The sequence below is a fragment of the Rhamphochromis longiceps genome, linkage group LG19 (genome assembly GCF_057381845.1).
Source record: "Rhamphochromis longiceps isolate RC_006_pf linkage group LG19, R_longiceps_female_GT1.1, whole genome shotgun sequence".
NCBI lineage: Eukaryota > Metazoa > Chordata > Actinopteri > Cichliformes > Cichlidae > Rhamphochromis > Rhamphochromis longiceps.
In genome coordinates, this window is record NC_140575.1 from 11558398 (window position 1) to 11678085 (window position 119688).

Here is a 119688-nt window from a genome sequence, read left to right on the forward strand (position 1 = left end):
GGGCAGCCGTTTGTATGATCGTCTCTAATGTGATGAAGTTGAACAGAAGTCAGTCGTTTGTGTTCAGTGTGTGCGTTGTTTGGTGTCTCAGTCGGTCTGGCGTGGATGGCCTTCAAGTGTCTTCGACACATTCTGAAGTGTTCACGTCGTTAATTATGAGTTTCAGTCATTTTCATGCAAAAAGAGTCAAAAAATAAAATAAAGTTGAACTTTTTGTAAGAACAGTTTCAGCTGTTTGTGCTGATGTTTCCTGAGAGCAGGACCTGAATTATAAGACTAACAAACTGGCACTGAAATGAGTTTAACATGGATTACAAATATTTTATATGAAACAGTCACTAAAAATGTATGTAGAATATATTTACATGTAATTTAAACTGATTTGAAGATTTTGAAAATGTTCTTTATTCAATTTTATTTATACAGCGCCAAATCACAACAACAGTCGCCTCAAGGTGCTTTATACTGTAAGGTCGACCCTACAATAATACACACAGAGAAACACCCAACAGTCATGTGACCCCCTATGAGCAAGCACTTTGGCGACAGTGGGAAGGAAAAACTCCCTTTTAACAGGAAGAAACCTCCTACAGAACCAGATTCAGGGAGGGGCGGGGCCATCTGCTGTGATTGGTTGGGGTGAGAGAAGGAAAACAGGATACCCGTCTTCCTTCCTGTACCTGTCTGATTCATGATGTCATCACAGTCAGGCTGGCTCTCCATCTTTATTACCTGACACTGAATCTGAACCAACATCTGGTTTGCAGATGTTTAAGATTCAAAGATCCCGTGAAGATTCACTGCTAACCTGTCACTGACCCCGTGGCTGAGTTATCCCTCGTTATGGAATAATTACCAACAAATTACAATCCAGTCAAAACCTAAAAGGGAAACGTATCCCGTCACTGCTTCCTGTTTCCGTCTCCTGCTTTCCTTCTCTTATGGCGTCCCTGTTGGGATTTGTTTCGCATGTTTGTTGGTTTATGGAGGGACGTTCTGGGTGAGACTCGCCGTCTTCTCTCCGGTTCAGCGGATTTCTTGTTTGAGTGAAGCGATCCTCGGTGCCGAGGCTCCGTGAGCAGCAGATTCACGGCAGGATTCAAACATCACAGCGCAGCGATGCAGGGCTGCTGGGTCAGCGCGTCGGTCTGCCTGATTGCTGGAGTAATTGTGCCTGATTGGCATTAGCATAGGTAATATGGAGCACCCCGGGGGCAGCGGCGGTCCCAGCCCCCCTGAGTACTTATGGTGCCCTGCTGCGCTGCTGCAGGCAGAGAGCTTGTTGGTTGAGTAAAATGCTGCTGGATGCTTCTGATGTGTTTACTGTTGGAGCTTCATATATGCTCTGAATATTTATGTGCAAACACGAATGTATTTGGAAACGTTATTGCTCGTGTGCAGCGAGAGGCCCGATTCAGCCGCCCCAGCGGGCCGAGCGAATGAATTAGCACCTCTTGTCCAGTAAGAAACGAAGCTAATTTATACTCTAATTATGACGATGTCTCAGGGATCAAATTAACATTGTGTGTGTTTGCATATCTGTGTAAATATGGAAATCAGTGTGTTGTTATTCCCACACATGAATGTCACCCCGGTTATTGTGCACTCCACACGGCTGCAGCTCGCCCGCTTCCACGCTCATTCATCTTCTTCTCCTCTCTTAATTCTGCTGCTCAGCCAGCCTCGGAGCCTGTGATGGGTGGAGGAGGAGGCGGAAGAGGAGGATTAATTAACGGCAAGCCAGCGATGAGGCAGAGACTTCCTTTAAGTTTGCTTCCTGTTTGTGTCTCCAGTCAGACGAGCACTGAACCACGAGTGGAGCTCATTCCAGCGATTTTAGGGCACAAACGTGTATCTGTGCTCCCCCTCCCCTCCTCCTCCCCCTCCCCCTCCCCCTCCCTTCATGTGTGCCCGTGCAGGGCCCGTGGGAAGCACTCGCTCTGGGAGCAGACCGTCTGCAGCCCTGAATAAATGTATGTGGGGGGGGCAGAGAGAGTGTTGGAGGACATACATGCAGAGAGACGAGCTTTCAGCTTCCTTCAGTGGTCCCTGCATCTCCTCCGAGCTTCCTGACACGCACACACACGCATGCACACGCACACACACACACACACTCCTTCAGGGTACACCAGCCGCTCTGGAAGTCCTCTCTCTCCTTTGTTGTTTTTCTGTTGGTTGGTCTCGGCGACGGCGGAGCAGCGTGCGCCTCTATCGCCGCTTCTGTGTGTGTGTGTGTGTGTGTGTGTGTGTGTGAGTCTGCAAGGCGGCGTGTGAAGGATACCACTAGCAGCGCCCGGGTAAGTCAGCCTCTTCCTTCCATGGTTTTTTTGAGCGTTTCTCTCCATCTCGCCTGGGATCCTCGCCTCTCTCCACCTCCTCTCCCTCTCCCGCCCTCCCTCTCTCTCTCTTATTGCTCTGCTCGCTCTCTCTCTCCCTCAGTGTCTCTCTCGGTCTGGGTTACGCCGTTTCCTCCCGACCGCGCTCTTGCCATACCTGCTTCTCTCTCTCTCTCTCTCTCCTCATTGGTGTGTCCTGATTCCTTTTTTCCATCAGGCTCTGGGCCCCATTGGTCGTCTGGCTTCCAACCATTATCTCCACTCCTCCACCCCTCTGTCATCCTTTCTCGCTCTCCGCGCTCTCTCCACCTCCTTCCCTCATTGCCGGTCACATCTCTCAAGTCGTAAAAATGATTTGCATGCAGGAGGAGAGCGCAACTTTGCAGTGAGAAAAATAAAGGAGAGGCTGAAACCGGGAGAGCAGGAGGAAAAGTTTACTGAGAAGACTGCAGCTGGAAGGTAACTCCTGCCCGTTAACGGCTTCTCGTGTTTCTGCCGTGCCCGTAGACGTGACGGTGTGATGTTGATCGGCTGCCCGGCTCAGTGAGCGTTTCGGCTGAATCGGAGCCTCGCGGTCGCTCCGGTGTCGTATTGTCGGGCTTTGTTTCTGTCATGTTGCTGCAGTCGGGCGGGCTGTTGTTGCGTCAGGTATCGTGAAGAAACTTGCATGGTTCACAAGTTTGTTGTGGAAGTTTGGTGCTGAGTGCTGCTCTGCACATTCGCGCTGTGTTTGCTGGAAACGTGTCTCATCGTTATGCTGCTGAATGCTGGATTATTGCAAGATTTCCTCCATGTTTGTGTTCTCGAGCGCTTTGATTTGCATGCACATGTGCTGTCACTCTGATGTCTTCATGGACGAGGCTGAGCGAGGCAATCTGAAGTTCAGCTCAAACTTCAAGCACATGCTGTCCCTTCGGTCTGCTCTTCCTCCTGATGCAGATGTTGTGCGTGTGTGTCTGCATGCACTCACACAGATGCACTGTAACACGTTTCATTCTGTCATGACAAGCAAAGCTTTGCTGCTTCCACAGTGAGTGTTTGTGAGCGCAGGATGGAGGCGTCGCTCGGACACATCTGGAGAGGAGTCCAGACTGACCCTGCGTCGTCTGACACATCGGTGTTTTCAAAGTGAAAGTGTGTGCAGGCTGGGATGAATTCATTTATCGGCCGGTGTCAGTAGTTCAGCAGGTTTAACCTTTGTGTTCCTCAAATCTGAGATTTAGTTGAGTAAATCTGTGATTCAGAGATAAAGTGATGCAAACCTGAGAGACTCTAAATGAGTTCAGTGAAGATTTCTTTCTTTTTTTTCTGCACAAAATGGAATAAAAACATAACAAATCAATAAAAGCCCAGAGCAGTCTCTCAGTCCTGACTTTAGTGTGAAGTCATCTCAAACCTGTGAAACTGCTCTCACTGACGCTCCTACAGTTACAGTAAGAAGTGCATCTCTGAGCCGAGCCACTCAGCGAGCTGAGGTGAAGCCGTGTTCTCCGGGATGTTCCTGAAACGGCGGCAGGAAGGAGACGGCGTGCTTGTTAGAGAGAGAGCGCGTGGCTGATGTGCTTTGCAGAGCGAGCCGAGGACAGCGAGACAGCTGAATGTGATTAAATTATAGAGGGAAAGCATGCTACCTGGTCTGACTGAGACCAACGCTGTGGGAACCCCCTCCTCCTCCCCCTCTCCCATCTCCTCCTCTGTGTGGTGTGAAAGTGAAAGAACCCGGGGAGGCTCGTCAGAGAGAAAGTCAGGTGTTGATGCTGAACGTGGACTCAGTGTAACGAGTTACGGCATCGACGAAGACACGGGTGGGAGTCTTTACTGCTCGGCAGCCTAATGAACGAGCAGGAAAAAGCCTCCCGGGGATCCCCTTCATGCAGCCGCCAGGGTGGGGGTGTGGGGGCAGCTGCGTGCTAATATTAGCTTCCATGTTGAATGGCTGGATCCCACACGAATCAGGCTTAGCAGAACTGCGGCGTGCGGTAACACAGAGCATGACTGTGCGCTGAGGCTGGACTGCCCGTGTGGTCGCACGCTGACGTGCATTTAATGACACGAGTGAGGACGTGCTCGACTCGCCCTCCTTAGGCGTTTGGAAAATATTAACAATTTTTAAAAACCCGTTGCTTTCAGCATGTTATACCACCACTCACCACTAGGAGGCGGCACCTCTTTCGAGGGGAGTGAGGCGGGAATTAAAGCCACAAAACCTCTAGTACAATCAGAGCTCTGCTCACTTTCTGTTCCACAGGGGGCGCTCTCGAGCTCACTGTTTGGACATTGTTGACAGGAGAGCTCGAGACAGTAGAAAAGATTCTATTTGCAGATGTCTTGCAGGTTTCTATTGTAGTGAAAAACCATTCGTATTCACTCCTGCTCACTGATGTCAGAGCGCCCCCTGTGGACAGTAAACCCTCAATCAGAGCCGCTCGTTAAAGGGAGGGTTAAAACCCGATTATTGGCGGGCGCGATCGATGGATTCAAACGAAACACACTCTGTGGTTGAAGTTTCACGTCAGCTGTTTTTTTAAATTTGTCGGTTCATCTGTGACGCGCATGTTTCTGCAGGCATGTCCTACTGAGATAAATAAAGTTTTTCTCATACAGGAAGCAAGAAAAAATGAAACAGTGACACGTTAACGACGCAGATAATCTCTCTGTTATCATCTCGCACTGTTTCTATGCTCAAACGAAATCGCAGAATAAACAAAGTGAAAGTTTGATGAACGACTCACAATGAGGCAGCGTTTCTGTGTTTGATGCTTTTATTGTTTCAAATTATAAAACGACGTAAAGTGTATTTAAAGGCAGAGATGGATCAGCGGCGAGGGTCAGCTGACGGCTGTGGGAATGTGAAGCGCTCCGTACGAGGCGACTGCAGCACGGGCTGCTGTGAGCGAGAGCGGGAAACGGCGTCCGAAGTTAAAAATGAAAAAATATTTGCTCCCCGAGGCGAAGTTTGGAAAACTAAAGTATCATTTCTGGGAGACGCAGTTTCACGTCGCACGTCTGCAGCACATCTGTTCCTTTAACATGAACCTGATTATGCAACACATGCTAAAGATGACAGAATGATGCCAGGTCTCTCTTGGAAATGAGATTTTTAATCTCAATCAGATTTTTTACCTGGATAAATAAAGGATTAATAAATAAATGATTCCTGTAGAAGAAAATAATCACTGTGACGGCACAGCGGTCAGTGTTCCACTCACTGTGGACCTGTGGACTCCCACACACACTCCTGTTTGTAAAGTTAACAGTTAAAAAATCAGTTTTTTAAATTCAGCTTACCGTGAAAAACGAAACAGCTGATTTATTTCTTATTCAAATGTCGAATTTATGATTTACTTCATCCTGAAGCTGATCGGGAGTGCTCTCATCTTCATCATCATCATCATCATCATCATCAGTATTGTTGTTACAGGTGTTTGCGGTGCTGTAGTAGCTGCGTATCGGCGTCCTCAGCGTCCTTTGTTCTTACCTCACATTCTCCAGAGTTCATGTGATGTGTTTGTTTCTTCATAATTGAAATTTTTATGTGCAAACGATGAAATTATGGAACGTCTGCGTCCACACTCTGGGAAAAATCTGGGAGTGGAAACGATGATGTCGACCGTGCATGTGTATGAGTTTACTGATGAAAGAGCGTGTGGATAAATCAGGTGACCCTGGTCTGCACCGCCGGGGCTCTCGTTCCTCGGGATGAGTCGCAGGTTCGGCAGCGGCCGATCTCGGCTCAAACATTTAATCACGATGTGGATTTTTGGTCTCATTCGGGTCATTCCGAGCTCGCTGTGCGTGTCTTTGTGGGAATCAATGCGGTCTTCCAATCAGTCTCCGTGACGGGCTCGGGCAGAGGGGAGATCGATCGATTCGAGCCGACACGTCGTCGATGCCGACATCTACTCGGTGTAGGATGTGGCCGCTCGCGCGTCCTTCGCACACGCACTCCTGCGGCGGCTGATTAATTATGCCGCTCATCAGTCAGAGCACGAGTTGTAGCAGATACTGTAAAATATCAGCAGCATTTCCAGGCTGCTGTATTCAATGTGATGGTGACGGGACGAGGTGACACGGGCCAACAACAATTCATATCGAAGGTTATTATGATCATAAAGTCGCTGCTCCAACACCTGGGATCCTTTCATTCCCTCCTCTGCCCCATTGTTTACATGCAAATCGAACTGTGTGCATATCCAAAGAATCTACAGTTATACAGGAAAGAATGAATGAAACAAGGAGACATACAGAGAACTAAACAGGAAGAACACCGAGGGAAAGAGGAAGTACACAGGAAGGTTACAGAAGACTGAAAAAGAAGGAAGTAACACAGAAAGTGAGGAAAAAAGGATATATCAGGGAAGCGAAGAAAGGAAGCATGCAGGGAACAATGATATAAAGGGAGGAGAAAGAGGAAGGAAAGAAGGAAGAATGCTGTAGAGCAGGAAGGAGGTACGGCATACAGGAAGAACATGGGAAGGAAAAGCATACAAGATGGAAGAAAGCTTATAAGAAGTAAGGTAGGAAAGTATACAGGAAGTTAGGAAGAAAGGACACATAAACAAAGAAAATGGGAGGTAGGGAAGGATACTGGACAGGAAGTAAGGAGGCGTGCAGAAAACGGGAAGAAGGCATGTTTTGGTAAAGGAGGAAATGAGGAAATGGGAGGTTTTGGATGTGTAATTAGAATATCAGGTAGAAGCACTCGTGTAACTGTTAGCTGTCGTGTCAGGACTGAAGTCCGACAGCAAAAGGTTAAACCGCTTGTTAGTGGATAGAAAATTGTATTACACATGGCGGTTACCACCTGGATGTGGTCGTCCGTCCCCCCGTGTGAAAAAGGTCCACAGAAAACAGAGTACAGGGAGTTTCAGTGTGGGTATCCCTCCAGAGAGACACACACACCTTCGTGCCTTTCCTCGGGGAAAACGCGATCTATCTCCTGGCGGGCAGGCCAATTAAAAACCAATCAGGCTGCTTGGAGTGCGCTGGTAATGGGAAAGCCGAGGCAGTGAAGGAAGTGCGGCTGATTAATGGACATTTTCACCTTGTGGCATAACAGCCTGCCACAGGCATCCATCACCTCGGGGGACGACGCTGGCCCCACACCTATCCCGACCGGCTGACGCGCTGTAAGAGATGTGCGAGCGTGCGACGGCGTGCCTGATGAGGCTGCGGGAGCTCCGCGTTAACCTGCCTGATCAGCAGGCCGCGGCGGCGGCGTCACGGCTACAGCTGCTTGTTTCCGTGTTCACACATCAGAGGACGCGCTGCTTGTGTTAAACGTGCATTTCTCACGTATTAGTTATAATAACGTGAGCCTTCCAGTGCTCGATGCGAGCACGATGAGCAGCTGGAATCACTTCCAGTGTTTTCGTTGCTCCGGTGGGTCAGAACCGGACTTTCCCACAGGCTGCAGACACGCTAACGGGGGGTCGGGACGCTCTTACCCAGCGCAAACACCGTGTTTGTGCCGTTGCACGGCAGCGAGCATTCAAAAGGAAAGTATTAAACGGCGTGAGCCGAGCTGGTTCCATTTCAGGAGCCGCTGTGACCTACTTCACACAGCCCGGCAGCGAGCTGTAAATAAGGATTTTCATAACCTGCTTTGGCCTTTTCCCATTAGAGCCACGACGGTGCCTTGAAGAATATTACAAAGAGGTGAGGAGCAGCTGTTTAGAGCGCTGCTATGATATCATCAAAGCGCTGACCTCCAGACTGCTGGAGTCTTTGTCATGCAATTACAATTAGCTTTAGCACCACGTTTAGCGTCAGCGATAGGACGGGACGGAGGGCGGGGGGAGTAATTGAATTTCTGTGTGCGCGGCTGCAGTTCAAAGTTGATGCCACTCGGTTTGTGTGTCTATCTGCCTGTTTTACCCGCCTCGCCGTGGAAACGCATTTATTTCAGCTCCGGCTTAGTTTGCAGATCTTTTCCAGTCGAATCAGCGGCCACGCTGGCACCTGTTGACATTTAGTTTCTCTCTAAACAATGAAACGATGAATCATTAAAGGAAATGTTTCAATCACAGCAACACCCGCCTCCTCGCTAATGACGCTGCTGCGTCATTACCGAAAAGTCAAGCAAGACGCCAGAGTCTTCGGGTCAGAGCGGTTACATCACTGCTGCGAGGGAGGCCGCATGTCAGGGGAGGGTGGAAGGAACCAAGGAAGGAAGGAGACCAAAAGCACACAAACCAGAATGGAAGGAAGGAAGTGCACATGAAGGCAGGAAACGAGACATATAGGAAGGAAACAAGGAAATAGGAATTATGAAGGAAGAACATATACAAAGAAGGAGAGATAAGCTTAAGGAAAGGAAAGAAGAAAGCATACATAAATAAAGAACGAAGGGAAGGAAGGATGTATGATACAATAACAAAGGAAGGAAATACATAACTAGGGAAGAAAGAAAATATGGATATTGAAGGACATTAAAGGTTTAAAGTATACAAACAAAAAATGAATGGATACAGGAAGGAATGAATTAAGGATACATAGAGAAAAATCTGGAAAAAAGAAGGAAATGAGGAAGGCAGAAAATAAGGAAGGAAGGATGTACAGAGAAAGGACATACAGAAGTAAAAGGAGGCAGGAATTGAAAAAAGGAAGAAAGGAAGGAGGAGAAGCTAAAAAAGGAAGTGTCAGGGCAGTACATGGGAACGTGGCGAGATATTGGAAAATGATTACCAAACAGGCATCCATTATTCAGCAGGGCAATCAGGGCGGGCACGCGCTCCTTATTTATGCCAGCGCTGTAAATCAGATTTGTCGGTTTTGATCACTCTAAAATCTCCCAGTCACACGCGGGCAATATTGGGTGAATATTACACTGTCTAATGGGTAATTGATGACGGCATGTGACACCGGTCGAGACGAATGGACGGCCTGCAGGAGCGAGGAGGAGGAGGTGTCGGGAGAGGAGCTGATTGCTCTGAGTAGCTTTGCAGGAATAATTCGGGTTCACACGCCGCTGTGCTCCTGCTTCCTCCTTTTTTAAGTGTTAATGTAAATCAGCACGTGTGCAACTACAGACCAATAACCAATCAGCATCCAGCGCAGGTCACAGACAGCCCGTCTTCATCATCCTCACTTTGTTTTCTACATTTGAGGCACGATGTTGTCTTAACTGAGGATAAGTGATCTGTGGAGGCAGGCGGAGGAAAGGAAATACATCTGTGACTGATTAAGGAAGGAAGGAAGTGAAGAGGGAAGCATCAGGGGAAAGAAGGAAGAAAGGATACATTCAGGAATGATGGATGTTTACAGAAAGGAAGGAAGTATAGAGAAACTGGGAAGGAAGCATGCAAAAGAAGATGTAAAGAAGTAAACAGACAGGGAAATGGAAGGATACAGCATAGGAAGGATAGATACAGAGAGGAAAGAAGGAAATATAAAAGGCTTTCAGGTAGGAAGGAATTGTGGAAGGAGGGAAGCAAGACAGGAAGTGTGGAAGAAGAAAGGAAATATACAGGAAGTAAAGGAGATCCTGGAAGAAAGGAAATAATCACTGAGCAAAGAAATAAACAATCAAAGAAAGAAGAGAAGCTTGTAGGAAGGAAGAACAAAAGTCTGCAAGGAAGGAAGGTATTATTAAGGATTCAGGAGAAAGGAAGCATGTATGCATAATGTTAGGAAGAATAGAAGGATGGACAGCAGAAGACATACAAGATGAAGGAAGAACAGAAAGAAGGAGGGAAGGAACTAATGATGTGAAGTATACAGAGAGGAAGAAGGAAAGGAAGGAAGAAGTATGCATTAAGGGAAGGAAGGAATTAAATATGCAGGAAGGAGGAAGGGAGGATGGATGCATGAAAGAGGAAGGAGAGAAGGAAGCATGAAGGAAGCATGATGCTATTTTGTTGCACAGATAAATGTTTAGTGTGTGTGTGTGTGTGTGTGTGTGTGTGTGTGTGTGTGTGTGTGTGTATGCAAATGTATTTGTGATTGATTCGTGCGTGCTGATGCCCTGGTGCTGCAGCGCGGCGGGCGGACATGATGTGCTCTGAGTGGCGCGTCTCTGCGAGGGTGGCCTGACCTCTGCCTTCAGCTCCGCTTCACAGGAGCAGCAGCAAATGAGAGGTGTCATGGCGTGACAGCGCCGCGGCCCTCTTTAGGACTGACGGCCCGTCTGACGCGCACAAGCGCTCGCATGAGGACTGAATGTGCAGACCGGCGGCGGGGGAGGGGCACGCGTGCACACACACACATGCAAATATGCAACAGTTGGAACATAAACAGACACGGGTGCATAAATATTGACGGTGTGGTTGAGTCCGGGCAACACGGCGCAGATCAATAGCTGTGTTTCATGAACATGCAGCTTTTGTTTGGGGAAACAATGATTTGGCTTCAGTTGTGACCACTTAGCACTCACGCCTCGCTCCGAAAATCAAACTCCGACGCAGACGGGATTGTGTCAGGCAAACAAACAGAGCTCCGAACTCGTCGGGCTAATCTGGGTTTGTGTCGCGCGCCTTTGAGCTGAATCAATCGCCTCGTTTGGAGTCCTGAAATTGTGTTTTTGTTGCTGGTTTTTGTGACATGTTGTCACAGAGGCTCGGTTATCAATATATGAATCACACAGAAACGCAGAGCAATCTCAGGACCGAGACATCGGGGTAAGAACAGTTAGTCTGCCTCTACTGCTGTAACTAAACTCACATATGTTATATTTAATTTCACTGTTTCAGGAGAATAAGAGAAAAGATCATAATAAGCCTCAACTGAAACCTGCAGTTCCTCTAATGTCCAGCAGAGCGTCAGTCCCCGTGTTGCAATAAACACGTTAACAGCCTGATACAGAAAATTATCGCTATATATCATTTCCCCTTTCATAACAGCTGTTTACACTGAATTAAGGCTTAAAGTCTACGTTATTAGGGGTGTGGCCTCTTTGACAGGTGCAGACACAGGCGGTTGTAGCTGCTAGCTGTTTGCTAGCTTCACCTGAGCTGGACCTCTGGAGCATTTTTAATGACATCATCTGACCGATACCACGGCTGCTGTGAGGTTACTGTACTAACAAACCACCCAAGAAGGCGGAGCTCCAGTTTGCTGAGTGAGATTTGAGGATTTTAATTGGATGTTATTGAGCACTAATTAGCAGGTACCTGTGTCTGTCTTTCAAACTACAAGCCGGGAGTCGAACTCTGAATGTCCCCATAAAACAAAGTGTTCGTGAGACACACGCTCACTACGATATAATATTTCGTAAAAGTAATTTTATGAATTTTACGAAATACTATACGAGATTTGTAGTGGTGAACGATGTCGTCAGTTGGAGTCTGTGGCATCTGTGGGCACGGCGTTATGACCCCGCTCGCTTCTGGCTCCACAGACACCACACGCCAAAATCAGGTGGTCAAAGGGGTTTGCGGTAGTGTCTGCCATCTTTTATATACAGGCTGTGAGTGAATCAGTGTGTTAGCAGACGAGGTGCTGCTCAAACTAAACTAGGGCATATCCACCTGCCACCTGCAGGCCTCCCCAGACACAACCCCCTGAAACCGCTGACGAGGCACCGCTGGGCCTTCCTCCTGACACACACAGACACACACACACACACAGACACACACAGAGTTCCTCCTCATGTCCTTCCTCTGCTCCTTCTGTCATTCCCTTTATCTCTCCCTCTCCCGTCTCTCCGCTCCTCTGGCTGCACTGCATCTCTGCTCATTGTTATCGGTCTCTGTAACAGGATTTTCTCCGTCCTGCCGGATGATTAGTTCAAATATAACTGTGAAGGGGTGTGAGGGGGGGGGGGGGGGGGGGAGTTTTGCCTTCATTTCTTCATCTCAGTTCAGTGGTTAACGAGGGGGATGGATCACATATTTACTGCTAACAAGGGGAATGCCATCGTTTCTCATTCTCCCTCACCGAGTGCGCCCCACAGTCCCATGCATAATAAATCAGAGCGTGTGTGCAGGCGCCGGCCTCTGCATGCAGACAGGAGTCACGGTGTGTAGTGTGATCTGCTACAAACGCAGGAGGAATGTGAAGCCGCGGCGCGTTCGGGTCGTTGCCGGGTCTCGGCTAAAACGCTCCCGTTCGCTTTGCCTCTGTCAAGCTCCTGCGTCCCCCCGCCCTGGATAAATACCGCTAGGTGCATCACTCCTTTAGTCTTAACCCCTTGCCACCGCCGCACGAGAAGCCGCTGCCCCGCTCGTGTAAGTGACCTAATTTTCCTGCTCGGCCCAGCGTTTTCCGATGTGAGCCATTCCAAAATAGCTTGGCTACAGCAAAGCGTGGCAAACTCATTTCCATCTTGCATAACAGAGACCAAACATCCCCTCACCCTCCCTCCCTCCTTTCCGGGCTCAGTGGCGAGATGGCACACTCTCTCACAGGCTGCATCTCAGCTTCCCACTTCAGTGCATGAGGATGATGGTGATATTATCATTTTCACTTATTCATCCCAGTGTTTGTGCTTTATGTCCTGACTGTAGGCCCGATTCAGCCCATCACATTATTTAGAGACGCGGTGCAGGTTTAGTCCAGGATATGGAGCGCCGTGCTACAAGCGTCGGGAGGACATATTTCATGCACAGCTGATTCTGTGACCCGCGCTATGTCTCATCAAAATAACCATTCAGACGCTATTAAAAGCTCTCTGCGCCGCAAACCCGGCGTAATATCACAGCACGGTGGCATTACGGAGCAGTATAACATGCAGCAGGGCCGTATCTCCTCGCTGTCATTGAATCGGCTTTGGATGGAGATAATGAGGAGTGGGGGGGCTGAGAGAGGAATCATTATTTTACCCATGGCTGCGGCGCTTCTTAACAGGGTCTGTAGGGCGCCTTCACAAAGCTAATGTAGAGAAATGGAAACAGATGGAAAGCATGATTATTTGATCTGCCTAGACCGCTCAGAGGCAACAGAGTGGGCTGTATACGTCTGCGTGTGTGTGTGTGTGTGTGTGTGTGTGTGTGTGTGTGTGTGTGTGTGTGTGTGCAGTGACTGACGTGCATTAATGTGCCCGGGTGTGGGTGGCTATTGTTTGCGTGTGTTTTGCGGTCCATCTGTTGCCGTGTTTTTGAATGCGGCGCGCGTGCTTCTGAGTGCGTTCGCGTACTCATCGAGTAAGAATAAGATTGTTTCACGCTGCAAACATATGGCCTCTAATTAGGAGTGAGCAATGAGCAGTGATACAGGTAGTACTGCACGCAGGTGTCTGTGTTATGTGCTGAAGGCTGTGCGAGGCTGCTTCGTACCTGCGGCAGACTTTCTGCATAATGCACCATCTCACCTCCACATCTTTAACACTCATGTTACCTGTAAAAGTGTAACTGAAGCGAGGCTGTGGAGCATTTTTTTTTTTACTTTGCAAACAGAAGAAAAAGTTAGCATCAACCTTCAGAGCGCAAAAATGAAGCTGCAATTCCTCTGACGTCCAGCAGGGGCTCCAGTTAAAATAAACGTGTTTGAAGCCTGATGCAAAAACTATTTTTTGACCTTCATAACAGCTGTTTGAGTTTGCATTGTTAGGGGCGTGGCCTCTGTGACCGACAGGCGGATGACGACACAGGCGGCTGTGGCTGCTAGCTGGACCTCTGGACGTGTTTGTGCTGTTTCAGAGCATTTTAAGTAATGTAATTACTGACCAATAATATCGCTGCTGACTTGATGTGGATGTTACTGAGCACTAGTTAGCAGGTATGTGCATCTGCGTGACGCTCTCATACAGTCACTTGTGGCTGCACGCGCTGAGGATAGCAGCAGCAGTGAGGCTAAAATGACACCTTTAATGCACAGCCTTTGACAAAAGCCACAGAGTCTGTTTTGGGAGGTGGAGGTGGTGCCAGTAGCATGACTGGGACGTACCTGGGAGAGGGAGGTTGTAGTCTCCTGAGGGATCATTGTTATTGTTATTATTGTTATTATTTTTGGATGTTTCTACTTAATTCTATTTTCAATCAGTTTTTAGTTCCTCGGTGTTCGAGGCTCCAAACTGCTCAGGAAACAGGTCGTGGTTCTGGCTCGAGCTCCAAACCTGCAGCCTTTACCCTAATAATGCTACATTTGTGTAGCCGTGACACATTAAGCTTCAAACGCACTCGGGCTGATCTGTTCCCTCCTGCACGGACGTGCTTCACACCGTTGGTACACACATGTAGCGAGATCATTGTCAGAAAGCCCATCCCCACTGTGAAAAGCACACGGCTCTATATGCGCTGTGCAGCCCACACACGATACAGAGAATTAGCTAGGCTGTGTGTTACTCGATCGATCCGAGCCGTCTCCATGCCGCTCTCAATTCAGCTGCAGTAGCATGGCGGCGCGTTAGCGTTGCACCGATTGGCCTTGGCGTGCTTCAGCCTACTGTATGCACGCAGATAAAGCCACGAACACACACGCGACAGGGCGCACACGCTCCCTTTGTCACAGAATGGGGTACATTATCGCATGAGGTTCCCTGTCAGGCGAGGGGTTGGAGGACGAGGCTGGCTCGTGTGTGCGTGCGTGACTGGCGGGCCACACCTGTCAGCAGCGCTCCATAGGCTGGCTGCTGATGCTATCTGACAGCCCGGCCGCCACGAGGATGTGTGTGTGTGTGTGTGTGTGTGTGTGTGTGTGTGTGTGTGTGTGTGTGTGTGTGTGTGTGTGCCGTGACCGTTTGGATGAGTCACTGTTGTGCCTCTGCTGCTATGTTCCCCAGAGGACCCTCTAGTGTCTGACTGGTGGTTTCTGTGTGTGTGTGTGTGTGTGTGTGTGTGTGTGTGTGTGTGTGTGTGTGTGTGTGTGTTTCTCTGGCTGTGTGTTTAGGGCTTATTAACAGCTGGCCTCTTACTCACACAGTAAACAATCACCATCGAAAATTTTTCGCCATCTAGTCTCTCGTAGTGCCGCGACTCTGCAACGTGCCGAAGCTCTCACACTCTCCATCTGCTCCTCGGCTCTGTGGCGCCGCAATCTGCTTTAATTCATCATTTACGTTAAAGAACAACATGTGTGACGCGCCGCCTCGTTGTGATGCAAACTGTGTTGCGGTAAACTTTCAGCCGAGCTGAGGACCGCTCTCTGGATGTGACGCTCAGACGGCGTTCTTCAATGGCGGCCGCTCGCTGCAGACCCAGCTTTGTGAAGCAGCTGTACCCTCCAGTGCCTCTCAGCAGCACATGCATTTGGCTGAAATATTCAGCCCGCTCCCAGCGATACCTTGCATGTATAATTACCGGATATGCTGCCTGCCGCTGATAACTCTCCCAAACAATGTTTGAAGGGGGAAGGCGGCGATGAATTCCCAATGAAGTGTGAAAAAGACTGATTAAAATTGCCGTGGTCAAAAGCCAGTGCACCAGTGTGTTCTGCTCTCACGGACCAGGGGAGATGAGGAGACAGACTGCAGTGGAGATTGCTAGCTCGCGTTTTTCCCATACCGTGCCTCGGACTGATTTGGCTTCTATTTTTGTCCTCGGCCGAATTGGAATATATTTGGTGCGCTTCTTAAAGATACAACAGCAAAGCACATTTAGAGGCTCACCTGAGCCTGATTACTGATTCACATACAGCTGAACTGCATGTTTTACCTTTGCGATTTGTGTGAGTCAGTATATCACTGTACTACATGTCGCTGCAGTTGACTTTCAAATGTGGCACTCTTCACATGGTCCCACCGTTAGACAGAATCACATAAACGGTAAAAGCGTTCACGGGAAAATCGTCTTCTGTTTGCAGAATACGTACGAACTCTGAGTCTGAATCGTTGTGTTAAAACGGTAGAAGCTCAAACCAATAAGAGCCTCCAGAGCTGAAACATTACGATAACACTGAAACCTGCAGTTCTTCAGCCATCCACTGCATACTGCTTTTGCCACATCGGTCAGGTTTAGGTGGAAACGAGTCTGAGGTGAGGTCTTCACTGCAGTAAACCTCAACATGTCCTCGGCCGCTCGGAGCCAGAGGACGCCTCGTGTGTAAACGAACCACATCAGTGGCTTTGGCTCTAATTGATGCCCCGGGGACGAGGACAGGCTGCTTTAGGTGTAAGCAGGTGTAGTTTTGAGGGACTTGTTGAGCTCTAACTCTTCATGATCTCTATAAAAAGTGTACAAAAGAGTATTTGTATTTATATGTTCCCTCGTTGTCTGCTTTTATGTCTTTATGTGTTTTTGCATAAATCTGTGTGGGCGAGCTCGTCTCCTGTTGGTAGCTTGATGATACATGTATATGCTGCACATGGAAAATATATATAGGTGTGTGTGTGTGTGTGTGTGTGTGTGTGTGTGTGTGTGTGTGTGTGTGTGTGTGTGTGTGTGTGTGTGTGCAGCAGCTTCCAGGCGCCCGGGAGCCTGTTTGCAGAGGCTGAGGGAGGGAGGGGATGGAGAGATGGCGTCTCATTTGAGGCGTGTGGGCGTTGAGCTCTGGGCACCTAATTACAGCCCCAGCCGGCTAACGCAGCCCACCCGCCCGCTTCTCCATCGGCCCCTGTGTTTGGGTGTCAGAGCTGGATGACGCGCTCCCCTCGTCTCCGAAGCTTTGCTCTCAGGAGGACGCCACCTTAGCGCGAAGCACGGCTGTGTCTGATTAGCCGGCTTAAATGAGATCCCTAGCTAGCTGACGACGTTGTCAGTCTCTTTGTTGACAGCTATGAGAAGCGCTGCCAGACTGCCACCCGGCACGTTTAGCTTGTTAGCTTGATCAGGAGGCTCCTATGCATCATGTCTAACAAACATTGGAATTAGAAATCTGCAGGGAGCTCATTTAGGCTACTCCAGGAGAGAGACTAGTTAGCTAGCTAGCTAGCCACATGCCCAGAGGCTAACAAGCCCTGACTAACATAGAGGGCCCTTTTTGTTTTTTCTTTTCTCGTGTACAGCTCAGTAATTGGTGGTTATTAGTAAGCTTGCTGGAAGAGGAGCTCTGCAGCAGGTTAACCCTTTCATCCCCAAAAGCACGGCCGCTGTGTTTCATCTCGTTTCAGAGGATTAAAAGGCAGCGAGAGCAGAGAGAGAGAGACGGATGCCTATAGTGGGGGTTGGTTATTATTATTTTCTGCCAACAGCAGATGCCAGGCGCAGCGGTTTCAACCGGGCACACTTTAAAACACAACACAGCTGCCGTCTCTGCATCTGGGCACCGGATCGAAGGAGGAGGGAGGAGAGGAGCGCGGCAAAAATAATAATAATAAGAGGAGCAGGAGACAGGCTGTGGAGGGAGAAACAGGAGGAGGAGAGGGAGGAAGAAACAAAGGCTGACACAGATAACATCTATCAGTGCTGCAGAAACATGGGCCGGGTTTACCCACTGCACCCTCCCGCCTCATCCCCACGTTCCCCTCCAAAAGCCGGGAACCGCTAACTGGGCCAATCCACAACAGGGATTAGCCATCTCGCTGCAGAGGCATTTAAATGTGCTTCATGTGGGAGTGAGCGTAAACACAAACGGCGAGAGAACAGCAAGACAGGAAACGCTTGTACTCTATTGTTTTTACTTTATTTGTAGCGCACGGGTGGAGACAAAGAGAACGCGGTAAGGCAGAATCAGCCTGAACGCAGTGTAGAAGCGATCTCTCGTGAAATGACACAGAGAGAAGATTACATGCAGGAAAAATTGGAGGTGGATGGGATGTGTGAAGCATCTTGTTGACCCTGCAGTGAATGAACATAATGCACGTGGCTGTGGTTGTGCAGGAGGAGATGCAGTGCTCATTTGAAGCCTCCCGTGGAGCCGTGCGAGATGTAAAGCACGGGCAAACTTGTGTTTCCTTCCCCTGCCCTCCCCACCTGTGGACAGAGGTGCGGGCCAAACGTCGGCGCCACAGACGGGGAATTGCACACCTTTATTATTTTCCACTGATTTCAAAGAGCTCTGCGCCACAGCAGGCTTGTTTCTCTGCTCGCCTCCCTCGCCCCTCTTCTTTTGTTCTACCTCTATTAGACTCGTCCTTGACTGCCGAGCGAGCGCGCGGCGCAGCCTTTGGTCGAGAGGAGCCAGTCAAATGCTCTCTCGCTCTCCCGTTGAGACAAGAATAGAAGAGGACATGGGAGAGCGAGACGCAGAAAGGATAGCGAGAAAAGACAGGACAGCCTTTTCTGTTTTTTTTTAAAACACGGAGCTGTGAATGAGAGCGTGGAGGACTATTAGCAGGAAGTTGGCCTGATGAGCAAGCGTCTGAAGACAGAGGAGCGCTCCGGGCGTCTCGTTTGGAAAGACAGTGAATGAAAAGTCGTCGTCTGCCAAGAAAGAAACCCTCACAAACTGTGGTGCATCAGTCACTGAGATTTACAGTCGACAACAGGAGCAGGAAGGTGCTCGTCTGTGAATATGAGATTAAAGCAGGAAAAGACTGAGCCGAGCACAAAGAGCCCGCTCTCTTAATATTTAATCCCACTGCGCCCCAACCGGCTGAGCTTCATCTAGAGGGCACTCTGATGAACAGCCCAAATGGTTATTTACACTCGTCTCTGAGATAAAGACACCACTTAATTGTCATAATTGTCTTATATAATATAATACAGATTATAAATGTGAGCTGGAATGAAACAGCTAATGATGGATAATCAATCCTGCAAGCCGCTTTGCAACCCAGTCCGAGTTCATCAGTGTCAGCTGGAGCTCTCCAATCATTTAATAGTTTCATCAAACATTTTTATTTAGGTTCTATAATAAAAGTAAAATAAAAACAAACGTTTTGCATTTTTTTATTAAACAGTGGTATTGTTTATTTCTGTGGTAAACTTCCTGCTAAACATAGAGCACAATAAAAGTTGACTTTATCAGCCAGATGAAAAAGAAATCTGAAACACAGACACACTGATCCCAGGAAACAACAGTTCAGTCATTTCAATCCAACAGCAGCAGAAAAACATTCACTGTAACCTGTAGCGGTGACAGGAAGTTAGAGGATCAAACTATCCTTTCATAATAAAATGTCGTCATCCACCACCATCTTCTTCTACTGCTTATCGGGGTCGTGACCTCTGGTTTGCCACAGAGGTGGAGAGGGTGATTTTCACTCTGGTTAAACTGGTTTCCATCATCGTTCGTAGCCGGCAGCACTGGGAGCAGCATAACGCTGAAACAGCACACAGTTCAACCTGCCTGGGTGGGGTGCAGAGCCAAAGTCACGGCGGCCTGTGTGGATGAAAACATGTTTATAACAATGAGAATATTTCATGTGTTCATGTTTTAACCAGCAATAAACAGAATTCACAGCATCCAGCCAGAAAGATGGAGAGCTGAGACTTCCAAAGGGAATTTGATTAAATCTGGTCCTTCAGATTTCCTCCAGAGTGACATCTCTGATGAAGCTCTCACCTGGTGGTGGGTGGATGGTTTCTGGGCCTGGTGGAGTGCTCGAGGATTATCAGAACCACACTGAGCCCGATCATCAGCCCGACAGATGCTCTGCTTCACCTTCAGACTGCAGATGCTTTAGAGTCTGATGTTTTCCTGTCATTTGTTGTATCCTCTGTTTCTCTTTTTTATGCTTTAGATCAGATTTTTGCAGAATTATTTCACAGGCCGCTACAGAGCGGAGGCAGGGTTTCGTTTCCCTCTTTACCTGGACGCAGACAGCCGTGCAGCGAGACAGACAGCAGACAGATGGAGAGGCAGACAGGTAAACAGGCAGATAGACGAGCGGGCAAACAAACAGAGACACAAACAGATGACGAGTAGACGGGCAGATAGTCGGGCAGATTGGCAGAGCGGCTGACAGCCTGGACGCTTTCCGCTGTGGAGGTATTGGCTGGAGAAGGAGGCTGGCAGGCAGACAGGCAGATGGACAGGCAGGCAGACAGGAGGACTGGAGGAATAATAGAAAGACCGGCTGGAAGAGAGACAGACAGAAAGGCGGGCGGAGAGGTTGCCAGACAGACATGCACCGTTGGTAGCAGGACAGGCAGTTGGCGTAGGAAGGAGACACGGGGACAGCGAGTGCCTCTGGCAGAGAGGCAGAGCGAGATAGAAGGAGACAGAAATAGAGGAGAGAGAGGGAGAGGGATGAGGTCAGTGCACGGCTGGCTGGCTGACTGCTGATCTGTGGCACTGGGCTGGCAGAAGAGGCTCCTCGGGGAGCGAGCAGCTCCACACAGCCTCCGTCTACACCAACCCCCCGCCTCCGCCAGCCCTTCATCCCTTCAACCTCCAGCCGGGATGGAAGACGAGCCTGTGAGGGGAGAGACTTTTAGCACACAGTGGCACAAAGAGGTGAAAGAAGGCACGAAACGAGGAGCCGGAGCGACAAACGGCGCCGTGTAAAGGTCGAAAACAGAAAGCCGTGAATGAGGCGCAGGGACACAGGAACGCGGCCTCTCCTTCGGTCGGGTCTTTAATGTTTTAGTCATGTCGCACCGAGCTGCTATTTTCACCCCCTCGACACATTTAGATCACGCCATGTGACTGCGTCGTTAGGACGCTATTTCTGAACACAGATTCAACCCCCAGATCAGAAGGCAGCACAACGATGCTGCAGAGAGGAGCTGCTTTCAGGCCAGCCCAGGTGTGACGCTCACTGGCCTGATTGACAGACCGACAGTGACAGCGAGGAGGTTTCCAGGATTGTCGAAGCATAAATAATGTAAACGCTTCTATGCGACACGTAGAGGTCAAACACCTGGCAGGACGCTGCTCTCAGACGCTGATAGTTTGGCTGCTCCGGGTTAAACCTCCTCGTCACACGAGGTCTTTCATGTTGACTTTTGCATGTTCTCCTGCACAGGCTCCTCCCACTATCCAAAGACATGCGTGTCGGGTTAATTAGGGAGTCGCTGGGTAAAAAGAAGCTCCCTCAGCCGCCTCAGGATGTTACAGTACAACTCTGCAGATATCCTGATATGAGTGAAGAGGAACTCACACTGCAGAAACAACAAAAGGACCTACTGGTCCCTGATCATTGGCTGTAACCCGCACAGCTGCAGGCCCAGCTCTCATCACCACTCATGACCTACCACGTGAAATCAGGATAAGCTGGTGTTTGAGGTGGTGAAGTCGCCAGGTGGTGGTGCAGCCCACCTCCTGCCCTGCCCTCCGTCCCATCCTCTGATAGTTTCAGGATCACCTCTGTGCTGCTGCTTTCCCTGCTTCCGAGATCTCAGAGCATCACTGCAAAAGGAAAACTACCATATTATAAAGTCTAAACTTAGCTCCCTCCGTGTGTCATAGTTACGTTTATATATCATATTCTTCTGTTTCACGAGCTTCGTGATCAGCAACAATAAACAAGTCAAATAGAGCCGAATGAAGCACGTTTCTATTTCTGTGGTGATGGCAGTGCAGCAGGTTTAATTTCGACTGTATAATATTTCCCGATCATCACGTTTGCAGAGTTAAAATTGCTGAAGGAAACCTCTCTGCGGAGGCATCTTCAGGACGCAGACGAAACGTTAGAATCTGGAGGCCGATTCGACTTTCCTGGTGTTTGGACAGCTGAATTATTGGATCAGCGTGTCGATACGTGATTCGAGGTGCTGAGGAGGGTTTTTATGGCTTTCTCTCGGCTACAGTTACACGAGGTTAATGTTACAGCCGTGCGTGGGAGTGTGAATGTGTGTGTGTGTTTGCTGCAGGGCGCAAAGCTGCTCCAAATGTCCATCTGTGGAGTTCACAATCCACCTGAGCCCACTCACACATGTGCAGCCCTCCTCCTCCCCCCACTCACACACATATGCAGAAATCCACCTCAGAACCTCCAACGCTCGCTGCATACCTGCGCAGCTCGCCGAGTCTTTTTCTGGTTGCAGCTCCGTTCAGGCGCCATTTGCATAAAAACATCCCACCTTTTCTCGAGCTGTCACCTTGATGTCGCTGCAGCACGCAGTGTGATATCAACATAACAAGTTTTCTGACAAGGATCCAGAAACGCACATATACATATTTCACAACAGGTGTTAGGAGACATACGAGGGAAAGAAAAGACGAGCCCCAACACAGCGACGTATACGTGCAGCCATTCATGCGCCGCTCGTGTTTGCAGCTCGCTGTAGTCTCAGTTTGTGTTTCAGTGTGTGCTGGCACGCCGAGCGCCAAGATGATAATTACTGAAACGAGCTCCACGTCGCCGGCGCGACTCTGGGACGATCTCCAATCAGATTCATTCGCAAGCGGCGCGTTAATCGCACGTTTCTTTTCTGAGATTCGGTGTGTTTGCCAGCGACACTCGTCGGGGATCGGTCGCAGCTTTACGGCTGCTGCGTTCACACCGAGCCCGCCGGCATCAGCTCCACGCACAGCTGAGCTTTTATAGGTCGGAGACTCGGAGGCCGCTTTCCTCTGGAGTTGGGGATTTTGTCTCGTTGCTGCTCTTTGATGAAGTCGTTTTATTCTTTGATGGGATTGTGTAACGTCCAAAATCACAGATTATTAATGACGTCATTATGTTGGTCTCTCATTATTAATGAGATTAAAAGTAAACAGTACAGCTTGACAGCGTGCTTCAGGGTTTCTCCTCGCCGTTTGCACGTGCACGTGAGCAGTGCACGTCTATCATGTCTGAGTAAATATCCCCACATTAATACGGAGGATCAGAGCTGTCGCAGTCAAAATAAAGGAAGAATAAAAACATCTAAATATTTAAAACAGACATCAGTCCAAACTGACATAAATCAGTATTTGTGATGTAATTGCTTCCTGTGTGATTTGTATTTAAATTATATTAATTTATTGTATTTGTTGTTACATTTATTTTTTTTCTTTTCCGATTAATTTTGGTTTGAATTATTTTCAGCGTTTCTCATAGTGACACAGGGTAAAAACAGGCTGCAGTTACTGTGTTTTTAATAAGAATATCTGTGCACTGCGTGCTGCGGTGGCTTCTGACAGTCGTTGTGTTGAAAGTGTAACGTGACCACAATGAGGCACATCGTGAGACGTTCTGCTGTTAAATGACTGTAAAGTTGCAGCAGCTACATTTGCTTTGTTACTCCTGTTCATACTGCTGTGATCTACAAACACATATAGTCTTTATAGCGCCATGCAAACCAACAGCTGACCGTCTGTGCTGTTTATTAACCAGTCACACCTTCCATTCTTCTTCTTGATGTTCTGGAACGACGGCATGAGATCAGCTTTGTCGCGATCCTTCTGTTTAATGCGTGCAGCTGTTGCAGGAATGCTACTCGATCAAACGTGTATTTAATGCATGTTTTTCTGTAAACTCTGAAGACGATTAATCGCTGCAGAATTCCTGGTCGAGGAGGCTGAACCTGCAGATTTGTCTCAGTCCCGCAAACATTTTAAAGTAACCGTCACAGCTCTGCTGAATGAGCGATTTCTACTTAATTATTCACAATCCTGTGAGGTTTTTCCGTTTCTGTATGTTAGCGTGCAGTTCTTATATGTGTATAAACTACAGTATATGTTACAGCAGCTTTTCTCCACGTCTGCCAGTAATTAGTATCATCGGGCCCCAATGTGACCAAATATCAAAGATAAATTAAAAATGCTGCTGTGGAAGAGTTCAGGTCTTAGGAGGTTAAATCAACAAATAAATGAATGCACTCAGTTTTATATGGAAAAATCCGTGACAGCATTTCTTGTGTCTTACAGTAAACACGCAGTAAAAAGAGCAGGTGCAGTAATTTCATGTAATCTAACAGTGAAATTTGACATAATTGGAGGCAGAGGTTCTGCTAACAGGAAATGCATCCAGCTCGTGTATAAAAACAGGAAACATGTGAGTCACTCGCAGGTGTTAGTGACTAATAATGGCGATGAAGCGGCCTTGCTGTCTTATACGTGCAGTGAATCCGGCAGACTTGGGGTGGAGGGCGCAGCCCGCCGCCGTCCCCCTCAGAGGATGCTCTCTGGCTTTGGGGGAGCCGTTTTTAAATTACCGTGTGATTCATTCAAATCGAAACAAATTCTGCTTCGTGTAGCCCGATGCCTTCGAATCCCACACTGGAAATGCGGAGCTGATTTGAGCAGAGAGCGAGGGGACCGTTTCTATCCCGTCCTATTAGGGGCTGCTATTTTTGGTGCCACAGGATACCCAGTGACTGTGTAGAGCCTTGTCAGTGACGAATGTGTTTGTGTGAGAAACAGGGGTGGGGTGCCTTCCCACAGGAGGGTGTGTGTGTGTGTGTTGGTGGAGATGGATGGAATTGGGGGGATATTCAGTGTTTTTCTGTCTCGCCTGCAGCGCTGTGTGTGTGATGGCGAGAGAGGCAGATAGAGAGACGGCATGTGTGAACGGTGACGGGGTGTCCGCTCGCTCTCTCTCTGCCTCTCTCCCCTGCGGTGATTCGGTGTGTGTGTGCCCATTAGCTTGCCCGAGCGAGTGTATAGCTCTGAATATTTTGTGTGTGCTGCCATGCTTCGGTGCCTGTGCTGAGATACAGCACGCCTTACTGGGAGTACCTTTGTGTGGGAGTGTGTGCGTGCACGCGCTACGCCTGCTGTCATCCTGGGGTAAAGCCTCAGGACATATAGGGTCATGTGACAGACAGCCCTATCTATCTGCAGACTGCATCATTGGTATTCTGGGTAGACGCTGGCAGTCAGGCAGGGGGTGGGAGGGCAGAGGAAGGATGGAGAGAGGGTAGAAGATGGGAAAAAACAGAAGAGAACAATAGAGCTCATCAGTGCATTGAGACCAGGGTGCAATCAAACGCGCACAAACACGTTGATTTAGTCCACGTGTTTGTATACCTGCAACGCTGAGGCGAGCGCGCTCATCCTGCTCTCGCACCGCGTCCTTATCAATCAGTTCCGGAGATCCGATACGACTGAGGAGAAGCAGCGAAGGTTGGAAATGCCACACAAAAGGAGCTGCTTCATTAGCCGTGCCGGAGAGCGTCGGCCCGGCATCGGGTTCGCATAGCTTCAGGTTAAATTCCCCTCTGACCAGATAAATGATCGCTAACCTTCAGAGAAATCATTTCACTGCACAATCGTGCAAACGGGGTCTTCACAGTGGTCTTTGTGACCGTGTGCTGAGGGAAGATCATATAAACTGTCCCAGTAAACAAGCATTCAGCCTCCAATGACAGGTGGACACCGCGGCTCAGATTTCTGAGCACAAAGTGCAGCTAGGAAGATGTTCCTATCGATCAATCTGGACCATTGTTGTAGACAATGTGACATTACTAAATAAAAATGGATCACATTTAATGTTCAAGTGTACAGAAGACACAAACCTCAAAGCTGCCGCGCTCCAAATGTGCAGCACCGCTTCATGAACTGATCGGGACGCTTCGTTACACTTTATACTGCAGGTGTTGCTGAGCGTTCATGGAAAACTTATCGCTACAAGTAAAAGCAGATGTTATGTTTGCAGGAAATCAATGATAATTGGTCATAAAATGTAACCAAATAATGCATTTGTGTCCGATGCCACCAACACGCCAGCGTGACGCCGAGGTCTCCTCTGGCCATGTGACTCTTTGTCATCCAGTATCCACCAAACAAAAAAAACTCCAGTGACCCAAAAGAATTGACCAAAACACAACACACACTGGAGTCCCCGAACAGGGTCCCAAAATATAGTTCAGGAGGCCGGCCCGGAGGCTGACAACTCAGGAGCCTAGAATAGTTCATCTCCGGGGGCCGACCATGCGGAAGGCAGTGGCGGCGACGGGGAAACCGTTCAGGCGGCCGACCGTGTGGACAGCAACGGCGGCGACAGGGAAACAGTTCAGGCGGCCGACCGTGCGGACAGCAACGGCGGCGACGGGGAAACAGTTCAGGCGGCCGACCGTGCGGACAGCAACGGCGGTGACGGGGAAACAGTTCAGGGGGCCGACTGTGCGGACGGCAACGGCGGCGCAAATGCAGGTCCGGGGGCCGACCATGCAGACGGCAACGGCGGCGTGTAGGAGGTCGTCCACGCAGCAGGCGGGGGTGGCAACAGAAGTCCGGAGGGCGGCCACGGTGGTGATGATGCCCAACAAGCGGCCTGGCAGACGACCGACGATGTGAAGGTGGTAGTAGGGGAACCGAAGGCTGCGTGGCCCCTGCAGCCCCAGGCGAAGCGGAGGCTGGACCAGGCGAGGCTGAAGCCAATGCGGAGGCTGGACCAGGCGAGGCTGATGAGGATGCTGAAGCAGTAGCTGGACCAGGTGATGCTGATGAGGATGCTGAAGCAGAAGCTGGACCAGGCGATGCTGATGCTGGACCAGGCGATGCTGATGCTGGACCAGGCGATGCTGATGCTGAAGCGGAGGCCGGACCAGACGAGACTGAGGTTGAAGCGGAGGCCGGACCAGACGAGACTGAGGTTGAAGCGGAGGCCGGACCAGACGAGACTGAGGTGGAGGCTGGACCAGGCGAGGATGAAGACACGGAGGCCGGACCAGGCGTGGATGACGGCAGCGGGACGGCTGCAAAACCTGACGGCAGCGATGCTGCAGGAGGTGATGTGGAGATGTGCTGGCTGGGTCCTCCAGGACCGTCAGCAGGTGTGAGGATGTGCTGGCTGGGTCCTCCAGGACCGTCAGCTAACGAGGCGTGGTGCTGGGTGGGCTCCTCGGGCCCTCCAGCAGACGGCACTTGAGGCTGGCTGGGTTCTCCTAAACCCCCAGCAAACGACACTTGAGGCTGGCTGGGTTCTCCAGAACCCCCAGCAGAAGACACTTGAGGCTGGCTGGGTTCTCCTAAACCCCCAGCAGAAGACACTTGAGGCTGGCTGGGTTCTCCAGAACCCCCAGCAGACGAAACTTGAGGCTGGACGGGCTCCTCGGGCCCTCCAGCTGACGAGGCGGGAGGCTGGACGGGCTCTTCGGGCCCTCTAGCGAGAACAGTCTCAGGACCAGTGGGCACAGGGGCCCCTGGAACACACGGGACAAAACCAGCAGGCGCACGGGCCTCTGGCAGGCACGCAACAGAACCAGCAGGCACACGGGCCTCTGGCAGGAACAGGTCAGAACCAGCAGGCGCACGGGCCTCTGGCAGGAACAGGTCAGAACCAGCAGGCACACGGGCCTCTGGCAGGAACGCAACAGAACCAGCAGGCGCACGGGCCTCTGGCGAACACAAAGCGGACTGCAGCTGCACAGAGCAGTGACTCAGCTCAGGCAGCGACAGCCGGATGCAGTCCTCAGCTGGCTTCTTGACCTCCAGGGGTCCAGAGTCGGCTGGGGGCTGGAACCCAGCCTCTGGGGAGGCCCTGGAGTGCGTCACAGTCTCTGTACTGGCCAGCTGTTGGGGACTGATTACTGCGTTATGTGGCGTGTCTCTCTGCTGGACATGAACAGGTGAAAAACAGTGCTTTTTGGGTTGGATGGACTCTACCAACTGAGCTATTGACTGGGCTATGGACTGTAACATAGTGTCTAATGAATCTGACTGTGACTGTAACTGGGCTATGGGTAGTGAGGCTGAATGTGATGGAGGTGGCGACTGAGCGGCTAACTGAGCTAGTGGCTGCTGGGCAGCTAACTGAGCTACCGGCGGGGCAGCTGACTCAAAAAACACAGCCCCGGAACAAACAGTCACACAGTCCAAAACAGAAAAAGGGTCCTTCTCACTCACCACAGCCGGCAGTTCCGAAGTCCTAATCTCCGGCTGTGGGGTGACGCGCCGACGGCGCGATCGTCGCTTCCTCCCGGGCGAAACCTCCGGCGGGCCGGGCAAAACCGTCACCGCCGGGCTGGGTTGGGAAGCGGTAGCGGCTGGTGGGTGAAGGTGCAGCTCGTGAAGAAGGAAGTCTTGTGCTAGCGGGTGAAGCGAGTCCAGCAGCCAGGAGTGGGCAGAGATTAGCTGCTGTAGCCTGGCTTCTACCGCGCGGTGAAACCCTTCCCCCTCGTGCTCGAGCCACAAGTTGACCAACCTTGAAACAGTGTCAATTAATTCCTCCCGAAACTCCTGGGAAGGTGCGGATGCTGCTGGGTCCATGTTGGTCGGCTCGTACTGTCACGGCTGGCGGAGGGAGCCGTGTGGTGTGGAGGAAAAGGAGGACCCAAGATGCAGCAAACTGATGATACGAGTGATGTTTTATTTACAAAGGTGGTGGTGACAAAAACAGGCAACGAGGTATGAGTACTTTACAAACGGAAACCTAAACTGGGAGAAACTAAGTGACAAACCTGAGACCATACAAAAGGGGTGCGGGGCAGAGAGACGCAGAGACAGGAACACCATAGACCGCAGAGGTAGACGGATGAATGCAGACGAGCCGACAACAGGCAGGAGAACACACAGGGCTTAAATACACACCAGTAATCAGGGGATGAGGGACAGGAGGGCAACACAGCTGGGAGAAATCAGAACTGACGGGACAGGGGAAATGTAAACTGAACACACTCACATCAGACAGAGACCTTCACAATAAAACAGGAAACTCAGACACGGGGAACCAAACAAGACACAGATCTAAACAGACAGCTTCACAAACAGATGGGGTGACACCATAGACAGACAGATCCAGACGCAGACTCAGAGGCAGACCGAATATAACACAGAACTAAAACAATCATCATCATGAAAATGATAACAAACTAAAAGCGCTGGGTCACCGACCCAGGACCATGACACCTGTTTAGGACACTGACTGACGGTTATGACTGTAAATCATCTGATGTAGATCTTTGTGTTCATCTTGTTTTCATTAACTGGAGGTTTAGCACTGAAAGCTGCTCCGTTATTGTCAAGCCCTTTCTTTACCCTGCACATGTAATAAATGAAGATTGCAGTCACTGCCCAAGGACACCTGCTGCATAAATTAATGGGCTGAAACATTAGTGATAACGTGTAGTTCTTAAGTCTGAGACAAACCACTGTAAGTCACTGAGCCTTAAGAAGAGACATCACACCTGGACGTTTGGACCTGCTGGTGTCCCGGGCCGATGGCTGCAAACTGCTTAGAAAGACTGAGAAACTGTACACGGGACCTAACAGTGAACACATCAGATGGGAGCCTGCAGACAGCCAGAGCCTGTTCCTTCTTCTTAAGTGGGAGTGGGCTTTGATTGCATTTCATCCAATTTGATATGGAGCCCAATAACAGCATGCATGTTGGCTGATTAAGAAGAAGGAAGGCAGCATGGAAAAGCCAAAGAAACGCTGAAGGTACTCAGAGTCACGTCTGAGTAAAGCTCGTCCTGACTGTGAAACGTGTCACCGAGGAACCAGATAATGGAGCCATCCTGAAAAACGTTTATGGATCTGGAGTTTATCATGAAGTGTTTTGAGGAATGATGTCAGCTGGGTTTCTGGCTGGATGAGACAGCAGCCTGGGCTTTTAGTCAGGCAGACATCTAAATGTAATCTGCTGATTAAGCTCCAATCACACGGGCCTTGGGACCTATCAGGGACCACCAGCCGCTCTGTGGGGTCAAATGCAGATTTGGATTTGCTGTTTGAAGACCAGTGAATGTTTGTGAGGGGTTAGCAAGCAGTTGCTGCTGATGCACAGCGGCTCACGGACGTGTCAACGTCTCGTCGTTGGGTGGGAGCGCTCCATTGTTCTTCGTGCCGCCTGTGATGTGCGGGCGGTTTCATTTTTCCTTTAAGGCCTTTTTGATTTAGTTTGACCCAGGAAAAGACAACCAGCTGCAGTCATCAACTTGTCCCCAATCTCTCAGCAGTTAGTTGGCGAATGAGGTTTTCATGCAATACGTGATTGCACCAGTTTCACCTAGCGACCTGCACCGAGCGCTCCCCACACGGCCGACTGATCTGTGGTTTGGATCAGAGGGCAGCCGTGTGTCTGCAGACGTTATGGGTCGTTAATGCTTTGTGATTATTTTGCTTTCGCAGGTGTAACAGACGTCGTCGAGCCCTGGGGACGCGGGGAGAGTTTCCGCCTCTCCGCCGGTGTGAACGCTGCTGTTTTCTATAGGCGGAGGCGCCGCTCAGCCTCCTGTTTTCCTGCGGCTGTTTCAAGTCTCCCTCCTCGACCTTGGTGTTCTATAGCTGCCGGGGATGAGAGATGGTGTTAACACTTCTAAAGGCGTAAATCACCTCTCCCTCTCTCCCCTCCATCACTGCTATGTTGTTCTCGCCGCTCGCTGTCTGTGCTGAGAGGTGATTGGAGTCTTCCCAGTCCCATAATAGGCCGCTATACGCGCTCCCTCTCTGCTTTTTTCTAACAGCCACAGAGAAGAAGAGAAAGAGAGGAGACTCATCAAGTAATTAAGGCCCTGGCTCTCCCTTGGAAATTAAAGGAATGGCCCTTTGCTCTCCTCTCTCTCTCCCTCTCTCACTCGTCCTGCTGGGCTGATTGCTGTCTGGCTTCTTTCCTCACCTGAGTATTTCGCTCTCTCTCCCAGGCAGCCAGCCCATATTGCATTGTGCTGGTGATTACCCCACTGTGGGTAATTGCGGCGGCTGTTCGCCCGATGTTATTTCCCCCACTCTGCGAGCTTACAGGGGAGGCGCCTCCCCAAAGAAGGAGGATGGAGGAGTGCACTTTTAGCTGCGTGTGTGCATTTGTGTCTTTTTAGGAGGGGTGCAGCTAATAACGAGCACGGCGTGCGTGTTGCCGCGTTGCTTTATTTTCCTCCCAGACTGCCGGCGTGGACACAGCGCGGCTCGCCGCCTGTGTTTGCGAAGCCTCGGCAGGTCAGGCGCGCGGTCAGTTCCATCTCTGGCGTCCTTGAAGAGAAAAGTGGGTCAGAAAACTGCTTTTACCTTGGTGTGCTCTTCCTCTTTGATAGGTGCAGGGAAGTCATAAAGAGCCGGTCCACTTCACTGCCTGACAGCCCCTCTCACCCTTGAACCTCGGAGTCTCCGACGGCACCGCTGAGTCCAAAGATATTTTGTGGGAGAGATTCAGACCAACAGGCAGATTCATTTTCTAGCTGTTGTAGCAGGAGATCAGCCAACAGCTCCAATCAGAGATGTGCTGATTTGATGCAGGTGTGTCTGTTTTCTCTGCCTGTGCGCCCGGTGTGAGAGGCCCGCAGCCTCAATAAGATTAGAGAGGAGAGGGGCGGCGGGGGGAGGAGCTCGCTCCTGCACTCTGCTTTAACAAGGACATTTCTGTAATAGTCCAACAGCCTCTGGAAGGATCCTGGAGGTGTCGACTATTTCCACAATCATTGTTTTTGCTGCGAGTCAGCTTTAAAAAGGCATTCATATGTAAACGAATATGCTGCGTGATGCTGTTTTAATTTTTTCGGTGTATCCGATGAAGCAGAATTTTACGTTCACGTGAATATAAAATGAACAGTTTCAGCTTCGGGCCCTCACAGTTCGCGAGGCCGTTATTGTCCCGTGCAACGAAAAACTCTCAGGGATGAAAAACATGTTTAAAGATGATCCCGGTACCACTGCTCCGAGCCCACGTGGTGATCCGAACCCCGAGAGTTTACCCAGAATGCACTTCTGCTCCGAGCCCACGTGGTGATCCGAACCCCGAGAGTTTACCCAGAAGGCACTTCTTTAAGTTTTCTCCATTGAATAATCAGAAATGTGAGTTTGGCTTTAGAGCTTTTAAGCTTAAATGTGTTTCCACAGACTTGAGTGGATTTCTGTGGTTCTCAGTGACAACGGCTCAAAATTCCCCCAAAAACCAAAAATGTGATGCAACACATGAAAATGTCATCTTTTTTATTTTCTATGAGTTTGTAACTTGAACTGAATCTTTGTGCTTTAGTGACGATAAAGACTCATAAAGTCATACAATCAATAAGAGGGCAGATTTCGTGATATTGGCTGGGGATTTCAACCAGGTGATGGATGGGATAATTGATAAGAGTAATCCCAGGGGTACGTCTACACCCAGGGACAGAGAGGCTGTTCATTTACTGACAGAGGATCTTTGCTTAACGGACATTTGGAGGTTAGTTAATCCCAGTTCAAGGGAATACACGTTTTACTCCAACTGTCATAAAACATATTCGAGGATAGATTTCGCCTTAATATCAAAGTCTCTGGTCGAGTCAGTCGTAGACTGTGAGATTGGTGCCATTGCTATTAGTGATCATGCCACAGTAGAGTTGCAAATTGACTTGAACACGGATAGAACGAAGAGGGGCCGCTGGAGGCTTAACACGATGTTGTTGCAGAACAAAAGTTTTAGTGAGGAGTTAACAAAGGATCTCAAATTTTTTTTCGAAATCAATATAGGTTCCACAGACAAAGTAGCCACAGTTTGGGAAGCGTCTAAAGCATATATAAGAGGAAAGATGATTGCATACGCATCAAAAGTTAAGAAAAGTGATCTAGAACGGGTAGAAACCTTGGACAAAGAAATACGGGAGTTGGCGAAGGACTTAGCGAGTCAATATTCAAATTATAAATATCAGACTATATGTAAATTAAAATACCAGTTGAATGACATTTATAACAAAAAGGCGGAATATGCCTTATTTAGGCTCAAAACAAAATTTTATGAAGGTGGCGAAAAGAGTGGAAGACTATTGGCAAGACAACTGAAGCAGCAAGATAATTTGAATAATATATCTATGATTAAGAAGGACGGCCAAGTGATAACCTCATCGAAGGAAATAAACTCAGTTTTCCAATTATTTTATCAAGATTTGTATACGTCTGCTGGTGCGCTTGATGAAGGGGAGGTGGAGACATTTTTTTCAGGTCTACAATTACCTACTCTCTCTGGGGAACAGAAAACGAGACTGGATGAGCCTATAACGGAAGAAGAGGTCAGGGCTGCGATCTTATTAATGAAGAATGGGAAATCGCCAGGCTTGGATGGCTTCCCGATTGAGTATTATAAGAAATATATCGATATTTTAGCCCCAGTCCTGCATAAAGTTTACCTTGAGGCATTGGAGATAGGTTCCTTGCCGAGTACGTTTAATGAAGCACTGATCTCCCTTATTCCTAAAAAGGATAGGGATCTGTCGGACCCAGCAAATTACCGGCCTGTAAGCCTTTTGGGCATTGATTGCAAAATTTTGACAAAGGTTTTGGCCTCCCGCCTGGATCAAATATTACCAGATATCATTAATGGCGACCAGGTTGGCTTTATTAAAAATAGGTCCTCAGGTGATAACATTAGAAGACTTCTTCATCTCATGCACAGAAGCGAATCTAACCTAACCCCGGTTGCGGCCTTCTCGCTAGATGCTGAGAAGGCCTTTGATCGGGTGGAATGGGGCTTCCTTATGACGACCCTCGCAAGGTTCGGGTTTGGGCCTGGGTTTTGTAATTGGGTCAAAACTGTATATGCAAGTCCAAGGGCAGCGGTTTTGACAAATGGATTGGTGTCAGGGTTTTTTCATCTTACTCGCGGGACCCGACAGGGGTGCCCTTTGTCCCCGTTGCTTTTTACAATATTTCTAGAACCGCTGGCCTTGGCTATTCGAGCAAACAGGGGTGTCAGAGGTGTTCATGCAGGGGGTATGGAACACAAGTTGTTTCTATATGCTGATGACATCTTAGCAGTATTGACGGATCCCATGCAGTCTCTACCAGCGCTACTCACGTGTGTTGAGTCATTTTCAGGGTTGTCAGGTTATAAGATAAACTGGGACAAGTCAGAGGGCATGCCATTGTCAGCATCATGTCATTCTGGATGCGTTACTCCATTCAATTTTAAGTACTCACCTTCAGGTATGAAGTATTTAGGAATATTATTAAAACCCGACTTGGAGGATATTATGCTTTCAAATGTGGAACCTCTCCTCCTAAAGATAAAAACAAATCTGGATAAATGGGGTAAATTGAATCTTACATTATGGGGTAAAATTAATGTGATTAAAATGATGGTGGTCCCACAGTTCAATTATGTTTCCATGATGTTACCTGTACGAATTCCTTTGCACATATTTGGTCAAATTGAGAAGTTAATCAAAGATTTTTTGTGGAATAACAAGAAGCCGAGAGTGAATATAAAGAAAATGTGGGCCTCTAAAGACATTGGGGGAATGGCCCTCCCAAATGTGAAGTTGTATAATTTAGCTTTTGAATTGTCAAGACTGGCCAAATACTGGACAGGATCGGGCTCTGAGCTGAGCTGGATGAAGATCGAACAGGAACTAGCGAGCCCCTTCACACCTTTGGATGTTCTCTCGCAGGGCGCGGCAACTAATGGACAAGACTCTCATGATAACCCAGTGCTCAGGTATTCCAAAGCTGTCTGGGTGGAGGTGCACAAGTTGTGTGGAGCATCTCATCTAAGACAACCTTATGCCTCGCTATGGAACAATATTGCTGTAAGGATTGGGCGGAAAACTGTGTTCTGGAAGGAATGGCTCGTCAAAGGCATACGCAGGATAAGTGATCTTTACTCAGGGGGAGTGTTTATGTCATTTGCTGAAATAACCCAAAAATACGGTTTGATAAGAGAAAATAATTTTTGGAAATATTTACAAATAAGGGATTGTGTTACCAAAGGAAAATTTGCTCAAAGCTCGAATATGGTGGTGGAGTTTTTAGAATTGTCCAGTACAGCACATAGGGCAGCGGTTTTCTACAAACTGTTTAACAATCCAAAAAAAGAGATATGTGAAAACTTGAGGGTTATATGGCAGAGGGATCTGGGTTGTGCAATTTCTAAAGAAGACTGGCGCAGAATTTTGTCATTCTCTGATAAATATATAAGAGAGGCCAGGGGTAAATTTACTCAGTATAAATTAATACACAGATGGTACTTCACTCCATCCAAACTTTATAGAATGGGAATTAGTCCCAGTAATGTATGCTGGAAATGTAGATCAGATCCAGGGACATTTATGCATGCTATTTGGGAATGTGGGAAAGTTTATCCCTTTTGGCAAAAAGTATTGGACAAAATAGGAAGGTGGATTGGTTTGATGATACCCCTGTCACCAAGACTGTGCTTATTAGGGGATCGGTCAGTATTACCTGGGGTTTCAAAATATGACTTTGTGGTTATAAAGGTGGGGGTTATCGCAGCGGCTCGAGTTATTCTCAGTGTATGGAAGGAACCGTCTCCTCCAGAATATAATAGGTGGAAAGAAACTATGCTGAAAATGGTGTCGTATGAAAAACTCTTGGCTAGGATTAATGATGATAGGGAGGGTTTTGACAAATCGTGGGGACGTGTTTTTGGCTGAGATGGTTGGAACTTATTTGGTCAGGGCAATTATCTTTAGTCATGTTGTACGCTTGCTGCACTTTGTTTGTTTGTGTAGGCACTCAGTAAGGGAATGACTTAAAGATTTGAGTTAACTGATTTGGGTTTTGTTTTTTTTTGTTTGTTTGTTTTTTTTTTGTTTTTTTTATTATATTTTATTTTGGGGTTTTTTCTGTTGTTGTTTGTTGGTTGTTTTGTTTGTTTTAGTGTTGTGAAATGTTAAAAACAAATAAAGACTTCAATTATAAAAAAAAAAAAGAGGGCAGATTTCATTGGCTGTCAGGCCAGGCCACACCCCCATTGCTGGATGAAATAGTGAAGTGGTGCTGCTCAGTAAACGACAGTTTTCAGAGCTCGTTTGGAGAAACATGGGTCTGCTCTGTTTGATTGCTCGCCTGTTTTCATGGACTTTGACCAGCTTTTCCCACCTCTGTGTACTCGGAGGGTCTCTGAAAATATTCACATTTTGAAGGTTAAATATCGCATAGCAACAATCAGCTGATTGGTTGATTTTCTGTGGGGTGACTGGATGAGAAGGTGTGATGAAAAAGTTTGAGACGTGTAACGTGTCGTCCTTGCTCTTCACCTGCAGCAGGATTTGTTGGGGAAACGCTGTAATATTAAAGCAGGCTGGATGCAGGGTCGCAGGATTTGTTGGTTTGTGCTGTATCAATGTTTTGACAGTGTGGTCAGTGTAATGCCTCGCTGGATTTAGAGGGTTTGGGTGGTTTAGTTTGGGGATATAGTGGATCAGGTCTTTTTTTACACCGAGAACCTTTTGAATTACTAACCTCTGTGCTGTCGGGGCATGAGGGGAGGGAGGGGGAGCTCCTGCAGACGCTCCGGAGGTGGATCTGCTCTCTGCACAGCCGCATGAGCAAACGGCGCCGACGTGGCGTTAGAAGGTTCGGGTGCCTTTCAGAGAGGAGATGCGTGCTGCTGGTTTTATCCCCGTGTGTTTGCGGTCCATTGATTTCCAGCGAGCGGCGTGAAGAAGAGAAAAGGCGCCAGCTGGCTTCATTATCAGACCGATCCCATCTCCAATAAACACATATTTGTACGCAGGCATACGTTAATTCCACTTCTCATCACCGAGTTATCTCGCCGTCTGCCTGCACGCCGTCGTCCCCTGTCTCACCTTTCTCTGAAGAAGCTCGTGTCTGCGCTGCTTTTGGGGGGATGTAAATATTTTATTCCTGTGGATCCTCATAAAGTATTGAATTAGATTTTTTTTAAAAAGGCAGGTCATAAAATGTTTTAAAGGCTCTTATTTTCACTTGTGAGACATAAAATTCTACATTGTTTTCATTTGTGTGTTACATGTGCGTTTAACCTGCAGGTTAGAGACACGCTGCGGTTTGCCTTCTGCAGTAATGACTAAGGGGTGATCTGTTTTCTAGCTTCACATTTGTATGGTGACACTCTTTTAGAAAGGCTTTGCATGAGTCACAGTTCATAATAAGCCTTCTTTATTTCATAGCCGCTCCCTTCATTCTGTATGAAACAAGCCCGTGTAGCTCCTCCACCTTTAAGCCAGCTTCTTTTGGATTGGCTGTCCTACAGTGGCTCTGAACAGCAGGTGGGTGGGGTTTGTAAGTCTCAGTGACATCACAGAGCTCCAAGAATAGAAAACACGGTGATAAACTGAGTGTTTAGAGCAGGCTGCTGCCTGAGCTTTGGGCTCACAGCGATTACTGAGTTCATTATTAGAAACTATACAAAGAGATAAATCGTCTCTCTGTGACCGAGCTGGACGCCCGGTCACAGCAGCTACGACAGCTCGGTAAAAGAATAAATGCAGAGACAGAAACAGTTAGACTGATGGAGTCGATTAGCTAAACATACAGCGGTGAGCTTACATCTAAAATGAAGGCAGGTAACTGTCCTCATCCTTCATGGCATAAAGCCTACTCAAATGGACACATATGAGGGAATAAGTTAGAGTAGAGTAGAAATATCCTTTATTTTCCCTCATTGACAAGACAAGAAGAATATAAAATAAAAAACAAGAACAAGAAGGCAAAAGACAAAAATATTGTAAAGTTATTGAAAATATAAACTCAGACTCAAAGACGCGTGCAGCTCAGTAGCATCATTTCTTCAAAGAAACTGCAGAGATGTAAATAACTTATTGTGTTTAATAAAGATTATCTCTGTTTTTGACTCATAATTTTGGAACATTTCTTCATATCATGGTGATAAAAAGCAGCGTCAGATCCTCCATCACCCACCGCGGGACGTGTGACCAACAGGAGACGGTCTTACCTGTGACTCTGAGGAGCAGAGCTTCTGTTATCTAAAGCAGCAAAGATGAAGAATCAGGACACACATGGCTGAGGATGCATCTGCAGCCTGAGTCCTTCTTCATCTCCTCTGTGTGTGTGTGTGTGTGTGTGTCCGAGGCAGTGAGGAGAATAGAGGATACAGAACATAGAGGAAGAAACAGAGAGAGATTTCATCTCCTCTCAGCCTGTATACATATCGAGAATGTAGGTCAGGCAGCCCCAGTCGCTCTCAGAGGCTGTGTGTGTGTGTGTGTGTGTGTGTGTGTGTGTGTGTGTGTGTGTGTGTGTGCGTGCGTGCGCGTGCTTGCTTACACATCACATGAATAAAGCATGTGTCTCTGCTGTAATATGTGCTTATATGTGTGTGTGTTTCTGTGTGACTGGTGTGATTTCTTTGGGTGTGATGTGTGTAGTTTGTGTCACAGCCCATTTCCCATACTGCAGTGTACATCACCATACAACAGGGTATCATTACAGTGAGTGAGTGAGTGTGTGTGTGTGTGTGCGTGTGCAGCCAGTCTTCCAGCCTATTTACAGTGTGTACTGTGGCTTTGATAGATAGAGAAGCCCAGAAAAGGGCAGGCATGGTCTCTTCTTTTTCTCTTAGGAATACACACACACACACACACACACACACACACACACACACACACACACACACACACACACACACACACACACACAGTCTAACAGTCCTTGGTCATATATTCTTCCTTTGTAACAAAGGAGGGGAACAAGAATAGCTGTGTGCACATCCCAGTGTGCGACTGTGTAAGAGTGTGTGTGTGTGTGTGTGTGTGTGTGTTCCCATTCGAGCTGAAGGCCGATTCCTCCTCCGCTTTGCTGCCTGTCGCTGTCCTTGTGCTGAAACGTGCAGATTAGCAAACCGACTGCATGACCGGAACAACATCGACACCACCAGCAGCCACGCTGCATCGCTTTCTGCTGCAGATACACACCTTTTTCGGTCTTCTTTTCTCACACGCACACGCTTCGTGCTGATGAGGAGTCACAGAGCTGTGATTTGTCATCAGCCTCCACATGAAGACCTTGATCAGAGGACAGACCCATCACTTGCACTCTGATTATAAAGACCCAGGAGTGTGTGTGTGTGTGTGTGTGTTTTTGGGTATTTAATGGGGTAAAAGGAGGAGAAATTTACTTGAAATCATTCGCAAAACTTGATGAATTTGTCCTTAGTTAGGAGACGCTACATAAAACTTGTGCTGATTACTCACGTTAAGCTCGATGAAACTACCTGCAGTTCCTCTGACGTCCACTGGAGGCTCCACCAGCCAGTCCGTGCCCACAGACTCCCATGTTAAACTAAACATGTTTACAGCCTGATACAGAAACTGCTTTTGGTGCCTGTTTACATTTTATTAAAATGTAAAGCTTGCATTATTGGGGGCGTGGCCTCTTTGACTGACAGGTGGATGGTGACACAGGCGGCTGTAGCAGCTAGCTGCCTGCTAACTGTTTGTGCTGTTGGAGCATTTGGGACCATTTTTAATGACATCATCTGAAAATAACTTGGCTGCTGTGAGATTAAGATAAGTTCTGGGATTTTATGTGGATGTTACTGAGCAGTGATTAGCAGGTGTCTGTGTCTGAGCTGGATCCTGCAGGATCTGGATCTGGGTTAGTTTGTGATGTTTGCTTGAGGACTCTGAGAATCTTTCCCAGTATCTATTTATGGACGTATGTCACCAAAGCTCATTGGTAAACATTCCAGGAAGTTGAGCCAAGGTCCAACTTCTTGACCAAACTTGCTAGCCAACAGAGCGACTGAACCAGTCTCATGACTTCCTGTGGAGTGAATTACAAGAAAACTACAGTTTTTTCTTCATGGTTTAGACCTTGATAAATGTTTTGCACGGTGCTGGCTGTGTGGATGTTGGTTATTTGCTGCCCTCTCCAGATGTTTGACTCCAGAGGTTTACTCTAGGGGTGGGGGAAAAAATCGATACTGTGTAGTATCGTGATATTTTGTTTGCTAATAATGTATCGATACAGGGACAGCAGAAATTGATATTTTGTTACAAAAAGGTTTTTGTGCTCTGACTTCAGAGCATGTTGATCCTTTTTCTGAGCAAGAATCCTGACATTCCTTCACTGTCCAAATGTGTTTAACTGTTTTTTGGCAGCGATAAACATGACAGTTTACTTATTTTAATTTAAGACATGTTTTATTTTAATTAAGTTAATTAACTTTTTTATTTAATGTAAAATTATATTTTGTTTTAATTTACTTTCAAATTCTTCAGTTGCTGAATGGGCTGCGTAGTTTTCATAAATTGCATAGTTTAGAAAGCTATAATTGTACCAGATGGTTGCATTCAGTTAAGTTGGACTAGACTGTAATACAAACCGTTCAGTTTGTCACCAATAAAACTGACTGAAATGAGAGAAAGACTGAGTGCGATACTTTGATATTAGATAAAATGAATATTGATGAAGTTTACCTTTATGTACAGAATCTGAATATCGCAAAATATTTTAAAAAATTGCAATAATATCGTATCGCGCGTTAAGTATTGTGATAATATCGTATCGTGGGATGTATGGTGATTCCCACCTCTAGTTTACTCTGTCCTGTGACTGCTGCTGAACTCAAATACAGGAGCTAACCTGCTGTAGTTATTGATATTATTGCAAGTAAAGATGAACACAGATGAATTTTTCCAAACCCGTTTAACAGAAAGATGCTAAACAGGTAAAAAATAATAAAACATGAAACTTTTGAATGATGATGTGAAGATAATATCAGAATGTTTAAACAGAAATGGAAACTTTGGGTGAGACCTGATTATTACTGATGTTTCTGTGCAGCTTTTTCAAACCTGACGCTGTAGATTTACTCCAAACTGTGCAGCAGCAGATTAATGACCTCGTGCTGTGGTTGGATCATCTCAGACCTTCTCTGGGCTCAAGTCACCTCCATTTTTGGCGTCTTCAGTCCATCACTGAGAACACCCTTTAATTTACAGTTAAACATTTGAACTTTTTCTACATTTTCACTGGATGCTACTTTTCTTAGATGAAAACATTTTTGCACAGTCGTCCGACAGACAGACGAGCGTTCGCCTAAAAAGGTGCTCAGAAACAGGAAGCAAACGGCACGATTGATTCTTTTACCTCTCGAGCTGCTGTTTTATCTGCAGGTTTTACATTTCTCGCAGCCACCCACGTCCGAATTCGCTCCGACTTTGTTTTATTCCCACGTTTTCTGAATGAAATGCCCCGGAGGCTGTAATCAAATACGAACCGGCAGCCTCTGACGCGTTTTTTTTTTCATGAAACAAAGGCAGCGGGGCCGCGCTCGTGAAGTGAAAATATAGTTTGAGTGTCCCATTGTTTCACATTAGGGTTTCCTGTTAATAGCCACTTTCAAAGTTGTTTGTGCGATCCCCTTACAGCCCCCACCCACGCTGAGTCCGCACGCACCATTCAAAGTACAAAGAAGAAACGCTGCAAAGAAAATGGAAAGCAGAGGTGTGTGTGTGTGTGTGTGTGTGTGTGTGTGTGTGTGTGTGTGTGTGTGTGTGTGTGTGTGTGTGGGGATGGGGGGTAGAAAGAGACCCCCTGCTGGTTCAAAGTAAAGTCCGCTTAAGCACCAGCACTCCTTTTACATAACGCAGACACACTCAGTGTACGGGTGTTAGTCCTCAGGGAGCAGCTATTGTTTGGATTCACTCTGCTTTCAGCGTGTGTGTGTGTGTGTGTGTGTGTGTGTGTGTGTGTGTGTGTGTGTGTGTTACGGCCGTCTGCTGCGCTCCCTATGGGGGCCTTCACTCTATACACCATCGACACCTCATCTGTTCTCGTTCCATACGTTTTCTCAATTAGCTGCAGCGGATGGAGGAGCATTGACAGGCAGAGGGAGGGTTGACATGTTCTCTCACACCTCCGTCTCTTCCGTCTTCTTCCCTTTCTCCATCTCGGGTCATTTTTTTTCCCCCTCTCTGCCTCCTCTTCCTCGCGCTCAGCAGAGGATGGAGAGCCGAGGAGAGAAATCATGGAGGCAGGCACGGATCATTAGCTATATTTGTCCCCACTTCCTGCAGCAGATGATAGATCTAGCTAATTACCCCATGTTGCCAAGCCTATCGCACACGACAAGCGGCCGTCGTTATGGCGGAAATCAGCGTTGGCTTTGGCGTGCGCCGCATAGCTGACGCTATATGACTATTCATGAGCCCGGAGTCAAAGGAGGAGAGGAAATTTCAGATCCTGTCACGGCTCTGTGTGTGAATGTGATTGTTCTGGGAATGATTTTAATGATGCGTGTTCTCCTTCCTCCCTCTGTGCAGAAAATGAGTTTGGAGGAGACGTGGTGAGCCGCTCCTCCCTCGCCGAACGTCAGAAGGTCACGCTGGAAGCAGAGGTCGGGGCCAACGAGCTGTGTCACGCCCACAACGCTTCAGGTACAGCGCGTCTGCAGGATCATTGCCATTCATGTTGGTTTTCCTCCTGAAATCATGGCAACAATGAGCTTTTATGACTCTTTGTACTGATTTCTGATTTATTTATTTGCTCACACAAAAATGTGTTGGCAAAACCAAACTGCAGGTTCTGGAGCTTCAGCTTCGATCGCTGCCTGGATATAAAAAGCAGATTCAGCGATCCGTCCAATAAAAGCTTCAGCCAAACATTTAGGAACCAGATTTTTTTATTTTAATTTATCAGCTTATCGATCCCCTGCTCTGAATCCTGTCCTGCTTCCTGGGAAAGCACCTGAGACCATGAAGTCATCAGGAAAGTGAGCAGGAAGCTTATTTTCCATACAGTCAGCCAGAGGAGTCGCCCCCTGCAGGACAGTAGAAAGAACTGCACAGGTACATTTTAGTGCTAGTGTTAGCTTATAGCTGCACCCTGTTGCATAGATGTGGTCACCTCTGGCTCCACCAAAGCAGCGGAAAGATCGCACAAACATGTCCTGGTGGCGTGTCCATCCTTTATGGCTAAGTCTGAACTGTGGTGTAGGGTCAGGTGACTATAGAAGCCCAGATGTTTACAGCTGCTTTTATGTTTAGTAACGATCAAACGCGAGGCTCAAAGATGGAATGTTTTCCAAGCGTCCCGGATGGCGAGGCTGAATAAAATCAGAGTTTTATGAAGGATAAAACACGAGACCCGCTTAGGCGTTAAAGAAATCAGGTTAGTTTCACATCCATACCGTTACAGCGCGCTGTCATCGGCGGACCAGCTCATAAATTGTTTTATTCTATTGCGATCGCAGCATTTCAGCGCCCTGCACAGCTGCTGTCACCCACCAAAACCATTTTCATTCCTAGTTAGGAATCACTCCCCAGATTTCAGCCTCACACACGCACACACACACACACACACACGCCGAACGCCCACTCAGATGCTATCTCGGCGGCCCTTCACACTAATTCAGATGCACTTAGCGTCGGTTTGGCACACGTGTTTACTGCCACTGGATGATGCACGGCGTAAATACCTATTTGCAGTGAAATTCGATAATGCCAGCACGGTTTTGGTGGCTCCCCCCTGCTGCTACGCTGCACGGAATATCAATGTGTGTATGTGTGTGAGGGTGGGGTTGGGCGCCATATGCCTGAAACGCATTCTCCCAAAACTTCAAGGGTAAAACAAAGGGAAGCAATGACGATGTGAACTGTTGTGACAGATGTCTGAGCCCCACCCCCTCCCCCCCCTCCCCCATCACCACCTAAATCGTAAACACACACATACAAAATGCTTGTTCTGTGTCTCTGTGCATATTCCAATGCTAACCCCGTTTCTCCTCCCTGAAACCTTTTTTACATTTTTTGATGCATTTTATTTTGGCATTGATCTCGACTCTGATCAGTGCTGCTGCTGTTTCCTATATGTGAGCTGAATTAAGAGTCTCGCTCCCGTTCATGACCTGGCTTCGTGTGTTTGTGCAGCCCAGGCTAATATTCATGGATGCAAATCAGAAAACACGTGAAGAACTTCCGAATAAGGACGCGCTAAAAGGATTGTGCTCGGTTTGGATTCTACCAAACAAACCCACGAGGACGTCATGCGTGAAATGAAGAGTGAATTACTCCGTTAGCTTCATTAACATTAAGGTTGTGCATCAAAACGCTCAGCCTCTCTGAACTGGACTCATTCTGCTGCTTCCAGCTCTGTGGTTTCATCAGTGAGCAGCTTTGCATGATTCTCTCCTCGTAATAATCCTTCTTTAACCGCCTCACCTCATCCTCTGTCTGAAACTGCTTTAGCTCCTCCCCCTTTAAAGCATTTTATTCTGATTGGCACTCTGTGACAAATAAACAGAAGGTAGGTGTGGCTTCTGTGCCTGGGATGACCATGTAAGGGCCAGCTCTGTGACGTCATAAAGATCCCGGAGAATAAAAAACAGTGATAGTCTGAGCTGTGCCTCGCAGCACTGCTGAACACGTGTTTGTCATGTTTGCACGAACACGCGGCGCTCATCAGAGGGTTCATCTAGGCGCCACTGAGTCCTACACCAGTCTGAAACGTGATTGGCTGACTGCAACATTAATGTTCAAGCTGAGATTTTGTGTTTCTGTTTTTTTAACTGGCCAACAAACATTTGTGGCTGTTGTCCAACTTCAGACTAAATTCTGCTGAAACTTTTATAATAATTCCTGTAATTTTAGCAGGAAGGATTACTGTTGAGCCTGTGAAAGCTGATGAAGCCGTTTATTGTTGTCAGTGTAGAAAAATAAAAAACTCTGATCTTTGCTGTTAAACTTTAATGGCCTGTAATAACTTTGTTTTTGAAAAATATCATTTTAGTTTTGATGTTTTGATGCAAACGTCACCAAACACAGTGCATACCATGACTGGGTAACTCTGCAGGTTACTCATATTTTAGATTTAACATATTGTTTTATTATTTTGTAATGGATGAAGCGTACAAACTGTGGGGGGCCGGGGGGAGCACTAACCTTCTTCCAAACAGGACATGCGGTTCCCCGGCGATGCCAGGGACTGATTGCAAGTATCTGAGCAACCTTGGCCAAGGTCACCTGCTGGGATGCAACCTGTCTGCAAACAGTCTCAGTCTGACTGATGGAGGTTTTTCACGGCCTCATTAATAATCACAGACAGGTCGTCAGCAACTATATTCTGGTTTTGTTCTTATATAGAAGCAAAGTTGCTGCGCGTTTCAGGCCTGTGAGCTTCTGGAGTCTGATTGGAAACAGTTGATGTGAGTTTCTGTGGATGTAGACGGCAACAGATTTGTTTCCTCTTCATCCAGTCACACACTGATGACTGAGAGTCTTATTCCTGTTTCATGGATGTGTTAAAGCACCAAACTGCTTCAACGACAACAGGATCAAACGTTTGTTGGTTACTGTCTCCAGCTGCCATCCCCTCGTGTCCTGCTTTGAATCACAGTTCTTACTTTGAAAACGATGAACGATGAGTTTATGAAAAAAAAAAAAAGGAAAATTCATTAACTTAAACATTTACCGAAAGTTCAGTGGACAGCTTTCATTTTGACACACAATCAGTTAGTTGGGTTAAATCTGCTTGCTGTGCAGAAATAATCACACATGCAGAGTTTTCTCATTGTTCGAGGTGTTTTCTTAACTAAGCAGTGTGAACTTTTGGAGCAGGGATCAGCGTGACTCAGTGGTCATTCATCTGGGCCTTTAATGCCATTGATCCCAGCTCTAATTGAGACACAGACAGAGAAGGAGTGGGCCTCCAACTAATCCTCAATAAGCAGGCTAACCTTCATTACAGCCGTGACATTTTCCCATGGGGTGCTAAGAGAGAGAAAATGCCAGACGGAATACGCATGACTCGCCAACATATGGTGAGCTGCAGAGGCGTGCGCGCTTCCCAGGTCCAAGTCTCCCGAGGAAGCTCGAGGGAAGTAAACGACGAGGCTTCCCGGATCCGCTCGTGTTCGGCAGCGACTCGGGCCTCGCTTCAAACCCTCAGAGAAAGTCTGACAGCGTCAGATAGGCTCTGTTAGTATGCATGTGTGTGCATTTAAACAAGCCGGGCTCACACTGTAGTCCACAGCTCATATCTCCTCTGCACGCATGGAAAGGCCAGCCGTCGCTTACAAATCAGTTCACAGGATGTTGGAGGCAGCTGAGAGATTTGGAGACATTTTTAAAGGTGCTTTATGTTGCAGGGCCTCCCGACTGAACCGCACGTGCTGATGTATGTCGGACTAACATCCTGCTTCATCTCCGCTGATGAAGTGAAGCGAAAACCGTGAAGAATAATCCAAAGTCCAAAGTTTCAAACTAAATCAAATTCTTGTGGCCACGCAGCAATGTTTGTCCCACCCATGATACCGCTGGGGCTCATGTATGTCAGACCTGCACATCCCTCTGAGGCAGGTTTATCCTCTCAACGAGCCGTCATAAATCCCAACACCTCGGAGCGTCCCTGCTTTATTTCCAGATGTCCCTAAATATTCATGCCTGCCTGGCAGGTTTGGGCTGTGACGGAGGCCCTGTTTGGATGTCTCTTTTTATTAAACGTGATTTATTAACACCACACTTACTTTACTGTAGAGCCCCTCAGCTCTAATGGTGTGTTTCTTTACGAACGCCCATAAATGTTTCGACGGGAGAAAAATAAAATGATGAAAAGCGAGGATACCTCGTAAATCTTATTAGTGCAGTAAGGAGGGACCGGCTGAGCGTGTGTTGTTGGTGTGTGTGAGAGCGGGAGATTAAAATGAGACTAAAATGCCCAGTGCTCTCCTGTTTTATCAAAGCTTCTCTGGAACAACGAGCAGCGGCGATGCTATCGCTCCAACATGTGTAATCCACCTCAGACTGGATGAAAAGTCACCTTGTGGGTTTTTATACCTCATGTCAGCTCTTCCAGGACGGATGCTGCAGTATCTGCGCCTTTCATGGAGACGTAAAAGTCTTTGTTCCTTCGTGTGCTGGCTGTGTGCTGGCATGGCTCATGTTAATAGTTAGATGATTCCCAACAATCACTTCAAATCAGCAGGAGGAGCTTCTAATGGTGCGGACAGGAAGTGCTTTTATTGTGCAGCTCAGTGTTTTGATATTGGTTTCAGTGATCCAAGTAAAATATTCTGTCCTGACAGAAGCGCTAATTCGTCAGCTTTCTGAGCCCCTCCTGGATGGATGAACTCCTCACCCATCTTTGAGGGAGAGGCCGGCCAAAATAAAGAAATAAAACCTACAGTTCCTCTAACGCCCACCAGGGGCTCCAGCAATGATGGGAGTCCTCATGTTAAACTGCCCTGATACACAAAGTGCTTCCTCCTTCAGGACAGCTGTGTGACCAGGAAATACTGTTCTTCAGCCCCACAGCAGGGCTCCATGTGAAAGTAAGGTGGAATATTTATCCCAGTAAATGAAGAGCCATCTGTGTTTGATGAGGTCAATAAATCTGTAACATGACTGATTGAACAGTCACATGTTTATTAGGGGTGCAACGATACACAAAATTCACGGTTCGGTTCGGTTCGACACTTTGGTGTCACGGTTCGATATTTTTTCGATACAAAAAAAAAAAAGTCTGTGTGACCACATCTGTTGTGGTCAGACTTTGGAAATTAATACGGTTCCCAAAGAGTTTCTGAGGAAAAGCGAAGCACAGCATTGGCGTTACACCCGTGGGTTTGGCTGTTTGCTTTCATGAGGTTTTTAGGTCTCTGTTACCAGTGCAGGGCGACAACTCAAATCTTACTGAAGAATTTTAATCATTTACACAAACGCTGCCGTCAGTCGTCTCGTGAAATGTTCTTTCCAATGTCGGGTGTGAATTGAAATGTTTGACAAGCTGCAGAAAAGTCCCGAGCACCTGAGCGAACATGGATCCAAATGAAAGCTAATTTTGCGACGTGTCTGTTGTGTGTTTAACAGCTTGTTTGTGCCTCTCTACAGATGGAGGTGGATGCAGATGATAAGCGCCATCGCACACGCTCCAAAGGTATCTGCACACACACACACATGCACACATACACCATTCAGGGTGACCTTCACTCCCCCAACACAAACACACACAGCGCACACACGCTACTGCACAAATCCCAGACTGTCACACTCGAGTTGGCTTTTCTCGCGGCTCTCTGCTCCTCTATCGCTCGTTTTATATCTGACAGAAACAGAAATCCACATTTTAAGAGCTTTGTTCACAATGAAATATCTACCGCAGCGATATCCACTCCTATGAAACCCTGCGAAGTGAAAACAGGTTATTGAACTTTATTTAAACCAAAGAAACGGCAGCTGTCAGCGACTCTCCTTTGGAACATCTCAGTAAAACTGAACCGAGGCTCAGTCCACTCTGTCTGAAACATCTAAGATGCTACATTCATATTTTATCCCCTCCAACTCTGAGTGCCCGACATCTTTGACCAGGCGAGGATGAAAGTGGTGACCGCTGCTCCTCCATCACGAGGATCAAGCAGCTCGTCAGCCGTGTGATTGAAGTTCAGGCGAAACCAAAGATGTGTCACTGAGATCATCGTTCCCTTCATTTAGACAGAATCATTTAAACAGAGAGCATCTGCAGTATAACATGGGACTGACCTTTGACCTTTGTTTGCTAATCCCAGTGATGTTTAAGCCCGTATCCTTCTACAGCTCTCATCTGTGAAACTAGTCCCAGCTGTGTAACGCCCACTCAGGCTGTACGTAGCAGTTAAAGCTGTTAGACAAGCAGCATTTAAAAAAGTTTAGTTTTGGCAATCAGTGACATACAAATCATCTCAAACGGACATCTAACAGTCCTGCAGGTCATACACACACAGCAACGAGTCTGCTGTTTGGGTCAAGGGTCACGTCTGTGCACCAAAGGACAGGTTCAAGGTTTAAGGTTCAAGGTTTTTTATTTGTCACATGCATAGTTATACAAGTATAACACACAGTGAAATGTGACAGGATCCCAAACGTCAGAATAGAATAGAATAGAATAGAATAGCACTTTATTGCCACTGTTCATGTACAAGGAAATTATGGGATCTTGGTGACTTCGAGTTCAGGTTTTTAGACTTGCATTTTTAGGAATAATCCATTTTATTATTATTATTATTATTATTGTTATTGTTGTTGTTGTTACTTTCAGAGCTTCCATCATCTACATGCTTTTTGTCCCATGAAATTAAAGTGAAATATTCCAACAAACCAAAGACACATTATATCTAAATTATTCTCATTGTGATGGCTCGGATCTCACAACGTTACTTTTTTTCCTTTCAACATATTTATTTGTTAATTTATGATCACTCGTGACACTTGAACACTTTGCACTTTTTTAAATCACAGATGTTAAATATAAATAATCGAACCAATTTTGTTTTCATGAAAGTTTAAAGATTATTTCTTATCGTCACACCAAACGTTTCTGCTCCAGCTGCCTTTGAATACAGCAAAATAAACGTGTATCGTGTGCAAACATGACAGCGTTTTACTTTTTACTAGCACAAAACCCAAATGTGTATATATATCATATCATATAAAAATATTATATCAAAATAAAATACTGCCACAGAGAAATTACAAATGAAATTTCGACTCTTATATTATAAAGTATATTGAATTTTTATAATCATATTTGTCACCATGTTGAGATTTTTCCTGCAATAATTCTTTTAATTTTAAATCATAGATTTGAATGAATTTCTTTTCAGTTTCCAAATGTTGTAATATTTAGATTTAGAGACAGTTTATTAACGTTAAACTGTCGTCTGACAGTAGTTTTTAATGTTTATCTTAAAAGCTTTGTTATTATTAGTTTCAGTTTTTTTAATTTATCAAATATGATATAATATTTATCAGTTTTAGAACAGGTGTTAAATTTCAGTGTGAAGTCCACTGACTCAGATTCATGTAGTCGTCCTGGTCTTCATACATATATGAAAGTGACAACTTTGTGACACTGCATCGTTTCCATATTGTTGATCCAAACATTCAGACGAGAGTAATAAGCTGCAGACAGATCACACACATGTCCTCAGACACAAGTACAGATGATGAATATACGCCTGCATTCAGTGACGTTCTCTCCAGCTTCGAGTGTTTCCCTGATGATGTCGCAGGAAACTGATGCAGAGTCACAGTCGTGGCCGTTCAGGCGGATTTCACATGTTTCATAATCTCTCTGTGTTTCTCTTCCAGTGCCTGTGGATCCAGCATTAACAGAGCTTTTCAGGTCAGTGGGAATGAACACACACACACACACAAACCTGCCTGTTTTCCATGATGATCCCATACTCGAGATTCTTCCTGTGTGAGTTCCACACTCGCGTCCCTCCCTTTGGACATCCTCTGATAACAGCAGAACAAAAACATGCACCACTTTCTTTTTCCAACTCCACACATGAAATATTAAATAAGAGGATTTCTTGTCTGTTTTTGTCTAATGTTCTCAATGTTATTTCGATGATGGTCGATTATCAATGTATTAAGCATTCAGCACATTTCCTTCTCTCTTTCTACGCCTACAGCCCTAAAAGTTCTCGCTGGGTGAGTGGAGTGGGTGGAAGGTAGAACTTTATTCTCTTTGTCACTGGAAAAGTTTCCTCTCAGAACAGTTTTAGGAAGTGCCGTCATTTCTAAAACCATCCACTGTGTCAGGAACTACTTCAAGATACTAATTAGCTTAATTTACCTGCTTTAAGTAAGGTAACGTGACTGGAGCCACATTTAAGCTGTTAAAGCTTCGTGCTGGAAAGTGCTGCTAGAAAAAGAAAATGTTGGATAGAATTGTAAAAAACATCTTGTTTGCTTTATATTTACACGATGTATATTACTCACCTGACAGTCTCCAGACTAACATCAGGCATCTTATGAAAGGCTGTGACCCTCCAGGTTTAAACAGTTATCACCCTGTTAATCTGAAATAAACTCTTAGCTTATATGTTTGGCTGATATTAATATCTTAGGTGAAACTGACGAAAGTCTGACGTTCGACTGGGTCATGGTACCAACAGCTATGTTGGGAACAAATCACAATATTAATGGACCAGAAGAATAATTGTGTTGTTGTATTTGTCGATCCGAGTCTGGTTTGGTTGTGTCGAGCTGCTGTTAGGCAGACTTGGTGATGCTGCTGGAAGCTTCAGATGTCAGGTTTCCTGAAGAGTTTCAGAGGAGTCCACCATGGTTCAGGTTAATTTGCACTATCATTAATAACATATGTAGCACAGAATATGTTTACAGCTAAAGTGCACCTTTATGCAGATGACACCATACTTTACTCAGCTGGCTGTACAGAGTCAAGCTTCTCATTCAGCCTGACGAGACAGCAGCACAAACCTGTTCCTGTGATTTATGCTAATCACAGTCGGCTCCTTGTTGGGGACCCGGAACTTTCTCTGAACTTTTTCTTATTTTGAACCTTTGCATAACCTTTGAACCTTTCTGGTCACCAATAAGCTCTCTAAAGCTGGAGGCTTTTGTCTGTCAGGGAGAGTTGAGAGCTTTTTATAAAGTATTATGTTATTCATGTTTTATATGATTTAAGGTTGTGCCTTCATGGCCAGATCTTCCTTGAAAAACAGGACTTCCTGGTTTAAATGAGGTTTATGTGCTCATTACAGCAAATTATTTGACTTCCATAAGGTTGTAAGTGACGTTAACTTTAACCTCCTAAGACCTGAACTCTTCCACAGCAGCATTTTTAATTTCTCTTTGATATTTGGGCTGATTGGGGTCCGATGAATGTAAAAACAAAGAATTACCAGATTTTTTTTTTTACCTTAATTTTGTTTTTAAGAAAAATCAGAGCCACATATGAGGATATTCGTTTAAAATTCTGATAGAACAGGAGCAGCATAATGTCCTCATAAGTGAATATCAGGTCCTTGTAGAGCAAAATTGAGTATTTTGGTCTAAATAACCCAAAATGTGATGTCCACATATGTGGACACCAGGTCCTAGGAGGTTAAAGGGCAATTTAAAGGTGTGGGCAACCACGTGTATTGCCCCCTTGTGGCCATTAAAAGTAAGGCACATTTAAGGCACTTCTGCATTGCCAAATAAAATCCTTGAATTTCCCTCAAAACGAGCTCAGACTTCCTGGGCGGTCTGTTAGTAACGTTACGATCAAATCGAATAGGGACCTTGTGAGTTGGAATCGAATCAATACCCAGTGCTAAGTAACACCACAGCAGCCACACTGTTGGTGGATAATGTCATTAAAATGCTCCATACATGGTTCAGAGGTCCAGTTCAGGTGAAGCCTAGCTGTTAGTCAGAGAGGCCACAACCCAGTAATGGCCTGACTCAGTTTTCGAGTGGACATTAGAGGAAGTGCAGGTTTTGGTTGTTTATTTTCCTTCCCCTGAGGAGGGCGACTGGTCAGGACAAGCAGTTACCATTAATGAACTCCAGTTAAAGGCTGCGGCTTCACTCCTCGTCCCCCTGAGACTGTCGACCCGCTGTAACATAAGTCAATAAGCTTATGCGCCTCCATTCGGGCCGTGTCACTCTGTGAAATACCTGAACAGCTCCTAACAAAGCTGTGGATACACTATGCAATCCAGGCTATCTCTTAACCAATACGGACTCTTCTGGTTAGACGGTGGAGGCTAAGACAAGGAGGTGCTGACAGTGCGCACAGAGGCTCGAATATACATGTGGCATGCTTGTTTTTCTCTATTAGCCATGTTGTGTCACCTGGTTGAAAGTGTGGATGCTTCAGTGTCCTCTACTCGTCTTTGCGAGTTGTTTCCACCACAGTAATGTGTGAGTTTCACTTTGTCCTTGGCTGTGTGTTCGGGGGGTAAGATAAGGGTTCCTGCCTACCTATATATCAATAAATAATATTCCACCTGGAAGATTACTGCGTAGCCTTTAGCTGATATTCATAGATAGTCCAAGGTGTACTCTCCCTGCTCTCTCCCCCTCTCTTTCAGTCTTTCTCCCCCTTTTCTATCATTCTCACCTCCTCCTCCTCCATCCCTCACTGTGCTGCTGCCTGCAGATAGTAATTAATCAGGGGATCGATGGGAAGCCTATCTCCAGGCTGAGGCGTCTATAATGTCGATAATGCTGCTCGATGGCCTCTCTCCCCGGAGAGCTGATAGTCTTCAGGGCGAACATGCTTGACATGGGCCGTTCGGCTCTGCGTATGTGTGTTTAAAATCCTATTCAGCATGGACACTATATGATCACAGTTACAAATGCAGTGAGAGACAAATATAGTGCTGCGTAAAGAAATTAATATGAAAAACTAATAATTTCTAAGATGAAAACTGTTGATTTATGTGAAAAAATCCCCAAAACCAACACAAACCTTTTTGACCTGATTTTACTGATAATACTTTAAAGGCTGATTTTACATAATTTTCCATTCTTTCTTTTTAAAATATTCATACTTTAATATTTATCTACACATTAGTTTATATCCCGATCTGCTGTCCTTTGTTATTATATCATTGTTAGAGAATTGTTATAAAAAACAGAAACAAACTTGATTTAAAACCATAAAAATCTATGAATTCAATATATTTTAAGAACCGCTCCAGGTTTAATACGGCTGATCCATAAATAAATGTGTTTGGGTAAATGCTTTTATTGGACCAAGATCGAGTGCATTAAGTGTCTAGGTAATGTTATCAATATCAGGCTTGCATATGGTAAATGGACCTGAGTGACATTCACATGGCCCATGTTTCTAATAATCAGCGGATGTGCAGTAATCCCTGAACAGATTGTCACGGTTTTTTCTACTTTTAGATCGAGGTGATGTCATAGACAGGGGATATTCTTAATATGGTCAGCTTGTGCAAAGAAGCCCCACCCACCTTTGTTTAGGAGGGGCAGCCAATCAGAAGAAAGTTGCTAAAACAGCTTGTTTCATACAGAGGACGATCTGAGGAGCTGCACCGGTGTGACGTACAAAAGGATTATTTTGGACTGTGAATCATGCAAAGCTGCTGTAATGGAGTGACAATAAAGATGTTAAGGTTAAAAGAGAAGAAAAGATCCACTTTGGTGAATAACTGGCATGATAAATACAGCAGCAGCTGTGCTGTAGGGCACATTTCATCCACTCAGATTAACTTTATTTAAGTCGCTTTCATAGATTATACAGAATGTAAATCATTTGAGGAAGTGGGATCTCAGGTCTCAGCCGCAGTACACCAGTGGGGTCTCTGACTTTTCAGTGGCTTTTCAGTCACCATCAACTGGCACAGTAATCATAGATGTGCAGGATGGCTAATTGAAGTCAGAGTGCAGCAGAAAGGCACGCATATAGAGCATAATTCAGATTCATGTGGGAAGAAGCTGTTTAGAGAGGGTGCTTTCAGCATGCGGCCATTGCAGCTGCCTTCATCTGTGCGCAGCTAAAGCAGCAAAGACACTGAAGGAAAAGGCATCCTTTCACGTTTAAAGCTCCAATTACATGGATGAATTTCTTTTATGAAAGAAAAAAGCAAAGGTGGCTTTAAGAGAGGACCCCGTCTCCATAAAGCTCACCGTGAGATAGACGGGGAGGCGAGTTTGTGCAGACGGGAAAGCTCACAGCATAAACATTCGCTCCACATCTCCTCTGTCATTTGCATATTTACAGTCTGCCATGCTAATCATGTTTATTGGGGTGTATAAGAACTGCGCATGGGCTCGACGGCGGAGGACAGCTTTCTGCCGGAGACTGTGAGATATAAAAATTACCCCCAGCCCCCCCATTTTTGAAATAAATGGTTCCTCCTGCGGTAATCCAATTTCAAAAAGACAAAAAGAGCCATCTTACATAACTAGGACAGCACAGGCTTCTGCTAATTATGGTGTTAAGAATTCCCCTGATTTCAAACAAAGGCCAAGATTCGTGCAGATATTTTTATGTTGTGTTCAGTTCTTCATCCAAAAATGGAACTGAAGCTGCAAAATCCTGAGAAACTCAGTGCAAAAAATATAAATACATCAAGGAAATCAAATCCAGATTTGCTCGATTTCACTTTGAACACAGAGATTTCTGCTGTCAGTCCCTCTGTGCTTTATCTCTGAAGTGTTGAGAACAGTTAAGTAAGGAGGATAACGGCTAAAGCTCCTCATTTTCCCCCTGTCAGACTCCTGCTCCCTCACAAAAGAGATGAGGTGGTCACCGCCTGGCCGAGGAAGAGGGCTTTAGATCGTCAGCGTTAGAGCTGAAACGAGGCCAAACAGGAAGCGATTGACACGGCACAGATCCACTCTCCTCTCTTTGTCTCACCCACACGTCTCCCTCGTCCTTATAGCTCCACCATAGGCTGCGTTACACTGACCCACCCTTTTTTGCTCGGGGTCGTCGCTCCGAGCCGCCCACGGGCTCGAGCCCCTGCAGCCATTCTGCACATCGCCGCGGGGCTGACGGGCGCCGCTGCATCGATCCAAGAGCAGCAAGAATGGAAGTCTTTTCTTTCACCGCTCGTGGTTTTATAACACACCAAGGCACGCTGTGCACAGAAGATAATTAAAGACAGCTAAAATAAACATGGAGATATCACTTCATCAGCATGCCCGACTCTCCTTCCTCCTCTTCCCCTTCCTAACACTCTATCCTTTCCTGCCTCCTTCCCTGCCTTCCTTCCTCCCTCCCTTGCCCCCTCCCTTTTCTCTCTGGCAGAGCTAATTCCCTCTTCAGATGGTGCGGCTCTCATTTGCATACTTATCAAAGTGTTTGGACTATCCGACAGAAGCTGTAGGAAGGTGGGGTCATTAATATGTTAATTAGCCCCTTCGCTCCATCCTTTTTCTCCCCCCGCCTTTTAGATGCTGGCGCACCATCCGTATCCTCCACCTCTCTCAGCCTTTGAATGTTTGAATACCCTCAGAGGCCCTGCAAATACCATAAGACTCTGCAGACATGCACACACAGGGCTTAGGTTCACAACGACGTATAGAGAGTGCGTTTGCATGCATGCAGACAAATACACATCTGTGCTGTTGGATTAGCAACGTTTGAGTTTTGCATAGGAAATTTTAGCACCGTGTAATGATGTGGTTACAAAATTGAGCAAATATTATCAATCTTTGCCGTCAAGACAAGTTTGTCTATCTCAGTCACGGTGATGTCTGAATTTTAAGTAAGTGGAAGATGATATGTTTTCTTTTCATTATTATCAAACACAAAATTAAAGACAAATGTAAAATATATGTCTAAAGTAAGACTCTATTATTATTATTAGCACTCTGAGCTAACTATTTCCTAAAGAAAACACTGAGTGTTAATGCTAAGCCAAGCTTAGAAGTAACAATCAAGCCACTGAGTTGACTTGGAGGCGGTTCTGGTTGATATTCCCACCTGACCTGCTCAGAATCAGCTCATTTTAATTTTTAGCATTTTTAACAAAATATATGCAAAATCTTACCTTGATACAATGAATAATTTCTGAGGTCCTTGAGTGTTTTTAATTTTTTTAAATCTTTGAAGGTCCCTGTACGGCACTTAATCTGGGATGATTGGGGGCTTGTCCGGGATCTTTGAACCCTGTCTGGTTTGTTGAAATGAAATTGTATTTGTTTTTCTGCGTGCACACTTGAAGTGGCTTTGGTTTTTAGTTTTGTGAATAATATTCTTTGGAGTGTCTTGTAGGTTTTGATCTGTGTTTTAGATTGATTTGCTGTTTGAGAGCTCCTTTGAGTGATTCATAATCAGTATTTCTACTTAGGCATGTTTGAGAACCTGGGCGCACATTGCCTTGGAAGCATTTCACTTGTTGGTTACCTTTTGGTTCTTGTGGAATCGAGTTCCCAGTCCCACCATCTGCTCGGGTTAAGTCTGTAGGTGTATGTTGTGGTGTGTTAATGTTGGTCCTGGTTTATTTCTTATTTCAGACCAGCATAAGCAAACCTGTTCTGGTTGTCATTGCATTTGTGGAAGCCTGTACTCACAGTTATACTGACTGACATGAATAGACACGGTGTATTAAAAATCCCGAAAGTTCTGAAGTACAGTTTAATAATTGTATTCCCATGGCACTGTCACATTTATTTAAAAAATCACTTCATCAGGGAGCTAAACAGATTTCAAACAAACAACGAATCACCTAACTTGTAGACTGTGAAGGAGGCCAAACTGGTTTCCTATGAGCTCAAAATATTTGTCGTATTGAAATAAAAAACCAAGTCCCATCAGTCCATCTATTTGTATTTATCACGTGTTTGTATAGAAATACAGGCTTATTGGGCTTGTTGCTATCAGGCACCATGACTTTCAACCCGGAGACTGTGCTTTGAGTATCATCTCTGATCAATTTCAACTCAACCGCTCCATAAAGCATCATTTATTCTGGGTCGAGAGTGCCCTCTATGGAGCAGAAAGTCCAGACAGTGGGAGTTCCCCTTTGCAGGTATAGCAGTCATACACTGCGTATGAAATATAGATGAAGCCGCCACAATGTTGCTTCGTAAAATCCTGTTTTGAGTGTTCTGGCTGTTGCCATCTTAGCTTTTTGAAGACCTTCCGGTCCTTTTTGACTGTAATGGGATCATAATTTCCTAAATGAACATCATGTCATATTCAATAAGACTAGAAATAAACCATAAATGCATCAGGAGTCTTTAATGTTTACTGAGCTCACAGATCCATGAGCAGCAGGTTCGTTTTATACAATCTGACGAGTCATCCCTGCTGGACATTGGCTTCAGTTTTCAGACTCTGAAGCGTCACATACCCAAACCCTAACCCGGCTTTTAATTACACTCTGTGGCAGAAATAGGTTGTAATGGTAGCCCACCTCTGAGGCTGAAGCTCGTGTAAAGCTTCACTCTGAGTGCAGTGCCAGCCTTCAGCAGGACGCCGTTAATGAAGAATATGTCCTGTACATAAAGGTTGGAGGTCAGAAGTGGAGTCATTCAGCAGCAGCAGCAGGACACCTTGTTAACTCAGACTTATCTGCTCACGAGCAGAGGTTAACGGGTCTGTTCTAACAAGGTTTCTATGGTTAGTCAACACTGATACAGGTGACTGAAGAAGATGCTGGCAGTAATTAAAAATGACAAGGGGAAGTTATCAGCAAATGTTGGCGCAAGGCATCTTGGGAATTGCTGTCCTTGATGCTATTTAAACTCTGTGGTTTGAGCACTAGAATCCACATAATCGTAGCGTTTATTCAGCCGTACGCTGGCAAACAAAGGCATGTGGTTCCTGAACGCGAGGCTTGGAAATAAATCAACATTTTTGTGTGGAAACAGAAAGGTAAGCAGCAGCAGAGACAGACTGTTACAACATCCTGCTCACCGGATTTGATTTCAGCTTTTCAAGGACTTGAACAAACAGGATTCACTGAACGCACTCACTTTAGGGAGACTTTCTTTCATGCTTTCACCTCTGGCTTCTGCCATTGTTTTCACAGAGATACCTGCAGTAAATTGGGCATAAACATCAAGAAGTGTTGTTTTCCAGCCCTCGTTCTTTTAAACGTTCTCGTAGAACAGGCCGTTTTGATATTGATGAGCGAAGAATGAGGACGGTAGGAAGGGAAAGGCAAAGAGATTAGGCGAAACAAAAGGTGAGATGAGAGAGCGCTCACCTTGTTCTAAGCAGCAATAAAAGCCTCGCTAATCCACCTGGCCTTGCCTCTGAGGACATATTTCTCTGTGTGCCAAACGGAGAGGGTGTTCAATTCAACCCACACAGGGCAGACTTAATAATTACTCTCGCTTTGAACGCAATTTCCTGGCTGTGGGGAATGATTGACAGATTGTATCCATGGTGTCAGGGGGGCCAGCCACGCCCACCCTGACTAAGGTAGAAATTAGAGAGCAGCAGGAGCTAAATTACACCTTAGCAGAGACCTCTGGCAGGAGGACAGGAGGGGAAGCATGATGAATGAGAAAAAGATCAGAACGGAAAGGTAGCGGGTGAGTCGCGTGGGAGCACGGAGATGATTGGAGGAATGGCTCGGAAATACATTTGAGGCACACGCACGCACACACACGGATGCTGGTAGACACACAAAGGCTCGCGCTGAGGTAATGGGTCTGCAGTACTATTGGAGTGCAAAGGGAGAGACACTTAAATGCCATCTCTGCAGTTGGGATGCTATTTACTCCCTCTCCCTTGCACACAGCCGTCTCTGCTCTCTCCACTATGTCATGCTCTCAAAGCACTCAGACTGATATGAGAGCAGCGAGCGGCCGGCAGAGTGGCACAATGAGTCTTCGGGTATCTACAGTGGAGGAGCTCAACAACAGCAGGAAGTGCACAGAAAGAGTGACGGATCGCTGCAAAGCAGAGAATAAATCTGCAGCGTCCCTCCGAAGAACCTCATTTACTCGTAACGTAGAGAAAAGACCCAAAGAATGATCTGCTTCCACAAATATCTTCTTCCTTTGTGATTAAAAACACATCGGTTATCACGAGCACTTCAAAAGTGAGACGTTCCTTCGTTGCCTCCAGCAGTTTGTGGGCTGATTTCTAAGTGAAGGACGAATTGAATGAAGCCTGTTTTCCCACCAGGAATTTGATTTCCAGGTGAAAACCACAGCCAAACATTGAACGTCCAATATTTGAAGGGCGGGGTTAATGACTTTCACTGTCCATTTGCAGGCGCTCTAATACAGGCTCGAGGTCAGCTGTTTCATCCAACCTCCCAAACTGTCCGACCTGATTATTTCATTATGAACTACGACCGTGATGAAAATAAGCAAAGCAAAATGAAATGCTAACCTGATGTGTTACACTAAAGCAGAACAGTACTGACTTTGTCCTGCACTAAATCAATGACTTCTCTGTAGTAATAGTCAGTAGCAGTACAGGCCAATCAGACAGCAAGCTGCAGCTGTTCAACCCCGTCACACCAAAACTGTCCCTGAGTAACATCTGGAAACTACTCAGCCTCATCTTGTCTCACTGTTTGACACATTTTGTTATGTAGGCCGTCTGAAAATAGCCTACAAGCTGCTGAATCTACAATGTGAAATTCTCTAACAGGAAATTCTAAGTTACAAATACCCACCTTAACCATAATATTTAGATTCAGCTAATTGGACTTTCTCATGGTTTGTCACGTATCGTGTCACGCTGTCATCTACGTTGGACGCAGTTCAACCAGGAAACTTGAGTTGTGAGTGGTTGATTTCTGCGCTCGCTAGCAGAGTACTGTGGTCGTAGTTTGCTTGGAAGATGCAGACTTGTCTGCAAACACTTGCTGAGTGGCAGCGAAACACCAAAAAGTCACGCAAACTGAAAATGAGACAGTTCGCCTTCAAAATAAAAGCTTTTCAGAGTTTCACTTGAGATCGTTAATTTTTGTGTACAAATTCCATGCAAACTGGTGGTGACCACGGCAACCGTAGCTGCCAAAGGAAAGAGGTTTTTGCCAAATGGGTGGAGAATAGAAACTGGTGACCACTGTTTGGCAGGCAGTTGCAGAGCAGTCTTTGGACAGGTTACATGGTTAGTGACAAGTTCTGGGTTTTGAGCCATAAGTGACCATATTTGGATCAGAGGGTGGAGTCCTACTTTCAGCTCCATTCACAGATACTAATCTAATCAGTCCGCAGTAACATCCAGACAAAAATTCACTCAGCGAAACTGGAGCTCGGACTTGTTGGACCATCTCTCAGTATAATTAGCTGCACAGCAGCCATGTTAGTCAGATATTATATTGGTCAGATGCTTTAAAAATACTCCAAAAGGAACAAACCAGTGTTTGTATGTAGACCTGTTTATTTCTGCTGTAAGGTTGGACATTTTAACATGGGAGTCTACAGGGACTGATTATATTTGAAAGACAGCTTCAAGTGGCCATTAGAGGAACTGCAGCTTCACTTTTCACCCCCAGAGGTTGCTGCTTTGTGCCAAACCACTTATTCCTCCTGATGGTCTGATGGTCCACTAGGAGTCAGATGGTGTACTGTAGGTTTACCTCTATCTGGGTAAAGTGCTTCCATCCTGGCTTTAAGGACCCTCGACTGGAGCAGAGCCTTCAGAACAGGCTCTTCACCTGAAGAAAGAGAGGGGACAGAGGCGAGGGGCAGCTCACTGACACACATTCGCATCCACATCTACATCGGCGCTCTTAATGCGATCACACACGCACACGCACAACCTACTTCACATGTAGAGCAGCATTCCCAGCTGAGTGCCGCTCTCCAACCTGGCAATTTGAGCGGAAAGAGAATCCAGCTAAAGTACACAGGGCGTCATGCTGATTTCACAACAGGGGGGTTGAATGGCAGAATGGCCTCACTACAGCCCTCGTTACTGATCCGGCAAGATCCGACTCATCTGTTTCAATAGCACTCTATCATTTGCACTTATGTGTGCATGCACAAGTGGAGGCAGATTGCACGAGTCCAAATTGTTCACTGGAAATGCTGCTTCTATGTGACGCAGGACCAATTTCACGCAGTCAAACCTGCACGCCACGAGCGAGCGACGAGCACACGGAAACGCGTACCCACAGCAACATCTGACGGGGATGTTTTTGGGTGACATTTAGTTTCTAGGTTGCACAAGATGCTTGTATAAATGAATCATGAGTGAATCTGTGAGGTGTGAATAATAGATGGGAGGAGAGGTAAAAACAAAGGAGTGCTGTTATTATTTGTTAATAAGACACTCTGGAGCATCACTAACTAGATCTCATTACCTCCGTAGTCACATTTTCCCACACACCACATGCCAAACTCATGCACAAGTCTCTCATCCTGCATGACTATTTTTACCTGTGAAGCCTGCCGTTGCCTAGCGCTCTGTAATTACAGCCCACACTCCACCAATGAGTGATTAGAAGCAATGATGGATGGGTTAACGCTGTCACCTTAGGATGCCATGGTGCTGAGCTAATTATACGAGCGTACACGTGTCACATACCTGATAGCCCTCTCAGCCTTCTGCCATAACTCTGGAACAGGTGCGATAAAGGTGGACGATGTGTCTCCTGTTAATCTGCAGATAAGGCATGATGAAGTAACGCCGCAGCTGATTAATAGATCTCCGTGGCTCCTAAATGAGTTCCTTTGGTGTCACTTGGCACTTTAAATTTGCCTCATCAAACATCTGCTCCTGCGGCGTTACCATTTGTAGGCGGCCACGAGTTTTCCACTTAAAGCCAGCGCCCTGATTTCATCATCCTCATCATCATCATCATCATCATCATCATCCTGTGTGAAAACACTGCCAAAATATATTTGGAGATTTTCACAATTTCAGTTTTTCTTTTCACCGCCTGAAAAGCTATGGATTTCCTGTCATATATGGACTTTCTGTCTCTGCATAGACAATGTCTGTGCAGGATGGAGATGGAGCGCGCGCCTACTTATACATGCAAAGTGTGAGGGGTTGCGTTTATGATTGCCACGACTGCAGCTGGGGCTGTGGGCTGAGTAATTGCCTGTCTTGGTAGGGGGAGCGTGGTAGCGAGCTAAAAGTCAAGTGCTCTCTTCCTGCTGTAGACCTCATTTGGATTCCACATAGCTAGCTAGCAAGCTAACGCCAGCCTTGGGCCTGTATTATTCATAGCTTGACAGATAGCGCTCACTAAAAGCATTGGAAGTGGGCCAGGTGGTGATGGAGCGACAGGGGAAGCAGCAACACTGCACCTCGCTCTCTGCCTGGCAGGAAGAGAAACAGATATGGAAATTGAAGATACAATGGAGCAGCAGAGAGATGAGCAGCTTTAACAGAAACAGGGAAATGCTAAGTGGGATCGGTACAGAGATGAAGAGAGTGAAGAGGTGAAGAGGGGACGAAAGGAATCAGACAGAATTATCTGAAGGCCGCGTGAAGCTAAAGGACAGTGCAACTACAAGACATTAAAGCAAAGATAGAAGACGAGCGAGCTCACCGCAAAATGGAGAGAAGACAGAAGCAGAGTGACTGTGAAGAGAGAACGAGGCAGCCATCCACCCCCGCCAAGCTCAGGAACCCCTCTGCCTCCATGTGCAGAACCAGATAAGGTCGCATTAATCAAAATCTGCCACTTCCCCTTCCAAAAAAACACCGTCTCTGCCATCAGCCCCCCTCTGTGATGTATCTGTCACCGAAACAGAAATTTCCATATTTAATGGGAAAGCTTTATATCACCAAAAAGACAGTGTGGGCTGAGGGTGAAAGAACAGAGTCGGTCGGATCTGTCAGCTCTGTCATTAGCTTCTACACTTTAGACTTCATGTGGAGCCTCGGGGTTCATTCGGTTTGGCTCCGACGCAATTGTTATCATTCCCGCAGTATGATGACGGAGCCGGTCAGACATCGGTCGCTGTCACGTGCAACCAGAGGAACTATGGTGTAAACAGCGCATTATAAGGTTACTATTTCCTGTTCCTGTGCCTACTGCACGTCAGAGCAGTGAGTCCTTTTTCACTCAGTGAACTCCTTCATGTGAAAATGTGCCCGTTTTAATTCATTTTAAACTAGATTTGATTCAGCTTTACGCTTACTTCACCAGTTAGTATATATTTAGTTTACCACATGTGAACAGTCACAACCCTTTACTGCTCCATTTAACAGCTATTCACTTTGTTAAATCACCATTTTCAAAGGTTCAGTCAATATGTTTTAGCTAACTATTCCACTATTATTAGCTGTTAGCTATTCTTCTAGCAGGCAGTGTTCCAGTCTCTGGAAGCAGGATGAACTCCGCTTGACATCAAGTCACTGAAACAGGTGAACATAGTTGACTGTACAAAGTGTGACCATTATTGTCTTAATCCCCCGTAGATATGAACAGTTAGCCATGTCACAGAGCTCAAAGCCTTTTAACTCTGCTGTGGCTTTATTGCTATTAATATATTTGAAGGAAAACCTCATTAACAGCTGTTTTTATCTTAGCCACAACAAGCATATGACTTTGTGGAATTTGGTGCATCATTGGAAATTAAATACTTTATACACTTTTTAAAATTCGATCAGCCTTAAACATCTGCAGCGGTAATATTGATCCATGTAACACTGGTGTGGGACATTTGTAGAATAATTACTATTATTATAATCATATTATTACTACTACTATTAATAATTGCTTTTACTTTGAATGCGTTATGTGCAGTTTGCCAATAATGCAGTTTTTTATGCAGGGAGGTGTTTTCATCGTGTTTTATTTGCTCCATATCAGTCTGATATGATTCTTTAATTGTGCAGAAATGTGAGGATGCAGCTGAAAATGATGAGACAGGATTATTAAGTTGTTTTAATTCTGGTCATTTTTATGTTGTTGAAAATTGGAGGAAGATGGGAGGGGCTTAAATCATAATGTTAGCTGGTTGTTTCAGTCATCTAGTGTTGGTCAACAGTTATGACTGATATTAGCAGCACTACTTTTAGCGAGTTCACCATTTCTGTCACTTTTTACATGAGTGCATTTTGGCTGTTTCCACTGTGTATCCTTTACTTTTAGGCAGCTTTCAGCTCTTCATGTTTACTCAGTTGTTAAACTGTAATTTCTCGTTTTGTGAGATAAGTTGAATTTATCAGCCTAGGATACTGCAGACGTACCCCCTGGGGTATTGGTAGGCCTAAATTCCTGTGTGAGAGAATAACTGTGCATTTTTCTGCTGTCTGTTGTTTCCTTGTATGAACCTTTAATGCATTTTAAAAAAGCCTTTGAAAGCATTTCAAAGCCAGGGCTGCTAAATGTACAGTGGCACACACATGCGACTTCCTTTTTGATGACATTTGTTTATTCCCCCTTATTTGCCTCCTGTGCATATTATGACAAGCCTGCAGACTACCTTTCTGACATCACCCGGCGTCAGATAAACAGGTGGTGTTTATGCTTTTTTCATCCTCTTTTTTCTTCTTTTTTAATAACCGCATCCCTGAGGAAAGACATCAAAGGAAATAACAGATCATGTGCGATGAGCGCGGAGCGTGCCAGGGGGACATGATGGGCATGAAGAGGGGAGGCGGGGGGCAGGCAGCTGCTCAGGGCCAGCTTCAGGCCCGGGCACATCCTGACCCCTAACCCCTGAACCCACCACCAGCCCTCCCTTCCCCCCCGCCTGCCTCCTCTGGCCAGCCCTTCCCTTAGAGCAGCTGCCAACTAAATTACATCAATGTCAAAAAGCCCTCCTCCTCCTCCACTGCTGGAGAGACAGGGCTTAGTAAACATGGCACAGAGTGGGAATCACAATGAAACACACAAAGGGCAGACGCTTTATTCTGAACGCCAGTATTCGGTAAAAGATGAGGCTGGTGTTTCTTGTTATTGTCGACAAATCTCACGAAAAGAGCGAAAGCAGCCGTGCGTCGGTGCATCCATACGTTCTCTGTTCTCCAGCTGCTCCGTGGCTCTCAGCAGAAAGTCTGCTGGTTCCTGCTGGAGATGGAAATCTGGAGAAATGGGACATGAAGATGTGCACTTTGATTTAAAAAGACAGCTTCGTGCTGCAGGTTTTAGCAGTATATCCAGTATAAGGAACAAATCTGCTCATCCGAATAAATGGGCTAACCACGAGAAGGAGCTCCTTTCCAAAATGGCAGATAGGCCAGCAGCTAACTCACCGGCTTCCCTGTGCGCTCCTCTGAGTTGAGGGTGATTGATTGAAGTCATTACGCTTGTGGAGAGACTCCTTACCTGGCTAATCCAGGAGTGATTTTAGCTGCAGCATGACAGATAGCCACATTACACCCCCTGATTCTGCTGCCCGATGAGCTCCCTGCCTCCAGCTCTGCTGGAACATTATGCAGAGTAGCTTGTACGATAAACACAGATCAATAATCGACCAAATCTCCGACCTCGGAGTTAATTCAGGGGCCTCGAAACACAAATACTTCATGATATATGATAAATACTGCATTTGTGCTCAGAGTATTTAGTTATTTACTCACAATGAGGTACACAGTAAGTGAAAATCACATGTCATTGTAGTTATTTCAGCTTCAGTCCAAAAGACTTTTTAAGCAATTTAAATGTTCACAGCGAGGAAAACCCGACAGTTGTGCTAAAGTCACGGCGCGCTGCAGTCACCTCCATGCTTTGTTGTAGGCTGGTCACAGAGCTGATGTTAGGTATTAATTTTCATCTGTTCAGATTTATACAAATGGTCAAAATCACCCACACGAACATCATCGACGACCAACAGGAGCTCTTCTGTTTCCCCACAGAGCTTCTGCAGCATCTTCTTTTTCTTTTCGTTTTTCCAGAACGAACCACAGCAGACACAAAAAGCTGCTTCTGCTTCTGAATTTCCACCAGAAGCATGAAGGGAAATCATCTTAAAGGGACTTTAGCTGCAAAAAGTGACCCCGTAAGATCCTATATCTCTGCAAAATCCTCTACTCTCTGATTAAAAACTGACTCTTGGCTGTCTTTAGATGTCTTCCAGTGTGTGGTAGGCATTAGTTTAACGTAACCCAACAGGACAAAGAACAACCATTGCAGCTCTGAAGCTATAAATTTCCTCCTTCGACTCTTTCGGCATTTCATGTGGTACAACGAGAAAAACCCTGGCCCGTCTTGTCCCATCACAGCCCCATAAAAGCTCCATAATAAAGACACGGAGATGCTCCTCGCTCAAGCGTGGTGCTCAGGCTGATAAGATGAAAGGACTCAGTCCACCATCTCCCAGTAGAGAATCATGGCCTTAAACTTGGAGGTGCAAATGTTTGGACCAGCTGCTTCACACTCGACCGCATGCAGATGGACACACCATGATGCAGAAAGCATCTGTCCATGAAGACCACAAACAGGACTGTGGACAAGTAGCAAACACCCACCCAGAGCCAAACAGCCACTGAAAGCATGCTTGACTTTGGGTCAAGGACACAGATTTATGTCACAAACCTGACCAAAGTTGAATCTACATGTAATGCAGTCAGATCAACGCTGCATAGCTATCGACCCAAACTGTATTAGCAGTGTCCAGGAAAAAGAAAAGAAGTCCAGCTGCCTCCGTGACCTGGATGACTGAGCACCGTGCACACACATGTACCAGGAGATGTTAGCGTATGAGACCACGGCAATGACACTGAGCATTTTAGGAATGAGGGCGACTGCAGGGAGATGTTGCTCAGCACTGTTGTGCGTCTCAGCCGAGCTGAGCTCCCGGGCTCTCGCCAGGCTCGGGATAAAGGAGGAGACTCGACAGGCAGCGGGGAGTAAGGACACCAGCCAAGGCTCGGATAAAATCAAGAGCAAGAGTTAACGGCAAGAGTCGAGGCAGAGCAAGTGGAGTATTTGACTAAAAGTTGGGTTTAGTAGCTGCAGGCTGCACGTTAGAGCTGCAGCAGCGAGCAGACATGAGCAGAGAGTCTTTGGGGGCCCGCTGCCTCTCAGCCTCTCCACCGCCGCGCCCGCTGTCTGAAATCATTTAAATTACCGGCTGAAGAAACGGGGACTGTGGCATGTTAATGCTTCCTGGAGAAACGAAACACGAAAAGATTACAGTTAAATGATGCTTTCATTATTAACGCGTGTGCGTAAATCCAAGTGGACATGGAACCGCAACACCTACAAACATCATGTAAGTTTCCCTGACAGTGAGGATTATTCCAAGACCGCTGCTCCGAAGTAATTTTTCATGAGCTTTAGGACAGTCTGACAGTTATTCTGCTGAATCTGTGTGTGTGTGTTGGGGTGTGAATGGGTGATAGCAGCTGATATCCAAGCTGGAGCCAGAAAACGCCCCAAATTGCAGCGTCTGCCATGCGCTGAGCCTCCTGCACCGAGACGCTGCCTTTTGTTCTCGGCTGCTCGCGGGAGAAGCCTGACAGCTCTGAAATGATCCTCTCTCCTCTTTCACACTCTCACACACACACACAACTCTTCTTCTCATTTCAACTCTGCTGCCATAGATTCCCCATATTTCTGCACACACACAGAAGACTGGAGGACATGCATGCAAACATGCACAGAAACATACATTCTCCCTCTGCCTCCCTCCTATAGCCTCCCATTTTGCTCCCCCATTTGCTCTGCCTCCCTCTCATTTTTCCTTTCTCCTCGCTGGCTGGCGGTGAGGATGGTGAATCCCTCATGGATTTCTGGAGGGTATCACCATGGAGACAGGGCTCTGCCACACATGTCTATAGATCCTCCTGCTGGATAGGGAGCACAGTTAGAGGTGGTGCATTCCCTCCATCTCTGCTGTGCTCTGTGGAGGCAGACAGAGAGGCTGCGAAGAATGAGAAAATGGGAAAGGAGGTGGAAATATGGGAGGAAATCCACGGAGCTGAGTGTTTCTTTAACGGTTCTCAAACGATACTGAACATCAAGAACATTCTATGCTGCTCTTTAAAGGGCTCTGCGTGACGTTAAGAGAACATCTACATGTTAGTTCCTTTACATTACATTTAGTGTGTTTCAGGTTCCCACGTGGTTCCTCATTGGCCCTTTGGGAACATTTTGTTCAGGACTTCATAAGAATCTTCTTCTAGCTATTTGAAATGCTCAGTGCAGCACTACACACAAGACATGTGGGACCTACAAAGAACGTTCCCTCATGGTTCCCCACTGGTCCAGGTCGGTCCTATGCAGACGTCCCCTGTAGAGTTTAAAAGGGAATTCTGTTTTTCCTGTTTTAAACTACATGGATGACATTTGGGATGTTTAGAGAATATTCCAAGTGGTTCCATGAGAACAATAACGTACTGAGCATGTGCACATATGAGGCTCAGCTGTTCTTATTTAAACTTTCCAGTTGTTTTGTTTGTTAGTCTCAACGTAACATGGATGGTGAATTTGGGATGTTCAGGCGGTGTTCCCACATGGATCCATCATTCCCATGAGAGCGGTCAGGAAAGGGTGTTCAAAAACTTCCATATTAAATTTCTTTATTGGTGACATTACACAGAGGACATCAGCATATGTTTCCACGTTGGACACGTGAGAACATCTCAAACATTCGCATATGGCTCCAAGTCGGTCTCATGAAATCGTTCTTATGTGACATTTGTTTCGATAATGTTCCTGTATGGTTCCCGATGGGTGACGCTGAGAGGTTTCGAGGACTTAATCAGGATGTTCACATATGGATCTAAGCTGCTCGTTTAATGTGCGTTTAAGAGGATGTCCAGTTCTGTTTATTCATGGGTCACATGACAGCGTAACACAGAGGACACCTTCAGGATGGACGCCTGTTGGTAAAATAAGAAAATCCCTTTGAGAAGTCAAGAACATTTAATATTGTCTCAGTACAACGCTGCAGTGTCAAAGGTCAGCTATGTGCACATGAAAACAAAAAAGTCCCCACTTTTAGATGACGCTGCATGTGTTTGTTTTTTTTGTGCAGGATTACACAGGAGATATTTGGGAGCATTTAAAAGACCTGATGGGGTCTGAGTTTGTGCTTATTTCATGAACAACGAGGGGACAGTCAAGTTGTTCTCGGGATTTTCAGGGAACCAGTCTTAAAGTTCCCTTTCAGGTTCCCCAGGATGTTTGGAGAACCTTTAGTTCTGCTCACGATGCGGAGGCAGACACTCAGTGGACTTTTGGACGTTCTAGAAATATTTAGGAGACGTTCCCTTTCCACAGAGTGTCTGCATCGAGCAACTTCACAATTTAGACTCCCGGGATGTTTTGGGAATGTTTGCTGGCAGAATGGATGTTGCCTAATGTTCCAGAAAATTCCCAATCACAGTGCTGTGTTCTTTAAAGAACAGTGGGATGACAGACATCAAAAGTGTTCGTCCCTGTAGGTCACGACACTGAAGTTCGGTAACCTTTTTAGAACCTTCTGTGACTCTAAATGAGGATGAAGGATGCTGACCTGTAATGTTATTCTAAAATATGAGCCGAGAAAGGAGCCGGGGTGGAAACAGACAGAGAGATTTGAGGTGGGAATGTTTGGTGACAAGAGGAGATGACGAGGGAGAGAGGGAAAAAGCAGCAGCAGCTGCCTCATCCGTGCGTCACGGAGACAAATAGTGTGTGATGCTAATGACTGGCTAAAGCTTTTGCCCCTGCTGCGAACAGCCGCTAATATGACTGCTAATAAAGGCACCGTGGAACGCTGTCGCATTCCAGCAGTCGCTCAACTGTCACCCAAAATTAGCCAAACAGGAGCTCTCCCTCTCCTGCCGCCACCCTCCCCCCCGCCTCACATTAAATTGCAGGGAATGGGGCCCTCTCTGTATCCAAAAGGTTTCTTTTCTGCATTAAAAGGCCACTTGTTCACACTGTAATAGAATTTGTTCCATCTTCTAATGCCAAGGATGCCCACTCCATGAAATATGAAGTGGTCTTTTTGTGATCTGAGGCTCTTTTCTTCTTTGATTACTACCTCTCGTACGGCTCACTCTTCTTGGAGGACTTTGTGATGCTGCCGGGGGGACAAAAGCAAAAGCAAACTCAGGATGGTGCAGTATTTTCTCATCGCCTTCCTTTGTCTGCACAGTGACTGCAGAATTTCTTTTTAATTATTTCTGGAATTTTAATTGCCAAGTGAAGCGAGTGGGATGCAGTGCCTGTGATGACGAACGTCGCAGCCAAGGTCACACAGCGATGGAGCCAGGGAACGTGGGATGGCCGAGCTGCGGAGGCTTCCTGTGGCTTAGTCATCGTAGGGCAAACAAACCTTTCACCGTGTCACAACGAGCTGACGGCTCAGGGACGAGAGGACACCTGAGAGCCGGGCGCTCTGTATGCAGCGCTCCTCAACGGCAGCGTGATTAAAAGTCATTTACATAAGAATCTGTGTGGCTGCTCTCAGCGAGCCGGAGCTCTTTAATGGCATCCAAATGTCTGTTGGACCGTAGGCGGAACTTTCAGCAGCGTCAGGTTTTAAAGCTTGTTCACGCTCTGCTAAAAGGCATCCCTGTTTGTACAAGCCTGACCCGAAATAATGAAGCGCACTCGACTCCTTTTAAAACTACAATGAAAAATACACAAGCCAGCAGTTATTATTTGCTATCCATTAGCTGATGTTGCAGAGCAATTATAGCAATTCAACAGCATTGTTTTGATTCAGGTGTAGTTGTATTAATACCTGTCAGCCACTGAGCCGGCGCTGAATGCTTGACAGCAAACACCAAGTCAAACGTGCTCCGTGCAGCATTTTCAGGTATTAAACGCTTTTTTATTGCCAATTTGTGAACACAGGATAACGCAGTCTAAAATACGAGACATTGCCCAACTTTTGTTTGTCTGAAAATCCAGGAGATAAAAGGCTCACGCTCGTTCCCCGAGAGCCTCGCTGCAGTGCTTCCCAACACTGAGCGACGCTGGCTAACGTAAGCTTAGCAATAGAGCCGACTAATCAGGACGTCACCAAACGACCGCAGCAGACTCCACAAAAACCAACACTGGTAGCTTCAGAGGCTTCAGATGAATACAGAGAGCTAGCTAAAGCCTCGGTCACTCAGGCCTGAGCACTGACTGATAGCCGCCACTTGCTAGGGGAAAATGAACCAACTGGCTGCAACTGGTTCCTGGTGGTACCTGTGAAATAGATGGTGAGACTCCGATAATGCAAGCCTAGAGACCAGTCAGTAATCCCATGGTAACCACCAGTCGCTAGGGAAAAATATATATTCCCTGCCTGGTTGCTGGAGGTGAAATAGGCTGCAAATCCTCTGCTGTCGTCGCCTGTAGTTTTCTAAAAAACGCTGTGAAAACATTGATGCAAACTGGAAACAGTGACCATTTACCTTCAAAGTAAAAGATGCACCTATTGAAAATGTTTAGTGTCAGCGGTGACGCTAGACTTTTACTTTGAAGGAGAACATCTCAGTTTCTGGTTTGCGTTGCACTTTTTCGAGCTTCACTTCAACTCAGAGAGCACGAGTCAAGTGTTTGCAGATCAGTCTGCATCTTCCATGCAAAATGTGCATGTCAGCAGCGGCAGTGTGTGAGCAACCAAAGCAATAACATCGAGGGTTTTGGTGCTGCACACTCTTTGCAACCCAGTTCACTTGGCAACAGCCAGCGACCTCAAGCAACCACTCACCAACCACTCACCAACCACTCACCAACCATTCACCAACCACTCACCAACCATTCACCAATCAGAGGCGTATGTGACTGAGGCCTCAGCCCATCTGCTGTGTTTTGGGGAGGGGCGGAGCTGCTGTCAGGGGCGCTGCTTTGAGTGGATAAGGTGGGCACTTGTAGTTTCAGCATGTCAAAGGCTGCTTTGTTGTGTCTACACTGACACTTGGGCAAACAGTTTTTATGCTCTCTCAGCTGCAGGACAACATACATGACATAGAGAACACGCAGGCCGACGGTATCCTGCACACGGTGCTGCACTGGTCGCCTGCAGGACTGCTTCACTGCTAAAATAAAGGTGGAACTGCAGGACTAGAAGACAGAGGGAGGGAGGAGGGGTGAGGTGTTTATCTGCTTTTCACACCGCTCCCCCACTCCCCCCACTCCTCCCACTCACCTATCCCCCCCTCCTGCCAGCCCGCCTGCCTTGGCAGCCGCTAACCTGCTGGGACCGGCCCTTGATTTATTTGGAGAGGGCGCTGGAACAGAGGGGCTGGGATGAGTGGCATTTTAATGTGCTTTTGAGATGTTTGGTCACAAGCACTATTGATCACTGTGCTGCAGCACGCCACCGCCCCCTCCCTCACTGTCCTGCAGACCTTCTCACTGCCCTGGGGGAGAGGTTGTCAGGCAGGGAATGAGTTTCCATGTGGGCTTAGATTAATGAAATGAGCCCCCTGGTTGCGGGGGGTGCAGGGGGTCAGACCATTAAGGAATTTCAGGGCTGGGCAAGATTGAGCCTGCCAGCTGACTGACTGATGGGCGAAAGAAAGAAAGAGAGAGCACAAGGGAGAGGATATTGGATGAAGCAGAGGAAGAGAGGAAACAAAAAGGGGTACCTGAGACCGTCTGACCACTGCGATGAGTTTTTCCCAGCACAAAAGTAGCTCACAGTGACTAACAGTTGCCATTTTCTCCCCTCGCGTGCCGCCTGTGCCATTCGTTCACATCAGGTCCCACTCTAAGTAGCGCAGAACCCGGGGAAACATCCAGAGGTTGTAAAAATGGGAGCCAGGGATATTTCACAGCCGAGTGAACATGCCCAAAGCGTGTTTAGCTCTCTCGCACTCGGGCCTGGACAGGGGGTTTATTTGATGGCCAAAACACTCAGCAGAACTCATCATAATTCTGACTGTGTGGTGCTTTTGTTCTAACGTGCCAAATGTGCGTGCGCAGCCACGACACACACGAACGGTCGCACACACGGGCGGCTCGGGGGGCCCGGTAGGAGTCGGGACTCTCCGAGGTTTGATGAATCAAATGGATTAAGCCCCTGTGATCAATAGCCGGGGCAAATACACAGATTATCAGATTATCAGATTAGGATCTGTCCCCCTGCTGCCGGGGGGAGCCGGAGAATACATTAAAACCCGAGGTGCCTCGGCAAGATTCAATTAATCAGGCTACAGGTTGTCTGTTTCCCCTTACAGTCAATTCCAGACAGGCAGATGTGTTTTGCTTCACTTGGGAACAAGGACATATCAGTTTGGAACAAAGCGTTTGCAGGGCATGCACAGTGATTTTCTCCTGCCGGAAGAGCAAACTGATGGTACCTGAATATCAATGAATGTGGAAACTAAACCAGATCTTCTGCTTTTTGTTTCCCTGCACAGATAGAGAGTCGACATCTTTGCGTTTTGTTGTTTATCAGTTAATGAGTGCGTGTCTAATTAAGGCCGTTTGGGCAAAGTTTGATCTTCTGAATATTTCTTTGCTCCTGAGCGATGTACTATATAACCACAGCGTCGCAGCACAGGCCCCGGCACAAACCAGAGTGAACGTTTATGGGCAGGTGGTGCTAACGGCTAACGGCTGCCCTCTTATCTCTCCTCTGCAGTGTGTACGGCTGCCCTCTGGCCAAGAAGAGGAAGAGCATAGACAGACAAACCTTGGAAACATCCCCAAAGAGGAGCACCTACCTTGATGACATGGACAACTCCACAATGGAGGAGTGCTACGAGACGGACGGAACCGAGGAGATGGATGACCGGGAGGAAGAGGAGGAGGAAGGAGCTGTAGAGGATGAGGAGGAGGAGGGGGAAGTGGAGGAGGAGGAAGAGGAGGAGGTAGAAGCCTACATGGACTACAATGTAGAACAAATGGAGCACGAGGACGGGGAGGTGGAGACAGGGGATGGAGAGGGGGAAGAGGAAGCAGAGGAGGAGGAGGTAGAGGTGGAGCAGGAAGAAGAAGAGGAGGGTGATGAAGGAAGGGTGGTGGAGGCAGAAGAGGAGGAGGAGGAAGGAGTAGAAGAGGTGGATTATGAAGACGGAGAGGAGGAGGAAGGAGAGCAGAATCAAGGGCAAGGTGAGAGCACCGTCATTTCCACCTGTTATTGTTATTGATGATTAATTATTGATATAACGTGTTAGGCATAATGGGTAAGAGTACCTTCAGTGAAGGGTTTAAAGGCACGTTTTAATGCCACTTTCCACTGAAGCAGCGGCTGTGCAGGTCCAGCCGGCCCCACAGGCAGCAGCTTACTGCTGCACAACAACTCCCATCGTTGTGTTTGAGGTGGGAGGTTGTGCCAGTTCTCATTTTCACACACACTGCCTCAGAGGAGGTGAGTCCTCTGACTCCATGGAGAATGACATTTTGGTCTGGTTCTGTGCATTTCCACCCCTAAAACACTGGTGCCAGTACTGCTGTTAGTGGATATGGGAGGGGTGACTGGAAGAAACTCATCAGTGATTCACAGATGCAGCCCACAGACTCTGTCCTCCATGACATAAAGTATCCAAACAGTTATCAAGCCTGTCAAAATGTAGGCTAGTTCGTCTGGTTATAGAAACGTTGTCACAGTGGAAACACACCCTGCAGCAGCGGCCCCCCAGCCTTTTTTGCCCCACAGATGGTTTAATGTCACGCAATATTTTCACGACCGGCCTTTAAGGTGTTGCGGATAAACACAACAAAATAAAACAATATGACCGAGACAAAAACTGTGGTATTTGGTAAATATAATAGTAAACATGAATTCACTGTGTAATTGTGTAGCTTTATTAGCAGTGTCCTTCTGAAATGCACCAACAACACTGACAGTAACATCCTCCTCTCTGCCCCTCCTCTCTTCCCCTGTCAGGTCGCTATGGTAACGCGTAAATATTTATTTCAAAATAAGACGAACAACTACAACACAGGAAACTGAATTAACGATAAAAACCCTGAAAACCATAAATTTCACACCCATGAGTTGGTACCAAACGACTCAGGGGCCGGTCTGTGGCCCAGGGGGTTGGGGACCACAGAAGCGCACCCAGGTCCAGTGGACACGGTGCCTGATCTAGAACTGGTTCCATGTATTTCTGCCTCAAAAAGACCAGCGCCAGGCCCAAACAGCTGGAACACGTTTGCTCGGCTCAAAGCTGGAACCGAGGTTACGCATGTAACCAAAAGTCAGTGGCGAATGAAAGGGCAGCTAGTAACTTCACCAGTGACTGCCAGATGCAGCTCACGGATGTTAGTCACCATTTCTTCCCATGGAATTTGCAGGAAATTCTGGTGCTAATGCTACAAACCTGTAGCAAAAATAGCCATCAACAGGTGAGACAGGTAACAAAGCATGTGTTTGAATAAATAACGTTTTAGTGTCTCTGCATTAATTGGAAGGTTAAAATTTCACTCAGCACAAAGGCTGATCATGGCAGGAAGATTATAAACGAATGCAGGCACTGTGTTCCCATCATTGCCATGTTGGTTATTTTGAACTATGCCTAATGAGCTATAGGGAGCATAGGCATTAAAGTGACCTGCAGCATACCCACCTTTATTGTTCCTTTTTTCCACTCAGTTAAGACATAAACTACAAAATAAGCATCGTGTTTTACTCAGTAAGACTTTAAACCAGCGACTGAGACCAGAAACGTATCAGAGCAGTGTTTATTGAGCTGAGATGTGAGGCCGGCAGCAGGCTCGCTTTCATGTAGACTTCTATACAGGGAGTGCAGAATTATTAGGCAAATGAGTATTTTGTCCACATCATCCTCTTCATGCATGTTGTCTTACTCCAAGCTGTATAGGCTCGAAAGCCTACTACCAATTAAGCATATTAGGTGATGTGCATCTCTGTAATGAGAAGGGGTGTGGTCTAATGACATCAACACCCTATATCAGGTGTGCATAATTATTAGGCAACGTCCTTTCCTTTGACAAAATGGGTCAAAAGAAGGACTTGACAGGCTCAGAAAAGTCAAAAATAGTGAGATATCTTGCAGAGGGATGCAGCAGTCTCAAAATTGCAAAGCTTCTGAAGCGTGATCATCGAACAATCAAGCGTTTCATTCAAAATAGTCAACAGGGTCGCAAGAAGCGTGTGGAAAAACCAAGGCGCCAAATAACTGCCCATGAACTGATAAAAGTCAAGCGTGCAGCTGCCAAGATGCCACTTGCCACCAGTTTGGCCATATTTCAGAGCTGCAACATCACTGGAGTGCCCAAAAGCACAAGGTGTGCAATACTCAGAGGCATGGCCAAGGTAAGAAAGGCTGAAAGACGACCACCACTGAACAAGACACACAAGCTGAAACGTCAAGACTGGGCCAAGAAATATCTCAAGACTGGTTTTTCTAAGGTTTTATGGACTGATGAAATGAGAGTGAGTCTTGATGGGCCAGATGGATGGGCCCGTGGCTGGATTGGTAAAGGGCAGAGAGCTCCAGTCCGACTCAGACGCCAGCAAGGTGGAGGTGGAGTACTGGTTTGGGCTGGTATCATCAAAGATGAGCTTGTGGGGCCTTTTCAGGTCGAGGATGGAGTCAAGCTCAACTCCCAGTCCTACTGCCAGTTTCTGGAAGACACCTTCTTCAAGCAGTGGTACAGGAAGAAGTCTGCATCCTTCAAGAAAAACGTGATTTTCATGCAGGACAATGCTCCATCACACACGTCCAAGTACTCCACAGCGTGGCTGGCAAGAAAGGGTATAAAAGAAGAAAAACTAATGACATGGCCACCTTGTTCACCTGATCTGAACCCCATTGAGAACCTGTGGTCCATCATCAAATGTGAGATTTACAAGGAGGGAAAACAGTACACCTCTCTGAACAGTGTCTGGGAGGCTGTGGTTGCTGCTGCACGCAATGTTGATGGTGAACAGATCAAAACACTGACAGAATCCATGGATGGCAGGCTTTTGAGTGTCCTTGCAAAGAAAGGTGGCTATATTGGTTGCTGATTTATTTTTGTTTTGTTTTTGAATGTCAGAAATGTATATTTGTGAATGTGGAGATGTTATATTGGTTTCACTGGTAAAAATAAATAATTGAAATGGGTATATATTTGTTTTTTGTTAAGTTGCCTAATAATTATGCACAGTAATAGTCACCTGCACACACAGATATCCCCCTAAAATAGCTAAAACTAAAAACAAACTAAAAACTACTTCCACAAACATTCAGCTTTGATATTAATGAGTTTTTTGGGTTCATTGAGAACATGGTTGTTGTTCAATAATAAAATTATTCCTCAAAAATACAACTTGCCTAATAATTCTGCACTCCCTGTACAGTCGGACAAGCCGCCCTCTGCTGGCCGTCAGAAAGAATGCAGGTGAAGATGCTGTCTTTGCATTTCAACTCAAAAGCTGAAAAAGCTGTTTAAAATCCAACCAGTGCACAACTGTGTTGAGTTTGTGGAGGATAAATTGTTCCTGAATCATGGTGAACATCTCAAGAAGTGCTGTGAAAGCCAGACTAGCAGCGGTTGCTGTGCTCAGCTAACCAAATTCACTGCCAAACACAGAAATAAGAGTATATTAGTTGGGTAACAGTTTATATTTTCTACTCATAAAAATGGCTCCATTTGCTGTTTCTATTGCTTTTAGTGCAGCACTTGTTCTGTTTGCGGTTTTTAGGGGTGGGCGATATAAACGATATACGATAGAAACTATATAAATTTGGCCAACGATAGAGATTTTGACTATACCGCTCTACCGCGATAGGGCATGTTAATGATGCCATCAAGCTGCGCCTGTTTTGGTCAAAAGCATCGCCAAAAACTGCGCTTCCTCCACTTCCGTAACATTGATTCATTAATGTTGAATTCTCTCGCAGCTGCTCTATTCCCATGTTGTTGCAGTATATTAATAACTAACCTCGTATTGTGGATGAATAATCTCAGTTGTTCTCCTGACTGAAGTTTGGCCCGTGTATAGCATCCTGCTATGCGACTGCATTTGTCCCTGACCACCAGAATCCCTCACGTTAACTTTTATCGAGTGGAAAAAAAGTTGGCGTTCATCCTTCAGCTTCACTGTGCTAATGTTATGCTAACATAGCTGTGTCGCTAGCAATCACGTAGCACAACATTATATACCAGGTAGTCCAACTTCAGTAACCCTGCAAACGCCACTGCTGTTTAGTTTTCTGTCTTCATTTATGTTGGTAGTGGTAGCAGAGCTGTACGTTTTATTAGTTTCAAAAATCTCAGTCAGAACATGCTATGAAATGTTTAGGTGTAAACGAGCGAGCTAACTTCCTGCAAACTTCCTGTTAACTTCTAACTCTGTTAAATTTAATAAATCCTGTTTTCATCGATGCCTGGATGTTAAACTTAATTGTTACACCCAGTAAAGCAGCAACGCTGATGATTTTATTAAAGATTAAAGAATTTAGACCGTTTTTAACTCTCAGTGTTTGTTTGACTTTGGGACCTGAAGCAGACGGAGTTTTGCACCCAGATTACTCCGTGAAGCTCCTCACTACGGCAGCCGTAATGCTCTGACAATCCATCAAGCAGTGCGGCTTACCAAAGTTGTACTAAAACATTTTTTAACAGATTTCTGCAGCCAAAATCGGTTCGAGGTCAGTAAGCACAACCAGAATTCATACATAAGGCACACTCTCGATTTTTGAGAAAATTAAAGGATTTTAAGTGTCCCTTATAGTGTGGAAAATACGTTATACAGAAGAAAAGAATATATCGCGATATATATCGTTACCGCACGTGCTTCAAATTATACCGCGATATGGATTTTAGGCCATATCGCCCAGCCCTAGCTGTGATGTCGTAGTGTTGGCCCGGTACAGGTGAAGGTCCAATGCAGACCTCTGCATTGGAATAAGAGATGTGCACCGACAGGCTGATCCACACAGCCTGTTGTTCCTACAGTGATTAGTTATTTCTCTAATATGCTTTGTTAATGTCATTCATTCATTTGCACATTTTCCTTGCATATTATTTTCAGAGCCTTTACTGCAGCTGCTCTGAGACCAAATTATCTGTTGGTTTATTGATTTTTTTTTTCAGAGAGCTCCTTTTTGAAAAAAAATAATAATATTAATTGCTTCTTCTAATTATGGATAAATGATCTAAATTGATGGAGTCGCCTTTTTTCAGTTATTCCCCATTGAAATTGTTTGACCTTCATCGTTAGGACAGAGGCTAAAAGGAACTAAATCATGTTAAATTACTCAAACGGCAGCCAGATTATTTTGGAAAACGATTATTTTCTCGTTTGAAAAGCTTCTGAGCTCCAGGTTCAGCTGAATGTTGCCTTTCATTTGGATAAAATACAAAAACAGCGCCCCTGGTTTGGGACTGGGATTTGAGAAACTCCTGCCCCATATGTTATCTCGTCTCCCCCCCCCGCCTGGCGTGCCCAACACCAGATCTGGCAGGTTTCTCTCCAGCAGATTCAGCTTTGCACCCCCGCATCACGATTGGACCTGACAGTGCCTTCAAGTCCAATTAAGAGTGAAGCTCAGAGAGAGGAGTGTGTTAACCCTGCTTGGCGCGCAGCTCTACCCACCCAACGTGTTGATGTGGCATCTCGGCAGCCATGTGAAAACATCTCTGCAGACTGGTGTTCATTAGAGCCCACAGCCAAGGTCTTATCCTTAACAATGAGACTGCGGACTGTTGCCACCGCCTCGTCAGCCTGTCAGCAGCCTCTCCCTCGCGCTCTGTGGCTACTGCCTGATTACCATGTATTTTTGATAAGTGCTTTGCATGCTGCCGTGTGCTGTTGTTGCCAAACCCTTCTTTATAATCATCATGATTTTTATTGGCGTGGAAGGACTTCCTGCATTTACGTCTGCAGAAGGAAAGCAGAAACCTCTTTCCGTCGCTGGGCAAATACGGGCGCTGTTCTGGAGCGTCACCCAACACCACTACTCTGTTTCCCGTTTAATCTCTTTAACCCTTTTGTGCACCTTGATTGCTCTTCAGACTGTTTCCATGCAATCAAAAATGAAACCTCTGGTGCAGAATAAGAAGCCTTGCACTGTCAAAGGCCGGTCATTCGTGACTGCTCCCTCTTCTTGCTCCGAAGCGGTGATACTGTGCTGCTCTCGTTAGCTCGTAAGTGTGTTTGCGCAGGGAAAGCAGTGTATGTGTAGAAAGTCATGGTTACCTCTCACCTTTACTTGACGTCTAAAATCCAGAATGAACCAGTCACCATTTTGTGGCTGTGATTGCAGTCACCGGGTTTTAGGCTGTTGGTCTGAAACGAGGTGAGCAAAGACGTTTGGACATAAATCCATCAGCTAAAAACATCCAGCATCATCACGCCAAACGCAGGATCTCAGTGATGGAGATATCAACGTCATGCAACCATTGTAGAAGTTGTTTACAGCTGATTTCACGTAGTCTTCATAAAAACTGTTAGTAGGTTCTTCAAGTTGCACAGTTGATGCATAATGTTTTCCTTTTGACCCCCCAATGTATGAAAATGTAGATCTCATCCTTTGTAGCTCCTTGGAAAAAAAAACTAAATTCATATCATTGTTTTGATTACAATTAAGTCTTTGAACCCAGCAGTAATTAATATTTCATCACTAATGAAACAGTCTGCATCACTAATTACATGCTTTTTCCATTATGTTATATTGTTTTCTATAATTATTGTTATTATTATTAATATTATTTTTTTGCCTTGCTCCTTTGCACCAAAAGTGATGAAATCTCTCATTAGATATGTGTCTGTGTGAGCCTGTGGGTTCATTTTCTCTGCAGGAATGTAAGTGGCAAATGTGACGCCAATGTGAGCGATGTGCTCTTGGCGGCTCGGGGCGGAAATGTGAAAGGAGAGATTGGAAGTGCTCCAGGAGTGAGTGCTTGAAATTACTGACAGAAGAGGTTCAGTAACCTTTCGCAGTCTGTCAGAATCAATTAGGCACTGAAAGGAATTCTAAAGATGTTGTTGATTGAATGAAAAAAGGAACTTTACAGGCGCGTGATGAATAGCTGCTGTTTGGGGTTTATGGTGGTGCACAGGGAACATTTTATCTCTTAGATTTTAGACTTTCCTGTGAGAAATGTTCACAGTAATGCAATGATTTTAGTTTCGCTTTCGGTTTTCACACTACAGACTGACAATTTATAGAATTATCAAGCGATATCATCACCCTGTTAATACTCTGAGGTCTAAGTCGTCACTGATGGAAACCCCCAGGCCGCCAACCGTAACCCTGTATGGGAAAAGGTTGGTAGGTTGGTATATGTCATTTTTGAGCCAAATAACAAAGAAAATAATCATTATAACAGATACATATTTAAAAAAAAGTCTTCCCACCTGTGAAGGGCTAACTTTCACCAGGGAATCATTTGGAGTGAGAGTTGGACAGCTGAGTTAATGCTTAGTAAGCACAGTTTGAAAAAGTAGTCAACGCCACCTTTGAAACAAGGTGTCTTCTTCTAATAACGTTTCCATTTGGGCTAACAGATGAAAAAAACAGATAAAGGCATAGATGAAAACCCAACCTTAACCCTAAGCAGCTCACTGGTGATGTGGTGGGTGTTAAAGGATAACCAGAGGACCTGTAAATTAAGAGGTAGGGAAAGGGGTAACCTAGAACTTGTTTGATAGAGTCTCATTTAGCAGAGCATCTTTCTCTGGAATTTTCCCAAACCACTGCATTTAACTTCCTGTGCTGATTCACAATTCAGAACACAAGCTGCTGTTAAGACTCTCAAAGTAAATTATTAGGGGAAGCAAAGAGTTCCTTATCCAATTTAGATGGACCAAGCCCAGAAATCTGATTTAGCAGTAAAATAGAATGACGGAAATGAAATTACAAGACGCTTGTTCTTTCTTTCCAACAGAGGACGATCAGATGAGCAGCGGTGAGGGGGCCGAGGGCAATGGCGGTGGAGGCGGAGGCAGCAGCACTTCCAAATCGGGCCCGACGGCGGAGAAAGACGACAACAACAACGATGAGTACGAAAACTACGACGAACTTGTGGCCAAGTCGCTCCTGAACCTGGGCAAGATCGCAGAAGATGCTGCAAACCGTGCCATGACGGAGTCTGAGATGAACAGCAACTCCTCTAACAGTGCTGAGGATGAAGAGGAGGAGGAAGAGGAGGAAGAGGAGGAGGAGGATGAAGAGGAAGAGGAGGAGGAAGAAGAAGAGGAGGAGGAAGAGGAGGAGGAAGAAGAAGAAGGGGATGAACCTCAGAGGGGCGATCTGAGTTTGGACGTCGACAGCGACGTGGTTCGGGAAACGGTGGACTCCCTCAAACTGCTGGCACAGGGTCACGGCGCCGTGCTGTCCGACAACTTGGACGGACAGGAGTTCGAGGACGGCACGGCCAACAACGGGGATGCGATTGACTGCACGAACAATGGGGTAAATGCGCACAACGGTGGTAATGGACAAATTAAGACCACCAGTAATGGACAAATAGAAAACAGCGATGAGGAGGTGTGTTTGAGCAGTCTGGAGTGTCTACGGAACCAGTGCTTCGACCTCGCTCGGAAACTCAGCGAAACAAAGTCCATTGACCGAAACGCACCGTCCCAGCAAAATCACTTCTCATGTGAGGATCCCAATCAACAGCCCCAGCATCACGGCTATGGGGACTTCCACAACAGCCAGGACGACAGGCGAATGCTCGATAGGAACTATTCCGACATGGACAATCTCATGAAGCTCGAGGAGCAGCTGAGCCCACGCTCCAAGGCCTTCTCCAGTTGTGCACACGATGACCGGTACCACACTCACCACCGGGACTTCGATGAGGACACGGCCTCTGTGACCTCAGACCGATCAGAAGAAGTGTTTGACATGACAAAGGGGAATCTGTCCCTGCTGGAGAAGGCTATTGCACTAGAGTCCGAACGCGCCAAGGCAATGAGGGATAAAATGGCTGCCGAGGCTGCAAGAAGAGACGGGGTGAGGTATGGCCATGAAGATCACGGCCCGCGGCACGGCTACGGCGTTGAGCGTAAAGCCCGTCTTCCCGATGGTATGAAGAAGCCTTTCTACCATAAAGGTGAGCCATTCTCTCAAACACGGATGCACACCATACGACAACAGCAGCATTTAAGCTGGTTCAGTGTGGTTTCTGATTTTGTAAAAGAAATCCGAGCGTTTGAACAGTTTTCAGTATGAACTGTTCGATCGGTAAGTTCCTCCACATTTTCACAGTGTAGCTCATTTTAGAGAATTAGGACAGTTAATCAGCTCGACCAGCTTGGTAAACAAAAAGTATCATGGAAATGGGAGAATCGCACCATGTTCCACCAGGTCATCGGGAACCCAACCAAAGTTTGGATTGGCATTGGGCTTTGTGCAACACCTTAATGGAACATCTTTAGCTTCAGAAATTTTAGCATGTGGCTATAATAAAACCCAACCTGAACCCTAACCCTGGACCGGTCCCCGGCGACGTGGCGGATGTTAAGACCTTAACAAGCTCAGGTAAAATGTTTTCCTGACAACTCTGTATTTTATCTATCCTGTGCTGGAGGCCAGGCAGCCCACATGCATTCTGGGAACCTCGCTGTAACCCCAGGACAAGCTTTTTCAGCCAATTTGGAAATTCGCATCTCGGTAGCAGCGGGAACGGCAGCAGCAGCTTATGTTGTTAAAATAGGCCAGCATGGAAACATCAGAGGGTAGGCTTGTCAGGCATAAGTAATGGCAATCTGCACGGCCTGTTAGGACTGAAAATCTCATCCCTGTGATGCAGCTTGGGGTAAAGCTGCCTATTTTTAAACCTGTGCAAACACTTGGGAGGAGAAACCACAAAATAGAGGCCTTCTGTCTGCAGAAAGGATTCATTCTGCAGGGAACTCTTTAAATTTGTTGAGAGTAGCTATGAGCTACCATTCAGATTGATACCAACAAATATCAAGCTAATCCTGCAGTACAAACACTACAGAACACCCTCGGTTCTAATTGTTATGCTGTGTACTGCGCACAAAGTAAAGTCACAGAAAAATTACATTGGCATTCACGCAGCGGTCTGATTGCAAATTCCTTTGTTTAACTCTTAATTATTCTTCTTATCATATCCTTTACAACAACAATATACAGGCCTAACAAGGTTAAATTGCTCCCTCCCATAAGGAAGATATCAGATGAGAGCAACAAATAAGAGCATGCTAATTCACAGCAGGATGGTATCACACCTTAAATGCCACACATCTCACAGCAGGTTTATATTGCGACTTAAATGCCACACAAATGCTAATTTCAAGGGCCTTCTGTGGCCTCTGTGTCTGGCTAATGTTGGAATAATGAGAGGACGCAAACGGCTGCGTCACGATAGCATCTTCCCTCAGGCGAGATGGTAGCAGACACTCGTTGACCAGGGTTCTTGTGCGTGATTTATAAAGTAGAGCATGGCGAGGAAGAGGGCGGGACGGGGAAGAGAGAAGCATGAGGTTGAGATGAAAATTGAACAGTATCAGAATGACCGATAACGAACGACGGGCCTACTGACTGCACATTAATTATCCAGAGATGGTATGGTAATGGGGGCCATTTGCTATGCAAAGCGCAGACCGTCCCCAGCCACAATCAATATCCACTGCTTTCTAATATGCCTTCCACTTGGCTGCCTCCACTCCCTGCAAGAGGAGTGGAGGCAGGCACGAGCATCATGTCTGTGTGCACGTGCGGTCAGGCGTATGGAAGTAGGGAATTTTTTCCAACATACAAACATTAACAGCCAATGTAATAAGAGGCCATTAAAAAGAAGCCTCGGTGTTATCAACGTGATATTACCCTGGTGCCAGACACGAGAGCCAGACATGACGGAGCAGTATGTGCCGTATTCATGGGCCTCTGTAATGTGACATAGATGGACGACGGCCACCGAGGATAACGAGGAGCTTTGTTCTGATGAATGAGAGACGAGATTTGGTTTGGTGACTCATTAGTAAATGAATGAGTAGGTGTGCCTTCATGTCCCCTCTTCATTTTGCCTTTTATGAACTCTTTCCACTTTACCACATCCACACATCCATCCATCCATCCATCCATCCATCCAACCAGGCACCCATCCTTTTCAGCCATCCCTCCATCCATCCATCCATCCATCCATCCATCCAACCATCCCTTCCTTTCATCCATCCAACCAGGCACCCATCCTTTTCAGCCATCCCTCCATCCATCCATCCATCCATCCATCCATCCATCCATCCATCTATCCATCCATCGAACCATCCCTCCTTTCATCCATTCAACCAGGTACCCATCCTTTTCAGCCATCCCTCCCTCCCTCCCTCCATCCATCCATCCATCCATCCAGCCATCCCTTCCTCTCATCCATCCAACCAGGCACCCATCCTTTTCAGCCATCCCTCCCTCCCTCCCTCCCTCCATCCATCCATCCATCCCTCCCCCCTTCATCCATCCATCCATCCATCCATCCATCCATCCATCCATCCATCCAGATCTAGTTCCTGGGGTCTAGCTCCTATCTCAGGATCTCCTACTGGTTGGAAACCTCACCTCATGAGGCACAATGGGCCTCCAGTTATTACAGGCATAAAATCAATCTTGAGAAGAGCAAAAGTTCAGGGAATTCAGGTTTCTAAAGATGTTTTTAGACTTAAACTTCAACCACTGAGCTTGCTAATGTGTGTTATTACCTACTGTTGCAGCCTGGAAGAGTTAGTCAGCCAGGTAAATGTTCAGACTCAGGAGTATTTACCTTCAGTGGTTCAGCTGATCTCCATCCACTTACAGGAGCCCGTTCACTGCACTCTCTGCACCAGCAGCATTATTTCTGAATCTCGCAGCTGCACCAGACAGTCGTTCCGACTTTGCCACACAGTTTGCTCCGTTAACCCCCAGCAGCTCCGGGTCTAACTCCTCTCGGGAGACAGACAGCTGCTGGTAGCACTGCTATTTTCCCACAATTTTCACAATCAGATGTCTATTCTTTATGGTGAATGGTAATTGGACTGGTATTTATATAGAGTTTTTCTGCTCTCAGTGAGCACTCAAAGTGCTTTTACGCTGCAAGCCACATGGATGCATCGGAAGCAATTTGGGGTTCTGTATCTGGACACTTTGGTGTCAGGATCGAGATGAATCAGTCAACCTTCCGATTACTGGAAGGCCTTTTCTACCTCTTGAGCCACAGCCGCCCCCCAAATTATATAACCGTGTATAAAATATTCTTTTACAGCCATAACTCCGAGTCCTGGTCTCCATTTGAGGCTGAGGCCTGACACTTTTCAGTCAAAGCTCATTTCTATAGATTGTATCCTTTATTTTATTCTTCCGGTCATTACCCACATCTGCTGGTGATGGGTGAGGATAGGAATGTAGACTGGCCAATGAATCGGAAGCTCACCTTCACGCTCTGCTCTCTCCTCACCACAACAGTGTAGCAGTCCTCCCCCACTCATATACAGAACCCCAACCTTCTCTTACTCTGCAACTCAGGGCTTTATTTTGGTTCATCGCTCCGTGTTTTAGTCGGAGCTTCTGAGTTACACGGGCCTTTGAAACTTTAATCAGTGGTCTCTCTTTCTGTGCTGTGAGATAATTAGCCCTCCACTGCCTACTCTTCTAAAACATGCTCCTGATAAAGGTTTCTGTCAATCCAACGACTCCAAATTCATTCTGCAATCTGACACGGCTCCAAAACTCTGCCATGAAAATGCACAAACCTGTTTTCACTTTCGAATATCGCATATTTACTGCACTTCAGCTTGACTTTGCACACGGGGGTCAGAGGATTTTAAAGCTGGATGGTTGAATTTCCAGAAACAATGCCAGTTGGCACAACTTGGCATTGCTGCTTTTTGGTGGTAACCTGAGTTTGAAGGAAAGAAGAGATCCAGGTTTTGGAAAGGGAAACACAATCTTCTCCGCTGTGTGTGTTTGAGGACACGTGCGTGCACCCAGCAAACTGTCACGTGCAGCTGTGAGCTGGTTTTAATGAAGAAAAGCATGATGCAGCTTTAAAGGAGCCTAAGTTCTTTCTGTTGAAGGTCAAACATGTAAAAGTTCTAATATTTCACAATTCCTTCAGTTTTAAACAAACAGTAAACAAACTCAATCAGAATCTCTGCTTCTTCATACAAACACAGCCTGGAAATTCAGAAAGTGTCTGTCAGTTTCACTTTATCATTATAAATGAATATTCATACATATAAAATTGAGCTTCAAATGTACATTCATTCATGTTTACATAATTGTGGTGAATATTCACAGAGAGCTTGTGATAAATAAATGTTAGTGGTCCTGGTCCATGGCCGTCCCTGCATCCCTGCACCAAAGGCCAAATGGTCTCTCCCAAAAGGGGAGAGGGAGAACAACATCACAAATGTTTGATGAACAGAAACTTTTCCTTTCAGAAAAAGTTCGTTTGGATTTGGTGCATGCTGTCATACTTCATCTGACCACAACGTATAATATGTGTGAAGGTATTCAGCTGATATGAGCCTCGTATATGAGAACATGCAAACAAAATCTCTGTTGCTGACCTGTAAAACAGTTTCTATGGTCGGTCAGAGATCACACATCCAAAATTTCAGCCTCCATCCGTCTGCGTTAACCTGAGAGTCCATACTCACAGATACTTACCCTGAAATATTTGAAGGACTGAACTGTCTGTGGTTAGCTTACAAAGAACGTCTGAAACGCGGTGAACGTGATGTCGTGCGACTCCATATAAATAGTCCTTTACTTTGGATTTTAAGATTTAAACTTTAAGCTGTATTGTTTAACTTCATAATCACCTCATTCAACCATCAGGGTCAGACAGCTGGCCGATGGGTAAAGGTGAATAAAGGTGATAAGGTGCCATTTATCCCAAAGTTAGTGAAGAATACACGATGTGAAACCAAAAAACAGATGTGTTAGCATGAAGTTGTTCTGACCTCATTTCATGACATCAGAAAAAACACGTGCAATCGTAAAAGTACCGTTAACGTTACTAAATCGCAACACGAGGCAGAAGCTGCTCTTCATCTCAGAATAGTGTCATTCGTTTCTTTGCTGTTAATTTAATGTCACTGTTTCCATGGAAGCAGTCAACAGGGATGTCCTCAGTAGAGGTTTCATCAATGGCAGGAGACGGGGAAGGCCGACACATGTAGAATCTAAATACCATCGCTGTTATACTCTGTCATATATGACGTGTTCCAGCGGCAGGTGTTCATATTAAATATAACCAAAGTTTCTAATAATAAGCTCAGAACCTGTGCAGTAAACTCAAGCTGCCGACTGATGTAAACAGTCAGTCAATCACAGTTTTTTTCTATTCTTGGCTCAATATGAGGTCACAAAGATGTAATAGAAGCCCCACCCATCTGCCCTTTATAGGGGCAGCCAATCAGAAGAAAGCCGTGTTAAAGAGGGAGGAGCTAAATAGCTTGTTTCAAACAGAGGATGAACCACAGGGGGATTATTTTGAAGCGTGAATCATGCAAAGCAGCCCTGCAGGAGTCCAGAGAGGAGTTGTAACGTACAGTCAGCTGCCGCTTGGGTGCTAATAACCTCTACATCTTTCCCCTCACAGACGCTTCACGTGTGGACAAGAAGGAGAGCCGGTGTCCGACGCCGGGCTGCGACGGCACGGGTCACGTGACGGGCCTGTACCCGCACCACCGGAGCCTTTCGGGCTGCCCGCACAAAGACCGGGTGCCACCTGAAAGTAAGCGCTCAGCAGCAATGTTGTTGCTCAGGCATGCTCGTGCGTGCGGTGCTGTGAGTGTCTGATGCCTCGGGGATTACACGGGTCACGGCAGCACTTCTTTTGTGACCTTTTGCACGGGGCCGTGGGTTTGCTTGCCGATTGCCTGCCTAATGTGCCGTGGTGATGAGGTGGAAATGAGGCTGTGATAATGCACTAATCGCTGCAATGCAGCGACTGGAGTCAGCTGCATTGACTGACAGCGATCGAGATGTGGGTTGCATGCTTCATCAGTGTATATGTGGCTGAAAGAAAAGGTCTTTCCTTTATTTGTGTACCTTTTTAATTATTTTTTGAGTTCTTCAGTTTTCTCTAAAGTCTGAAAAGCTCACAGACCTTGGTGCGCGCTGCAGCCGTCCACGCCACAAACCCTCTTCATTTATTTGTATTCCTTGCTCAATTAAGTTTCACTGGATAGAAAGGCAGTGTCATATCTCCGAGCCACAGATCAAGTGAAGTGGCAATAAACATTAGCCTTGAATGAATAGTGACGTTTCCCTTTAGAGAACTCACCCCGGCTATTTAGTCTCATTCACCTTGTGCAAACTTCTCAATAAAAGCCCCTTTACACGTTTCATTAAACGCAGCATGAAAATCAAGTTATGATCCGCTGTGACCTGGACTGCAATCAAAATAAAAGAGGAGAAATTAGTTACCATTAAGGGCAGGCTTGTAAAGACCAGCACAGTGTCACAGATGTCTCTTGTTCCGTGGAGTGCCGCCCGCACAAGGTCTCCAACCTGAGATGTAATCATCTCCCAGAAATGTGAAGTCGCTCAGGGCAGCTGACCTTGAGTGGGATCAAGAGCCCCAAAATGGAATTTGGAAAGGTCTTGAATTGATTGTCACTGGAGATGTGGGGATATGATATCCGTGTTCCTCCTCCTCCTTCTTTCTCACGTCCGGCTAACTTTTGGAGAAGACGATACCACGGATGATTCAGACGTTCGGGGAGCCGTCCCACTTCCTGTTTTTGTACCGAAACTGGCCGCGCATCAGCCAGGAGTGCAGCAGGTGGCGCTCATGAGTGCTTTCACCTGCTTCGAGACAAAACCATGAGATTGTATTTAATTTGCCATCAATCCTGAAATGAAACAGGATGCAACAAACAGCTCGGGCTCGAGCTAAGTGTCTTTTTGCGCAGCACCTGCTGTCCAGAATGTTGGAGAAGCCTGATTTTGGTGTGCTGGTTACAAATATACCCAGTACGGGTGTGAAACAAGCTTTAGGGCATTAGGGCGTGCTACCTGTGTGCCCGTGCACCTGAGCAAACAGATGTCATTCCATCAGGACCGTTGCTGTGCAGAGACGTTATCAGGAGCTTTCAGTGTTATCGGTCGTGTCATGGCTGACGTGTAAGCGGCCGTGCACAGAGACTCCTGTAAAGACAAATACATGCCACACATGTGACTGCCTGCAGGGCGGATTCAGCGGCGGGCGAGCCTCTCCCCCCTGTTAACACATTTGCTGTACTGAATGGACGATGTATTATTAATGCAGTGGCTTCATTTAATTGGGAAATCACACAGTGTAGCCACACTCTTCCTTTCCTTGTGAAAAATGACGATTAAATTAGATCTCAAATTCATTAATTCCCGTTGCTGCTTGCCCATTGTAGCTCCGTTCTTGTGGAATATTAAAATATTTCATCAGGGAGTCGTGTTTTGGTCTTTAAAGTGATTTACCTTTGGTGCACGCGACGCTAGCGCAGCCACATCCTGCTGCGGTTAATATCTGCGCTCACCGATTCTGCCTTTAATTTCTCGGCATTGTGCGTGCGTCCTCGCAGAGGGCAGGAGAAACCTGGGAAATGCATAATGTATTGGCTTTTGGCGAGCTGAGGCGGCAGGCTTTGTCCAATTACCTGCACCCAACACCAATTAGTATGTAAGGGAAGGAGGATGATGAGGGGTTAAAGTTTAAGGGGGTGATAATGATGAAGCTGGTGCCGATGGGGTTTGGCCCCGCACGTCAGCGGTGTCATGCCGACCCCTTCCTCGCGCCCCCGCCCGCGGTGCTCTGGCGCTCCTCTTGGACATCCATAGATCATTAATCTAAATGGCCGGTTGCCGAGGGGATGCGAGGCAGTTATGGACTGTTTTAATGGTAAACGGTATTGAAGACTGCACTCTTACTCTAACGACGAGCACGTGATAACAGAGCGCACTCCATCACGGCGCTGCGCCCCTCTGTCTGCTTCTTCATTGATTTTAAGGCGGCATGTGTTGTTGTGCATGATTGCTGGCTGTTGGTCGCTCTGCTCTTTGCATGTCCAGAAATTTCCCTCCATTTCTTGCTGGCTTTGTCCTGCTAAACTCAAATGACATCTTTTTATTCATGACTGCCCCGTTCCATGAATACTAATTTGAAAGAGCTGGATAAGTGGAAGCAATATGGTGGGAAACCTCGCCTGCCCTTTCAAACTAGTGTTCATTAAAATGAAGAAGAGGTCATTTGGGTTCACTCAGGCTCATTTCTTAATGATGTTTATAATGCCAAGCTCCTCACACTCTAATAGAGCTCATGGCTGATTGTAAGGGGCTCCTAACCTTCCCTGTCTTTCACTCCTATCTCCTGTCTGTGCGAAGTTGTGGCAATGTATGAGAATGTTCTTAAGTGTCCTACGCCTGGCTGCACGGGACGCGGCCATGTCAATAGCAACAGAAACTCCCACCGAAGGTAAGAGCTCAGCCCGGACCCAGCGCCTGCACCCCTCCTTATTTCGGTTATGTTACTGTTGGACTTGCTTCATGTTTTTTACTATGGGACGTATTTTGTTTTTGTTTTTGTTTTTTTTACTGTGGGACTTATTTCAGTTATTTTACTTTGGAACTTATTTCAGTTATTTTGCTGTGGGACTTATTTCGGTTATTTTGCTGTGGGACTTATTTTGGTTATTTTGCTGTGGGACTTATTTCGGTTATTTTACTGTGGGACTTATTTTGGTTATTTTACTGTTGGACTTATTTCGGCTATTTTACTGTGGGACTTATTTTGGTTATTTTACTTTGGGACTTATTTCGGTTATTTTACTGTGGGACTTATTTCGGTTATTTTACTGTGGGACTTATTTTGGTTATTTTACTGTGGGACTTCTTTCGGGGATTTTACTGTGGGACTTATTTTGGTTATTTTACTGTGGGACTTCTTTCGGGGATTTTACTGTGGGATTTATTTCGGTTATTTTGCTGTGGGACTTATTTCGGTTCATGCATGTTCGATGGATTCTGTTTTCACCCTTCGTGTCCTTTTCACTTGATTGAATTATCCTTAAACTCGTTATTTTTGCTGTCCTCTCACATTATGTTTATGTGAAAAACATATGGAGGACCAACACTGCCATATTTAAAAATAAATTAGTTAATCAAAAGAGCTGATATGTCTTTAAATACGTAAAACTTAGTCTGATGTGGTTTTTTTGCTGGCTACTTGTAGTCGCACTACAGTGAAAATTGCACAGCAACTTAATTGCAATCAGTTAAAATTGGTCGTTGCCTGGTGTTTGTGTTCAATCTTTTTGACCAATGAGACACACAGGCCTTACCATGCAACACCCTCAGCCTCTGCTGGGAGGCAGCCTGCCTCCAAACAACAGCAGCCCGACTCAAAGAGACTGGCGAAGGTTTTACTTACAAACACAGACGGGTTGCAGACATGCTGCACTCACCTGAGTCAGTCTGCAAGCATCAATTCCTGTTTCACATCTGTGAAGTTCTGACTGGACGGTGAATTTAAGCAGTTACATGACAACATGACAACAGTTTCACCACTTTATCACAGTTAATAGGTGCATTATAAGAGCTATGAACCTTTAAATTTTACCCAGAATGCACTTTTTGAAATTTCCTGCAGTGAAACGTTGGTTTCTGCTCGTCTGCGTCACAGACATCCCATCATACCAATGCTGTTAGAGAAAAAACCCTTCAGACTTTAGACTATAAAATGTTGCTGTGGTATCATTAATTATAATAATGCTGATTGTGATGGGGCCACGACAGGGCGCTGACTGAAGGGCCTCAAAAATATTCAAGTTGCACAATGAAAACCTCAGAGGCTCTTTGAGTCGTTACTTAGTTATTTTTGATTATAGCAGTTTGGTCTTCCACAGATAGCCCTGCCTGGATCGCAGGACGTAATTAAAGTAGTCCAGCTGCCATATTTTAGTCGAGCCTGCTCCGAATGCAGCGGCTCGGCAGCATAAATCATTTATCAGCTCGTGGCGGGAAAAAATGGCATTTGTCAGGTGCAGGTTTGGAGGGAGAAACCAAAATAGCAGGGCGCTCGTGCCTGTCAGACGGGGCGAGGTGACAGTGAAAGAGGAGTGTCACCCACAGCAGATGCTCAGGGAGTCGGGCGTAGCAACAGCCATTAGCACCTCTCTGCCACTCAGCCGGGGTGACGGGAGAGGTGCAGACCTGGGAGGACCAGAACGCCTCCCCGCCGCGCTCGGTGACACGGCGGCAGCGCAAAACAGGCGCACGCTGCAGACGTGGAGCAGAAAGAGCTGATAGAAGCCTCCATCGTGTGCTCCTTCACACTTCCCCATCTGATGCACCCTGATGGCAGGTGCTCCACGCTGGCTCCGGGCCATTGTCACAGATCATTTTTCCAGCGCTGCAGCTGACAGCCTGGATGGAGAATAATCGGGGTTAAGGATAACAACATGAACTTTTGTCACATTTGGTCAGTTATTTGTCAGGAGGAAGTTGCGCTGCGTTTCCTGTCAGCAGGTGTTTGAAGGAAACGAGCACATTTGTCCATATGGGAATATCTATTCTGAGAATGATTTTAAGCTGTTCAACCAGAAACACACAAGCTGTTACTGACTGTGTTGTTACTTAAAATGCAAATTCATTAATTTTCCTCACTTTTTAACACTTTGTGAACTACGGTAGACGCCGCAATCGACTGTCTGACAGGCAGATGTGCTCGAGCTTTTTTCAGCCCGGCTGACGCTCTGACAGGCGCTCTAACGAGCCCGACGCTTCGCGGCGTGTGCGTTCGTTGTAACACTTTCACCTATCAAAACGCGTCCTCCACCACCCGCTCTCTCTTTGCAGTCTGTCAGGGTGTCCCATCGCTGCCGCCGAGAAGCTGGCCAAAGCCAAGGAGAAGCACCAGAGCTGCGACGGACCCAAGTCCAACCAGGCGTCCGACCGAGTCCTAAGGTAGTATTCACTCCACACCCCCAGAATTCAGCACAGTGTGTTGTGAATGCAGTGCAGCGGCAGGCGGGACGTGGCTTTGTTCTGGTTTAAGCAGAATAAAATGCTCTTGTCATGTTGGAACGTTATGTTCTTTCTTCACGTGCATCCTGTAATTGAAACTTGACGTCTTCCCCTTTTTTGTTTCATGCTCGTGTTCTCCCGTCCCCTGAGAACACATCCAAGAGACCGCATGTTCATCGCTCTGCTCGTCATGGACGCTTTATAACATTTAACAAAATTGGCCTCATTTATCAGAGCGAAGGCAGAGCTTTTTGAACGAGCGCCTCTGTGATAGTCATGAAAATGCTGTGATGAAAAAGTCACAAGTAATTGTGCGTTTTATATTTATATCTAACTGAACATCAGCAGTTTAAGATCTTGCATTTCATTTCTTCTCGGTCTCCGATTGAGGCCATAAACACATATCAGATGATGAAAGCGTATCAGAAGTATGCAAGTGAAATAAAAGCTTAAATTTAATTTAGCTGTTTTTATTGTCTACGCTTGAAAAATACTTGTAGCGGGATTATGTTTTTGAGAGAAGAGCAGAAACATCCATGCTGTGGCACATAAAGGGACACGTCTCCATCATCCAGCCCCACCCTCCACCCTCTAAACCTCTGGTATTCCCATCTTCCCCTCAGTCTGCCCATTTTTAGCCGAACCCCAAGTTTCCTCTCCTCCCCCCGTGGGCAATGTTGAATGCCTCGGTCCAACTTCCACCCCCTCGTCATTTATTTTCCAGGCCAATGTGCTTTGTCAAACAACTGGACTATCCACAGTATGGTTACAAGAACAATGTTTCCACCAGCACGCCCCGCTCCAACCTGGCCAAGGAGCTGGAGAAGTACTCCAAGACCAGCTTTGACTACAGCGCCTTCGACGGTGGCAACAACCACCACGTGTACGGGAAACGGGCCATCGCTCCCAAAGTGCATGGACAGAGGGACACGTCGCCCAAAGGCTACGACGGTACGACAAACTCGAGACGTTTGTGTGACACGTTTTCTAACACGCCGATGTTCCTTAGGGAGAGACATCGGGACCATGTTAAACATAATAAGTAAAGACGAATTTTAAAAGTCACTGAAATGAGTTTTCAAAGAGAAAAAGATTCAAAATAGACAGAAATTCATTTTCTGTTTGTTTGGTTCAGTTTGTTAGTAAAAACACTGAAAACCAGTAAAAACTGCACGTTTTTCAATAATACACTCTTCACTGTTACAGTGTAGCAACTAGGGGTGTTTAACTTCACTGTTAAAATTTAAACCTTTGTAGGGCTGGGTTTTTATAATCGATTTACCGATTAAAATCGATGCTGGCCTGGATAATGTGATATCGATTCATTAAAATCCTGAATCGATTTTTTATATAAATTTATTTTGTCCGAAACGCCAGAATCTCAGGTGAAAACCTCACAAAATTTCAGCTAAGACAGTAAATGAGAGCAGGAACACGGATTCTGCACAAAGACGTAAACACAAAGGACCCGCGGATCAGAATCAGTGAGATGTGCTGAAAGCTGAAAGCCGACAGCTCGCTGATTCTGATGTTTCGGCGGGGTGAGCTTTGTGTTTACGCCCTTTTTGCACTGATTCTAAAGCTGTTAGTTTATCTCTCTCCAAACAATATTGACCGAACCAATAGCAAAAGAAGATCCAAACTACGCTTCACATAAACATCGTCATGAATTCACTCTGACTTTTGCTGTTTTGCTTCCACCAGGATAAAATCACACTTCATGCACAGCTCTCTCTCTCTCTCTCTCTCGCTCTCTCTGTACTTCAACAACAGTTTCCCGTCTAAAAATCTGTTTTCTTCATTATTCGCTTGTTTGTTACGCACAAGTCTACCGTTGTTTACAAAAAAATGCTGTTTTTTTCCTTTTACTTACTTCCAAAAAGAAAACCTGATTTCTGCTGTTCAACAGGCGTCTGAACAAATTTAAACTTTTTAAAATTATGCAAAATGCAAAACGCTGTGTCTGTAATAAAACCGCTGTAACGTCAGAGGTAACATTCATATGTTGATTAATGGTTTTCTTTCGTTTTTGATCTACTGCAGAATATTTTTATAAAGTCCAGGCCAGGAAAATCACCTTCATGTGTTTCTGTGTTTTATCTTCAGCTACTTTGACACAAAGGCATCTGCTGTGATGCTCACACCTTTGATAAAGTCACGCGAGTGTCAGCTTCCTTTTTATAGATACAAAAATATGTAAATGTACTGATCTGAATTATAATATTTCTGACTGTCTGAGGTAAAATTTCCCAGATTCAAATCGAATTGAATCGAATCGAATTGAATCGTGGATCGAATCGATTCTAGAAATCAGTGACAATGCCCAGCCCTAGTAACAACCTTGAGACTCAGTGTAGCCCCGCCTTCTCCTGCTTCCTGCTCAGACTCTAGCAGCAGAATGACCTTCATGTTTTATTCAAACCTCAGAGCAGCGACCGAGACACAAACTCATCAGGCAACAGTTCACCGAGCTCAGAGGTCAGCTGACCTGGAGGCTCCAATCACATCCTGCCCCCTGCTGCTAATTAGCAAGAATGCAGCACATGGGAAAATTTGCCAAAGTGAAGATTAGTGAAATAAAAATCAGTAATTTTAAGCATTCAGCAAAGTTTCACTTTATATTTTTGAGAATTTGTGAAATGTGAACGCTGCTGAAACCTTCAGAGCGACTAACTCTGACATGCACAAACTTCTCAGTAACTTCTTTGCTCTGCTGAGAAAGAAACTGTAAGATAAGAAACAGTGAACCCTGTGAGTTTGTGACACATCTGCAGCATCTGCATGGAGCACGTCTAACCCGGCGTTAGTCAGTGATGTGCTGAACTAAAAGGTTTTGGGCTTCGACTCGCTGTTTCAGGCCTGACGTGTCAATCTGACGCTTTTGCTCGTATTTCTGGAAAAACTTCTGCTTCTTCTTCTCGTGTTGAATTTCTCGTATGCATCCGCAGCCAAACGTTACTGCAAGAACTCCAGCTCGGCCAGCAGCACCACCAGCACCTACGCCCCCAGCAGCAGTGGCAGCAGCCTGAGCTGTGGCGGCGGTGGCGGAAGAGGGGGCGCGGGAGGCGGCGGCGGGGGCAGCAGCGCCAGCAGCACCTGCAGCAAGAGCAGCTTCGACTACAGCCACGACATGGAGGCCGCCCACATGGCCGCCACCGCCATCCTCAACCTGTCCACGCGCTGCCGGGAGATGCCCCACGACATGGCGGGGAAGCCGCAGGACCTGTGCTCGCAGGTAGGGCGCCGCCACGATGTCCTTTAAATGCACCTGTTGTAAAGTGAGGTCAGCAGTCTTACTCAGTCTCACACTGCCGCGCATGGAAGTAGAAGATGAAGGCAGGAAGTCAGACACAGGAACAGCTTAGAGAATCAGTTCAATTTTCAAAATAAAAGACCCCTAAGCGCTGCTCCTAACATGCTCCCGGAGTGATGCGAACTTCTGCGACGGCTCGAGACCGACGTGCACCCGCGGGGTTACACAGGCGCAGCACTGATCCACCGCAAAATTATCTCTGTGCGTCAGTCATACCAACGCTGACAAGGAGCGCGCACACACACACACAGATCCAGCCTGTGTCTCACACTCACAGCTCAGCGGGCAGTTTTTTATTTTCCGTCTGGGGATCAGATAGGAGCAGGACGAGGCCCCGTTTGACACGGCGTGAGTCCAGTGTGTCATTTCTGAGGAGATAAGGTGACGGTGTTCCTGTATTATCTGCCCCCGGACGCTGAGCCGGAAAATGGAGGCAGGAGACGGAGCGCACAGCGGCGGGCTAATGCTGGCTTAATGCTAATGTTGACAGCAGAGAGCACAGCGGCGAAGGACAGAAGTGAGAATAAAGGAAAGGAGGTGTATCGCACAGGACTCGGGGTGTGGACGGTTTCTTTATGAAGCTTTGCACAAACACACCTCCTGTTTCTCAGTCAGTCCCTCCTCCTCCTCCTCCTCCTCTGCCTGCTGGTTGAAGGATCGGTCTGTGCCACGTCGTACAGCACTGAGGTCCAGTCTGACCGAGGCACCTCCACACTGTGTTCAGCCGAGTCAGAGGCGGAGCTTTCGGCCCCTTTTACAGCTCATTATTACACAAGCTGAGGTTTTACAAAAGGTCACTGCTAACCATTTATGCAGGTCACAGGGCAGTGCTGTAAACAGAGATACCTGGACCTCCCTGCGAGCGGCCACCTCCTCCAGCTCCTCGGAGGCATGCCCGTGTCCTGGGTCTGCTTTGCCAGTACAACATCCGACACATCTCAGAACGAAGCCACCCGGAGGTTTCCTGGTCAAATGAACCCCCTCGGCCAACTGTTTTCTACTCCGAGTTCCTCCTGAGTGACCCTGCTGCTTCTGTCCTCCATCTATCACATGGCTGTAGGAACATAAGTGTACCAAGAAATCTTCACCACAACAGACCAGTACAGCGCTCCTCTCTCCCAACTTATTAATAAGAACCAGAGAAGTTGAATTCCTTTATTTGGGGCAGCAACTCCTCCCCAACCCAGAGTGGGCGGTCCTCTGTTTCCTGGTTGAACAGCAATCTTGAACTTGGAGATCTGCATCTGCCAATCACTCTCTCCTGGTAGCACCTCACACCTTCGTCTCTGTGCCAGCCCTTTGGCTCAGGCAGAAGTCTTCCTCAGGTGGAAAAGCACGATTGTGCACGTATGCATGTAGAAGGATGTGGACCACACTCGTGTTACTGACTGAGATTGCATCTATAACACTTCTGCTTCTATCCTGTCATGTTCGTGCTCGTCCTGTGGTCGACATGACAGCTCTGTGGGCCAGAGGCTTGGGCTGCAGACTTCCTTTGGCTCTCTGTGATGTCATAGAGATCTGCTATTCAGATCTGTTGATGAGGGGCAGCCAATCACAGGAACGTTGAAATCAGCTGGAAACGTGTCACGTTATTATTGTACGTAATAATCGTCGTTTGACATTCGCAGAGGTCTGAGAGCGGCACCGAGAGCAGGAGTCACGGCGACGGGAAAGAGCAGTCGCAGGAACCAGAGAGCAGAGCGAGCAGCGAAGCTGGTTTTATTTTAAGAACTGGAATTAGAGGGCGGAAATAATGTGGCCAGAACTAGTCAGCGACCTGGCCCCTTTACACCCAGCATTGCCATGGCAACAGAGGCCAGGGGTCACCACAGGGGGTTGGGCGGATCAGGAAGGCGGCTCTCTCTACATCTCATCCTCGTTAACTCGATATGAAGGGGTGGGTCACGTTAATTGGGCAGTGACACACAGTACAACAGCTGACAAGGAGAGGGCGATGTGCTGAGCACGCTCACGAGGGCAACAAGTCAGCGGCACACACGGCGAGCCACGTGGCGCCACGGCCGTGCCTCGCACACTTTGTTTATCACTGTGCTCTGTTTGTAACCACAGCAGCACAAAGGCGCAACCAGTAAAACCAGTAAACTATCACTCTTACTTACAATCCACAAGACTTTCATCCAGGACACTGGAGCTCTGCTCAGCGAGGTTTGCACAAGATCCGGTTCTAGTTTAAAAAGCCTTTGTCCCGGGCTGCTCCGTATCCTGGGATCACAGCAAAGACGGGAGAAGCAGCCCGATGGGTGACGACGTTCAGTTACGAAGCCTCGGACACGAGCGAGTTTGTGTGGAGCCCCCTGTGGAGGGCGGAGGAGACTGCAGCTGTAGGGCTGGGTGAAACCTGCACAGAGCCTACATGTTTTATCTGACAGGTTTTACTCCCAACAAAACACAAAATATAATTCATGAAACAGACTGAGTCAGTCGGGGAAGCTGGGATGTGGTGTGTGTATAATCCAGAGGACTTTAATCCCAGAGAACGAGCTTCAGGTTCCCTGTGGGGACTGTGTTTGTTCCCTTGTTGGATTATTCTTGTTACACTTGTTTTTCCTGTTTGTGGAACAGACACAGTGCTGTGGAAAAGTCCTCTTTCACGATTTCTTAGTGTTTTGCATATTTGTTTCAGAATTAGCTTTGATATCAGACAAAGACAACCCGAGTAAATACGGGGATGATTTAAAGCACCAAACTTTATAAATGATGAATAAACTGTAAACACGTCTTTACTGAGTTGAGCTCCACACCAGCCTGATCGCTGTGAGACGAAGTGAAGCAGGCTGGAGATCAGTTCATGTCCTGAATTCAACGAGGATCCAGAACACACGGCGTGACCTCAAACACAGCGTCTGGATTCAGACTGTGGTGCACAGAGTGGGTCCTCCACAGTGACGTCATCACAAACACTGACTGCAGTCATTACAATGGTGAAGTTCAGGGGGCAGTTACTTTTGCACACAGGTGTGGATCACTTTGTCTCTGCATCATTTCCTCAGGTTATCTTTGTAAGCTGATAAATCTGCAGAAACTAAGAAATCATATTTTCCACACGACCCACAGAGACAAACATGAGCTGCTCAGACGCGTCCTGCAGGGAGAAGCCAGGCTTGTATTTCAGCTGTTTGGGGATTTTTAGGAGACGGGACTCGTGCATGATTTACTTTATGTTGTTCCTCATGTGATGTTTTCCTCCTTGGATAAACGAGCCTGCAGCCGGGACGTTTGTTGGCTCCTTGTTGCTGAAGCCTCGGTTGTTGAAGTCTTCAGGTCCCGAGTCTCGGCCCACTTCGTTACAGTCCAGTTCTGTCTCTATTTTTGGGCGTTGTTTCAACCGCCGCTGCTCATCAGCCCTCCCTAACCCTCAGCCTCTGCCCCCCCCGCGATGTCCGCTCACATTAGACTCACACACCGACACACAAACACACACTGCAGAGCGGTGGGATGGAAGGAAAGAGAGACGGAGACAGAAAGGAAGAGGAGGGTTCGCAGAGGGATGCGCTGACGACCTCTTCGGGTTTTTGACCCTCTCCTGGATCTGTTACTGTGCTCTGCTAATGTTTCTTCCTACGCAGACTTGGGCAAAAACACCAAACAGAATTGGAGCGCTGTTTCAGATGTTTGAACTGCAGCTGCAAACTTTTTTTCCTCCTCAGTGTTTTGCCATCTCTGACCGTAGAGCCTGAAAATGTTTGACTGCTGTTAATCAGACGCTCTCTCTCTCTCTCTTTTATCCCTTTCTCTCCATCCCCGCCTCTTCATCCTCCCGACTTTAAACACACGCGCACGCCGACCCCGACCCCGCGCACCCTCCAGAGTCCCGGTCTAGATGTCGATGAGAACGGTACGTTGGACCTGAGCGTGAGCAAGCGTCTTTGCAGCGGCGGCGTAGGCGACTCGGTGCTAACGCCCCTTGAGCCCATGTCCCCCCAGAGGCAGGCCGCCCTGCTGGGCTCCCGCTGCTACGGCATGGGGGACGCGGCAGACTGCTGGGACCTGCCCGTAGACTACACCAAGATCAAACACATAGATGAGGACGAGAAAGAGGTAAAGGGGTCACGGCCTAAAGGTCGCCGAGATCACGTCTGTCTCCATCTTTGAATGTTCGTGACGGATGAATGACGCGCAGGAGGGTGAGGGAGGGGAGCGGCGGACCACAGGCGGCCGTGATGCTGCCGGTGATAATTACAAAGCAGGAGTGTGTCTCTGGAAGCTGATAGACCATACAGTTGGCATGCGTCACTTACGCTGTCTGCTCAGCGAGGCTCAGCCCAAATTATCTCCCTCCAAGCCATTGATTCAACACTCTGTCTCCAAGTCAAACATTTGCACTGCCGTCTGATCGTCTTCGAGGTTTCTTACCTCGCCGTCTGACTCGCTGTTATATTTGGAATCATTAGAAAGTCATATGAGGGGGATTTTTGAGGGAAACCTAATGAATCTGCATGTTAATTGATGTCAGCGCCGCCGTGCGCGGAGTTACCGTCTCTGTTTGCGTCGTGCTCGCTGCATGCTGGCTTTCTGTTTTTACATTTTGCTCCTCTCCAAAAATGAATTATGCAAAGTAGCACCTTGGGAGGGAATCGGAATAGCTCATCTCATCAAAGAACTGCAGGAAATCAATGCACCACTGCTGCGACGGGCGCATGCATGTACAGTACATGTGCCTCTTTTGCTGTGTGTGAATATTCATAAGAGTGTGTGTGTCTCTTTGGGAGTGTGTAGATGCTAGCCTACTTTCTGCATCTCCGAGTATGCCTGCGTCGTTCCCCCGCGTGGCCGCCTCGCAGCCTGCGCTCCCTTTAATTGGCGAAACTGGCTGGCCCGACCCAGCGTCGCGCACCCTGAGACAGCTTGAGTGCTGGATAATTTGGGCTGTATCTGGACCTGTCTCTTTATGGGCATTACTGTACATACTCTGCAAGCACTGAGGGAAGGAAAAGAGGATTTGCATCCACGGCTGTCGAGCCCCGGCCGCAAGCACTGCAGACAAAGGCCCACAGAACGCAGGCTGCAGCGTGCTGGCGCTTCACCGCAGTGCCATCTAGTGGCCGAAAGCTGCATCATGAGGGGGCCGACTCCCTGAGTGTTCTCACCATGAATGTGTGCAAATGCATGAGGGAGGCAGTGCTTCCTCTCAGGGCTTACTTCCTGTCAGACTGACAGCGATGATCGTTCGACCCACACGTGACCACATCGAGCTCGTCCTACACTCACTTTGGTTTATTGTGTTTTATCAGACGTCTCCTACATTTTAAGATTTCACGCCCGCTGAGAGACGATCACGAGTTTATGAGAAGAGAGACGCTCGCGAGAACGAGTGCTTCAAAATGAATTCATATATTTGAAACTGCTCACGAAGGCTGTGATCACAAGTTTGTGCGAGAGGATCGAAACTGCCAAAACAAAGGAATAAAAAGACTTTTACATAAAAAATTATCCAAAATAAATACAGGAATTAAATAATTTATAAATATATAATTTATTGATATCTGTGTTTTTATTTGCTTCTTTAATTGTTTCCAGTTTATTTTCCAAGCACACAAAAAATTATAAAAACAATTTTGGCAGTTTGTGCCTCGAGGCTACGGAGGACAGGAACGGCCAAAATGAAAGAAATGCAATAAATATATTCATAATGTCAGTGAATATTTTATCAAATGTGAAAATCATTACCTTTGTTTTAATGTTCCTGTTTATTTAAAAGCACATGCATAAAGAAATGTAACAGCAAATAAATCCATAACTAAATATATAAAAACAGCACAGACACAAATAGCAATGAAACATCATTAACTCTATTTAAATTATTCCATAATTATTGTACTTGTTTATTTACTTTATTTCTTATATTTAATTTCTTTTATGTGGCTTTAAATTATTTGTTTTGTCATGTTTCATTTATTTCTACGCAGACGTATTTAATGTTTTGGCTGCTGGATAAATGAAGTTTATCTAAAAATGTCTCGCATATTTATTATCGGAGCCGTTTATTTATTTCTGTATCTGTTTAAATTTCCGTACAGAAGTTTGTTCCATCATATTTGAAAATATGCAGCTGGAAAAGATGTCGATGTGATTTGAGGTGAACTGTTCCTTTAATGGAAAGATTGGATTTATTGAAAAGTGTAAAACCACTAAAAATCTTTTTTCCCCCCGTGTCTTCCTGCTCCACGCCCCCGTCCCACAGCCGGACGACCTCGACCCCTTCCACGACCTCCTGGACGACCGCTCCTACACCACAGACGTCAACATGCCGAGCCCCAAGCCCAAATTCCTCCAGTGCAAGGAGACGAAGAAGGACCTGATAACGTAAGCGCCCTCCCCCTCTTCCTCCTCCCACCTGACCCCACCTGCCTCTCCCCACTCGTGCTCTGCTTCCCCTCCACCTTGTTTCTTCCTCCATCCTCCTCTCGGCCTACCACCTCCCTTCCTCCTCCCCCCGTGCGGCGCTGCTGGCAGTGGCTTTGCTCTATGACTTTTATTTCCCAGCGTTGTCCGTGTGTCCACGCTGATCTCAGACCTGGTAAATCCTGCGCTGTGGTAGACGCTTTATGGACGCGGCAGCCGTCAGTGTGGAGATGTCAGGAGTGTGAAGCAGAGACAGTGAAGCTAAACTGGAAACAATGAAAACCGAACACACCAGAAACGACCCCCCTCCCCCGCTTTTTCTCTAATTTTCACTTTTCCTTCTCCTTCCCTTTGGGCTTATAAATCTGTCTATTTTTCCGGTGGCAGATGTCCCACACCGGGGTGTGATGGAAGTGGTCACTTGACGAGCAATTTCGCCTCACATCGAAGGTGTGACTTCCTTTTCTCCTGGTGGATTCTAAGTCTATTTCTCTTTATTGTTTTCAGCTTACCTCGACTATGCTGTCAGACACCTGTAGGCTCTCTCTCTCCCTCTCTCTCTCTGATCTGTTAGCCCTTTGACTATTTGACCGGTCACGCTGAAGCGGGGCTGAAATATGGAATAAGAAGAGACTAGAAATTAATTAAAGATCGGCTACATTTTCCTAAGCTAAACCCCGGGATGAAGCCATCCCTCGATGGGCCGTGCGTAAAGCCGTCTAAGCTGGTGTTATTCGGTTCTCCAGGCCTTTCCCACAGCGTGATGCAGACTAAGCATTCAGAGACGGCAGGTGGAAGCAGAAATGCTGAGTGTGGGACGTGTGTGCACGGAGCGAGCGAAGGCTCACGCTTTTGGATTCCCCACATCGAAACTCACGGCAAAGTTTCCGGAAACGCCCTTCAGCCCCGTTTGAGCCGAGCGCTGCACCCAACCTTTGGCCACGGGCGCAAATACTCAGAGGGTTAACGTTAAAGCTCAGCTCCCTGCACGTGCATCATGGCTTTATTACATTTCCTGGTTGATATCGTGTGTTTTCTGTGCATGCTTTGGAGCGGAGTGTGAGTGCAGGCTGCTTGTGTTGTGTTTCAGTAGTGGGAGTGTTGGAGTTTTCCCTCCCTGATCCTTGTGTGACTAACGCTCCACTGCTGTATTTTCCAGTCTCTCAGGTTGTCCTTTAGCTGACAAAAGCATTCGAAGCATGCTGGCCAACAACGCGCAAGAGCTCAAGTAAGGCGTGACATGATTCACTCACACGTTTGATTTGTATGTCGAGCTCACACAAATGTACGCGCTGCTGACGGAGAGGTTTGCAGGCAGGGCCTGAGTGAAAGAGATGAGGGGACTGAAGAGGTCCGAGTGGGAAAGACGTGCATGTGATTTAAATGTGAGGCCGTAACGACAGCAGCAGGAGCTCGGCGCATATTTTAGAGATTTTATGGCAAAAAAAGACGTAAATATTGTTAAAGAAGCCTCCGGATTAAGATCAGTAACGTCCTCACATCTGCACGCGGATCTGCTCTAACCCTCAAGGGATGATATTATATATGATATATCACCGGACGGTGAGCTGATCAGTGCTGAGTAACATCCCAGAATTTCACCTAAACTGCAGCTCGGACTTGTTGGCGGCTCAGTTACTACGGTAACCTCTCGGCAGCTGTGTTATCGGTCAGATGATGTGATTTAAAAAGCTGAGCACGGCCGTTATGAAAGGATGGGGATTGGCTGGCTCTTAGAGCCTCCGGTGGACGTTAGAGGAACTGCAGTTTCTGACACTGAAGCGCACGATCTGATAACCTCGTGTCGCTGTTGTTCCCACATCATCATAATAAATGTTGTTCCAGGTTCAACATCGCAAGTGACCAATCACATTGTTGTGACGTCATACTTTTGCAACTTTGGAAAAAATGCCTTAAAAAACAAAATCGGCTTGACTTGCGAGAAACCGCCTCTGTCCACCAATCCAGCAGTTAGAGTTCGTTGCATTTCAGGATACTGTTCTTTAATAAACGGTAAACATTGTACATATTGTCCTTGCAACACTGGAATTTCATAAATGAATGAATGAATCAGATCATCCGTCTTAAGCAGACCTCGCAGCTCTTTCCTTTAGATGAATGTGGCGCGTTGCAGCTGAGATGCCGTAGGCCCTGAGCCCTTTTTGTGTTTTGTGCCCCAGGTGCCCGACACCAGGGTGCGACGGTTCGGGACATATCACTGGCAACTACGCCTCACACAGAAGGTAAAGCACCGCCGCGCCGTGCACGTATTAATCCTGCAGATCGCTCTCCTCTCTGTAACGCTGTCATTTATCTACAGTCTTTCAGGGTGTCCGCGTGCCAGGAAAAGTGGGATAAAGATCATCCACAGCAAAGAGAACAAGGAGGACCAGGAGCCTATCAGGTGCAGTACAGACACTCATCATCTGTCTTCTGTCTCCCTGAAACGCCGTGATAACTCCTCCTCCTGGACCAGCTCTGCTCGCCACATATTTCCCGCGTGACACGTGATGTGATGAATGACTTTTAAATGATGCAAAGGAGCCGTGCACAGCTGTGCCGCTGCTCGCCTCCTGTAAGCAGGAGTCAGTATGAGCTCTGACAGGACGAATGTCCTCGGAGGGCAAAGTTTGTGCCGGAGTGTGAAGGAGAAAGTCGGAGAGCGCGGGTTGTGTGAGTTCACAGGAGGCTGGGGGAGGTTCTGCAGTCTCCTGCAGACATACACAGGTAGGAAAGACAAAGAGACGGAGGCAGAGAGATTGATTGACTTTAGCCGAATCCCGCGATGTGCTTCTCTGGCCTCAGCTCTGCAGCTGCATTGATTTCTCTGGTGGTGCAGAGCACAAACAATACTCCTCATTCTGCCGGATTGCGAGGACAGTCGGCTCACGCTGACCGTGTTAGGATGCTCCGTGGTTACAGGGCGTGCCGAAAGAGGAAGACAAGCTGCTGCAAACAAGAGCGTCTTCCTGATTTATGCACACTTATCGGTGAGGCTCACTGAGACGGCATGATGGAGAGTTTATGTGAGGAATGAATGAAGGGGCGGGGAAACGAGATATGCCCCAGATTGGGGGGGTGCTGTAGATCTAATCAGATATTTCTCCTCAGAAAGAAACTAGTAAAGCAGCTCAGTCTGACAAGTTCAGACTGTCCTGCATGTGTGAGAGGACTGTCCCATCACTTCAGGGGAAGCTTTGGGCAGAACAGATAAAGATGAATGAAATAAATTCCTGTCAGTGCAGAAAGCCGGTGAACCTCCCTCTATCTGTTTTCCATGAGGCTGAACTAAAAGCAGACAGAACTGATACGTCCACGGCTTTAGCCGTAATCCGTTGTGCGTGCTGTGACATTTGGAATAATTTACTGCCTCGATGCATCTGATTAGCGCGGGTGTTGATGCACTGACACTGTTCCCCCCCCCCGCGATAAGAGCCGCCACTGGGACAGCTTTAAAATAAGATGATCGTATCTTTGTTTAAATCAGAGCGAAAGCAAAGACGCAAAACAGAAAAATAACATCAGCTGTTCAGCAATTCACCGCTGAGGAAGCACGAGCTCCGGCTCACAGGTCACAGAGAGGACGTTATCTCCTGTATGATGAAAATGTGCTTTTTTCCCCCCCTCAGGTGTCCGGTCCCGGGATGTGACGGTCAGGGTCATGTGACAGGGAAGTACGCGTCCCACAGAAGCGCGTCCGGATGCCCCATCGCAGCCAAGAGGCAAAAGGACGGATACCTGAATGGCATTCAGTTCACGTGGAAGTCCGGGAAGACGGAGGGCATGTCCTGCCCGACGCCGGGCTGCGACGGCTCGGGTCACGTCAGCGGAAGCTTCCTGACGCATCGGAGGTGAGTCAGGGGTGTGTGGGCGGAGCTTTAAGGAGAAGAACGTGCATGAAAGTCCCTACATAAATGGATAAACACAGGCAGCACTGTGATGTGTTATTAGGCCGGTGCTGTCTGCAGGTGTGCAGTGTGGATGGAAACACAGTAAGCAGGCAGACAGGCGGGTCAGGCAGGGCTGCGTCCTACAGACAAAACATTAGGAGAACAGGACCAGATGGAGGCTTCAGACGATGGAAGAGCTGCACAGTCTGCAAACACAAAGCCCATTGAGCTGATTCAGGATGAACCGGACAGAAGGGGGACGGCCGAGCAACCTGTGGGAACTTCTGCCACAGACGAACACAGTTTCATCTCCACCGTAGGAAAAACAGCTCGACTGCTGAATGAGTCAAAAACTCAGCGGTCGAGCTTCCATGTGTGCAGAAAGAGCTCGCAGTGAATAAGCAAACGTGTATCAGGAGACAAGCGTAGATGGAGAGCTTATAGCCTGAGCGTCACTCACGGGGTTACATGTCTGACTGCAGGACGTTTTTAGCACTTCCTTTAGCTTTTGCATGGAAACCAATTACACTTATATGACATATACAGACAGCGCTGGAAGCTCTATGTCCAAACTCAGCTTCTGTTCGGTTCCAGTTCCAGTAGCTTTGTTTAAAGCGTATTGCACACCGCTACATGCTGCTCCCTTGTGGACATCTTACAGACAGTGCAGAAACTGCACGTTGCATATAATGATGCAATGAGCATCCTTGGTAGGACACCTACAGGGGGTCGTGTCAGTCAGATGTTTGTAGCTGTGGGTGTTTGGACGTTTGCACGGCTCTGCTAACAGGTTAGCAGCTCACAGATCGACAGTCTGAGGAAGCACCAGTTTGTGTATTTATTGATTTCTTTTATGTAATTGTGTATTTTATGTATATTATGGTTTTATGTCTTTAAAAATATTTTATCATTTTTTAAGGTTTATATGTTGTGTTGTTTTTTTTTAACTATGGACGTAAATTCTGCCAATAAAGATTGATTGATTGATCGATTGATTGATTGACAGTATATTAAATATGTGCCGGGCTTCAGATGACAGCACTGTGGGCTGTAAACATGTTTATTTCTGGAGCCTCTGCTGGACGCTGCAGGAACTGCAGGCTGCTGCTTGGTTGAAGTTTGCCACACCAGCACGAGCGTCTCTTCTTTAGGAAGAACACACTGGGTCGGGGGAGGGGGGGGGTTGTGTTTTCCATCTGTGGAGAGCGTTGGCTCGCTCTGTGTGTGTCTGTGGCGCCCATCATATACTGAAACAATGCTTCCTGTTCTTGTCGCTGCCTCCAGTCTGTCAGGTTGTCCGCGTGCCACCTCCGCCATGAGGAAAGCCAGGCTCTCCGGAGTGGAAATGCTAACAATAAAGCAGCAGCGTGCCAGCAACGGTAACGGCAGCTACCACTCACACACACAATACAGCCAATCAGGAACACGGCCATGGAGCGATTTACTGAAGAGACTTCCAATTCCACATAATGGACCAATCAGGAGTGTGTGTGTGTGAGAGTGGGTGTGAATAATGAGGGGAGCCGAGGAACAGGGCTGGGTTTGCTGTAATGTGTCTGTGAGGTTGTTGAGTCTTAATTAGCTTAAACGAGCTGACGCGGTGTAGGTGGAGGCGGTCGCACGCCGAGCGTCCGGCACACTTTTTAATTATTCCACACAGAAGGTGCTCGTGTGATTGAGAGTCCCTCCTTGTGTGCAGGGCTGGAGCACGACGAGGAGATCAAACAGCTGGATGAAGAAATCAAAGACTTAAGTGAATCGAATTCACAAGTGGAAGCAGACATGATCAAACTCAGAACACAGGTGAGTCGCTTCCTGTCTGTACCGGGTGTGATTGTAAAGTTCTGCAGCTCCGCCCCTCAGAGCTCAAAAGCCAAACGTTGTTATGGAGATTATGAGGTCACGAGGCGGAGCTAAAAAGGTTCTGGGGAAGTGGATCAGCTCCTTGAGCACCTCCTCCTGTAATGCTGCCTCCAACTAAAGGTGTAATTTGAAGTGACAATCTAATAAGATTTACCTGCAAATACTTAGAGGTGGGTATGCTAGAATAAGGGGTGGCGATCATCTTGAAGTGAGGGGAACACATGTCAAAGTGGACATACGTCTCACGTAGCTCCTCCCCCTGCGTGTGCAGATATCAGTCAGCAAACCACTGAACTGGAGGCCAAATTAAAGAGAAGCAAAAGGCTCCCTCAGGCTGGACTGTTTAGGTGTCCTCACCAAATCCCGGCTTAACACCAACATTACACGCCTGATTAACGTTTAGCCTTCCCTTCAAGGTCGTCTCCTTGTGCACCCCTGGGCCTCCTACCTGTAGATCCTTCGCTGCAGCTTGAGCCTCAAACGTGCAGAAAGTAGCATGAATGCGTAAATGGTACTACGCCTCCTGTGGACATTGGGGGAATTGCGGCTTGTTTTTCAGCCCTGGAGGCTGTCGAGGTGGATTTGCAGAACTTTCTGGTCACACCTCGTATGAGCCGATCCTGCAGTGGTGCGTAGCTGCCCGTGACGCTGTGCACTAACTCTGCACCGTCCCTCTCTGCAGATCACAACAATGGAGTCCAACTTGAAGTCCATAGAAGAGGAAAACAAGGTGATTGAACAGCAAAATGAATCTCTCCTGCATGAGCTGGCCAACCTCAGCCAGTCACTGATTAACAGTTTAGCTAATGTCCAGCTCCCTCATATGGTAAGGGCCACCAGGAACGGCAAGCCAGCAAGTTGCAGATTAAAGCTGACCGTAGCATTATCTGTGTATTTAAGCTCAGCCCAATGTGCATGCTGCTTAGCCTGAAGTGTGGGACGCTGCTTGTCTCTCCAAACAGCGAAGGGGAGTGGTAGTTTCTCTCAGCGTCTCCATGAACTGAAATATTGAGGTTTTTGTCTTTTATTGTTAGTTTAATTGTTTAGGAGGAATTAAAGTGTACGTTTATATACATGTTCATCTGTTTGCTCTCAGTGATTAAAAAAGTGTTTCATGGTAATCACACTGCTCTCATATCCTTTTATTTAACGAACACGTTTCGCTGACAGAGGAATGAGTGAAACTGGAGCATTTTATAAAATCAACTTTTACATTTAAACATTTCCTCTGGTGAAAAATGTCCACAGCACTGCAGCAGAATCACCAATGAAAACCAGCTCGTGTTGTTTCTCAGTTAAATACTGCCATCTAGTGTTTGATTGTGAGACTGGTTTCTCAAAGGGATTTTAAAGGAGATTGTCCCTCTTTTCCTTCCAGAAACCACTGACGCACAAAGAGCCGCCTCTGAGGACTAACAGCTGCTTACAGATGCACCAGCAAGTAAGTGAGCAGCGATTCATGCACTCTGCTGCACTCTGCTGCACTCTGCTTCGTGTCTGACGCACTTCTGTTGTTATGGAAGCAAAGAAAAGTGATTAAACACCTTAATGTGACTCTTTATCAGCACTAAATCCTTAATGTTGGTTTCAGAAACATTTGGCTGCCGAGTTTGAACTGGTTGATTTGTCAGATATATGAACTCTAGCTTCCGGTGTCCGACTGAGATGCGCCGATGCGGCCGAACTGTTCTGGGGAAGAAACTCAATGATGAGTCACAGGTTGTGTCTGCCGGCACAGATTTTACTCCAAACCTGTCAGAGCACCGCGTCTCAGAGTTTAGGAAGTCTGAAACAGTCTGTCTCTCAGCCATGTGAGCTACAACAATGGACGAGTCTCCCGAACAGCTTTTTCCATCATGAAAGAAACATCTGAAAGGACTCACAAAGTCTCCCGCTAATCTTTGAGCTGTTCATTTATTAAACCACAGAGCTTTCATTCTCATGTGACGGACTTACAGGAAAAGTTCCTGCAGAGACCGGTCCCGAGTTTCTCTGAATTCTCACTGGACACAGACTTTGGAGGAACCAGTGTTGGACTCCACCATCATCAACAGCCCGCAGGAGGATTTGGGACCTCTGCCACCTCTCGACCTCAGCGTCACCTGATCCTCGTGATGCTGACGCGAGGAGATGATGTCATTAAAGCATGAGTGCAGACGCTAAACTGACTGAGAGCTTCATCCAGTGATGTGTCCTGCAACGCAACGATGACAAGGTTGACGTCTTCATGCTGTCATGCTTTACAAAGAACAGGAAGTTACAGCACTGTGCAAAAGTCTTGGGCCACCACTTATTGTTTATGAGAGCAGGACTCTTGTCATTTTTGAAGTGCTCATGAGCAACAGTTCTGCTTTCTGAAGCGTTTTCTTTGAGTTCAGTCCTTCTGCCCAATCATCATCATTAACTAACACTGACCTAACTTTGTTACCAGCAGCCTGTCACACAAACACTTGTTCCTGTTTCTTTAGCCGACTCTAAAACAGTATTTTTGTACCAACAAGGTGATTCCTAAAGAGCAGTTAGCTGATGATCCGTCTTTAAGAACGAGAGGAACAAGCAGAAACCTGACAGAGGGCCTGAGAGATGATCTGGATTGATCAGACATGATCTCAGTGAGAAACGACTGTCAGGAAGCCAGTCTGAATGAAGGGAAAGGCTAAGGTATGAACATGACATAAGAACTGGACCGAAGAGCAGAGGAACAGGTCTGACGGAGAGCTGGATCCACATCCTGGTCCGTATGTACGAGGAGGTCCAGCAGTGAGCGTGTGCAGCTGTCTGTGATGCGTTGAGTGGTTTTGGCATTTCTTTGCTTCCGTACTTCACGTGTCCGTGTTCCTTCTGTTTGTGCTCATGTACCAGTGATGCTTTAGCACAGGGGTGGGGAGCTCCAGGTTCTGTAGGTTTTAAATGTGTCCTGGTTTAAATGGATAAAGGACCTCCTCAGCATGTCCTGAAGTTCTCCAGAGGCCTGGTGATGGTGTGCTGACCCAGGGTGAGATTAAAACCTGCAGGACTCCGGCCCTTGAGTTAACAGCGTTTTACTCTAACATGGAGTTTGTAGTGATTGATGATTTTTTGCCTCTGACGGTGTCCATGTGGTGCTTTTTGTTTTCCTGCAGGAGCCAATCAGCGAGCAGAACTTTGACGCCTACGTCACCACTCTGACGGACATGTACACAAACCAGGAGCAGTACCAGAGCCCCGAGAACAAAGCACTGTTGGAAAACATCAAGCAAGCCGTCCAAGGGATCCAGGTGTAATCAACCAATCAGCAAAGGGAGACTTTTTGTTCCCGCCGCAGGTGTGGGCGGCGAATCAGAATCCACGTACAAACAGGCAGCGATGGTTTGATCTCCTCGGTCCGGCGCACTAAAGTGTTATATATTCTAAATTCTGTTCTCTGAAAAAATTGCGAGGCTCTAAGTGTAGGAAGAGCTTTTCGTTCTCTCTTTTCTTTCTGGGTCTCGCTGTGAGGGAGAGAATCGGTTTTTGAGGACATTCACATTTTGTACGTTTTCATATGAGCTCACATAGTGTCATGTATGTTTCTAGCTGCTCATGTATGCACATTTTTAGTGTATATTTCTGAACAGTAAGCTAACGCTAACGGAACGTGAGCTCTTTTTAACGCGTGGCCACGAAGCATTCGAGATGGAAAAAAAGGTGGACGGTGGAAGCGAAACGCAGCGATGGAGGAGGATTTTTCTCCTGTGGACGATTCTGGACTTTTCAATGTTTTTTTCCTCCTCCTTCTTCTTCTTCGTCTTCTTCTTCTTCTTGCGTGTAGATTGTTCCAGAACAAGAACTGGCTTTGCGGATCGCTTTATTTTCTGCCAATGCTCGAGAAAAGTTTGTGCTTTGTTTTAAAGAAAAGACGTGCAGCTGCAGGTGGGGGCATTTTTAAAATCGGTGCTGTAAACGAACCCGGAGAGGAAACTGACCTGATGTTTGTATGAATGTATGTATGAACAGTTCTATTGGAAACATCATTACACGGAAACCCGATGGTGGAAATCCCGTTACCTAGGAGAGCCAATTGAGTCCTAGGGGAACGCGTCATGTTCACATGCTCATCGTTAATTAGTAGAAAAGACCTACAGAGAGCTCTCTGCTATCAAATCTGCTCAATTTGGAGACTCGTGTGGGAAACGTCTCTGCAATATCAGAACTATGGTTTCTAGCAGGGAGGCGATGCAATCTGCAAAGGAAAAACGTTGGTTGGGTATATGCAATCTCTTGTTTATAAGCATAGCGGGGTAACAGGAATCTTTTTAATATAGCCTGTAATGTAAAATATTGATTTTTATACAAATCTTTTAATACAAAAAGTCTTTTTAAAAAAGGAGGAGGGAACCTGGACGTGGAGTTTTAGGAGCAGAAGTATATGAGTTCCACTTTTTTTCTGTACGACTTTGCACAGGGACACCTTCGTTTCCATGTTTTGATGTTCTTACAGAAGCTAAAAGCAGTACCCGAGAGCCTGAAGCGAGGGTTTCCGAGGGTTTTGTAAAGAGTATTTATAGAGTATGACAGCGGGACTTACAGGGTCACTGTCCCCACTTATGTGCCAGTAGACTATTTGCACTTGTCCTTGAAGATATTATCCTTACGTACGGCGGCGTGCAATTTCCCAGGTGACCTCTCTGGCACACGATTGGATTTCGTACCACTGAGAGAGGAAGAACAGGGACTTGGTTCAAACCATAGCAGTTAGCTGTAGGCTACTATCGAGTGTAAAAACATTCAGCCATTTTTGCTCTGTTTTAGGAAGATGAAGTTATCCCCCGCAGCACTTTATATCTAATCACTGTACAAATGGTTAAATAGTCAATCAGTTCGAGGTTTGAATAAAAAATAATGGGGCCACGCCGCTGTGCGCGCTCCTAGTCGTCCTAGTCGTTAGCGCTCACGTTCAGGATTTGCCTTCTCGAGAGCGAATGCCAACGGTGCTCGTCGTCGTTCACCTGACCGAATCTCATCTATTGTACTTTACCGTCCTCTGTCGGGACTCTGCTTCCCATCATCCATGACTGCGTACGCCTTTTTCCACAGCATCGTGTCTGCAGCTTTTTGCCAATATAGTAACGCTTCAGTAGAGTAATAGCTAGTACCAGTTTTTGAATTAATTCTCATTACCAGTGAACATGGAGGAGGGACTTTAAAGCACAAACCGGCTGCTCATCTGACGTTGGGACATAAATAACAAGCCTGAAAAAGAGTATCTGTGACTATCTATAGGGAACGCAAAGAGGTCGTCGCATATTTAGAACCTTTCATAGAAACTATTGTGAATTCATCAGAGTTTATTATTTAGTCGGAGCCAGCTGATTTAGTTGGAGGTTGAGTTCAGTGACCATCAACAAAGACAGGATTTTGTATAAACTATTGTGCTCTCTGTGGAACTGAAGTTTGATTTATTTTTGTACTACACAGCATGGATTTGTTGACATTTTAATTTTGCTATAAATGTGTGAGATCACAAGTTGCTGTGATATTTCATTTATAAATTGTGAACTTTGTACAATTTTTGTCATGCTGGATGTTGACACATCTTAAACTCAGAATAAAGACAAATGTGTTGCCAGAGACCTGGAAACTATTTCTTTGTGTTCTTCGTGTGACGCTGCAGCACTTCGACGGGTTACAGCTCGCGACGGGCGTCAGGAAATGATGTCGTAAACTTTATGAATAAAGTTGAATCATCTGTGTGTTTTCACCACAGGTTGTTGTTTTTGTTTCTAGACCATATCTGGACACGCTAGCTTCACACAGACACACATACCTGCTAATCAGTGCTCAGTAACATCCATCCATCCATCTTCATCCGCTTTATCTGGGGCCGGGTCGCGGAGGCAGCAGCCCAAGCAGAGAAGCCCAGACCGTCCTACTCCCCAGCCACCTCCTCCAGTTTATCCAGGGGAACACCAAGGCGTTCCCAGACCAGCCGAGAGATATAATCTCTCCAGCGTGTCCTGGGTCTGCCCCGGGGCCTGGAACACCTCACCTAGGAGGCATCCTTGTCAGATGCCCGAACCACCTCAGCTGGCTCCTTTCGATGTGGAGCAGCAGCAGCTCTACTCTGAGCCCCTCCCGGATGGCTGAACTTCTCACCCTATCCCTAAGGGAGAGGCCAGCCACCCTTCGGAGGAAGCTCATTTCTGCCGCTCGTTCTTTCGCTACCCACAGCTCGTGGCCATAGGTGAGGGTAGGGATGTAGATCAACCGGTAAATTGAGAGCTTCGCTTTTACGCTCAGCTCCCTCTTCTCCACGACGGACCGGTGCAGCGTCCGTTTGGAGGTGCTGATCTTCATTCCCGCTGCTTCACACTCGGCTGCAAACCGTTCCAGTGTGAGCTGGAGGCCCTCACCCAATGAAGCCAACAGAACCACATCATCCGCGAAAAGCAGAGAAGAGATTCTGAGGCCACCTAAGTGAAAGCCCTCCGCAACTTGGCTGGGTACTCTGAACTGCCACTCGGCGCATAAGCGCAGATGACAGTCAGGACCCGTTCCCCGACCCTAAGGCGCAGGGAACAAACCCTCTCATTCACCGGGAAGAACCCCAACGTACCGGCAGCAAGCCGAGGGGATATTAGAATACCCACCCCAGCCCGCCGCCTCTCACCAGGGGCAACTCCAGACTGAGACAGAGTCCAGCCCCTCTCCAGGAGACTGGTTCCAGAGCCCAAGCCATGCGTAGAGGTGAGCCCGACTGTATCTAGCCGGAACCTCTCAACCTCACGCACTAACTCAGGCTCCTTCCCCACCAGAGAGGTGACATTCCATGGTCAGTAACATCCAATTAAAATCCAAGAATGTCACCAAAGCTGAAACTGAGACCTCATGAATGGTCTGTTAGTACAGTGACCTCACAGCAGCCGTGTTATTGGTCAGATGATGTCATTAAAAATGCGCTGAAAGGCTCCAACAACACAAACACGTTCAAGAGGTCCAGTTCAGGGACTCCAGTTAGCTCAGGTGAAACCTAACAGAGAGCTGCTTGTTTCTCTGTCCACCTGTCAGTCAGAAGCCACACCCCTAATAATGCAAACAGGTAGGTTATAACAGTCTCCCCCCCATACAGGTGTTATGAAGTGGAAATTATCTGTAGGTACCAAAGCAATGTGTTTAAGTTTTAACATGGGAGTCTGTGTGGACCGACTCACTGTCGGCTTCGTTGTTCAGGTTTATTTCAGCTGTGTTTTATTGATATAACACCGGCTCATATCAGCTATCGTCTGAGAATGCTTTATCTTGTGAGATGACCCCAACAATCTGAGCAGCACTTGGCAACAGTGGGAAAGAAGAACTCCCTTTTAACAGGAAGTGACTTCCGACAGAAGCAGACGTCTGCTTTGGTGTGTAACCACAGTGAAAAGATGTGAGACAGGTGCATCATGGGAAGTCCCCAGCAGCCTGAGCCTGTAGCATCGCAGCTAGTTCAAACGTATTTCCAGTACAAACTGGAAACTGGAAGCTGGTTCCACAGAAGAGGGGCCTGAAAACTGAAGGCTCTGCCTCCCATTCTACTTTTAAATACTCTAGGAACAACAAGTAGGCCTGCAGTGTGAGAGCGAAGTGCTCCAATAGGGTGATATGGTACTACAAGGTCATTAAGATAAGGCGACCCCTCCTCTGAGGGGGCAGTCCAACCAGCTAAATATAGTGTTTACTCTATTATTTTATACTTTATGCTCTACCTCATGAATCTCCATTTTTTACCTACCCTAACTTTCATGCTTGTTTTTTTTTCTTATTTATCTTATGTCTAAATTTTATTTATGTATTTTTATATTGTACTGTTTCTACTGTTCTGTGCTATTGTAAGGTGACCTTGAGGGTCTTAAAGGTGCTATAAATAAAATGGATTAATATTATTATTTAGCGTAAATAATCATAACGTTTATCTTTGAATTTTAACATTTGTTTAGTAATATGTATGTTTGTTTTTGAACAGTCCCCTTTTTACTACACTGTAATGTGTAAATATTGCATTGATTTATTGCTAAATTTCAGCTGCTGGCCACACCCACCTGTCTGGGGTGTACCTCACCTGTTGCCCTATGATAGCTAAGACAGGCCCCCATGACTCTGAGCTGGGGCAGAAGAAGTGATGGATGGATGATATCCATACTACGGGCTACTTTAGGACCTTGATTTGATAGTTTGAGGTAGCATGATCACATGACAGTTATTACTGTTAGACATACTTTTAGGAAACTATCTCTTTTTTTTGTTGTTGTTTTTTGACCATCACGTATCCAGGTGAATCATTCATGCAGTAATTTTGCAGGAGGAGGACCCGGGGTCGACCCAGGACAGACACCTGACTGTTCCCCCCGATAAGTTTGGTTGGGAGAGGGAGGTCTGGGCTTCTGCGCTTCATCTGCTTCCCAAAGACTTGACCCTGGATAAGTGGAGATGGGTGGATGGATAATTTGGCTCCTGTGCTCCTGTCAGCCTGCAGCTGACAGTGAGGGCTGTTTCAAACTGTCACAGTAAATTGAGTTTCATTGTTTCACATTAGCTGCAGGCTAATAGCTCCACCTGACAGTTCGGACTGGATAAGACTGGCTGCCCCTCAGAAACATAAAGTGTGATTGTCAGGCTGGTGGGGCTTCTTTACTGGAGATAAACATGTTAGCAGAAAGGATCAGAAGTCTGATGTGGAACTCAGCTGTCTTCAGTGTTTCATCTTTGCAGTTGAAACCTGATCAGTGTTTCTGGACTCACAGACACGTTTGTTTTAATGTTTGATGGGAAGTTCACGGAGCCCGGAGAAACCATGCTCCTGCTGCGAGGTTATTCTAGAGACTGAAACTGGACTGGAACTAAACCGAGGCGTTTCACTTCCAGGAAATAAAAAGCAAAGGAAACTTTTGAAACAAAAAAGAGGAAATTCAAACACAAGCTATCGATTTTCTAGAAATAAAGGTCTGATGTTGCTGTGAAGTCGTGCCGCCACATCCTTCATGGCTCGTGTCTCCGAGTCTCTGAACTCTGGGAGCGACGGCCCTGCGGTTTGTTGCTGCTGTAAGTGAAGCTGGTCTGGGAGTTCTTCTCCAGCTCCTTGGCCAGGTTGGAGCTGGTGGCGACACTGTGCTTGTAACCAAACTGTGGAAATAATGATTGGTCATGTTTTAGCCAAACTCTGGGTTTAGTTAAAAAGTGGGCAGACAGAAGGCATGATGGGACGAGTCAAGGAAAAAATGATACTGTAGGTACATTTACGAGGTGCATGAGCAATTCTAAGTTACCCTTAACTTCAGGTGTTTTACAGGAAAAGAGACACAAATTCTTCTGTAACAGGTTTTAGGTACTCTGTAATTTCCTGGTAATTTAACCAAAAAAACAACAACATATCATATGTATGCTGTACTTTTTTCATCACGGGGCTTATTATGAAGCATCTGAACCTTGTCTAACTTCTGGGTATTTTACAGGTAAGGAGACGCAAAGCAGTAAAATTACTTACACTATAATTTGTGTCTCCTTGGCTGGAAACCACAGAAAAGATAGTACTACATAAAATTACTTATACATTTAAATCACAGTATTTCTTTGTTTCCTGTACAAACCTGAACTATACCTCCTTTTTCTAGTGCACACTTGTTAAAGTATTTGTTAGTAAATATAATTATACTGTCATTTCAGATGAAATAAGTTGACGTTTTAATTACAGGGGAAGTACGCCCTCAGTCGCAGGCTTTAAGGTCCTGAAGGACCCTCCACGTCGTCTTCTTACTGTGGAATTTTGTTTGAGTTGCCACTAAATAAGAAACGAAGAATGAAGGACAGTAAAACTGAAACTAATAAAAACGGAACAGAAAAAACACTGATTAGAAAGAAAAGTAATAAAGCTGTTCGGCTGTAGGAGCACAGAGATCACTGCACAGACACTGAGCTCATTATTAGGAACTTTAGTCACGTTTAATATGAACATGCATAATTTGGAAGAGCGGATTTATGAGTGGAAATCAGAAAATAATTAATATTAGCTCAATAAAAACACATTTAAAACACCCGTAATAATAACTGAAGATAGTGACGTCATTACTTGCTGGTATGTGCTGTAATTCGTGAATTTTCCAGCAGATGTCAACAAAGCCAAACGTTTAACCTGTGGCTGCTTCACTGTGCCGATAACACAAAGATGAATAGAAATAATGGAAATGACATGAATGTGTCGTTTATGGTTGACAGAGCGGGTGTCCACTAACTGTGGACAGATTCAACGCCATATTTTCAATCATAACTATAATTAATATCATAAAATAAAATGTTCCTTTACCATCATCATCATTTCAGCCTCGGGAGTGGACGTCCCAGTTCAAACCAGGAAGAAAAACCCTGAGAGCCCGTCTGACTCTACAGGCCTCAGTCAGCAGGTTAAAGGTCAAAGTTCATGACAGCACAATGAGAAAAACTGACCCTGCAGGAGAACGCCTTTTCCTTTAGTAAGAACATGGCAGCACAGCCTGGGTTTGCAAAGCTGCACCAGAACAACATCCTTTGGACTGATGAGACCCGAGTGGAGACTTTTGTCCAGAAGATCAGCAGCAGAGAAGTGTAGACAACACCTGACCTGCTGCCTTGTTGTTCGTGTTTCCTCTGCAGCTCTGTGTGTGCATGTTGTACAAATACAGTTATGATTATGAATGACTGTCTCCACATGCTGAAGTCTTTTCATGCACACAGTGTTGGTTTAAAAAGTTACTACAATATAAAAGTTGCTGGAACATAAAAGTTGCTACAATATAAAAGTTGCTACAACAAAAGTTGCTACAATATAAAAGTTGCTACAACAAAAGTTACTACAATATAAAAGTTGCTGGAACAT

At 46.5% G+C, this 119688-nt stretch overlaps 1 protein-coding gene across 1 annotated transcript; it reads left to right on the forward strand.

The window, feature by feature from the left end:
- Positions 1 to 2466: 2466 nt before the first annotated feature.
- myt1lb (myelin transcription factor 1-like, b) lies at positions 2467 to 114428 on the forward strand. The gene is made up of 23 exons (XM_085391542.1): positions 2467 to 2795; positions 41819 to 41932; positions 47381 to 47426; positions 49616 to 49649; positions 73142 to 73611; positions 81346 to 82518; positions 88012 to 88146; positions 90774 to 90864; positions 93246 to 93353; positions 94138 to 94364; positions 96362 to 96648; positions 100558 to 100788; positions 102932 to 103053; positions 103480 to 103542; positions 104252 to 104320; positions 105273 to 105335; positions 105413 to 105496; positions 106722 to 106943; positions 108267 to 108361; positions 108682 to 108785; positions 109528 to 109671; positions 110224 to 110286; positions 111968 to 114428. The coding sequence occupies exons 3-23, from the start codon at positions 47381 to 47383 to the stop codon at positions 112106 to 112108; spliced, it is 3972 nt and encodes a 1323-aa protein (XP_085247668.1). The 5' UTR covers positions 2467 to 2795; positions 41819 to 41932; the 3' UTR covers positions 112109 to 114428.
- Positions 114429 to 119688: the final 5260 nt, after the last annotated feature.

Coding starts and splice junctions, on each gene's coding strand:
- myt1lb (XM_085391542.1), top strand. CDS start 47,381: ATGGAGGTGGATGCAGATGATAAGCGCCATCGCACACGCTCCAAAG. Junction 106,944..108,266: donor AGCTTCCTGACGCATCGGAG/GTGAGTCAGGGG, acceptor CGCTGCCTCCAG/TCTGTCAGGTTGTCCGCGTG. Junction 109,672..110,223: donor ATGTCCAGCTCCCTCATATG/GTAAGGGCCACC, acceptor TTTTCCTTCCAG/AAACCACTGACGCACAAAGA.